General features: G+C 37.9%; 4 protein-coding genes across 6 annotated transcripts; 1 reads left to right on the forward strand and 3 right to left on the reverse strand.

Moving 5' to 3' along the window:
• Positions 1–2,125: 2,125 nt before the first annotated feature.
• LOC127425697 (nuclear receptor subfamily 1 group D member 2-like) lies at positions 2,126–21,700 on the reverse strand. 3 transcript variants are annotated; one of them, XM_051671932.1, is made up of 9 exons: positions 21,584–21,700; positions 21,243–21,390; positions 19,309–19,515; positions 16,452–16,540; positions 15,856–16,000; positions 11,073–11,722; positions 8,791–8,976; positions 6,691–6,901; positions 2,126–6,341 (listed from the first exon to the last, which is right to left on the reverse strand). In XM_051671932.1, exons 2-9 carry the CDS (start codon positions 21,259–21,261, stop codon positions 6,145–6,147), a joined length of 1,704 nt encoding a protein of 567 aa, XP_051527892.1. In that variant the 5' UTR covers positions 21,262–21,390; positions 21,584–21,700; the 3' UTR covers positions 2,126–6,144. The 3 variants fall into 3 exon arrangements, with proteins under 3 accessions (XP_051527892.1, XP_051527893.1, XP_051527891.1); XM_051671933.1 differs by lacking the exon at positions 21,243–21,390 and having other exon boundaries at positions 21,584–21,696; XM_051671931.1 differs by having other exon boundaries at positions 21,243–21,695.
• Positions 21,701–31,042: 9,342 nt separating this feature from the next.
• LOC127425721 (60S ribosomal protein L15) lies at positions 31,043–34,594 on the reverse strand. Its single transcript, XM_051671985.1, has 4 exons — positions 34,534–34,594; positions 33,325–33,506; positions 32,900–33,036; positions 31,043–31,403 (listed from the first exon to the last, which is right to left on the reverse strand). The coding sequence occupies exons 2-4, from the start codon at positions 33,494–33,496 to the stop codon at positions 31,098–31,100; spliced, it is 615 nt and encodes a 204-aa protein (XP_051527945.1). The 5' UTR covers positions 33,497–33,506; positions 34,534–34,594; the 3' UTR covers positions 31,043–31,097.
• Positions 34,595–34,791: 197 nt separating this feature from the next.
• On the forward strand, positions 34,792–40,917 carry LOC127425723 (NF-kappa-B inhibitor-interacting Ras-like protein 1). The gene is made up of 4 exons (XM_051671987.1): positions 34,792–34,925; positions 35,625–35,724; positions 36,106–36,347; positions 39,215–40,917. Exons 2-4 carry the CDS (start codon positions 35,631–35,633, stop codon positions 39,455–39,457), a joined length of 579 nt encoding a protein of 192 aa, XP_051527947.1. The 5' UTR covers positions 34,792–34,925; positions 35,625–35,630; the 3' UTR covers positions 39,458–40,917.
• Positions 40,918–44,186: 3,269 nt separating this feature from the next.
• On the reverse strand, positions 44,187–80,261 carry LOC127425722 (ubiquitin-conjugating enzyme E2 E1). The gene is made up of 6 exons (XM_051671986.1): positions 80,184–80,261; positions 78,606–78,766; positions 77,971–78,021; positions 53,830–53,962; positions 45,120–45,267; positions 44,187–44,674 (listed from the first exon to the last, which is right to left on the reverse strand). Exons 2-6 carry the CDS (start codon positions 78,755–78,757, stop codon positions 44,577–44,579), a joined length of 582 nt encoding a protein of 193 aa, XP_051527946.1. The 5' UTR covers positions 78,758–78,766; positions 80,184–80,261; the 3' UTR covers positions 44,187–44,576.
• Between the last annotated feature and the right edge of the window lie 63,918 nt (positions 80,262–144,179).

The following is a 144,179-nucleotide window of genomic DNA, read 5'->3' on the forward strand; positions in this document are numbered from 1 at the left end:
GCCAGACTCTTAATTATTTAAAGGTGCACTCGGTAATTTTTTCCCCTTTAAAAAAGTTTTACTCCAAAAGAAATTAAATATAATTTTGAAACATATGTATAACATCATGAGCACTCATGAGATGAGGACTCTAGTCATATCAGCAACCTTATAAAAGCTGTTTTATTGTAGTTGGGGCAGGGGCGCCCTCGTGGGGGGCTGCAATTTTAGAATCACATGACCAGCTGAATACTACTTGCTTAATCTCAGCAATCTTGTTCTTGGACACTTTCACTCCTGGATTAAATTAATCATGGTTGAATGTGAATAGTGAATTTCTACAATGGCATCTGTAACTGAAAACTATTGATTTTGAATAATGCTGCATCCACACCACTAGGTGTCACTGTAAGTCCAAGATGACATGAGCAAAAAGTTACTGAGTGTACCTTTTTTGATTAAAGTTCATTAGAACTGAAAATGTTTACAAAGGAGAAACAGTCATAACTTCATCCTTAATTCACTAGTGTCCAGGCTTTAAAGCTTTTTTGTTAAATTCTGCTTTGTAGATGCCTTTATGACAATTTACCATTGTTCGTGCATAGTATCCAGAGTTTAACTATAGTATTAGTAAGACCATGATAATCACAAGATAAAAAAAATTTAAAAAAAAATTTAAAAAAATCACCATGGTTAGATGTAATTATGATTTGTAAATAAATAAATAAATAAAAATAAAAAATAAAATAAAAATTCAATCTATGGAATTTGTAATGAAAAACAATATCCTAAACACATGATGAAAGGATAAAAACAACCTCCATAAAAGTGACTTTTATTGCCCTAATATACAATATTTAATATTTTTGTATGCTAATAATATTAAAATTTATTATAAATATATACACTATTTCTGGCAAAATACCATAGTTACTACAGTTTATTCAGTTGTACATGGCATCAATTTATTTTTGAATATGAAAATTGTACAGAGGTCCAGACCTCGGTGACCTCATTGCTGGTTATGGACAATGACTGACCCCTCCCCTGCCGAACACTGGTCTTGCTCTCTCATCAGGATTTTACAAGTGCACAAGTGAGTTTTGCTACAGGTTTTTCACAAAAGTAGTTGCAAAAGTCAAGTAATGAAGATTTAAAATTGCAGTGCCAAATTTGAGAGGTTGTAAGTGCCGATTTGTGGTTGTACTGCAAAAATTAAAGTACAAAAGTTAATGTGTAATACAAATTTGTGTCTGTAGTTGTATTTATGCGAGTCATTTTACACATTTGTGACTAATTGTCTGCAATTGTGAATTCAAAACACAAGCTTTGAATTATTGTCTGTGAGTGCAAATTGCAACATTCAAATTTTTATGTTTTCACATCAGTGTTGTGAGTGTAAATTTCAACTTACAAGTACAAATATTTATTGTACAAGTTCTCAAATCCAAATATGCAAGCTCTCGAGTTTTGCTACTGATTTACCTTCATAGCCTGTTACCGGACAGCCGCAACTTGCGAGCTCTCTGCCGGCGTAACACCGCTTTATGCTTGTTTGTCGTTTGATGTCGCGCTGCTTATCCATGATCCGCGCTGTGAGAGCTGCAGGTCGCAGATGTTTGTTTCATCACTCAAGCAAGGACCTCTTGTTTGGCCATTCTGTTTGGACTGTCTGGTGGATCACACTCCTGTTTTATTAGTATTATTATTATTTTATTAAAGTTGTTTTCGCATATTACAATAAGACATTATACAAATGGTTGATTCAACAATTATCGATTGAAGGAATAACATTAAATGGAAAAAAAAAAATATATAAAATAACATCACACAGGAAAGGAAAAAATAGAGAGAGAGAGAGAGAGAGAGAGAGATAGAGGTCATTAAAGAAAGTAATAATCTATACATCTATTAAGGTAAAGAGTTTCACACTCTTGTTCAGCTGTGATATGCATTTGTAAGCGAATTTGTAAGTCACCGTGGGTTCCCTGTCGATTTTCCTATGGGTTTTTATAATTGGGTTTTTGAACTTGTGTGTAAAATAAAGTCTGTAGTAAATATTACTTGACTTGAATTTTGAAGCCACCGTCGTTTTGTTTTTTTTTTAAGTATGGAATTCAATCAAAATTCACATTTGAGATATGACTGTGTGTAATTTATGTTGTAGAACAAAACGTCAATGTATCGTCAAGTAATGTTTACCACAGACCTTATTTTACACATAACTTTAAAAACCCATTATAAAAACCCATAGGAAAATCCGGAGGGAACTCATGGCGAATTCTCTTCCTGGTTTTTGGACTACAAGCTGAACAGCATATTGATAACCATTGTATGACAGTAGGCTTGTTTGAGATGCCAAACGCTCCCCTTGAAAGTAGATGAGAGCCAGGGGAGGAGTGAAATGAGTGCAGTCAAGTCAGACAGTTCTCACTAAGTGTGTTCGTTTTCGAGCTTTCTGGAGCTGACTCCGATTCCCGACTCACGCCGTTTCAATCAGGATAGTTTCAAAATTCAGGGCCGTCACCAGGGATGGCCATTAGTGGGCAGTGCCTTCCCACGTGACATACATTATTTTCACCCCCTAAAACTGCTTGTCAGGCATGAGCGGAAAATCAATGGAATTATAAAAATCATCGTTTAATTTTCAGTCGTTTATAGTTCACTCAATCCACTGCTTATTGCGTCCGACTGCCGCTCCGTGATAAAGTTTTTCTGTAACTGCTGGTCAGTTTCTACCCAAATCCAAACACTAACTCAGAAGTCTCGATCACAAAGGATTAAATAGCAGTGGGTTTTATTAAGATATATTGGTGTGGTTATTGGTTTGATAAAATATCACTAGTTTACCTGTAATTTAATAGTGTTTCCAATCCCATATGTTCTGGCGATGGCACTGTGAAGATTGCAGTAATCGCACACTAAATGTAGTTTTTATTTTCTCTTAAGAGTTTTTGAAATGTGTGACATGAAGACATAAACTCCTGCTATTATAATTAGAGACAATCGTAACTTTACCTTAAAATGACTGGTAACATGTCATTCCCTAGTTGCTGCTCATATCCAATTTTAAGAGGGAAAATCACAAGAAACAGGCTGGGTCAGAAATAATTTCATTACCATATAGAAACTAGACAAATTGGGAGAATCCACTTCTCCAACCACTGTCCCTTGGATTGATGTAATACACATCCTCTCTCTCTATCTCTCTCTCTCTCTCTCTTTTGCACGCACGCACATTATCTCTCCAACCAACAGGTGTGTGTAGAGGATGTGATTGGCTCAAAATAATGAATTGGCATTCTTAAGAACCAATTACAACGTCCTGTTCATAAAGTTACGGAGTCGAACATAATAACCGATTCCTGTATCAGAGTCGACTCCGATTTCAGGACGAGTCAGAGTTGAGGAATCGACTCCCCATCACTAGTTCTCACTTCTCGTACTGGATCAAACACATTCTAGATCAAAGGCAGATATCGCGGGATTCATGTTCATGTGCTTTGATGTTAATTAAGTGGACGCAATTGAAATTTTGATTCTTTAAAATGAAAATAAATATGATGAAAAAGACAGTCAGTGTACATGTTATTTAATTCCCCCCATAAGACGTGTCTTTCCATCCATTTTTAGTTGAATAAAGACATGTATTTGAGATATTTCAGAAATATGATAACAATCACATACCCCTTACAGAGATTGCACTGTCAGAGTGTTGGGAATATTCACATATCATTTATACACATAAAAACATGATGAAAACGAAACATCACAGTTGTTTAAGCCAATGAGCATTAAGCTGTCATTAGAAAGTATTTCCCATAGTGCTTGCAGTTCGTTCAACTCGGAAAAAGCAACTGTGCCACCTGCATGACATCACAGCAAGCCGGACAGATTTCTAACACCTGGCGGTGATCACCAGTGATCGGTTGTGCACAGAACTCGCTCGTCTCAAACGAGCCCAATGTCATGTGTTGTCAACATGGCACCGCCCATGAGAGGGCGACCCGCTCCATATAAAATAAAACATCTTTTATAGGGTTTCTGATGTGACTGGAGTCTTCATCTTATGTGAGTGTGCATCATTTTCAACATATTTCTAAAAATGCTAAATGTTTTTATGTGTAAAACTTTTATTAACACAAATGTACTGAGGCAACAACACTACGTAAAAATTCATCAATCATGAAATTATTTTGATTTAAAGGTTTTGTATCAAGAATCAAAGATGTGTCCATTTTTGTCTTTGCATTTGTGACGTTCTCTACAAATGACACATTAAGAGAAGGATCAGCATTTATCTGTTTATTTTATATGTATTTAATTATATCATTCATTATATAGCTATTTTACAGTGCTTTCACAGAAGAAAACAGACTGGAATATGACAACACAATGCTGACACTAAGTGAACCGCAGGCTGGAGAGAGAGAGAGAGAGAGAGAGAGAGAGACCCACACCAAACAACTCAACATACTCCATTCCATCCTTTTGTAAATCACTATATTCATCTGCAGCGGCCTTGAGATTCATACCTACCCAAGAAGTATCTTTAAGAGGCATTGCTGCAGTAATGGTGCTGCTCAGAGGGGCTTCAAGTCATTTCCTGTTTCCTCTTCCCGTGTGGTCCAACAGTGTGTGAGGAAACACACTATTTACTGAACTGACTGCAGCTTATCACAGAAAAACAAGAATTCTACAACAACTTTCACTTTACAGACTTATCCATAGAAATGAAAAAAAGGTTTTAAAAAAGAAGGGAAAAAAAAGAAGAAACAAACAGAATTACACAAATATGAAGGGGAGTGTGTCCTCCCGAACTATCATTCACAAAAAAAATCATTAATATCCGGCCTGTCTGAGAAATATCACCCAATCGTCAGGTGTCAGTTAGGGTGTGGCCTCGGCTTTGTGTCCCATCAGTACCGGTAGGAGGAGCATGCACAATTCTTATAGTGATAATACACATTTGTTCTTCTCCTCTAGTTGTTTCGCATCATCATCAAATATTGCGTCATTACTAAAAGCCCAACAATTCAAAAGATACACACAGATGCACCATCATGCAGATCTACGACCAGAGACATACTTTAAGCATGAACATCAATGCTCAACCAGTTCATTGCCGGCATGCGTCCTGTTGAACATATACGTAACGTGGTGGCAACAAACATCAATTCTCAAGGGGGCGATAAGAGTTACCTTGAAACATCTGTGCCAGGTAAACATATCGACTTTAACTAACGTGAACTAACTAAAACTGTTCCTCCACCATGACAGCAGTTAACAGGACAGAGAAAACTGGCTGATTTAGACAGTTTAATCTAATAGCGCCCCTTCTGGCAATTCTGAGAATGCAACATGTGCTTGTGTTGCGATCGGACATATTTCGGAACACAACAGCGCACAAAATCTATCTTGTTAAGCATTTACGTTTACAAACTTGCGTAGAGGAGAGAATGGCTTCCTTTTCACTTGACTAGAGGTTTTAAGATAGAAGACGAACTATAAAAAAATATATATCCATTAAAGATTTGCGTCTTTCCGTGGGAAAGCTCTGATCAGCAGCTTGTTCCACATTCTTTCTTTTCATAGTTGTTGCATGTTCTTTTCTTCAAATTGGAAAGGACATAAAACTGTGCTCTGTGTACTAGTTTTTCATTTCGTCTTACGCTAACCACATAACTTTCAAACAGCCACAAGTTTACTTCCTGTGCCACAGATTCACTGCACAAAGCCAATCTCTGAAACGATTAAACGACCAACAAACAAACTATCCAAAAACAGTGAACGCGTCACTTATTGCACAGACAGTACAAATCTAAAAACAAATTCAAGGTGCCTCTGTGTCTACACAATCCCCGTAATCGTACAAACCCTCTTAAGCATCTACAACGAAACCGTTCCAGTTTGTGTCTGCGAGTCGTGTGTGTTAGCAAAAACAGAGGCGTTATTGTTTTACAGTACAATGACTTATGTATCCACCCCGTCCACCTTCATATGAACCCAGCAGTCCTTAGAAAGTCATGGGAAGAAACCTCAGCCGAGGGGGATCGAGTCGAGAACAGGCTCCCCCTCGGCTGAGTGGACCACAGGAGCGGGCCCGGAGCTTCTGGAGGTGGACAGGGAGCGTGGTCCACAGTTCTGGGGGGTGTCGGGGGGTGGTCAAGGGTGGACCTTGAAGGCCAGGAGCTGCTCCGAGTGCATGTTGTTGAGGGAGCGCAGGTCAGGCAGTTTAAGGAGCAGTTTGGTGAAGATGGCGATCTCGTTGGGATGGTTCTTGGTGATCAAGCTGCGCAGAGCTCGGATCAGAGTCTCCTGAAGCGCCTCAACCGAGTTAACGTTCTCAAGACCAGAACGATCTGTGGGAAGCATATTTCATCATCAGTTTGAGGCATACTGTGGCCCAGGAATAATAGTGTGCTTTGAAACCATCATAAGTCGTCCTGTGTCATTCTACAAAATGGGCACATTCTGTGTCCTTTATTTGCAAATATGCAAATGATGACATAAGACTTTACAATAAAGTTTTATCTGTTACCTGTTATTTCAACATATATCAAAATATATTCATATTGCTCAAGAGGATGAAAGTATTATCAGGTTTTTTGTCTTCTGGAATGTTTAAATCTTTCAGAAATTTCAAAAGGAACAGGAATGATGTAGGACACAACAGGAAGTAAGAAGGACACAACAGGAAGTGACATGTACCTGCTGACACCAGCACTACGGCTGTGAAGAGGCTCATCTCCTCCTCACTGAGGTTCAGAGCTCGCAGCTTCTCAGTGAAGTCAAACATTGAGTTGAGGAGGTCACCAGCACCCATTGAGCGCAGCACATCCACGCTGTACTTCCTGCCACTCAGAAACGTAACGGTGCGCTCCTTCACATCGAATAGCGACGTAAAGCGCACCACTAGCACCTACAGATCAAATAAATGAATAAAATGAAGGTCCAAATTAAAATGAATCTATACTATCTTTATGAATCTATCTGTCTGTCTGTCTAGCTAGCTATGCTGTCCTGTAGATCAAAACATAGTAAATACACATTTTGTCAAAATTGAGTTGTGACTGAAAGCAGGTCTCTTAGACTATAGTCATGTTTCCATCCAAGTTACGAATTTTATTTATGCGCAAAAACAATTTACAAAAAGCACCATTTACGAGAACAAAATCATTACTTCTAAAGAAATTAGCGCAAATTAAAAATGACACGCAAGTTGAAGACACTGTGGCTCTTGCATTAAATTGAATGAATTACTTTGAGTTTAGGTTTGGCTCAACTTGCGATCTTGGGTTTGGCTGAATTCTTAGATTAAAAAACACAGACTATTTTATAATCCACATCTGGATTATAGGGCAGCACATTACTCAGTTCTGTTACGATAAATTTAGTCTATTAGACTTTTTTAGGGGCCAGGCACTGAAAGTGCATAGGCACCTATTGTATTCATTAGTGTTGTTGTTCTTCTTCTGCCATCGAGTCTACAGCAGCCCATAGAAACGTACATAGGAAAGTTACTAAATTTGGCACACCGATAGAGAACACTCTGATCTATAACTGACTGAAATTTGAGGTCTCTAACAACTGCTCAAAGTTTCACTCATGTTTATGATTATAACTTTTGAACCGTAATGTCCTCTGATTCCTTGGCTCATGCCGAGACGAATGCATACCACGGTTTCCGCCTGACGAGATTTTCCAGCATTTAAAATTTTCTGAAAAAGCTACTTTTTCAAACTCCTAGACTGTATGTCTGATTTGCACAAAATTAGTTGTGTATCATCTAGGGACAAAAGTTTTTTATAACTTTTCTCGAATAATGCTTCAACAAATTCGATGGCGAGCTTGCCAAAATGGACGTGAGGCTGTATCTTTGCAACGCTCTAGCATATTGACACAAAACTTGGTATATGTCATAGCCATCATGACTTGAGGGTACCTGCACAATTTCAGCAAAATGGCTATTTTTGCTTAAAACTTCTGAATATTTTGGTCTAAAATTATGAGGCTGGTCTCTGTAGATTCCTTGGGGAATAATGAGTTGAATGATAGCAAATTTTCCTATGTCGGCCATTTTAGGCATCGGCCATTTTAAATTTTGTTGTACAATGCTATATTTTACAAACGCACTGGCGCATCCTTAAAAACTCGGTATGCATCATCGGCACTATGCCCTGAGAGTACCTATAAAGTTTTGGGCCAATGCCCCCTTGTGGTCAAAACTTATCAAAAGTGTCAAAATGCTTATAATGTAAGATTATTTTGGTCTATCATCCTGTCACTGCTCTCTTTAGATTCCTTTGGTCATGCCAAATACCCTGATACCAAATTTGCCATGGTCGACCTTACTTCCTGTCTGCCATTTTTAATTTAATTGAAAACCTACTTTTTCGAACTCTTCCTAGGCCGTAAGTCTGATTTGCACTGAATTTTTCATGTATCATCTAGGGACATGACAAAAAGTTATCAAAAGCTTTTCAATAGACAATACGGTTCTCCAATAGTCATCAAAAGCATCTGAGGCTGTATCTCTGCAATTTCATGAAACTTTGTGCATCATAATGCCAACACCCTGACCTCACAATGTAAGTTTGGTGAATGCGCCATCTACTGGTCAAAAGTTATGATTAATTGTATTTTAATTTGAGCAATTCTACCTATGTTTTTTATGCTGCTTTTCTGAAAGTCATAAATCACTGATGTCCAGTAACACTTCCACACATGCCATTGGTGTGCTTGGCCCCGTAATTGCTGCTTGCAGCTATATTTAATTTAATTGGGATTGTGTTGTTTTTTTTATCATACCTCAAAAGTCCCGGCCTTGAGCAGGCTGACCTGGTCATGCTGGGACAGATCTTTGAATCCTGGGATGCGCTTTGCAAACTCCACCACCTCCCTGACCGCTGGGGTGAAGCTCATGGAGAACTCCTCCCAGATACTGTGACCCAACTTCTGAGGGTCCACGTAGGGTGATGTGTTCATGGGACAAACCTGTGAAAAGAGTGAAAAACTAGTGAGAGGAGCTTAGAGGAGAACGTCAAAACAACATCTTATATCAATATTTCAGACTTTAAAAATACAGCATCAACACCAAAAGTCTAAGACCATAAAAGAAAATGTCTATTTTGCACTTTGTTTCTTCATTTTAAATTATATTATCAGCATACATATTAGAGTAAACTGTTAACCTGAAAAACTAACAAGAATTTAAAAATTTTGTAGCATTTGGTATATCCCCTTGTTTAAAAGAAATGTTTTGGGTTCAATACATGTTAGCTTAACTGACAGCATTTGTGGCATATTAGAGATTACCACAAACAAATTTTCAACTTGTCCTTCATTTATAAAAAAACAAAAAACAAAAAAAAAACAAAAAAAAAGCAAAAATAACAGTAAAGCACTTACAACGGAAGTGAATGGAGCCAGTCCATGAACATTAAAATACACACCGTTTCAAAAGTATAGTCACAAAACAAAAGTTTTACCCTGTAAGGGATTTTATCATACTAAAAATAATGTGGAACAGAGATTTGATCACACTAAAATCATGTTAACATGTATAATGTTTCCGTCTTTTACTTACTTGAATTCCACCTATACTTTTGAAACAGTGTGTATGTTAAAGATTATGGACTGGCTCCATTCACTTCCGTTGTAAATGCCACACTGTAACCATGATTTTTGATTTTTTTTTTTTAATAAACAAGGGAAGAGTCAACAATTTTTTTTGCTGGTAATCAACATCATGATACAACTGCTGTCAATTGTACTGAACTCTTTCTATTCCCAGGTTTAAATTAGAAATACAAACTCGGGGGACCTGGGTAGCTCAGTGGTAAAATACGCTGGCTACCACCCCTGGAGTTCGCTAGTTCGAATCCCAGGTCTCCTAAGCAACCAAATTGGCCCGGTTGCTAGGGAGGGTAGAGTCACATGGGGTAACCTCCTCGTGGTCATTATAATGTGGTTCGTTCTCAGTGGGGCACGTGGCGAGTTGAGCACGGATGCCACAGTGGATGGCATGAAGCCTCCACACGCACTATGTCTCCATGGCAAACATGTCAACAAGCCACGTGATAAGATGTGCAGGTTGATGGTCTCAGACGTGGAGGCAACTGGGATTCATCCTCCACCACCCAGATTGAGGTTAATCACTACGTGACCACAAGGACTTAAAAGCACACTGGGAATTGGGCATTCCAAATTGGGTGAAAAAGGGGAAAAAGAAAAAAAAAAGAAATACAAACTCAAAACTTAAATATGAATCCCACATTTTCAATGTAAACTTTTAGGCCCCATTTCCACCTGGTATTACGATGTGTCTCTCCGATCACATGTGGTCAGGTGAGACACATTGCTGTTTACACCTAGTCACTTAAATATGTCTTCTGTGACCACTTGTGTTCGGATTTGGAGGGGAGGGTCTCCATTTCATGACGACATACATCATTCACTATGTCAGTGTGTTACTGCATGATAGTAAATCACAACAAAGTCAGAGAAGACAAAGAAAGCGCAAAAAAAACGGAGCGCTCTTTCTCCCAGATGAAATTTAATCTAAGCACAAATGCAACATGTCAAGCAGAATTATCTGTTATTTTAGTGCATTACCTGTATTAAAGGAGCTTCAGATTTTCATTCTTGTCATCTATGTTGATATCGGACACACAAAAGAAGATCCACAAAGCTCTCGTGATTGTGTATGTATCGGCTTTTTTAAAATTTTCTGATCAGATGGCTATTTCCTTTTAAAGCCGCTCGTTAAAAGCAAAGTTTAAACTCGTTAAAGCACAGCAGTTGATCGACAGGTGAGGGGTGGCACTTCACTGCTGCCAGGACACATACAAGATGGATTAGCGTTTACAACTCAATGCAATGTGGTCACATGCATTTTTGACCACATTCGTTTGTGGTTTTTGTGATCAGATCACAAAACGGTTTAGACCCCGTTTAGACTTGTATTTATGGCTGATCACATGTGATCGGATCACCCGAAATGCATCTTAATACCAGTTGGAAACAGGGCCTTAGATTCCAGTGACATTTACTGTGGATAATCTTTCATTTGGATGTGTCTATTAACTCACCAGGTGCATCCTGTTCCCCCAAGCACATGGCGGGACACTATAGCTGCCATTGACGTGTGATTCATTGTTATTTTGAGCTCTAAAGGAGAAGTTTTGCAGAAATGCCCCTTCAGAGCTGCTGTTATGTGGTCTGATGGAGCAGCTGCTCAGAGTATTGATGTCTCGACTGGACTTTTCAGGCTCCTGCGGACCATAGCTCAATGGTGGGTTGTGATTGGTCACTGAGGATGCATTGATCTGCTGGTTCCAGGCTTCCTTTGTGCAGTGGCTGAAGTTGTTAGGGGCCTCTGAAGGCACGATGCCCTGCTCCTGATTGTACATGAACGTATCCTGGTGTGCCCTAGTTACTGTACCTATGACCTCTTCCTCCCCGCTGTCCATGGCACTGGAGGAGTCCGAGTTTGGGCTCGTATCCATGGTAACCAATGACTCAGGGTCGTGGCTAGGCTCGGACTGGTTGCTCCTGGGGGAGGTGGAGGAGGAGCATGAGGAGTGGCCCGAGCCACTGTCCTCTGATGCTCTTTCATTCATGTTGCTTAGAGGCAGGGGCTGGTTGCCATGGCTGTTGTTCATCATGTTGTTCATGGCGTTCTGCATCTCCAGCAGCATGCGCTGTTTCTCTCGTTTGGGAATGCGGCCGAAACGCACAGCTGAGGAGCACAAATACTGTCAGTTTTAAAGATTAGAACAAACTGACAGCGCTGTAGTAAATATGATCCGTTACAAGTCACATGAATTCTTATTTTCTCTCTGTATCTTGCAATACATTCATAATTTATTCTGTGTATATTGTGGAAAGTCTGTATGAAGGGCACATTCTCCTTAATCTATTGTATTTATTTTAATATTTATTTATTGTAAATATTGTCATATGATATGTTGTTCCATAGAGTGTTTATTTGTCTGTCTGTATGTCTTTTAACACTGTAATTATTTACTTACAATACAATACATTGTCTAAAAAAATTTTCTTCAAGGAAGCATAAAAAAAGTTCAGGTGTGTAGAAAGTGTTTGTGTGTTACTAAATGTTAGACGCAATTTTCAGTAGCATGACAGTAGTTCAGCCATTTTCACAATAGTGTAGATTTTCCGGTTACAAGCTTCATTTTCCAGCGAGTAGTGCTGTAGTGTCACAAAAGGCTACATTTGTCACAATGTATTGTGAATGCAGCAATGGAACAATCAAAAAACACACCTAAACTGCCCCTCCTCTAATATAGCACTGGGTAAACTGAATCATTTAAGTGAATCAGTTCTTTCGGACAGTTCCTGTTAATGAACTAGTTCACATAACTGATCCACTGATTCACTTAAGCCCCGCGCAGCCTAAAAGGGACTTTGCCTTCTTTTTTTGGAGCAAAATATTTATTTTATTGGTGCTGTTTATATTTCTTCAAATCAGTTATATGTAATAGGGTGTTATGTAGTTTTATTAGTGTAAATTAAGTAGGCATATGATGGTATTCAGTAATACGGCATATCTCGGTAATTAACATGCATGATATTGTTATCGTGGGCACTTCAAAACACCGTAAATAATTCTAGATAACATTTTTATTCAAACTGTTTAGATTTTTCTGATCGCACAGTAGTTTTTTCCCTATCAGCGAATCAAGATTCACAACACTGCGTGTATGCGGCACAAATGACACATGCACACTGATGTAAACAAAAGAGAGTGCACAAAAGCATGGCTGAAGGAGGAACGCAGCCGACCCTTTATTCGCCTTCTAATAGGGTAAAGTAGGAATTGTAGAAGTATTTTGGGTGGCAAAAAAATGCAGAAGGATTGTTGGTTAAAGATGGCTTCCCTTTGTGTATAATGTGTTAGAAAAGTGGCAATGAAACATGGGAACACCTCCAACATGTTCGCTCATCTGCGGGACAGCTAAGTTGTGACAGTTCTGCTTGTTTTTCCAAACTGTTTTTGAAAACTGAGAGACAACACTAAGAGACAACAAGCTAAGTGACAACTAAGATGACAAAGAAAGTGAACTGTTGTTGCCATTTGCAGATATTAGCTTGCATTCAAGTGGCAGAAGAGTAGTTCACTAAATAATTCACTAGCTACACAGTATGTTTGCGTTTTGTAGTAACTAGGGCTGTAACTAACGATTATTTTGATAATCGACTAATCTAACGATTATTAGAACGATTATTCGACTATTCGGGCGAATTTTGCTACGATTATTCATCAGCTCTTAACCGATTATTCAGCTTGTGCCCCGAGTTAAAAGGTTGTATTAAACATGCTTACTAACAATAAAGAGGACAAAATCATCTTTTAAAAATACCTCTAAATGACATTCACTGAATTAAAGGAATAAATATTTTTATTAAGTTTAATTCAGTAAAGAAATTCACTGCAAAAAAATCCTTGTTATCAAGTGTTTTTGTCTTGTAATCCATTTAAAATGGTCTAAAAATCCTTAAAACAAGATACATTTACTTGAGAAGCGACATATAAGACATTTAGACTTGCTTTAAGAGAATGTATCTTATATATAAGTGTATTTTTGGTTGGTTATACTTCTGTGAGTGCAATAAAGACAAAATATACTTCTATTCAAGATCTGTTCTCTAAAAGCAAGTCTAAATATCTTATATGCTGCTTCTCAGGTGAATGCATCTTTTTTAAAGGATTTTTAGATATTTTAAAATATTTGTATTTTTAATATTATATTCAACATTCTCAGATAATAATTTGTTCTTCTGCAGTATAGCTGCTAAAGTAAATGTACGTTGTTGTAGATATTTATATTGGAAAACAAGCCAAAACAAAAACAAATCAAAAACGTATTTTGTTGCAGTGTATAATGGGGCAAAGACTCGACTCTCTCACCTTTCTGTTCACTTCAAACAAACTCTCTCTTATTAATAAAGCTGCGTATTGCCAATTTTCTTCACGATAAGAAATGCACAGTGACATATATTATGATTCAATAAGTCACGAGCCATCACGTTATAATCTAGCTGCATTAAGCACGTGCTCGAGGGACGAGCGTCCACGTGACAGAGTGTGCCTCAACCGGGTGCAGTTTCAATTTCTCCCCCTTAGATCGGGACACTTCTCACAACTCATAGATGACCGCTGACCGCACAGAGAAATGCCAGTCTTCTTATTATTTGAACTTTAATAAAGCTATAATGCATTAAATAGAACTGCATTTAAGATGTAATGCCGGGGTGTTTCCTTTAAAGACGCTCGACACGCAAGTTTTGCTTAAGCTGAGCGTCAGCTCTGGCTCTGCTTATTCCACAACGAGTGTGCTTCTGTATTTATTTATTTGGTATTTTTGCATTATAATTCCCTCATACTTTGCGATCTACATCACCTGAAGCTGTTTGTAAAGTTTAGAGTGCGTCTGGACTCTGAGCTGTGTAATTCTTCCTCTGCTCAGTCAGGCGCAAGCTGCAGTGCTGCTCTTGTGTGCAATCATTAGAGTTTCATATGATCTTATGTTACATTAAGATCAAACGACTATTTGACAACGAGAATTTTTGATTGTCGACGTTGCCGATAATGTCGACTAATCATTTCATCCCTAGTAGTAACAACTAAAATACAGTTGTAATCAGCTAATACTACATCCTATAATTAATCATGCCAATGTGGCACAATGATGATTTCAATATGAAGTTCATGTTGGAGTGCCACGCAATCATACATTGCATACAGTTCGTGTGAACTTGCGGTTATTACATTTGTAGTCAGTGCCTAGCTATTTATTAGCAACTGGCTTGCTGTCCAGAAAAAACGTCCATACTATTGTTGCAGCCTAATAGCTGGCCCAATAAAATTAGTCTAGCCTTACATTAACATTAGCCTCAACAAGATATGTTGTAGGTCTGTACTGATCTGTAATGATCAATGGCCCCATGGCATAGTGACCATTTAAATATTAAGACATCAACTTTATGTTATATTTGGCTATGTATCTATGGTGTTGAAGGTAGTTTTTTTTTATGTTATGGGTTCTTTTCAAAGTTATTTGTTATCTGTTCATTTAAAAGGCTAGTTTGGTATTGAAAAAGTAATTAAACTTGTTATTAAGAGAACAACAATAAAATGTGTTTATCGTTCAACCCATTTTTGTAATGTAACTCAATACCGTGATAATACCGTATACCATAATAAAGCTTCAGCAATTATCGTGATGTGAAAATCTGATAACGTCACATGCCTAAAATTAAGTATACCATGACTGAAGTAACCATGGTTAATTATTTTACTATAAATGCCATGGTTAAACTATGGTTACAGTAGTAAAACCATGTTCATTTTCATAAAAGAGTAGCTTGACTGTAATTTAAGTGCTTTAAGTAATGAGCAGCTTGTAGCTTGGGAAGAAAAATTGCTTCTCCAACATGTGTGTGTGCGTGTGTGTAACTGTTTTTGTGTTAAAATACTTTTTCCCAGACACTATAAGTCAACCATACGTAAACTCATTTGCATGAAAATTGTAAAAAATGTCGCTCTGTGGTGCTTTCAAAATATTGTTCTATCAGCCAAACACAGTAACACTGGTTCAAACAATGGAGTGAATTGGGGGCAGGACTATATCTGTGCGCGACCAATGGCCGACAGGATGTGTTCAGGAAACATGTTTGAAAACAATAATTATTTTCGCGATTCTGTTTGGTGACGCTAGTGGTGCAGAAACTGCAAACTTCATGTTTAATATTTAATCTTTTATAAAACACTAGGTTTTAAATATGTCAGCCTGCAAGGTAACAGATTCCACTGTTTGTATCTAGGACATCATGCCTGATGGAGCTCACCATCTCTGGACATGCCCACAAGCAGACACTTCTTAAAACGGCACTGCTGGCATCGGTTCCTGTTGATGCGCATGATGGGGCAGCTCTCGTTCTTAAGGCACTTCTTATACTGAATGTTCTGCTGAATGCTCCTCCTGAAGAAACCCTGCAGAAGGGAAAGTGAAAGAGAGCGGGGAGAGGCGTTAGGGTCACAGTGCCCACACAGCGGGTAACAGGTGTCGAGACATGAGGTCAGTACAGCGAGCAAGTGTTGCTCCATGGACTGAAGAAACCGTTCTGACAGTTAAACAGACTGCTGGGGCGGAGGCTTTCTGAATATAAATAAAGACCCTTCAGGGTGTTACTTGGACACATGCACAAGAAGATGTGACCTGGATATGGTACAAAGACCATGTCACATCGGCCCCATCTAAAACAACCACAGTGACATTTGAACACAGAAACAGACACTATAAAAGCACAACCGGCTCCACTGTGAACAAAAATCCAGACTTTTTGACTTCCACTGTAACTGCTTATATCACAAAATTAAACCTCTAATGCTTATTATTATGCACTAAAATGTGGCTGGTGACTCACTAACTCATATTTCTCACCTTACATCCCTCACAGGCGTGAACGCCGTAATGAAATCCCGACGCCATATCTCCACACACTTTACATAGGAGCACCAGACCGTTAATCTCTGCAGGAAATACAGAAGATCAGATGAACAAGAATGCTCTGCGCTTGCTTTGGCTTTCTCCTAAGAATAGCTGGTACCACATCTGTTTACGCAAACAGCTGGAAGACCGTTACAAACAAGTATAATCATGGGTGATTCTCACGAAATCTGTCAAGAAAATGTCCAGTTCATATTAAACCCTAAAATCAATACAAAGGAATATTAAATTATATTTTGCATAAAGAAAATGAAGCCTACATTTAGGATCATATGACCATCTTTTTTTGCAATGGGGTATCTGAGAATTGGGGGGTAAATTGTGTGTAACAATCATGAAAAAAATGTCACAATCTAAAAAAAATCTTAATGGCCTTAAAAATAGGCTCCTATATGTAAAATGTAATTTCTTATTTCTTTTGATTTTGGAGTAAAAAAGGACCAGGACATTTTCTTGATAGGTTTCATGAGAACCCCCCCATATAATGAATCCAGGCCTTTTCAGAGAGACCAGTTCATTATTTTATCATATACTATTATTATTCAGACCAGTCACAATACTTGTTTTCTTGTACTGTTCTCTTGTGAACTGCTGGACATTAAAGAGAGAAGGACAAGATGTGCAAATGCATTATTTCTGTTTATCGAGAATGTTACATTAATTACATTAACATTAATTTTCTATATTCTATATATCTAATACAATTATAATATACTACAATCAGTGTTGGGTGTAATCTCATTACAAAGTAATTGGTTACTGTTATTAGACAAGATAGAGAGAAAAATGTAGCATAGCACATTTTAAGTTCTAGAAATCAGATTACAGTTAATGACTTTCAATTAAGGTAATTCATTTTACGTACATTACTTAGGCAACACATTTCCAGTATTATGTAGAATTTAAAACATGATTTATGTTCACATGTTCATCTCTTTTAGTGTTCGACCTATATATTGCAGAGGCTGAAAAATCGGCAGACATTCAGTATTTTTAAATGACTGGCATTTAGTAAAGACGCTGGCTACCACCCCTGGGGTTTGCTAGTTCGCTAGTTCGAATCCCAGGGCGTGCTGAGTGACTCCAGCCAGGTCTCCTAAGCAACCAAATTGGCCAGGTTGCTAGGGAGGGTAGAGTCACATGGGGTAACCTCCTTGTGGTCACTATAATGTGGTTCGTTCTCGGTGGAGCGCGTGGTGAGTTGAGCGTGGTTGCCGCGGTGGGTGGCGTGAAGCCTCCACACGCGCTATGTCTCCGTGGCAACGCATTCAACAAGCCACGTGATAAGATGCACGGGCTGACGATCTCAGATGCGGAGGCAACTGGGATTCGTCCTCCGCCACCCGGACTGAGGCGAGTCACTACGTGACCACGAGGACTTAGAGTACACTGGGAATTGGGCATTGACTAATGTTTAAAGTACTTCAGCTGACTGAGTGAAAATGGAATAAAACTTCTGGTGGTACTTTAAAACTTACCGAAATATGTAATTTCTTTAACAGAGAAAATGTAATAATTATGCAACTACACCGATTTAACCATAATATTATTTATTGTATACAGAAGCAATGCAACATGCTCACTTCACTTCTGAGATAAATGTATTTCCAATTACTGCCAACTTAGGAACAAAAATTACATTAAATAACATGGCAATTTAAAACAAACTGGGAGAAAAATGAAACAAAAATTACCAATAATGGTCCTTAATCTCTACTTGTACTTTTGAGAATGTAGGCACGTTGCAAAGTTTCGTGGACATGCCCGTGTCTATGAATAAATGAACTAATGCGTCTTCCCGTGTTTTATACTTATTTGAACTAGTCGCCCAGGCATGTGACCTCACAAGACACGATGATAATGTTTGCGGTCTCTTTTGTTTCATTTGTTTAATGCTTTTCGTCATTACCTCATTTCTGCTGTCTTTGCTTGTTCTAGGAATTCCTGGTAAACGTGTCTAAGAGAGCACAGGTCCGACTTCAGATTCTGTCATATTCAAAGTACTCCCACACAGCACTTACCATCCATATTTCCTTTTTCCTAATGTATTACAATTTCTGAAATGTGCAAACAATTACAAAATGGGAAAACTAAACAGAAATCAAGACAAACTGCTATCTACCCTCTAAAACACACAATCTTATTTTTTAAAGATTTTTTTATTACTATTTTTACAACGTAAACCTTTTTTGTGAAAGTTTGAGTAAATATAATGCTAAATAAAAGTTAATTCATTTTTTGTGTATGTACATGTCATTTTCCTATTATATTAAACTGTGTAATATATCAGCATTATACCGGCCAATCTGCCACCCAGCTCTCTGGATATTGGCACTGGAATCAGCATTAAAAAACCTATATCGGTTGACCTCTGGTGTCTTTGCATTTCAGTGACAGTCGAAAGGCGTGCATCCCTTATTAGTCTTTGTAAGGCAGAAATGTGTGGTGCTGGCTTTATGAGTTAACTGCAAGAATCAACAAGGAGGAAATATAGACACTATTTTGAATTTGTTAAGCATAGAGTGCTTTAGAATAACTTAAATAATTAGTAATGTGATTACTGATTAATTGACTGGTAAAGTAATCTGATTAAAAATGTATAGAAATAATTAGTCATTTGTAGTGGATTACTTTAAGTAATTTACCCAACACTGATTATAATGAATTTATATAATGACTAACATTAAGGCTAATACAATAGAAAGCAAAGCATACACATCCCTATAGTTCCTTAACTTAGTACTAAATGATGTCATAAAAACAGGCCATTGCAGCATAAAAAGCCTCTCACTTGTAATGCCACTTTTGGCAGTGGAGGGTGATCGTGACTTCCCTCCACCGTGCCTGGGTGGGCGGGATTGAGGGGCCACAGGAAGGGCTTCGCCCTGCTGGCGGCTGGGTGAAGAGCAGGACTGATAGCTGCTGTTGGAGGAGTCACTGTGGCATGACTCTGGACTGGAGGCCGAGCTCGAGGAGCTGATGTATGCTATTACTCTACCTGGTGGACAACACACAGAACAGCAACACAACTTCAGTTAGGAGGGTGGCAGTTTATTCATATTCCACATGTGAATCCTGATCTGTGCATTGTGAATCATAAAAGCATGTGTTCTCATGCACACTCTCTCCTATCAACTGTCATTAAAATAGGCTAAAATCCTAAAAATAAAAAAAGACTATGTGCAATCAGGGCTGTAACCACCACTGAAAATGAATGGGACAAAACAGGGTTTTGTTTTGTTTATTGGATTAGTGGTTGATCAATATGGATTTTTTAATGACCAATTACTTTTTTTTTCTTTTTTTTTTTTTCTTAATCTTGAACATTTGGTTACATCCTTGTGTGCAAAACAACTAGTTGGATATTATACCCTTATAGGACAAAGCTATATTATGAATATGCATATATTTCCAATGCTCTCTATTGTTTTATTTTAAAAAGAGGCAGTCTTTCTTATTGACTAAAAGTGGACCAGGCTGCGTGCTCTCTTTCTATAGGTTGACCTGATTTCGGCTGTCCCACTCTCAATGGTTAGGTAACACCATTACATAATACATCTCTTAGAAGGGTGTAGGTCCAGCCAATTCAACTCAATTTTTAAAATGTTTGCTAATTCTCAGTATTTCATTTGAGTTGAATTGGCTGGACCTACACCCTTCTAAGAGATGTATTATGTAATGGTGTTACCTAACCATATATATATATATATGCTGCTATAAGATAAGATGATAATCATATGCTAACTGTCTGATGAATTATTATATAACAATTTACAAACTAAATAATTAAATGAGCCCTGAAACCAGCACGTATTCATCTGAAAGAGTATGAATCAACTATTTAATATTTTATAAACCATTTTTTTTCCTTTAATTAAGACATATTAGGAGCACAAATGTTCACTTGAACTTAGTAAGTAAATTTACAAAAATCCAAATCTCTTTTTCTATTTTAAATTATATTTTAATTGTTTATGTTAGCAATTATAACTTCACGTTAACAATTATAACTCAGATAAATAGTAAAAATAAACAATATAATATTTCCTTTAATCATATTAGATTATGATACATAAAAGTCCACTTTAAAAAAAATATATATAAAGTACACTTACAAAAACCCAGAGCTCTTTTAAGATTCAACTCAAATATAGAACATTTTTTACATTAATTGTTTTCTTCAGAAAAAAAAAATGAATGAAGTGTTGGTTGACAAGCTCTTAGCTCCGCCCCCACGTGTTCTAGGCATGTTTTTTGCTAGAGTAAAAGGCGAAAAGTGGGTCAGCCTGCAGCCGCCTCACGTGTATCTGCAGCCCGCAGACGCGTCCATGCTACCATGCAAATTATGCAACACATACGTCACGATTTCTCTCGGCCTATCAGAACAGACGCACAGTACGCGTAAACACATATGCACATGACTAGGCTGAGCGGTCCATGTGAGTTGGACTGACTGCAACTCAATAGTAACCTACAATCTAATGCATAACAACACAACCCTGATGCTATTAACCTACTTAGACTTTTCATGCTGCAAATAAGGCACTAAAAAGACAAACTACGCCTTAATGCGGAGTATAAACTTCCAGAATCACGTGTAACTACATGCGTTGGTCTCATTTATTAAAATACGCTTACACAGAAAGGAATCAAGGTTAAGAAAGTCATATTCAGGTCTAGTAAGCTGTTATCGTCAAAAGTAACGGTAAAATAGACTGCTCTTACCAGCCTTTGTGGAATCCATGTCCTCCGACAGCTTTGAGCCGCAGTCACCTGTGTTTAAGTGCCGTTTTTAGACAGTTTACAGCAACTATCAGTCGCTGTCACGAGTATCTCGACCTGTACACTACCCGAGGAACATCTCTAACTAAACCTACAAAAGAAAGTGGATATATCAGCGCCGTTTTGCTTGAAAAAACACCCCCCTCGGTTTTCTTTGATAAATCTTCTTTTTCGGTGTGAGGTAAAAGATTAGACTTCCAAACTCTTTAATACTAAAACCAGGGCCGATTAGAGAGCAAATCCAGACGATAAAATCGTCTAATAAAGCATCTATAACAGCTCACCAAGTAGTTGTGACTGGCTTTAGTGAAGAGTTCTAAATAAAAAGCACTTTAACGCACAGCAGGCGCACGTACAAAGAGACTGAAAAAGAGATTGCGCTCTACCGCTGATGATGTCTCCAGATCATGTGACACACTTCAGCGTGGCTCCTCCCCCCAGCGTAAGGATAACCCACTGACACACTTTTGCTCCTCCTGTGTACCCTAAACACACACCGGGATGCCCTGGTCATCCCCAGGAGGATAGATCATTTTTTGGGGGGACAAATTTGGGGCATGAAGTAGACTATGGGTGAATCTCATGAAATCATTCAAACTTTTTCCAGCAATTTTTCACCCCCAAAATCTCAACAAATCAGAATCATCAGAATCAGAACGAGCTTTATTGCCAAGTATGCTTACACAAGAAATTTGTCATGGTGACAGAAGCTTCCAGTGCAAAGAGAATGCAACCATATATACATACAAAAATACATTTAAAAATATATACAGAACATATAGTGACATAATAAAAAATAAGATACAACAGATAAAAAGAGAAATATACAATAGAGCAATAATGTTGTTCGAATATTTTATATATTGATATACAGTTATGTGCCGGTATTTAAGATGAGGTAGGATATGTTAAAGAATATAAATGAAATATAGATATAAGTAGGAATGGATGGATATAATATTGCACATGGTTGTGTTGACAGAAAGGAAAGTGTTGTAGTCTTCTGATGTCTGATTTCGTAGCTGAACCAAACCAGACAGTTATTGAAGTGCAGAGGACAGACTCAGTGACTGCTGAGTAGAACTGTATCAGCAGCGCCTGTGGCGGGTTGAACTTCCTCAACTGGCAAAGGAAGTACAACCTCTGCTGGGCCTTTTTCACAATGGAGTCAATGTGTGTCTCCCACTTCAGGTCCCGTGAGATGGTCGTGTCCAGGAACCTGAATGACTCCACTGCTGCCACAGTGCTGTTTAGAATGGTGAGAGGGGACAGTGTTGGCAGTTTGAAGTCCACTATCATCTCCACCGTTTTGAGCGTGTTCAGTTCAAGGTTGTTTTGACTGCACCAGACAGCCAGCTGTTCAACCTCCCTTCTGTATGCAGACTCATCGTCATCTCGGATGAGGCCGATGACAGTGGTGTCATAACAAAGAATTAATATTATGTTTTGCATAATTACAGTAAAGCCTATGTTTAGGACTATTATGATTTTATATCAGTATGGTATATTAAATGGTATATATGGTATACAAGGTCCGCAAAGGGGTGCTTGGGGGTTCGCATAAAAGTTTCATAGAAAAAATTTGACATTATTACTGATGTTTCATTCTGCTTTCTATAGTATAGGAAATCATTAGATTAATCACAATTATTTTATTCTATTGTTTCATAGTTAAAAATATGCAGATTTGTTCCCATGGCAACACTGATTCCTTGTGCCAGCGGCACCTGAAACACGAGGGGAAAAAAACGTCAACACGCTTGGAACAAAACAAACAGAACATGGAGCATGTGTCCGGATCCCGACACTGACCAAAACCGAACGAGACAGGAAGTCAGGATCCCAACACCATGCCCTGGACACAAAACACAAGACAGACAGGGAACGATGATGCCACGGTCCTCATCAGAACAAAACCCCAACCTGACAAGATGACAGGACCGTGACATCACCGGAGAGCGCACGGCAGTAACTCCCAACCAGACTCGTGCACTCACACAAAGACAGGACACGAAACAGTAGACAGAACATGGGGCGATGATGACACGGTGCCGTCAGAAAAAAACCCAACCTGACAAGGTGACAGGACCCTGACAGAGGGGACACTAAATCAGCTTCTCTTCACAATATGACAGTTTTAAATATTTTTCTTATTTTTTTAGAATACGTTTTATGTTTTTAAAAATATGTGATATCATTTGAAAGCATATCAACAGAACTTTTAAGAAACATCAGCATTTTTTATGATTGAACTTTAATTAGAACTAAAATGTAGAAATCATGTATGAATGAAAATGTTGATATTAAACAAAATAATTACCATATAATTTAATGACTTTTAAACATTTCAAACATCAGTCCAGTCAGTCAGAATCAAAGCACCAAAAAACAAAACAAAAAAAAACAACAACAACAACAACAACAAATAATCCTTAATGTCCATGTCAAATATGATCTTACCTTAACAATTTCAGAAGCTTGTCGCACCTCTCTGTCTACACGGTTTACTTGGTTTCTTCTTTTTATAAATATGCCACAAACAATACCATTACCATTCATCTAAATTCAATATAATAGCCAAACCAAAACATGGAAAAGTCAAAGAACAATATCATTGAACATGTCCCCCTCAGTTATAATGGTTCCTAAATTAAGAATTAGGGCATTTAAGTGTTTTATTACTCTTATTGCGTGAATAAGCAGGGTACAAAATTCATTATAATACATAAATATTACAATAATTGAAATCCTCATTAACAGAACAAATTCAGAGAACAGATTCACTTCTTTTATGAAATATTTCAAAACAGTTAAATGGACATCATGTATTTTATTCATTTATGTCAATCAATTGTAATTCATCTGAAGTATTACATTAAAAAATACTCATCGCGTCATTGATTTTTGTGTCATGATGTCATGACGTTTGGTCATGACGTGCAAGAACCAATGTGGTTTGACGTAACTGACATTATTGGATTTGCGTTCTGTTTTTATGAGTTTACAATGATTTAATTTGATTTAATTTGAGAGTGAATAACAACTAACATTTCTTATCCATTTATCATACGAAGTGATTGTGTGCATTTAGAATACTAATAATCATAATTCGTTACATTTATATAGTGCTTTTCTAGGCATTCAAAGCACTTTACATAGTATTGAGGGAATCTTCTCAATCACCACTAGTGTGTAGCATCCACCTGGACGATGCGACGGCAGTCATAGTGCACATAGTTAGAAGACTTGGAATATGACGCACAAGTTGCATGGTCTACTTTATGACACTTTTTGGTGCTTATTTAAGCTTTAAAGTGCATCACTATCTATTGCTATTGTATGGAAATCAGCAACTGCAACATTTTTAAAAATATCTCCTTTTGTGTTCCACAGAAGAAAGAAAGTCATAAGGCTTTGGAATGACATGAGGATTAGTAAATAATGATAATTAAAATTTTTGGGTGACCAATCAATGTTGTTCCACTCAATGTTGATGGCTTCAAACAGTTGATGAGTAGTTGGAAAATGCTTCCCATAAAAATCTGGACTCTGACCAGGCCAAAACATGAGCCTGATGGACTTGATCTCAAGCCACTTCTTGGTGGTCGTTGTAGTGTGGGCAGGAGCGATGTCTTGTTGAAAAATAACATCTGATCGTTCCACTTTAGAAAACAACTTTTCAATTGTGGGAAACAAGCCTTTCTGTAATATTCTCCTGTACTCCAAAGCATTCATTGACTTTTCACAGTGAAGCAGCTCAACAGTTCCAGCAGCTGAAAAGGCTTCACTACGGTAGAGATGATTCACTATTATATTTCTCACCAGATAATCGAAGACACCTCAAATCCTGATTTATTACTTCACACAACTCTGCTGAACCACTCTGAATCAAACTGTCCATATTGTGAGACAGCAATGACTTTTTTTTTTTTTTTTTGTACACATCTTCTGGACACAAAACCTGCTTTATACAAACTTCTGCTTATAGTTCTTTTCGAAAGAGTCTTGTTTTCTGCTGAAAGTGTTTGTAGGATTTTTTCCCTGTCTTTGAGAACTGTAGATTTCAGCAGGTGTTGAAATTCCTTCATCGCTGCATGAAGAGGCTTTGGGCCTTCCAGATCCTTTCTTCCTGGTAACATCACTTGTTCAAAGTGTTGACCTATTCTCTTAATAGCTGATAGGTAAATAGGGATTTTCTCTGTCTGTAGGGTCTTGTAATCTTCAGAATAGCTACAGTTGGCCTGACGCAGACCAGCTATGCCGTTTCTGACAGCAACCCCTTATTTTGCTTTTTTTGGTGCAGATTTTCTCACTCCTTTACCTTGTGACTCACAAAACTGCATATTGTAGATCTCTCCCTGCTCTATTACTCCTGGTCCCATTTATGAGCTTGTTATCAGGCCTTTGATTGTCTGCAACAGGTATGGCAGATCACCAACTAATGACTAATCATCCCAGAAGGTATTTTTAGAACATTTTGTATACACAGACATGCATTATTTTAATCATTATCATGATTTTACCTTTGCATTAAAGACTACATCAGTGAATTTCCCTTTTTCCAGCTTTTTCCCCAAACAGTTCACTGCAGCAAAAGTTTATGAACAAATGGTGCCACAAAAGTGTACCAGGAGTGCATTTGTTTAATTCAGGCTAATTTCCTGACCTTATTTGTTGTGGAGACAATTAAAAGCTTAATGCTTTGCCCTTTTGTGCTTGGCCCATTTTTGCCCAGGAGTGTATATTTACAGTATATATATATATATATAGTGGTGGTGGGTGTGTGGTCGTGTGTCTGTCTGCGGGGGAGAGAGAGCGGTAAGGCTCGTCACCTGGGTTGTCATTATCTCTGACACCTGTTTCTTGTTGTAGTGATGGCGGAGGGAGACATAAAAAGGCATACGAGGCGTCAGAGAGAAAAAGAGAGAGAGACCTTTAATACACCTTTATTTATAATTACACTGTACAGATTTACCTCATTTACACATACATAAATACACAATAATTAGTTAATTAATAAATTAATAAATAAATACAATTGTACAATTCTTAAAACATTTTTGACAATTACAGTCACCCATCATAAATTTAAAACCAACTTATTTTCATAATTCACTTTGCACAAAACATCATTCAAAGCCCAAGCTTAAATAAATCTATCCAAATTATTTGTCAGTTTAAAATACACAAACTCTGCCCTAATCCTAGCTGCTATAAGAGCCTTTAAAACCATCTCAGGGTTTACTATGCCCTCTCCTTTTAATTTCCTTTTCCGTGTTAACCATATTCCCAGCTCTGCTCCCCCCACCACAAAATTAATTAACAAGATTTTGATACAACATATTTGGGTCCAACAATGAACAGTTCTTTGGTAAAGCCTAACCCCAATTTTCTAACCCACCCCTCTAAGATCTGAAACAATTCTCTTAACCTAAGACAATTTAAAAACAAATGATCTATTGACTCTTCAGTACCGCAAAAATTACATTCTTTGCCTACAGTGGGGTCAATGTGTGCCACATGTCTGTTTGTAGCTACCGCCCAATGAAAAACCCTCTATTGGAGATCTGCAGTGCATTTCTCTATAAGAAGTTTGTACAGGGACCTCCAGCAGCACCTAGGGCAGGGGTGTCAAACTCAGTTCCTGGAGGGCCGCAGACCTGCAGAGTATGGTTCCAGCCCTGCTCCAAAATGCCTCCTTGTAATCTTCAAGCACTCCTGAAGACCTTGATTAGCTACTTCAGGTGTGTTTAATTAGGGTTGGAGCTAAACTCTGCTGGACTGTGGCCCTCCAGGAACCAAGTTTGACACCCCTGCCCTAGGGGATGAGTCTGGCCTGAACAAATCTGACCACTTTGACTCCTTGCGATCTTTGAGTACGTTGTAGTGAGATACTTTCACACAAATGGTGTATAATGTCTATTTTGAAACATTCTCAAAACTGTCCAACTCAGGAGTCCTGAAGTTCAGGAGAGAATCTTCCTCAGACTCTACATCCACCGCTGCTGAAATCTCTACTTGGGGAAAACTTTTATGACTCCCTGTGTTCTGTTCAGGAATTTCATTTTCCTTTGAGCCTTGTCTGAAGACAGAAGGTAATGCTGAAATGATTCCCTCCATTATTCTCTTCATAACCCTTATAGACTTGATACCTGTCAAGTTGCACATGTCCTCTGGATTTTCCCAGTTAGCACCATTCTTTAAGTCAGCAATTTTTGTATACCCCGTTCTTGCCATTACATTTTGTATACTTCTGGGCTCTAGCACCCATGCTTGTATCAACGGGTTATTAAACAGAGGTTCATTTTCTGTCCAAAGTCCAAGGTTTGAGAGGTTCCGCTTAACTTTAAGAACTGAAAACCATGCTCTCAAATCTGCTTTATAGAATGGGGAAACATCCCACAAATCCATGTTAGTCAGTTTAATTAAAAACAATTGCACATCATATTTGAAAACATTCATTTTTCTCAACAAAGCATGAGCTGTGTCAGCCCTGCATGGTTTCCGAATACAGCAATTTCTGTGCTGCTTGAAGTCTGAAAGTATTTATTCTGTTTTTAATGTCCATAAGGCCTTGTCCTCCCTCTTGAATAGGCAGGAAGAGTACAGCAGATTTTGTCCAATGCTGTCCAGCCCAGAAAAAAAAATCAATTAACTTTCTTTGTAGTTCTTGAACAATACTATCTGGGGGTTCCAGAACATTCATTTTATGCCATAATGCAGAAGCAGCCAGATTGTTCGTGACCAATACCCTACCCTACCCCTATAAGATAGCTGAGGTAGCACCCACAACTATCGAGACAACCGGTCACACATTTTCTCCACCACACCCTCCCAGTTTTTCTGCCTATATTGCTCCGTTCCTAAAAACACTCCCAACATCTTCAAACCCTCTCTTCCCCATTTAACTCCCACTGGGAGCACTGGAGGGGCCCTCCCCTGCCAATCTCCTATTAAATATCCTTCGCTCTTCTCCCAGTTTATTTTAGCTGGTGAAGCCTTTTTGTAAATATTTAAAAGTTTTGTTAAGTTCAATACATCTTTATCACTTCTTATAAAAACAGTAACATCATCAGCATAGGCCGAAGAGTGATTGGCCTATTTTCAAAACTCTCAACTAGAAACTCCTGCAATTTCTTCCTCAGTTGGTAAAGTAAAGGTTCAATTGCCACAGTGTACAACTGTCCTGATAAAGGACAGCCTTGCCTTATACCTCTATGAACTGACACAGGATTACTTAGCCCACCTCCAACCTTTAATAAAGCAGAAGCGCCAGTGTATAAAAGTTTAACCCAAGAGATAAAATTCTCACCAAAACCAAATGCTTTGAGGGTTTCAAATAAATAAAGATGATCAACTTTATCAAAAGCTTTCTCTTGATCAATTTAAATCAAAATTTGAAACACTCCACCCTCTCTGCTCCATTATTTGGTGCATAAACATTAATGAAAAGAAAAGGAAAACCCATTAGCTCTACCTGCACAACAAAATTCTGCCCTTATCTATCTCATATGAAGATAAATTAGTCATATTGAGCTTCTTTGAGAACAGAATTGCAACACCTCCACTAAAGTAAGAGCCATGACTTGGAAAGCTCTTACCCTCCCACCACATTCTCCATTCTACTTCACTGCTTAAATCACTATGGGTTTCTTGCAAAAAAATATCATTGATATCTTTATTTTGAATTAATTCATTCAAAACTGCCCTTTTTTAAAAAAAATATAATTCCTTCCTCCATTAATGTTAATTGTCCCTATCTCAAAATAAAAGGCATTATTTAATCACCTCAAATTTAGGGTACAGCTAAGCTGGGGTCAGAATGATACGGCACCCCTGGAGCAGATAGGGTCAAGGGCCTTACTCAAAGGCCCAACAGGGGCATCTTGGCAGCGCTGGGGTTTGAACCCCCGACCTTCTGATCAGTAACCCAGAGCCTTAACCACTGAGATTACGGGAAAATCAACTTGTTACCTATTTGTGCAGAATTATTTGTATATTTTAAAGTGAAATGATAGCTCAGTCAGAACCCACCTACACAACCTTATTCAGTGCGCTATTTCTAAAAATAACTATATATTTTTTACATATATTTTAATCCGCTTTTCTCCCAATTTGGAATGCCCAATTCCCACTACTTAGTAGGTCCTCATGGTGGCGGTGGCGGGCATCAGTTACCTACGCTTCTGAGACCGTCAATCCGTGCATTTTATCACGTGGCTCTTTGTGCATGACACTGTGGAGACTCACAGCATGTGGAGGCTCATGCTAATCTCCACGATCCACACATAAATTACCACACACACCACTGAGAGCGAGAACCACTAATCGCAACCATGAGGAGGTTACCCCATGTGACTCTACCTTCTCTAGCAACAGGGCCAATTTGGTTGCTTAGGAGACCTGGCTGGAGTCACTCAGCACACCCTGGATTCAAACTCTCGACTCCAGGGGTGATAGTCAGCGTCAATACTCGATGAGCTACACAGGCCCCCCAACTATTTCTATTTAAATAAATATTATATTCTTCACACTTTGTTCAAACTTTCTGCAAATTCACACATTAGAATAATTTAAGAATATTTTATGGATTATGTGAAACCTTATTTTCTAAGTAGACTGGAGTAAATCTGCTGAAAATGGGGCTTTGATATCACAGGTGAAAACTGAAATTTCAAATAAAACGAATTCAAACAGTAATAATAATTTGCAGCATTACTAGTGTTAAAGGTAGTGCTTATGATCAATTTAATGGACCAGAGATGAAGAGCAGCATCAATTTCTTTCATGAAAGTGATTCCAAAATTGAATGGGTAAAGAATGCAAAGAGAAAAAAAAAGTTCTTCATTCTTCTGTGCTGTTTCAGTCTTTCTAGACATGTGCTAATTTACCAGGTTAAAGGCTGGCATTCAGAAACCCAGCTGAACAGGGGCTAAAAACGGTTCAAGGAATGAAAACCGAAAATTAACCATTTTTAGCAGAACACAACCAAAAACTGAAACCGGTTTATTTTGTTCCAATAATATTTTCATAAAACTTAAGGCCAAAGGGTTTATCAGTCAATTTTTAAAAATTAAAAATGTTTTGATCCTGAGGGAAATTGCTGCATTACACATTTCTGTGCATACAACTACCTGTTCTGTACGTCACATTCTGTGAATTAAGACTAACAACTATGTATAATTACTACATAAAATACACATGCACTGTTAATCCAGAAACAAAGAAAACGTTACTAGAGGTAAAAAGTTAATTTCTCAGTTGTTTCCAAGTCATCACTGAATTATTGTTAGATATTATGCATGAACACAGATTTGTTGCTGCTGGGATTTCACTGAGCAGATCTGTAATCAAAATTACACTTAACTGTTAATTAACTGTTTATGAATTCTAAGCTGATCAATCCACCACACAGGAAAACATTTATTGCTTATTTTGATGAGGCAAGTGGATTATTTTTCCAGACCACGTTGCTTGTTTCTTTTGCAAGATCTGGCAACACAGCAATTAGTATTTCACTCACCACTTAGCACAGAGTCCTGTCATTTTAAAAAGAACGCTATTAACCGTTCTTTTATTTTGGTCTAACCGGTTACCTTTTCAAAGGAGGCTGCGGAACTTAAATGAAAAACATCTTGTTTTTAGTCCGTGATACTGAATGCCTGAATTGACTAAAACCACCTCTCACGTTGTGAAAATTAGACTGCTTTACCAATGCCTCAAAATAAACAAGACACAGTGTGTGACCATACACAAGGAACTTTATTTGGATAAATGTACAGTTGTAGCACATGTTCCTTAGCGGTAACGGTGCAGCTGCAGGGTGTTGCGTCTCTTCCAAGCTGCATGTCGAGAGCCGCCGATGGTGAGGTGGAACTTGTGGCCCTTGCCGAGTCCGCGGCTCTTCTTGCCTGCAGATGTAAGCCCACGCATCTCCCTGTGCTTGTGTACGGCCTTGGTGATCCATTGCGTGTCGGGGTTGCGTCTGATGGCTTTGTGGAAGGTGTCGATGAGGATCACTTCAAAGAACTTGTATGTGGAGTCTTCACCCACCCAGTATGAGTTGAGCACTCGCAGACCACCGCAGTGACGGCCAGCACGCTCCTGTCAACACAAGACAAACTGAGGGGTTACAAAACCGAACAATACAGCCAGAATAAAACAATGAACAAATAGCACTTTTGGGCTCAAGTACTGCTTTAAAGGATATTTAGGAAGCAAATAAAAAGTCCTTATGTATGCTTTACGTAGAAAAGGTCTCACTCAACAATGATAAAAGCCAAATTTGATACAGTGACAAACTCTACATATAGACCAACCTACAAGTAACTGCAGCCAAGAAGTGCAAAAAGCTCAAATAAAACTAAATGACATACAAAGACTTGTTGGATAAAAATAAAAAAATGATTGTGTCACAACTAGTAATAGAAGGCCAAGCCATTATTTGGCACTATTAGTGATTACTGGCTGATAGCAGTGTTTGCTTGGCCGACTAACAGAAGTGTTTACTTTCCCTTATGTCAGTTCCAAAGTCTACCAATAGATGTCAATGGACGATAAACAATCAGTTTTCAAGAGGCTTCTTTCAAGTTTAAGTGAATGAGAAAAAACTCATTTTAGAAATTGTGTAAATCTGATTTGCTGTTAAATTTTATAATACCAGCATTTATATATGCCATCAACCTCTCTAGATATTGGTATCGGCCCTTGAAAAACCCATTTCGGTCAACCACTTTTAACTATCCACTTGATCTCATACTGAAAATAAGAGTCTTGTACCGACCGCTGATTTGATTTTTATAAGCCTAGTAATTTGGTCTACAAATTCTAATTCATAAACCAAATTACTAGGCTTATAAAAATGCAACAAATTAAATTTTAATGTTGACAAGTCTGTAGACCGTAGAAAAGTCCCGTTTGTCCATGTGTTTCTTCCCTCTGCTGTTCAGGAGAACTTTAACCACTAGTGAGTTACAACAATGTCATCTCAAAAATGTCACATCCTGTAAAATTGACAACAGCACCACACTGTAGTATGGTACCGAAATAGCAACAAGATTATATTGTAACGTTTAAAATTTCTGTATTGTTATATTTCGTTAGTACCGGCATACTGTGCAACCCTACTACCAATGGCAGGCGGACCAGCATCCTAGTTAGGCAAAACTATTGTTCGACACCTACACTAGGCTGTACCATCCATAGAATGCCAAATAACAAATTCTACACCCCTAAAATTTTAGTGAAAAACCTTGTGCTGTTACAATGCACTGGATAAACACACTTAAATTTCTGAAAATGTAATGCACATGAAATCTATTCAAGCAAATCCCATCAATCTGTTTGACTGAAATGTAAATCATACACCCAGTCTACACTGGACGCGAGCAACGTCACAACGAGCATTCTAAACAGTTTACTTGTTTTGTTGGCAGAAGCGCTAACCCGTGCTGCACAAAATGGCCATTTACTGTAGGCGTGACGAGACTTGCGCATCCAGTTTAGACAGCATCATTGATTGTAATGGGAGTGATTTGCTTTTATAGTATCGCTCACGTCTGTTGTAAACGGGGTGATAAACTGAGACGAAGCTCACTTACCTCAGCTACTGACTGAAGACTGCGTGCAAACTTGATCTGGTTAACGCCATGGTGCACGGGTTTGCCATAGGTAGCACCCTTGGGCACGGGGCGCTTGCGACCTCCACGGCGCACACGAATACGATAGATGACATAGCCTGTTTGGAAAAGACCAGAGTTCAGATGTAAATGTTCTTCTGAAATGACATCCTTTAATGTAAAGGGTACAAAATAGTACGATACAAGATTGTTTTTACTGGGTTTGTTTAATTCTGACCCTGTTTCACAACAGTAAATTAGATCGGAAAGGGCTCTCTTTGAAATTCTGCTCAAGTTGCCCCATGCCATCACGTTGTAAACCACCCTACAGTTTATAGTAAATTCTCTACACCTCGAGACCATCAGTCACTGGACTGAATGGATGTGGTACCAGTCTCATCACTCACCCTGTTTGGCCTTGTATCCCAGTCTGCGGGCTTTATCAGGTCTGGTGGGTCGAGGAGCCCGGTGGAGGGAGGACAGCTGCCGGTACTGCCAGCACCTCACACGCAGCAGAAACCTCATCACATCTGACTGCTTCTTCCTCCATAACTCCTGCATGTACTTGTACGCTCCCATGATGCCTCACCTGTGAGAACCAACAATAAGGTTTTCTTAACCATGACAAACGTAAATATACAAGTAGAAAAAAAAATTTTTTTTTTGGAAGCTACGTTATATGTAAACAGGTAATAAGCATGAAATGATTTTGGCAAGTTGACATGCTACTTTTATAATTGTGCATGCAGCTTTCAGTTAGTTGGTTCTTTAGTATCAGGTCTATCAGTGAAGTTAGACACAAAAGACTTTACATTTGAAAGATTAAGTGAGGGGCTTTGAACAAGTGTATATAGCAAATAAAACGAGATAACTTAGGCCTGATTCTTTGTAGACTGTGTGCAATATTAGTGTTGTAAAGCAGACTTTTCACCATCACAGCTTGATAAATGATCAAGTTGTTTTGGGCCTTAAAGCATAATTAAAACAAACTAAATTAAAATTTAACTGTGTATATTGGTTATTAAACAATTAAAAATCAGTCATTAAAAGCCAATATCTGTCGATCTCTAATTAAAAAAAGGAACACTAGAAAGCAAATCGTGGAAAACTCAAAATAGTGACCAGTCACAAAACCAAACGATATACACTGCATCTTATACTTGATATTGAGCAAAGCTCATGCTGCCTACACGTGTCTAAGTTATTGGATATCAGATCTGAGAAAGAAAACGGTTTATTTGAGTGTTATTATAATATACATAAACAGCAGTCATCTACAGCTATGGCATGGAAACTGGCATAAACACTCGCGCAAGTACTTGTCAAACAGACTTGCACATTAAAGCAACTTTTACACACACACACACACATAAACCCTGACATGTGAAACGTTACAAATTTAATTGCGGTTTGCTCAAACGGAAAGAACCGTTCAATGGAGGCATGACACTAGGGTTAAATCATATAAAACTGAAACCGATGCAGAAAATAATGGTTAAATACGAATGTTAAAACATTCCGAAACATATAGATAAAATCTGTGATGTGGATGCCTTTAAATGACTTGTGATATTTGATGGATTAAACATTCAGAAAAATGAGAAAGTCTCCCTTACTTGATGGCGTACTAACCGGAAAGAGAGAGGAGGATTACCCAAAATGCTTTTAGAGAACGTCCATGGCGTATTTCCGCTTCCGCTATTAAAGACTCATGGGAAATGTAGTCTGAGCTTTCGAATTAGATTTTAACGTCATCAATGAGATACTATAATGTCGTTATAATACAAATTTCTTGGAGGCAACAACAAGTAATACGACTTTATTCTCTGTTCTGTTATTACATCTTTAAAATGCATGTGTAAAGAAAGTGAGGAAGCGACTCCCGGAAGTGACGTATGACAATAAAAGGGCTTGCACACAGTGACGATATTAGAAGTCATTTTATTCACAGTTATCTTATTGATCGGTTTCGTTCGGCACATGTGTGTTGTCTGTCACGCAGTGTGAGGTAAGTTATCGTTTTTCTAACTATTAGCTCTCTCATTTTAAGACAGCGGGTTAATGTCTTTCCATTGACAGTAATCATATTACAAAAACGCTTCACACTACAAATATATTTCGGCAACGCAGTATTTAATTTGATATAAAATGTAGTTATTTACAGTGGGGTCTAAAAGTCTGAGACTACATACTGAAACTCTGGGCTTTTTTATTTAAACGTTTTAGGTTTTTTAATAGTTGTAAACGAAGAAAAGTTATAACGTAACATAAAGACGAAATATTTAGGACCTTTCGCTATTTCTTGGTCGCTTATCAAATGTTAGCAAATTTGGGACATTGAGCATGTTAACTTCTTTGAGTCATGCTGGAGTGCATAGACACTCTGACATTCATGTTAATATTTCAATTCAGATTCCTCAAATTGTCATGTTGAAAATATAATTTGCAATGCATTTTTTAATTATTACATTGTGTAAAATAAAAAAAAAAAAAAAAAAAATATATATATATATATATATATATATATATATATATATATATTTATATATAATTTTTTTTTTTTATTTAATTAGAAAATGAAAACAACAAAAAAGGCATTTTTCGCTAGTGTTCTCAGATATTTGGATCCCACTGGCTACTAGTAGTTTTAAAAATACTTTAAATAACTGAGATGTGTGTGTGTGTGTGTGTGTGTGTTTTGGGGCAGGTAACTATGGGTAAGGGTTGTAAGGTTGTGGTTTGTGGTATGGCAGCTGTGGGGAAAACAGCCATACTGGAGCAGTTACTGTTCGGCAATCACACTGTAGGTATGTGTTATCAGTCTACAGTCTCATACACACATGAAAACAGTGTCTTGTGCCTTGTGACACTGTCCTCTAGTCAAGACATAACTACAGACTCATCCTTGGGCTTTGAGATCAAATTAATGGGACATTATTTCGAATCACTATAACAGACATTAATTTATATAAATGTACACTAATTTTAAGTATTATAATATGAATAATTATAATATATTGTAAGAAATATTATAGCATTATAATTATAAAATATACAATAAGTTAATAGCAGTTGTGTAATTTATCTAATTCTGTGTGGGTCTTCGTTCATGAAAGTTTGTGTAATGATATTATCATTCATCAAAGTACTCATCTTAATGGGCATAAATCAGGACAGTTCTGTTTCAGGTGCAGAAAACAGTGACACTCAGGAGGATATATACCTTGCCTCTGTTGAGACGGATCGTGGCGTTAGGGAGCAATTACGCCTTTACGACACAAGAGGACTTCGTGATGGTCTGGATTTCCCTAAACACTTCTTCTCTGTGGCTGACGGTTTTGTGCTGGTCTACAGTGTGGACAGTCTGGAGTCTTTCAAGAAAGCCGAGCTCTTGAAAAAGGAGATAGACAAGTCAAGAGACAAAAAAGATGTATGCACATTTACATATGTTCAAGTATTAAAAAAAAAAACGTCCTATAGAGCGCAGCAGTAGGGTTCTGGAAATAAAAATCCCATCCTTTTAACCATAGAGAAATTGATTTTTAACGATTAACCTATAAGCTTTTCGAGACAGACTGTCTGTACCATACTAGCGTTGAAGCCACAAGCCGAATTTGTGGTGAAAAACTACACTACCCATAATCCTGAAGAGAAATTCACCAATTAGAGTTGGAAACGTAAATGTCAAAAAAAGAGCTCAACAGTGACCACACACTCCCATGAAGCATTGCAAATGACGAAATCCAGTCAGTCTCCCTACACTCTCAAACAATTTGTTTATTTGTATATACCTAAATGTTTTGCTAAAACTGAAAAATATTATACTTATAATGAATTAGTGCATTTACATGAACAATAACAACAATTACCAGACAATGATTTGAAATCATCAGGTTTGATATGGCAAGCTGAATTGACTTTTAATCATGTGCAGGATATGAATTATATATATCAACAATTACATTTTCACTAGTTAAAATGCATATTTTTTTATATCAGGAGTGGTATTACTACTAGTGAAAGTGCTAATTTTGTAATCTGTACACTAATTACATATTAAAAACGTTAATTAAAGATATAAAACTTTGTCATTACTCACAGGCGTCACTTTTTTCTTAACAAAAAATGGAATTTCAACTAATAAAAAACTTTTTTAACATCTGTAATTGCATTTTCAGAAGTAGAATTTCACAATGATCTGTGATTCACTCCTGTTCAAAACACAATTACAGATATCTATGATTATTTTTTTTTTACTAGTTTAAATAACAAATGTACATATCAGCTATGGACTTATTTATAGTACATTTTTAAATTTTTATTTCAGTAATTACATTGTTACTAGTGCAAATATCCATTCCAGTGTTCATTTCAGATATCTGGAAAGTGACTATAACTAGTAAGAAAGCCTTTTACAATATCTTTCATTACTCTTCATTGTATTGATATCAGAAATCCATTTCCAGACATCTGAAAACAAGTGAAAACCGAATTACAGATATTAAAAATGAGCAATTTTACTAGTTTTAATTCAGTTGTTGATATCAGGAATAGTCATTTGCACTTGTAACAATGTAATTATTGATGTCAAATTGCTGATGTGTGAAACATGCGTTGAAATAAATGTGAATTTGTAGGAAATTATAGATATCTGCAATTGCGTTTTGATCAGGAGGGAATGACAGATAATTGTGAAATTCTACTAGTGAAAATGTAGTTACAGATTTAAAAAATTGTTTTTTACAAGCAAAAATTACATCTTTGATATCAAGAATTAACATTCTCCCTAGTGCATACCTAATAAAATTTGCATTTTAACTAGTGAAAATCAAAATGTGTTATATGTGTTGGGTGTATCGGAATAAAAAGTAATTATTTACTGTAATCTAATTACTTTTTAGTGAAAAAAGTTGTGTAACACATTACATTTTAAATTCTTGTAATCAGATAACAGTTACTGACTTTCAATTAAAGTAATTACTTTTAAGTGCATTACTTGTGCTAAAGTAATATTTATAATACATTTAAAATATGAATTCATATGTATGTCTGTAAGTGTTTCTGCGACAGCTGAAGGGTTTGTGACAATGAATGAGGAAATATAGACCATTTGAATTTAAGCAGAAAACCAAAAACTTTTCAAGGAAAGGTGATTTAGAAAGTAACTTAAAAGTAGTGCTATCAGTCGATGGCAGATTTTGAAATTTTACTCTATATACACATTTCTTTTCCTGTCAAAATGAACGTATTTCCTTAGAAAATAAAACAATATGTAAAAATGTTTTATTAACATTTTCTAAATAATACTTTCCACAGTATAAACATAGAAATGTACTAAAATAGCACCAATTCAAGTAACATGAAACATTTTGCTAAGTCTAAGTGGGAATTTGACTAATTGAAAAGAACTAGTTTCCCCATAGGTTGCATATTCATTGCAATGGGCATTAAATCTCTTAAACTCTCATCCTCCACAATGCTAATCAGCCGGCAAATCTGCTTTGCTGCAGCAATCGTGAAGCCGCGTTCATGATTCGCATCAGGGCGTCAACGCCATCTCGTTCTGAATTTTCATGGTAGTTAAGACTTGATGTGCTTCTGTGGTAATTAAACTGCACCCTTACAGAAGCTGCAAAGTACATGATTTATCCCATCTGGTCTTGTTTCCCCACAATTTGATCACTGACATGGAAGCGCTATTCACAAAGGTCGGAACCTGGACACATCACAAAGGTTCTGACCAGTGTTATGCTGGTTTATGCTTTATTAACAGTAAATGCATTAATTACGATTCAGAAAAATTAACGCGTTAATCCTTTCAAATAAATCGAATGCGTTAACACGTTAACTTTGACAGCTTTATTTAAAAGTAAAATAATTAGTAATGTAATTACTTTTTAGATTAAGTAATCAGTTAAGTAATATTACATTTTAGTTTACTAATTTGTAGCGGATTACTTATTGAGTAATTTACCCAACACTGCTTATAATTCATATCCTTCACATGATTAAATATCAAAAGAGCTTGTAATATCATGGCATTGTATTTAATTTCCTAAAATAATGTAAGTACACTCTTGTACCTTTTCAAATACTTTTCTGCTTCAGATCAAGTGTTGTGATTCATCTCGGAGCTGGTTGGTTTGGTACAAGGCTTAGAACTCTTTATTGAAGAATACAACGATAATGAAACCGGTGATCACTGTTGTGCTCTATATGCAGGAGTTGGCAGCCACATTACACCCATGATAATTTGCTATGGCTTTATATTCTCACAGTTGCTGTGTGTGTGTTCAGGTGATGGTGATCGTTTTGGGAAATAAGTGTGACTTGCGTGAGCGCCGTCAGGTGGATCAGGAGGCGGCGCAGCAGTGGGCGCGTGGGGAAAAGGTCAAACTGTGGGAGGTGAGCGTGACGGACAGAAGCTCTTTAATCGAACCCTTCACCAGCCTCACAAGTCGCCTGACGCAGCCGCAGAGCAAATCTGCCTTCCCTCTGCCCGGACGCAAGAGCAAGGGCACCCCCTCTAATGACATCTGAACACACCATACTACAACCATTTCAGCACTATATATGCACTTCTTTAGAGTAAGTTTAAGGGCTTCTAGAGGAAGAGGTTAGTTAGGAGTAGCACTATTTTTACTCAATAATGCACTAATAAGATGTGAAAGTGAAAAACACAAAACATACAGAAATGCAGTGTCCTCACAGAGGGGGTTAGACTACAGTATTGCTGTGTTAGATGGCTTGACTTACTCTAGTAAATAAATCTCAGAAATTGCTGTGTGTGTGTGTGTGTGTGTGTGCGCGTGAGACATTTTGTTTTGGTTGTTATCAGTCTGCCTGGTTGAAAGAATCTCACAAAAAAATGTTCAGGTCACATTTCACCCCAAAATCAAAAGAGAAAAAAGTAAGAGAGTAATTTCAATTAGAAAATGAAGCCTATTTATACAACCATTAAGATTTTTTTTTTCTCATTACTGTAAGGCGTCCGGATGTTTTACTTTAAAGTTTGTAATTTGTATTATTCTCAATGGTGATTCACATTAGATTCTCATCATTGAAATACATACTTTAAATATACTGTAAAAACAATTCACTATTTAAATCTTTTTTTTTTTTTTTGTGATGAGAATTCAGAACTTCTCGAAGATTAAATATACACATTGCTTGTGATATTATATAATACATATATTACATAAACCAACAAAATATAAAACATAATATATCATTATTTAGTACATTTAAGAAAATTGAGAAAAGCACAATAAAATAAAAGTGGGGGGATCTTATTTCCAATTTGTCACCATAATGTCACAATGCAAAAATCTAAATGGTCCTTAAAATCCTTTAATTTATTTGTGCAAAACATAATGTCTTATTTTGTTCTTTGTATTTTGGTATGAAATATGAACTAGACCTATTATAGCATTAAAAGATTTAGCAAGATTAACCTAGTTGTATTTAAACAAAAATTGTACTGCACCATTAAAATGAACAGTTATTCATCAGGATTGCTTTAGTACTTCCATAACACTACAGAACGTCAAGCTTTTACAGGCAAGAGCTGCTATGAAGTGCTTTAAAAGTTTCAGTGCATAAAAGTATGATAAAGCAGTATGTTGTGTATGGTAATGACTTCCAGCATTATTTCCAAGATTAACAGTAGTGCTAGATCTGTTTTGTGCATTTCAGCCAAAGCATTATAAACCCAGTACCATATATCTGATAATCATGTAGTCGAGATGTAGACCTGTAGTTTGTGTTGGCTATATTTTAAATGGCTGAACTTGTGTACTAATAATATATAATTTTCCATGTAAGTTACTTTTGTTGCCGTAGTGAGTAGGACACATAACAGCAGGTATTATCAAGAGATAAGTATGCAATCCCTGGCTTACTAGCAGATGTGTTCTTATTTATGCAGAAGATCTTGAGGCAAACACAGTTTGTGTCTTATGCACTAAATGATAAACCAAATAAATGTTTATTCACGGGTTGGGTCTGTTGTCTTTTTATTTCAGTTTGTCACTGCACTTTACTTAATTTTAAATGTGCACTGTATTTTTTTATTTTTTTTCATTGTCCACTATGAAAAGTGGTCCAGGACTATAGACCTATCAGTGTAGATGCAGCATCACACGAAAGCAAACGTTTTCAGTAACCGATACTATTGCAGAAATACCCTATTCAACATGATCACACAGAAATTTTCTGCATCCTAAGCTCCTGTAATAACAAAGGCAGTAAGTCCAATAACATTCTGCAGTAAGACAAAATAAATGGACCCACTTTGTATCAAATGTACTGAAGCATTTGATACAAATGTACTCATTCTGTACATACACGGATGAGCCAAAACGTTATGACCACCTCCCTAATATGCAGTTGGTCCTCCCAGGCGGCCAAAACAGTACTGAACCACCGAGGCATGGACCCCTGAAGGTGTCCTGTAGTATCTGGCACCAAGACATCAGCAGCAGATCCTTCAAGTCCTGTAAGCTGCGAGGTGGAGCAGCTGTGGATCAGACTTGTTGGTCCAGCACATCCCACAGATGCTCAATAGGATTGAGATCTGGGGAATTTGGAGGCCAGGGCAACACCTTGATCTCTTCATCATGTTCCTCAAACCATTCCCAAACAATGTGTGCAGTGTGGGAGGGCGCATTCACCTGCTGAAAGAGGCCACTGCCATCAGGGAATACCGTTGCCATGAAGGGGTGTACCTGGTCTGCAATGATGTTTAGGTAGGTGGCACGGAATGGCCGGACCCAGGGTTTCCTAGCAGAACATTGCACTCCCACCACCTGCTAGTTGTCTTCCCACAGTGCATCCTGGTGCCATCACTTCACCAGGTAAATGGCGCACACGTACACGGCTATCCACATAATGTAAAAGAAAACCGGACTCATCGGCCCAGGGAACCTTTTTCCACTTCTCCAAGGTCCAGTTCCGACACTCACGTGCCCATTGTAGGCGCTTTTGACAGTGGACAAAGGTCATCATGGGCACTCTGACCGGTCTGCAGCTTCTCAGCACCCTACACAGCAGGGTGTGATGCACTGTGTGTTATGACACATTCCTTCCGTAACCATGATTACAATTGTCTGTGACTTATTCCACAGTAGACCTTCTGTTGTCGGACAAGACAAGATAGCCTTTGTTGCCCTCGAGCATGAATGAGCCTTGGGCGCCCAACACCCTGTCACCGGTTTGTCCCTCCTCAGACCACTTTCGGAAGGTACTCACCACTGCTGACCGGGAGCACCCCACAAGCCTTGCTGTTTCAGAGATGCTCTGACCCAGTCGTCAGGCTATAACAATTTGGTCCTTGTCAAAGTCACTCAGGTTCCTAACTCGTCCGTTTGCGCGTCTGTGAGTGAGAAACAAGTTGGGTAGGCCTGTTTATTTTTTCATTCATACAAACCCGAAATCTGTCGGGTTCTTGAGTCCCGTCGGGCCCGGGTCGGGTTGCAGACCTCTAAATCTGCCTAATAAACCTTATATCATGCTCCCCCGTGAGTATTTATTTATTTTAGTTCAGTTCTGGTGACTTTGAGATAAGCATTTGCTTTACTTTCTCGAGTATGAGTAGCGTTCATGTAACTTGGCTAAAGCATCTTCCAGTAACCGTTCAGAACAGACGCGTTTTCGCGCTAAAAAAGCAAAACACAACAACGAAAAGAGCAGAACTCAGGTGTCTCGAGACGCGTTCTTTTTTTTTTTTGATCAGTTGAAGAAGTTATTTTTAACTTGACACGGCGTCCAAAAATGCAATGCTCCCGTGAGAGATCCTAAAAACACAGCGAAACGTGACGCAGTTGTCAAAAGACATCCATTTAGCGAATGGAAAACGATTGAAAAACAAGGCGAGCAGACACAAAAACACGTTCAGATTGAACAGCCCCAGTCAAACAAGAAACAGCACTAGCTGAGAGTTGCCTCTCAAAAACATAGACTTTTGTTTCAGTTGATTGTTCGTAAATATCCAGGTACTGTTTTACTGTGTGAGAAACCTCTCCAAATAATTCAGTGAGAGAGCGGTCCGAACTAATTGTACTGAATCACTAATCGATTCAGACAGTTTTGCAAGCCTGTTTGGCCAATTTACTGAAAAGAATGATTCATTTGCAAATTGGTCATCGCTAACAGAAATACGGGACACATTTCATGATTTATGAAATATTCTGAGTAATTATTTATCAGGTCGGAGCGCTCATGGTACGCACAGTGTGTATGGCCGAACAAATGCAGGCACCACTGGATGTTAGTATATAGTAAAGACACCTAATATAAAAGTGGGAACAGATAAATTAACATATTCTGTGGGCACACCTCTTTTCATTGAGATATTTTCATTAGCATAATCCTAAATTTACAATGTTACAGGGTGATCTTTGACATTTTCATGACAGTTAAAGCACCCTTCTCCCCAATTTACATTACCATTGTGCAAAAAACAAATTACTGTAAAATGCATCAGTGTTTTGCTATTGAAATTGTCATTCTCATTCTCAATGGGGATATTAGATTCTATGTAATTTAGGCACAGTTTCTTATAATCATCATAAATTGATGAATTGAATTGTCAGTACAGCACATACTACCATTATGTAAAAATGTTTACAGTAATAAGAATTTGGTTGCAGTGTTCAGTTTTAGTTTTTTATTTTAAATTAAAATTTTTGTCTCAAGACAAAAAAAAAAAAAAGTCTTTTAAATTTAGTCAATAATTTATCAGTCATTAATTTGTCAATTTTACTCTAAAATGGCATCCTAAGTCAACAAAAATAATATTTTAGTTGATGATAATGTGAACTAAATGACAAAATATTGTAACCAAATATTCAAATATTTAAAAATAAAATTATAAACTACTTACAATTATTTAAATGCATCAAACATATTTAAGATGAATATATTTCATATCTAAGATTAAACAACAAGATAAAACCAAACGGAAAACATGAGCTCCTGAAATAATAACACATCATAAATATGGTGAAGTATTAGATACTTGTTACAAAGTTAATCTTACAAAGTTCCTCACATTTAGATAGTTTAGGATATTGCTTTACGTGCAGTGTTTTAAAGAAATGGTGCAAAATGGGATGTCATGAATTTCATTTTTTTATGCCAAGTATAATTTCGTATATCTTGGGGGGGTGAAATATCAAACTGTTTTTTACAAAATCAATGTTCATTTTCATTGAATTGTTCCATTGTTTTGTTATCATTAGCAATGTAGCCATGAAAGACGCTGTACGACTGTGTACACCAATTTCAACTTTACTATTGGTGGGGAAAATACATACATTGAACAATCTTGGGGTAGGCTCATGCTGAGATATCATTTGACAAAAATGAAGGAGCTCCAATTAAAATCAATTTACAACAGGAAGAAAAAGAAAAACACATTAAAAGATCCATTACTGTCAAATCATGATGCTACTCGAGCCAAAGGGAAGTAAAAACAACAACAAAAACATATGCAGGGAATAAGACAAAACAACTGAAATAGGAATTTAAATTCCATCATAAAATCCACCCTGTATCTCTACCCTATAGCTGGATACCACCCCCCACCTCATACTTCCTTCTAATTCTAACCCCCCATCCCCGAGATGTCCGGCAGACAGCACTCTGCAGCAGGAGTCAATTATGTGGCATAGCGTTTGGTCCACTGTTTGGCTATCCTGTCGTGCTCAGGTCTGTTGGTTGTGTACTGCGTAGCGATGCTTCCTACCAGAGGATCAGCTGGAAAAAACAGTTAAATGTGTGTTCAGGTTTAAAACACTTTCAGAGTAATGCACTCTGTTCCAAAACCTTGTGAGCTGCCTCACTACATAGGCAGCTCTTTTCTAAGGCAGCATCTAAACAGAAATGGAGCTGACTGGAAGTGACTGAATTGAGAAGCTCTTCACAGGCAGCAACCCTAAAATGCAGCTCATTAGGTTTTGGAACAGAGTTTTGTGGAAAAGCTATTACTTTATTCCTCAGAAATCATAAAACACGTGTATGCAGTTTCATACATGAGCATGAAGCGTCTGTATCTATGCTCACACCTGTAACTGCGTCTGCTTTAGTGTAGGTCAAACAGGTGGAGCTTCAGCATACAGCCATACTGACAAACACTGGAGCTTCAGCCCATGACCAGTTTACTACACTATGTCTAAACAACCGTGTGTCTGTGTTATCTTACCAGGGTTACAGTCAGTGAGGAGGGAGCAGATGGACAGCAGCACTTTGGAGATGGTGAGCGCTGGACTCCAGTTGTCCTTCAGGATGTCTAGACAGATCACACCCTGACTGTTGATGTTACAGTGGTAGATTCTCGTACGAAACGTCACCTTCAAAACAAAACAACAATCATACCTTTCAGCATGCAGTGCACAATCAGAAGTATAACTGTATCAAATTGTCCTTCAGCAAATTTGATATATTTTATTCAATAGAGATCAACAGCATCATATATAGTGGCCCCAAAAAGTATCTGGACACTTCCAATACAACAACTACACAACACAAGTTAAGCTCAATTGACAGCATTTGTGGCATAATGTTGATTACCATGAAAAATATTTAGACATCACTCTTTCTTAAAAGAAAAAATCTGTGTTCCAGTGAGACACTTACAATGGAAGTCAATGGGGCCAATTTTTGGAGGGTTTAAAGTTGAAATGTGAAGCTTATAATTTTATAAAAACTCACATTACTTCTGTTAAAACTCGTGTATTAATTGAGCTGTAAAGTTGTTTAAATAGTCATTTTTTAAATTATTTTAGGGTTTGTTGACATTACAAAATTGGATATAACTTTACACAGATGTGGTTAATAAGTGATTTTATTACACTAAAATCATGTTTACACACGTATTGTTCACGTCTTGTAGTGATACTTTTGAAACAGTGAGTATTTGAATGTTTACAGATTGACCCCATTGACTTCCATTGTAAATGACTCACTGGAACCCAGATTTTTGCTTTCTTTAAAGAAAAGGAGGGCAGGGTTTCTGCAGGTTCAAAGGAATTAAATGTAAGACTTTTTAAGGCCAAATAAAAGAAAAATTTAAGACCACTCTTGCAATAATAATAATAATAATAATAATAATACATTAGCTGGTAAACACAAAACCACTGAGGCTACTTGGATGTCTCTGGACATGTTTTTTACATTTTAGTGTGCATTTATGTGTTTTCTTTTTTTTTTTTTTTTTAAACAAGTTAATACAACATTAAAACTCTAAATGAATACATTAAGAATGCATGTAGCCTAAAGTATGTAGCCTATATTGTGACCCTTCTCTTTAGTCACTTGCTTTCCAGCAAGACGTGACACAATAGAACAATGCTTTGGCAAAAACCATGCGTAAAAAGTAAACTTTTATCAGATTACGTTGTTGAAAAATGATTCCGAGGGCTCTCGTTGACTGCTGTGGCTTCAAGATCATCAACAGAGCTGTATGGACTGAGGAGATCATTTCAGCTCACAACTTTGCAGCGAAAATTTATAGCGAACATGATTACATGTTTGTCATTAACTCATTTCATTATAGTACTTTTATTGCTAAGAATATGTTTGTATTTATGATGGTTTTTTGTCATACGTTCGTTTAATAATCTAATCTGTCAAATCGAACACAACAGTCAGCGGGCTTTCTGCCACCACTTACTGCGCATGTGCTGAAATTTTTGTATAAACAAGAGGATTGGTCTATAGACCTTATTCACAGTAGCGCCATGTTTGATTTTTAATGGGAATGGAAACTAAGCCGTGAGGGATAGACTTACTATCTCTTCAATGACATGCACGGTATAAATCTGTAGAAAGCTCCAATATCCCATCTGATTTTCCACAACTCATGTTGTCTGGAGTTTTTTGTCTACTGAGTGTCCTTGAAAATATATTTTTCCAATGTTTTGTCTGCGGAACGATCCAAAAACACTTTAAACTGCAGTACAGCCCATATTCGTCATATTCGTCAAAAATTAAATATGGTGCTGCTGTGAATAAGGTCTAGCATGTGCTGAATAACATTTATATATTTTTTCTTGGCAGATACCTTTAACAAATACTTTAACAGTTAAAGGGCAGTTCATTTAAAAATGAAATTTCTGTCATCACTGCTCACCCTTGAGTCTGTATGAATTTTTCTCTGCCATGGAACAAAAAAGGAGATGTTAAGCAAAACGTTTAGTCTCAGTCACCATTCACTGTCACTGCATCTTGTTTTTCAGTCAATGTAAGTGAATGGTGACTGAAACTCCCTAATATCTCCTTTTGATATCCGCTGAAATAAGAAAGTCATAGAAGTTTGCAACAGCATGAAGGTAAGTGATGACAGTTTTCATCTTTGTGTGAAATATCTCATCCGTTACCTTAAAATGGCCGTTTAAAGTTGACAATATGTATTGAAAATGTAAACAGATTCAATTACGAAAGAGAACTGTGCTGCATAATTTAAGATGTATAATGAAAACAGATTATATACTAAATATTACATATAGATAATATATTTTCATATTATGTATATTATTAATATTATAATTTTATATAATTATATTATACAGATGGCAGAGAAAATGCCTGTATATGTCAGATGGAGCACAAGAGAGATGAAGATGAGAGATATAACAGGTGTAACTGCAGCTGAGTAGATCTGTTAGCTTTACAATTGTCAAAGGTGATGTAAAATAAAGAAGCGCCAAGATTTGGAAGGCGTCTAAAGACCGCTCCAACCTCGCACACTTGCAAACTGTAACGTTGTCAGCTTTGTCGATTATAAACAGAAGCGATAGTGTTAGTGCATTACTCACTTACAGAGACGCAAAATAACGGCATTAGCATTTCTGATTAATGGGTTTCTGAAGGTTTATTCATGTGTAACATCATAAGTTCAGTAAAAATGCACTTCCATGCGCACGCTCACACTAAACTCAAGCATCAGTTTGAGAGAGATATGATGATTTTGACTGCAGATTCTGCCGTTTTAAACGTCTCCTCTATTCACGGCCCCAAATTTAAGACCTCAGCAAACCAAATTTATGACTTCTTGTAATTTATTTACAATTTCATTGTCTTCTGCAGACATTTGACTCCACTGAAACACTCCACACTACAGCCCAGTAGGTGGCGGTAATGAAACAAAAACTGGATTGCCAACCACCAATAAACATCAAGAAACAAGAAGAAACACTTTGATCATGAAAAAATGTTCAACTAAATAAACAGCAATGGTGTTGATGTCATAGTTGTTGTTGTGTTCAGCCGATAGCTGTATTGCATTGTCAGTGCAATCTTGTTCGGTACACAACGATATCTTAATAGCTGGATTGCTAGGTGCTAGCTACCGGCTACCTAGCCTCATTATTGGTTTATATGACAGCAGGGCTATGTACATTTACACATTCATTTGGCAGATGCTTTTATCCAAAGTGACTTACAAAAGAGGAATACAACATAAGCGATTCATCTTAAGGAGACAGAAGTACAAAAAGTGCTGCATCACAAAGTTTCAATTGCATCAGAATAATACTATCCAAGACAGATTAGCGTGCAACAAGAATAATATATATATATATATATATATTTTATGAGTGTATGGTCAAGTGCTCAAGGAAAAGATGTGTTTTTAGTCATTTTTTCTAGTTATGATAATTGAACCCCTAGATTTCTGACCGTTTTGGAAGGTGTAATTGTAGATGAATCAGCTGAATGGTGATGTTGTGCTCAACAGAAGGGTTGGCTGGAAAGACGAGGAGCTCAGTTTTTGTTAGGTTAAGTTGCAGGTGGTGTAGCCGCTAGCCAGCAAATAATTCCTAACTGGCTGATTTAATGACTGTGATTCAGTTAGTTAGTCGTGTGTATAACTTTGCCGAACTGCTTGTGTTTTTAGCAAACACTATGTAGACTATCGAAATTTACTCGAATGTTTATCACTGATATAGGAATTTTTTTTTCTTTCAATAAATATCAATATAATTTTAATTTTATCACCCATCCCTATGCTTAATTCCACCTGAGGTTACTCTGCTGTGTAAACTTGAGGGGAACTGACTTCATACATCCACTAAAAATCCCCAAGATTAAAAATGGCTTCGTAAAGTGAAGTTCAGAAAAAAGCTTGAGTAGGATTTGTTCAGAGACGGCACCTGCTTTTATATATGTAATTGTTATCTAATGCAATGACATGCACCCGTTTAAGTTTGACTTATGTTTATGGTTTCTTCTATCAGAGATCAATTGCTGCTGTGCTTATTTAGTTAAACCACAGGTTATCTTTTCTTATCAGAAAATCTAAGTTTGCACATTCCCCCTCAACTTCCTCTTCCTCTACAACCCTGCTTCATTTTGAACAATATTCTTGGTATCTCTTGTAAAAAACAAACGAGTAAATGTCCACAGACCAAGTGTACCAGAGGGCTTTTAAAGCAATGCTTTAAAATGCTTGTTATTTGAGCCGTAAAGTTGCCTAAATCATCCAATTTGTGGTGAGACTGCATGTTGTGGAGTAGTTAACTAAACTTAGCGTCGCTACTAACCAAACTAAATTCTTCAGTAGCATGACAGTAGTTCAGCTATTTTCACAATAGCATAGCTTTTCCCGTAATGAGCTATATTTTTAACAAGTAGCACTGTAGTGCTACATTTGTCACATGGTATTGTGAACACAGCAATGGATGAATCAAAAACACACCTAAACCGTCCTCTCTTGCTCATGTAGTGCTGGTAAAACTGAATCATTTAAGTAAATCGGTTCTTTTGGGCGATTCACATAAATGTACTAGTTCACATAAATGATTCACTTATTTACTTGAGCCCCACACAGCCTTTCAGGGGCTTTGCCTTCTATTGAGAGAAATCTTTCTTAATTGCTGCTGTTTATCACTATATTTCGATTCAGTTATATAAATACGGTGTTTTCTATACAGGTCGACCGATATATTGGTTTTACCGATTAATCAGTGCCGATAGTTGCTTTTTGGAACTATCGGTTATCTGAAAAAATCAACACCGATAGTTGCCGGGTTTTTTTCTCCATGTTCCTCTGTGTCCAGAACCCTTAATCTGATTAATATGTAGGCTATAAAAGCTTACTTTGTTGAATATTTACATATAGAGGATTGTAACAGAGCCAAGTCACTGTCATCATCACCTTTATGGACTATATTATTAATATAAAATGTAAAAAATAAAAAAAAAAATTAAAAAAAAAGACACATTAAGCACAGACACTGTTGAACATTTATTTATGTAACCCTTTATTGATTATTGAGTTCATGTTGATTTTGACTGACAGTGTCGCTATTAGGGTTGCTCCGATACCAAAATTTTGGCTCCGGTATGATACCAGCCCTGGTACCTCGGTATCGATACTATAATCAACAAATAAAAAGCCTCAGATTTTTGATGAAATTACACAGAAAATGATGATTAAAAGAACTACATAAAGTAATTTTTCTGCACAGTATTAATGAAAACAGTAATCAGTCTGATTACCAAGGCTGCTATGGCTGAATCACAACATGTTGATAAAACACTTGCATTTGTTTGGAATTGCTATCAAATATGATAATAATAACCATTTCATATTACATAAATGTTATTATGAGTATTATTGCTACTTTTTGAATATTACAGTTTTATACAGTAGTTATATTTTTCTGTCTTCAATTTCACGCATCCATTTGCATAGAACTTTCATATTAGTGGGACTTTTATTTTGACAGACCTTTGAGTTTTTCCATATTAAGCTTCCCATCAATGCTGGGATACTCCCGTCACAACTCTCGAGCTGAAATCTCCGAGCTGCACCGGAGGAGTTCATTTAAGTGTTAACAGCCATTTATACTCTAAACAAACTGCATGAAAATTAAGCACCAGCAGTGTGTGTTGCGTTTGTGTGAGTGTGTGTTTGTGGGAATCATATGACAGAGCAGAGCGGCACCTCTTGCTCATTCTGTAGCGTGCAGCGCATTTGACTATATATTATTTAATTAAATTACATCCTTCTGCTGTTTAATGATCACACTTGGCCATATCCAGAGTTTTTTATTTATTTATTTATTTATTTATTTTTATTTTCATTGATTTCATCTCAAAACGATCACATCTAAAATAATTTTGCTAATGACAGCGTACTGTAATATGGTACCAAAATTAGCAACAAGATGATATCATACCATTTAAATTTTTTTGGTATCATGACACTTCATTAGTACTGGTAAACCGCACAACCCTTGTTGCAAGAGAACAGGAAAAAGTATTTTATAATACCAGAACAGACAACTGACAAGCAAATTCTGTTGATATACTATTGATGAATGATGATCATGTTAATGAATTACTGCTTATAGAATATTTATTAGCTTATAGGACAATGTTCACTTTGTAGTATTTTATATAGTAATACATTGTAGATGATTCTAAGACATTTCAAACTAAGTGTCCCCAGTGTGTTTCAGAACGTTTTTCTAGTTATTATTGGGTTTTTGGTTGCACAATAAACCTGCATCTGGGATTTTACTCATTTTGGACTCTTTTAGCCTCTATGTCAGTGCCCCTCACTGTAAGGAAAGACTATGAAAATGTTTTAACATTCAATAAATGGATTTTAAAAACGATCTGCCAATTAATTGGTTATCGGCCGTTTCCACCACCTTAGTTATCGGTATCAGCAAATTCCACCATCGGTCGACCTCTAGTTTTCTAGTGTTTTATTAGTGTAAATTAAGCATAAGTTTATATTCAATTTAATGTTGTCATCCTACTTGTTTAACGTACAAAATTTTGCCATCATTTTACTGCAGTAATATTGTGATAACCATGACAGTAGTAACCATGTTTTTTTTGACAGAAATCATGGTTATGATACAATTAATCATGGTTTTACTACAGTAATACTGTTCTATAGTAATATTATAGTAACCATGACTGTAGTAACCATGATTACATTTTGAGCTTACTATGGTTTTACAACAAATACTTTGGTTAATCTATCGTTACTGGAGTTAAATTAAATATATAGTTATTAGGTATTATTATTAAATTCTGCCATAAAAAGAGACTGCAGGAAAAACTGTCATCCCATTGCAACATATCATAATTTCTTCTTTAAATAGCTTCAATGTAGTTTGCTACTTTTTGTAAGTAACTTGTAGTGTAGCTAACTACTTTTTCAAAAGAGTAGCTTGAATGTAGTTTAACTACTTTAAGTTATGAATAGCTTTCCAAAGATTTTCACCCACCATTACACTTGGGTTCTGTTCATTGTGTGAACAGTTACTGGTTTGCCAGCTTTACATGGTCACGACAGTAGCTGGAATCGGACTTTACAAAATTAGTAAGTGATTGTATCGCACTAGTGTTGTGTTAATATGTTAATGTTTAAGCGGATGTACCTGTATGACAGTGTGTATTTTAACATTTTACCTGGTACAGTGCCTTGCCCCATAGTATTCCATTGTAAGTGCATTACTGTTAACACAATTTTTGTCTGTTACAAACTGAGGGCTGGTCAAAATTTCATCAAATTGCAGATTTGATTCATAGCGTGGAACTTTTAACTTTAAAGGCACTTTAACTCTGAAATACACCAGGGACTCTTATTTTGAAATGTTTGCACTTCACTGCTTCCAGCTGCTCGTTCAAACAAATAAGGGATATAAAATGTGCAATCTTACAATAATCTACAACAAATTACAATATAAATAATTATAAGTAAACATTGTCATATTTCATCAACACTATATCATCATCATCATCATCAACAGTTGATCTTTAGTGATCGCTTGTCATAAATTTCCGATATGGCCTAATGATTGTGAACTGCTCTGCAACAGCTGGAAACACTCACAAGCCCCCGCGTGCTTGAAGAAAATACAACAGTGATGCATTTTCACTCTGAGGGATGCAGCGAGTGCATTTATTTATTTAATTAAATCGTATTCTTCTGAAGTTTGATAATCACATTTAGTCATATCACGATTCCGTCTTTCTGCTCCAACAAGAATTTTGTTGTATCGTTTAAGATATTTAAGACTTTTTAAGACCTTAGATTTCATAAAACTGCATTTAAGACATTTTAAGACTATTTAAGAATCCGCGGGAACCCTGAAATTATTTTCTGTGGTACTAAGAAAACATGTCACAAATTCTGGAGCTTAAGTTTGTTTGAAACCAGAGCACTCCTTTCAAATTAAACCTACATAGACCGCTGCCTGAGTGGTACTTATTAAAGGAATGTTCTGGGTTTAATACAAGTTAAGCTTAATCAACAGCATTTGTGTCAATGTTGATTACCACATAAATGTATTTAGACTCATCCCTCCTTTTCTTAAAAAAAAAAAAAAAAATATATCGAGGTTACAGTGATGTCCTAACAATGGAAGTGAATGGGGACAATAAAAGTGAACGTGGCCAATTTTTGGAGGGTTTAAACACTGAAATGTTAAACTTACAATTTTATAAAAGGACTTGCATGAATCATTGTTAAACCATGTGTATTATTTGAGCTGTAAATTTGTTTAAATTGTCATTTTTACAGTCGGTTAAGGGTATGCTGATATTTCATCATCATGGACAAATTGTAAAATTGGCTATAACTTTACACAAATGTGGTTAGTAAGTAATTTTATCACACTAAAATCATGTTTACACACATATCCTTTATGTCTTGTGGCTATACTTTTGAAAAGGTGAGTATTTTATCATTAAAAAATTGGCCCCCATTCACTTCCACTGTTAGGACCTCACTGGAACCTAGATTTTTGCTTTTTTTTTTTAAAGAAAAGGAGGAACGAGTCAAAATAAATTTTGTGGTAATCAACATAATGCCACAAATGCTTTCGATTGAGCCCAGAACATTCCCTTAAAGGGCCTGAGCATGTAATTGTGTGGTATAAAGATATTACCTTAGGCGGTTTGAAGGGGTAGTCTGGTGTGAATGTGATGTCCAGGAAGAACACTCCTCCCTCATAAACTGAACCTGGAGGACCCAGAATAGTGGATCTCCACTCATAGATGTTGTCTCCTTTAGGACCCGCACTGAGAACAGAACAGGAGAGGTTCATTTACACAGAACAGTAACACAACAGTGTTTTATAAAGGGCATTTTCAACAGTGTTTATAACTACTGGTCTGCAAATACATCAGCATAGGACATAAACATAATTCTTGAAATAACCTCATAACTAGGGCAGATTTTGCGATTCAGTTCCGATTTGTATGGTTATATTTCAGTTATAATGTAAATTTTGCTTACATATGAAAGAAATCCTCCCCCAGCTAATGCTGTTAATTATACAGGGGGCCTTTATGAAAGGTCATTTATGAAAATATTAATTTGACATATTTTATCATTATTTTTTGGTCACATTTCAGCTTTTTAAAAATGTACAAATCCAGGTATTCCATCAATAAATATTTTGCTTACATTCATAATTTGTACCATTTCAAGTATTTACACTAGGGACGTGCATGAGTAATCGATTCCCCGTTCAGGTTTAAATAATTCCACTAGTAAAAACACTACTCGAATATTGCAATTTGATGTGCCTTTGACTGCCGTGGGCAACAATGAAACTGCTTCTCTCACCTAAATCTTTAGGCTGTTTCTACTTTATGTATTGGTCGGCACTGTCACCCAAAAGGAAAATTCTGTATAAAGTGATGTTGTTTGTTTCTTTGTGTGAGTGCAAGTGTTTTTCTTTGTCATTCCTGAATCTAGATGATGTTCTTTATGCGTAGTGCTAATTTTTTCATTAGACAAAACAGGTTCAAAGGTTAACCTTAAATTTGAGATTTTTCAGAATGACAGATTTTCTGTTGTTGTTGCTATTTTTGATCAACAACTGGCTGTAAAGAAGAGAAAGGATATTAAAAGAGACATTATTCAATGACAAATGGATTGTGGGGATTTCGTCTCTGGACACACATTACACAGAATGAGACAAACCAAACTTTTTGGTTGCATATGTGAGGGATTATAGAGGGTTGTGTGTAAAGTTAAAGATTAATCTTTCAAATGAAGATTGCGATACATCCGAAAATCGATATTTTTACACAGCCAGAGTCCAGCTATTCTTTAAACTTTAAAAAGGTTTTGCTAATCTCAATGAATATAAATTATGAATAAAATAGCACTGGTTTAAAGAACTTTCTCAAGTCTTGAATATTTCTTGAAGCATTGTTATGATAATGGTTGACAATTTAAAAGTAAATGCCCTCAATTCATAAAAACACCAAGATAAGTAAACTAGACTGCCAAGCAAGACTGATAGACTGCAATCAGTAAACCATAGACTACCTGTGACCTGTGTTGGAAACTCGCAGAAAGACCAGGAGACTTGGATAAAGCGTCAGCAGGATTCTTTTTTGTAGAATATCAGGAACATCGGTATACACGTCAGAACGTTCTGTCTTGCGCTGCAGTCATCAAGTCTGACTTAGGGAGGCATGCATTGTATTTTATAGGCATTCAGGGGGCAGTACTTCCAGGTGTTACAAAGTATTCAGGTGAAACCAAACCATCTAATAGGTGGAGACTCTGAATTCTACTAGGCCTAATCCAATTAACATAACAGTATCATCCAGATGGCTTGATGGGTTCACACCTTGGCATTGGATTCTCATTTGATTCAGAATATGATTGCATCATGGACAATGGTCACCAATCAGAGAATGGGACAGAGCCATCAAGACCCAATAACAGACAAAAGGGATAGAGCTAGTTAGCATGAGAAACATGGTTTCATTTACACACACACTCTCATTCATGAGGACAAACAGGATGCAGCCATTGTTGGATGATCTCACAGAATCATGATACCAATACATTGAATGCCCAATACAATGTGTATCACAACTTTCATGTGATGTTATGGGAATTTTAGTTGATCAACTGATCTTATAGCAACACTTTAGTCTGCAGTTACACCTGAAAACAAGTAAATCTGACTAAAATAGCTGAAATATAAAATCCAGTTTTTTTTATCTTGTATTAAGTGTAAACCTCACTAAATCTGGTTAGATTTTTGCTTAAAACATGGAAAAAAAATACTATTTGCCAATGGGGTAAGAAAAAAAAATTAAAGGCTGGGTGATATTTTGAATATTCCTGACATTCCAAAGATGATTTTATTTTAAAGGAGGTGCAAAATGTGCAAATAAATAGTGTTTAAAAGCAAACATAAAACCAAGGTTGCATAAAAATAAAATAAAAAAACACTAAAGCAGAACCAACTCCCCTCCCTCAACAATGGAGGCCAGAGTAAATTGTGCTACAACAGTGCTAGCAACCTTGTCCATGTGCTCCAAACACTCATTGTCCATCTTGTTTTTGCCCCTCTAATGGCAGCTGGTTTAAATGCACATTTTTCCCACCACTTCCAATTGGACCATACCATTATTTTAAATCAAATTAACCCTCACCTCCCCATTCTTAAATACAATATAATTGAACAAATACATAAGAACAAGAGATAAATCAGAGTTAAAACACCAATAAATGCATTAAACAGGACGAATAAACCATTTGCACAATAAAACCCAGATAAATACTGAAAATGATGAGTAAAACAAGAAACAAGCCCTTTAGACTGTGATGGAGACTGACTCACAGGCTCTCCATCACAAACCTGAATGGGTCCCACTGCAATAATTTAGCATATTCAACTGGGTTCCAAAAAAGAAGTCGTTTTTGCACCTTGTTTATTCACAAACATGTGTGACTAAAAATATATCAAGGTAAATAATGCTTTATTAAGCTTCTGTGTGTCATTGTATATAAAATATAAAAGTGCATATCAATGACAATGATTAGATCTCATTCTCCCTTTATGTTTATTTAGTGGAAAAACTGAGAAACATGCTCATTATTTTTTATTCTGTGCCTTTAAAATATTGAATCTACTGGCTACAATGGCTGTTTGGAGGAAATGATGGTTCCTCTGATTAAAAACAACAACAACTGGCTGAAAAATAGGGATCATTTTTGTATCTATATCGTCCCAGCCCTACTCTCAAATTTAAAATAAAACTGAATTTATGCACAGCTTTAAGTGATAATATTTAAAATGCTGTTTGTCATCAAAAATGCCTGAAACTGTTCAATTATAGAACCTTTAATTAAATAGTCAATTTAATTTAGTCAATTTAAAAGAAACTTCAAATAAATGTAATGTTATGTGCTTGAAGACACCACACAAACAATAACTGGAGCACCATTAAAAATCCCTGTTGGTATTTTCACCACAGTGCAGTGATGGAAGCAGATTGTAATACTACGATACTGAAAGATCAACACATTTGTTTTGCATGGTATGTCAAGGTACCAAAGAACACAACATGATATTACCATAGTTGATGTCCAAAAAACATTACCCTAATAATGTCCACAACAACATGATATTACCATAAAACATGTCAAAATAACATGGTATTACCATGATACTTTTTCGTAAATGTAAAAAAGGCTGTATGTTTGCTTAAATCCTCCTATAAAAGTGGTGTGGTTTCAGACCGGAACACTCTTCTAATAAAAGAAAGACCTGAGCACACAACTACAAAAAACGATGGCATGAAGCATTCTGTTTTATGCACAAGTTCAGAGACAGAAGTGACAAAAGTCAAAGAGAATATTAAAACAGGTGCAAAACTTGCTAAAAGACTAAAAGTTTTTATTAAGGAACTGAAATTATGCACATGTGGGTCTCTGGCATTTGAATATATAGGCCTCTTTTCAGAGTAGTGCAAATAATGACCTAAATATATCAACTAAAAATAATCTGAGAGGCAAATTTAGGCCCATGTTTTCCCCATTACAAAACCTTCCTTTCAAATCACCAGATTTTAGCTGCTGGATTTCACCAGAAACACTTTCTACGTCATCGTCAGAGTGTAACCATAGTGTGGATTTGGGTGTGTGCTTCACAACAAAACTGTCTCTACTGCTGAAGAGAACAACTGACAAGAGGCACCGTTAAGGCCCCAGCACACTTACAGAGAAGCTTCGTTCTTCGCTCAGATTCAAAATTAAGTTTGAAACAGCTGAGCAACAACATACTGTCTGTGAACATTTAGACACTGACTGAATGTGAATTAGCTGTTGGCCTCAAAATAGGTGGAGCTCCAGGTCACACCTACCGATGACGTGAACTAACATGGCTATAAGAAAGAGTTTAGCAGCTGGTAAGAACTTTCCCTGAAAGCTCACTCTGGCGAGCTGTTACGATTCACCGAAACGTATACAAAAACACCTTCGTTTTGGCCAGATTTGATTCTAAATGACTTCACATGCACATTCAATCTTAGTTTTCGTAGGAAGTATGCAGGGGCCTTTAGTCTATCTATCAACCTAACATGTCATTAGAAATTATGTAAAAATGTATTGTATCTTGTAAGCCAGTCCGAATGGTGCCCCGGCCTGAATCGGGCGGTGGAGGAGTGTGACATGGAGGAGGGTGTGGCCGGGCCGTGAGGATGCACGCCCGGCGCTGAGTTGCCTAATCAGCGGGAGGGAGATAAGGGAAGAGCCGGGGCTCCCTCTTCCTCCTTTCCCAGATGAACAGAGATCATTCACAGGTACGATATCATCCTGTTGCCAATTTCGATACCATATTACCATATTACAATGTAATACAATAAACTGCTATTAGCAAAATTTTATCGGATGCAACATTTTTGAGATGAAATCGATTCAAAACTTGATATGGCCAAGTTTAATCAGTAAAAAACAGAAGGATGTCATTTAATTAAATAATATGCAATCTACACGTGCTGCACACTTCAGAATGAATATGAGGTGCCACACACAGAGAGAGAGAGAGAGAGAGATCACACGTGATGCAAATAATGCGGTGTGTTTAGTGTATGAGCAGCTCTGAACTACAGGTAGACTGATATATCGGTGCCGATAGTTGCTTTTTGGAACTATTGGTTATTGGCATAGCGTAAGACGGCATAACCAATAGTTCCAGAAAGCAATCGGCACAGATTAATCTGTAAAACTGATATATCGGTCTACCTCTAACATTTATATATATAAATGTATGAGTAAATAAACCTTATATAATTGTTAATACACATGGTGTTGATATATATATATATATATATATTTTTTTTTTTTTTACTAAGAATAAAGACAGTTTCTTTTTTTTTCTCATTTTTTTATTCCTCATCAATAAACCTCATCTGGTGAAACATACATATAAACTCTTCATCTGGTGAATATATAGGCTGTAAAGCATCATTTGGTAATTAAGAGCATTGTAAGTTAGCCAAGTCTCTTTCATTTTTAAATAAGAGCCCCCTGTGTATTTTAGACTTGTTTTAAGTTGAAAGTCCCCTGTAATGCACCAAATGTAAATTTTTCTAGTTATAAATGAGATTTGGTTTTCACAATAAACTGATTTTGGGATTTTATTCATTTTGGACTCTTGTAGCCTCAATGTCTGTGCCCTTCATATTGAGGAAAGACTAAGATTTCTTTTTTAATCATTCTATATATTGACAAAAAAATGTAACTACTGGCCGATTAATCGGTTATCATCCTTTGCCACCACCTTAGTTATCGATATCTGCAAAATCCACTATCGGTCGACCTCTACACTGAACACGCACACGAACTCCTCTGGTGCTGCTTTGAGATCTCAGCTCGCAAGTATTTCAGCATTTCATTAAAAATTCGGACCTTATGGACTACTTGCACTAGGGCTGCTCCCCGACCAAAGATTTTCATAGTCGACTAGTAGGCGTTAGTTTAAGGCATTAGTCGACTAGTCGCACATTTATGATATTAATTTAATTACTATATATTAAATATATATATAGGGGGCATCAGAAAATGGTTTGAGTTCCAGGGCTGAGAAAGAATGTTATAAGTGACATTACTCACACTGTTCTGCATTACAGACAAATACTAAACCATAATAATGAGCCTTTAAAATATAAATTTTACAAGCACACGCAAGAAGCGAGCTGCAGCGACACCGGCAAAAGCAGTAATGATTCTGAATGTGTCGGAAAAACAGCCAGGAGACTGTCTGAACATTGTGTTAATTTATAGAGAGAAATGCACATTAGGGTTGTGCCAACAGACGATGATCTCGGGGATCGACGATGGTCAGAGTGATCGCCAGTAGCTGATGCCTTTGAAGATGTCAAGACGATATTTGGCTCATTTGTATAATACAATCCCATGTATTATAATTATTAAATAATAATAATAATAATAATAATTAGGCTATTATTATTATTATCAAATTAATATTACAAATAATTTGCCTGTAGACACACAGACACACGCTAGAAGAAACACACTTTATTATATTTTTAAGAACAGATAACAGTAAAGCTGTCTATGCACATATATGACGCGCTGATTCGGAGGCGTGCAGTCTCGTGGAACACGCGCATGTAAATATTTCTCACTCTTTTTTGGTTCTGTCTTTTGAATTTTTTATTTTTTTTGCAAGAATAGTATCATATATTAGTGCTGCAAATGATCTCAGGCATCTCAGCTCAGGAGGTGCTTTGAGTTCAGTTCACTTTATTTCCACTGAGAAGTTCATTGTGACCAACTCTGCAGATATATATATATGTTGGGCCTCATGTATTCAGATAGAAGACAAAGGCAGGCCTAACACAGTCGTAAAAACCTAACTCAAGCCCCCACATACCAAGTCGTAAATCTTACTGATAAAAATCACGCCAAAATCAAACAAAGGGAGTCCAAAACAGACTACAAATCCCATGAAGCCTTGCTCACTAAAGGATTGAACTCTCAACTCCTATTGGATGAGGCACACAACAGAACGTCCCTCAAACCATGACATCATCAGGAGTAGAAATACCTCTGAAATGCTTCTGGGATTTGCTTCCAGCAACTTTGTTCGCAGAGTATAGACGTAGCTCATCGCTGCTCTCAAGTGCAACCTTGTGGCACAAGGAAGTAACGTCCGACTTGAAACTGTGGCCATACAATCCCCATCTCGCTGGACGAGTTGAGATTACTCTGTGTTCAACCGAACACTCTAACGGATCCGAAGGAGACCGCTGAGCAATCCGCATCTTCATCCGTTTGCCTGCAGAAGTGAAGAGATTAAAGATTTCTCTTCCATCTTCAATCAAGTCGACATTTCTGAGTTCTCCGCCAGCCCGCCGAGAATCAACAGCCGTGCCCGCCGACAGAGCGAGGAAACGGCCTCCCGTCATCACACGAGCCTCAAGGAACCGGGTCAAAGTTAAAGGACGGAGGAAAACACATTCTACCTGTGTCCTCATGCGATTCAAGTAAGAGGTTACGTCTGGGCAGGGATAGAATATTATAGTGTGTTATTCTTGTGTTTCAAGGTTTTTGCTTGTACAGTTTACGGACCGCCGTGTCCGCTCATTATTAATACTCAGGGTATTAATTATCACAAATGAGATTTGCTGTATTGTGGTCCAACCAAATTGGACTGTTGTGCATTTTTGCCATCGCGGGTGAGACCGGCAACTGAGTTTATCCATTAAAGAGTCAAAGAACGCGGGACTTTTACTCTGAGTGATAAACTAACAGCTGCTTTCTCTCCCACGATCGTGAAACCGGCTTTAGGGCCGTCACTTTATTCTCTCTATCTCTCATACTAACCACACATACACACACACTCGCTCTCACACACACACACACACCCTCATGTGTTATAGGATTATTTTATTTCCATATCTAATCATATCACTGTTTAGTTTGTAGTTGTAAGTCGGAAGTTTATTGACTGCATTGTATTAATTATTAATTGATATTACTGCATAAATAAACTTTGTTTATATTACAAAGAGAAGTGTTTTGGTTTGTTTTGCATATGCCTGTGTCATGCTGACGGGATGTCAGTGCTTGGATTCAAGCCTTCATTCATTGTTTTTTTTCCCAAAAATCGATATTCTTCGGACGTCGATTTTCCTAAGAAAACAATCTAATATTGAGACTGTTTTAATATTCGGTTATTAGTCCCTGATTCCAGGGTGGTGCCCTGTCAATGTTAATCCTTATTAATATTCTATTGATTTTTGATAATTAATAATTATCTTTGATGATTATTGAATTTGAATGATCAATAAGCTAGTGTTAATTTTAATTAATGTTTCATCGATGTTAACAATTAACGATTATCTTTGATAATTGTTGATTTAAAGGATTAGAAAAAGCTAACATTGATTCTCATCAATGTTCTATTGATTTTAATAATTAATAATTATCTTTGATAATTATTAATTATTGCTAATAACCAAACCTGCTCCTAAACGTAGCACACTACATTTACTGGAGCCCCATATGAGGTTTTAATGAGTTAGATTCAATTAATTAATTTAAATATTAATTAATAACTAAAGAAATAATTATTTCTGATAGTAACACTGATCTAAACAACCAGTAAAGCCCTACATATATATACACATACACATACACACACACACACACACACATATATATATATATATATATATATATATATATATATATACACACACACACACATACACACACACACACACACACACACACACACACACACACACACATATATATATATATATATATATATATATATATATATATATATATACATATACACACACACACACACACACATAGATATACACACACCCGGTCAAAAGTTTTGAAACACTTGACTGAAATGTTTCTCATGATCTTAAAATCTTTTGATCTGAAGGTGTATGCTTAAATGTTTGTTTAATAGAGATATTATCTCTATTGTGCCACCATGTTAATTTATTTCATTATAAAACTAAATGTAATTTTTTTTAAATGCCTTGGACCAAATAATAAAGAAAAGCAGCCAATAAGTGCCCAACATAGATGGGAACTCCTTCAATACTGTTTAAAAATCATCCCAGGGTGATACCTCAAGATGTTGGTTGAGAAAATGTCAAGAGTACATGTCTGCAAATTCTAGGCAAAGTGTGACTACTTTGAAGATGCTAAAATATAACACAGTTTTCATTTATTTTGGATTTTCTTTAGTCACAACATAATTCCCATAGTTCCATTTATGTTATTCCATAGTTTTGATGACTTTACTATTATTCTAAAATGTGAAGAAAAAAAAATTATAATAAAGAATGAGTAAGTGTTTCAAAACTTTTGACCGGTAGTGTGTGTGTGTGTGTGTGTGTGTGTGTGTGTGTCTAATATATATATATATATACACACACACACACACACACACCTCATGACATACTTCTGCTTTGAAATAGTCCAGCTTGCTAGTTTCCGGTTATACAGTTGAAGTCAGAAGTTTACATTCACCTTAGCCAAATACATTTAAACTCAGTTTTTCACAATTCCTGACATTTAATCATAGAAAACATTACCTGTCTTTGGTCAGTTAGGATCACTACTTTATTTTAAGAATGTGAAATGTCAGAATAATAGTAGAGAGAATGATTTATTTCAGATTTTATATTTTTCATCACATTCCCAGTGGGTCAGAAGTTTATATACACTTTGTTAGTATTTGATAGCATTGCCTTTAAATTATTTAACTTGGGTCAGATGTTTTGGGTAGCCTTCCACACGCTTCTCACAATAAGTTGCTGGAATTTTGGCCCATTCCTCCAGACAGAACTGGTGTAACTGAATCAGGTTTCTAGGCCTCCTTGCTCGCACACGCTTTTTCAGTTCTGCCCACAAATTTTCTATCGGATTGAGGTCAGAGATTTGTGATGGCCACTCCAATACTTTGTTGTCCTTAAAGGCCATGACACACCAAGCCGACAATCGGCCTTCGGCCAAGGTCGGGCCGTTGTTGAGCGTATGTCAGCCTAGTTTTTGCGGTGTGTTCTGCACCGTTGGCACTAGTCGGACCCCCGTCAGCAGCTTTTCAGCCGATTGAGCATGTTGAATCGGCGGCAGAGCCTGTCAGTGGGACAGGTCAGTCTGATTGGCTGTTCAGCTTAGCGAACCAGTGCATGAGAAGAAAAACGGAAGTGACGAAAACAAGCAAACGACGAAGTCAAGAGGGCACACACACAGAAGGCTCTTCTCATTTTTCATCTTCATCTCATCTGAGCATTTGTCTGTGGTGAGCGAGATTGTGTGAAAATGGTAAACAAGCGCTGCTTTGTTTACGGTTTGTATAGCCGCAATCCTAGCTCTTCCGGTTTCCCTTTTTGAATGACGAATACAGATTATTGCCACCTGATGGTATGGAGAATTATTTCCTCTCACGCAGATGCAAAACGTACGTGCTAGTTGGCTGTAGTCTTTGCGGTGTGTTCAAGAGCAACTTTTGGCCCAGATGCAGGCGACGTGAGCTGACACCACAGACGCCTTTTGTCGCCACTAGTTCTTTGATGTCGGTTTGGTGTGTCACGGCCTTAAGCCATTTTGCCACAACTTTGGAGGTATGCTTGGGGTCATTGTCCATTTGGAAGACCCATTTCTGGCTGATGTCTTGAGATATTTCTTCAATATATCCACATAATTTTCATTCCTCATAATGCCATCTATTTTGTGAAGTGCACCAGTCCCTCCTGCATCAAAGCACTCCCACAACATGATGCTGCCATCCCCATGCTTCACAGTTGGGATGGTGTTTTTAGGCTTGCAAGCCTCACCCATTTTCCTCCAAAAATAATGATGGTCATTATGGCCAAACAGTTCCATTTTTGTTTCATCAGACCAGAAGACATTTCTCCAAAAAGTAAGGTCTTTGTCCCCATGTACACTTGCAAACTGTAGTCTGGCTTTATTATTCTGGCTTTGGAGCAGTGGCTTCTTCCTTGCAGATCAGCCTTACAGGTTATGTCGATATAGGACTTGTTTTGCTGTGGATATAGATACGTCTACCTGTTTCCTCCAGCATCTTCACAAGGTCCTTTGCTGTTGTTCTGGGCTTTATTTGCAATTTTTGCACCAAACTACGTTCATCTCTAATAAACAGAATGTGTCTCCTTCCTGAGCGGTATGATGGCTGCGAGGTCCCATGGTGTTTATACTTGCATACTATTGTTTGTACAGATGAACTTGGTACCTTCAGGCGTTTTTTCTGAGGTCTTGGCTGATTTCTATTGATTTTCCCATGATGAGCAAAGAGGCACTGGGTTTGAAGGTAGGCCTTAAAATACATCCACAGGTACACATCAAATTCAGTACACCTCCTATCAGAAGCTAATTGTCTAAAGGCCATGCAAAAGTTTCTGGAATTTTCCAAGCTGCTTAAAGGCACAGTTAACTTAGTGTATGTAAACTTCTGACCCACTGGAATTGTGATATAGTCAATTAAATGTGAAACAATCTGTCTGTAAAAAAAAAAAACAACAAAAAAAAAACCTATAGTTTGCTAATATGAAATCTGTGTGTGGTTCAAAAAATTAGATTTAATGACTTCATCTTAAGTGTACATAAACTTCTGACTTAAACAATATGTGTTTACAATGTGCTGTAAAAAAAAAAAGTTCCTAAAAAATCTACTTAAAATGAGTGTTTGGGAGAAGATCTTAAGGTCCGGATATTTTCAGAGACAGGAGAAGAAATATTCTAAACATTACTGTGTCTTCAATATTCAGAGGAAGAAGAGTTTTCAAAGCTTTAAATCAGACCGATCTGAGAAAGTAATGGCTGTTAAATATTTACCACATTTAATTGTTTCTCCTCACACGGAGGTCTCTGTAACAGACCTCCAATTACTGCTCAAACAAATCAGCTTAAACCGTAAATGATGGTTGAAGGAGACTAGTAAAGGGTATCAGCACAAGCACTCTTTGAATGAAACAACTACACGCTTCAAACACTGCAATGCTCCATGTGTGAGGGAGGAGATACCTGACGAACATGTATCATCCTGTTTTTATTAAATGTATCTCTATTCTGTGTCACTGTTTCATTGAAAAGTACACTTCCGTTCAAAGGTTTAGGGTCACTTATTCTTTATTTTTTTCACATTTTAGAATAATAGTAGTCATCACAACTATGGAATAATAGAAATGGAACTATGGGGGGCCTGGGTAGCTCAGTGGTAAAATACGCTGGCTACCACCCCTGGAGTTCGCTAGTTCGCTAGTTCGAATCCCAGGGCATGCTGAGTGACTCCAGCCAGGTCTCCTAAGCAACCAAATTGGCCCGGTTGCTAGGGAGGGTAGAGTCACGTGGGGTAACCTCCTCGTGGTCGCTATAATGTGGTTTGTTCTCGGTGGGGCGCATGGTGAATTGAGCGTGGTTGCCGCGGTGGATGGCGTGAAGCCTCCACACGCGCTATGTCTCCGTGGCAACACGCTCAACAAGCCACGTGATAAGATGTGCGGGTTGACTGTCTCAGACGTGGAGGCAACTGGGATTCGTCCTCTGCCACCAGGACTGAGGCGAATCACTACGCCACCATGAGGACTTAGAGCGCATTGGGAATTGGGCATTCCAAATTGGGAGAAAAAGGGGAAAAAAATCCCAAAAAAAAAAGAAAAAAAAAAAAAAGAAATGGAACTATGGGAATTATGTTGTGACTAAAAAATCCAAAATAAATCAAAACTATGTTATATTTTAGCATCTTCAAAGTGGTCACACTTTGCCTAGATTTTGCAGAAATGTACTCTTGACATTTTCTCAACCAACTTCTTGAGGTATCACCCTGGGATGCTTTTTAAACAGTATTGAAGGAGTTCCCATCTATGTTGGGTACTTAGTGGCTGCTTTTCTTAATTATTCGGTCCAAGTCATCCATTTCAAAAACTTTTTTTCTTTTTCTTTTTTTTAATTAAATTCATTTGTTGGCACGATTATATTTTTGTCTACAAAACTAATTTCAAACATTTAAGCATACACCTTCAGATCAAAAGTTTTTAAGATCATGAGAAACATTTCAGTCAAGTGACCCCAAACTTTTGAACGGTAGTGAATATCATTATAATGTAAATGCACAAGCAGAAGAGCTGTCAAAGACAATGTGTTATAACATTTGAAATTGATTAAATAGGTGTAATGCCATTATATATTTGAGCGCAGTTAATGTGTTTATTCAAACGTTAAAACTGCTTCATTCTGAGTGATTTTTAAAGCCTGGTCAGAATAAGAGCACGGCTAATGTATTTATAAATCAATTAATCAACCTGGGACATTTAACCAAAGTCTTTTGCAATCACTGCATGGTGGATTGTTTTTTTTTTTTGAAGCTCAACAGGTATGAAATATCATCAATAAATGAAACCAGCGTTAATGAGATGGCAAGCATGCTGCAGGTTATATACGTTTTATTTATTATTCAGGAGCTGAGTGTAGTTAAATTTGTAAAGGAAAAATATATTCAAAGGCAAATTACAGCAAATAGTAAATTTGAGATCTCTCACAGTAATGCCAAAAACATGATTCATTGTTTTGATTAACTGAAAACCCTAAAAAGTAGAAATAATCTGCCTTCCAATAAATAAATCTCTGCATGTAGCTGTGCTGAACGCTGTAACCGGAAACGCCCGAGCCGCAACAACTGTGCAAGTAGTCCATTAAAAACTAATAGGGATGTCATAAAATATCGATATATCGATTATTGATCAGCACATTATTTTATCGATATATTTTGAGGCATCGATATATTAAAATTAGTCTACATTTAAATTAGAAGCCCAATTTGTGTGCTTTCCAATACACTCAGTTGGCCATCTGTTTAATAGTCTGGTGTAATAGCGTTGGGAGAACACAAGAGGGTGATAAATTATTACTGAATCCGGTCGCGGTCATGATCACACAAACACACACACACACAGAATGAGCTGATGCGGCACAGCAGATGGCAGTCCAAAGTTACGAAGGTTTTTGTACTTTAAGAATTAACAAAGTGACGTTGATGAGTTTGCAGGTTAGTGAAACTGGTGTAACTGCGCAAAATGAATGATTAGAAATGGCGATGTTTACCATTCAATTTCTCTGTATGTAGCCTTGAATAGGTCTTTCAACTGAAAATACATTGTGTAGGCTACATGAAAGATACATGTTCACAATAGATCATCCAGTGATGGCAAGAGCAAATAATCTTTGTCCTTTGGTAATGATTTGGGTCGAATTTAATGGAAAGCTATGCGAATTGAGCTCTGTGGCACTTCAGAATGTTGACGCTGAGCACTGGTGGTGTGTGCGTACCTTCGCAGGAAATAAATAATTGTACTGAATTTTAGAACGTGCCATGTCATGTGCCAGACGCATCCGGAGTGAGGTCCCCTTTAATTTACCCTGCTGCTCACACTTTACCAAAGTTGTATTGAGAAATATGTCAGACAAAAGAGACAAAGAATATTGTGCAACGAGCAGCCCTATTATATCTAAAAACAATCCCAATATATATATTGATAATCATCTGGAAAACCTTCCAATTATCGATGCGTAAAAAAGGCATCGATCCCAAGCCTAAAAACGACCACAATGGAGAAGCGTAAAGGTCCAATAAAATACAAGTTCAGCGAAAATAAAAGCTCTGTTTAACTGGAATGCGAGAAATTGAAGTCATTAGAACAGAAAAACATTACTTATGTATAGAAAAATTTAATGTTCAAAGTAACAGCAATAATATTACTAATAACAATAATTTAATTATAAATGGTTTTATTATTATTATTACTACAATTATTATTACAATAAAGCAGTATCACAAAAACAAGTGTACTGAGCACACTGTGATTCAGCCTTAGCAGTCTTGTGCCACCGGTTATCAGATTTTTTTCATGAATATTTTCATTTATACTGTGAAGCTCTGTTGTGCAGTTTATTTGACCAAAACATTTTATTTGCTATTTTTTTGTTGAAAATGTATTATATTTTGATTAATGCTTTGTATTAATTTGATTAAACACTGTTTTGATGATAACATTTAATTAAAAGACATACAACCTTGCCATTGACTCTACCTCGCTACAGACTCACAACCTCGCTACTGAAACAAACAACCTTGCTACAAAAACACAACCTTGCTATTGAAACACACTCTCTCTAGGGGTATGAGAAAAAACAAACAAACATTCTCCAAAGCATCACAATTCAGAATCATTTTGCAAATATTCAGAGGGGGTTGGCAACCTACCATTGGCACGTGGAGGCATAATCACCTACATGCCAATCTACACAGGTGGCCAAAAGTTTGGAATAATGTACAGATTTTGCTGTTTCGGAAGGAAATTGGTACTTTAATTTTACAAAGTATAAAACAGCACCATAACTATTTGAAAAAAAGTCATTTTTTGATCAAATCTAGACAGCAGCCATCACTCCAACACCTTATCCTTGAGTAATCATGCTAAATTGCTGATTTGGTACCAGAAAATCACTTCCGTTATATCAAACACAGTTGAAAGCTATTTGGTTCATTAAATGAAGCTTAACATTGTGTTTGTGTTTGTTTTTGAGTTGCCACAGTATGCAATAGACTGGCATGTCTTAAGGTCAATATTAAAACTCTTTGTATTTTAAGAAGGTGTAGTGTAATCCTTCCTCATAATCATGCAGCATATTTTCTGTAGTAACGAGAATGGGAGGTTAAACACCACTGAAGTGTGACTAAACTTGCTCATTCAGTCCATTTGCGCATCACGAGCCGGAGATAACGCGGTGCAGATTTAGGCAGCGCTTCACTTTTCTGATGTAAACTAGAAAATAGAAATAGAGATTTTAAATAGAGATAAAGATTTTCAACCCAGCACACACGCTCCTTAAACCACAATGGCAGTGACTCTTCCTTACAAAAATTAACCATAGTTTTACTACAGTTATATTGTAGTAACCAAGACTGTAACCATACTTTTTGGCAGAAACCATGGTTTGATACAATCAACAATGATTTTACTACAGTAATACTTTAGTATACATATAGTAACCCTAGTTAATTATAGTAATATTGTATCAGAATGAGCTTTATTGCCAAGTATGCTTACACGTACAAGGAATTTGTCTTGGTGACAGCAGCTTCCAGTACACAACAATACAAAAACAGCAACAAGACTTTTAAAAAATAATTACAATTGAATAAAAAAAATAGATAAATATTGAAAAGAAAAAAGTATATATAGAATACACAATAGACAATATATATATATACACACACATACATACATATATACACACACACACACACACACACACACACATATATATATACACACATACATATACACACACACATACGTATACATACACACACATACATATACATACACACATACGTAGTGCAAATCTAAATACAAATTGGTTATGTACAGTGCAAGGGAATGTAATGGCAGAAGAGGCAGGATGTGTTGGATAATATAAAAAGACTAAGCTGTGTAATGCACATTAATTATTGCTCAAAGGTGCTGTTTTTACTGTTCATGAGATGGATGGCCTGGGGGAAAAAACTGTTCCTGTGCCTGACAGTTCTGGTGCTCAGAGTTCTGAAGCGTCGGCCAGAAGACAACAGTTCAAAAAGGTAGTGGGGCATGGTGAGTGGGGTCCAGAGTGATATTTCCAGCCTTTATCCTCACTCTGGAAGTGTATAGTTCTTGAAGGGGGGGCAGGGGGCAACAAATAATCCTCTCAGCAGTCCGAACTGTCTGATTTCATAGCTGAACCAAACCAGACAGTTAGTATAAGTGCAGAGGACAGACTCAATGACCACCGAGTAGAACTGTATCAGCAGCGCCTGTGGCAGGTTGAACTTCCTCAACTGGCGAAGGTAGTACAACCTCTGCTGGGCCTTTTTCGCAATGGAGTCAATGTGGGTCTCCCACTTCAGGTCCAGTGAGATGGTAGTGCCCAGGAACCTGAATGACTCCACTGCTGCCACAGTGCTGTTTAGAATGGTGAGGGGGGTCAGTGTTGGGGTGTTCCTCCTAAAGTCCACTATCATCTCCACTGTTTTGAGCGTGTTCAGCTCCAGGTTGTTTTGACTGCACCAGACAGCCAGCTGTTTAACCTCCCTTTTGTATGCAGACTCATCGTCATCTCGGATGTGGCCGATGACAGTGGTGTCGTATGCAATCTGCAGGAGCTTGACAGAGGGGTCCTTGGCGATGCAGTTGTTGGTGTAGAGGGAGAAGTGTAGTGGGGAGAGCACACATCCCTGGGGGGCACCAGTGCTGATTGTACAGGTGCTGGAAGTGAATTTCCCCTGTCTCACATGCTGCTGACTGTCTGTCAGAAAACTGGTAATCCACTGACAGATAGACGTGGGAACAGAGAGTTGGTGTAATTTAGTCCGGAGAATAGCTGGGATGATGGTGTTGAAAGCCGAACTGAAGTCCACAAAAAGGATCCTTGCATATGTCCCTGGTCTGTCCAGATGTTGTAGGATATGATGCAATTCCATTTTGACTGCATCATCCACAGACCTGTTTGCTCGATAAGCAAATTGAAGGGGATCTAGAAAGGGTCCAGTGATGTCCTTCAGGTGGGCCAACACCAGTCTCTCAAATGACTTCATAACCACAGACGTCAGGGCGACACGTCTGTAGTCATTAAGTCCTGTGATTTTTGGTTTCTTAGGGATGGGGATGATAGTGGAATGTTTGAAGCCGCATGGGACTTCACACTGCTCCAGTGATCTATTGAAGATCTGTGTGAAGATGGGGGCCAGCTGGTTAGCACAGGATCTAAGACATGCAGGTTAAACGCCATCTGGAACCTGTGCTTTCCTTATCCTTTGTTTTTGAAAGACGTGGCTCACATCATCTTCACAGATCTTAAGTGCAGGTTGAGTAGCAGGAGGGGGGAGGAGGGGGGTTGCAGGAGGTGTTGGTGTTTGTGTGAAGTGAAGGTCAGTGTGGGTATGGGGTGTGAGATTGGGCCTTTCAAATCTGCAGTAGAACACATTAAGGTCGTCACCAGTTGTTGGTTCCCTACAGGGTTGGGGGTAGGAGTCCTGTAATTCATAAGTTGTTTCATGCCACTCCACACTGATGCAGGGTCATTAGCTGAAAACTTGTTTTTATCCCCAACTCTGTAAGCATCCTCTTTGGCCTGACGAAGCTGCCTGAGTTCTGCTGTAAACCATGGTTTGTCATTGTGAAACGTTAAATAAGTCCTAGTAAGGATGCACATATCCTCACAGAAACTGATATATGAAGTAACAGTATCTGTGAGCTCGTCCAGGTCTGTGCCTGCAGCCTCAAAAACACTCCAATCAGTGCAGTCAAAGCAGGCTTGTAGTTCCAGCTCTGCTTCGTTGGTCCATCTCTTTACAGTCCTTAATACAGGCTTAGCAGATTTTAATTTCTGTCAGTAGGTTGGAAGAAGATGAACCAGACAGTGATCAGAGAGTCCCAAAGCTGCTCTAGGAACAGAGCGATATGCATCCTTTATTGTTGTGTAGCAGTGATCCAGTATACTTCTGTCTCTGGTTGGGCATGTAATGTGCTGTTTGTATTTGGGCAGTTCACGTGTGAGGTTTGCTTTGTTAAAATCCCCAAGAATAATAATAACTGAGTCCGGGTATTGTTGTTCTGTGTCTGTGATTTGATCAGCCAGCTGTTGCAGCGCTGTGTTCAAACACGCGTTTGGCGCAATATACATACTCACCAGGATAAAATAGGAAAACACCCGCGGCGAGTAGAAAGGATTACAGTTAATAAAGAGCGCTTCCAAATTAGGACAGCACATCTTCTTTAACGTGGTTACATCTGTACAGCAACTTTCATTGATGTAAAAGCATGTTCCACTACCTCTCGTTTTCCCCGTTAACTCCGCGAAGCGATCCGCTCTGAACAGCTGAAAGCCCGGCAGATGTAACGGGCTGTCCGAAAGCCACGCCGACGGAGCTTGACCAGCGCGCCTGCTCGTCTCCCTCGCCTGCGTCTCATAGCGCATTTAAACAACACAGCCGCGCCTCCGACTAAAATGTCAAACAAAACGTCCAAATATTCAAAATCCGGGAAAAGATTGACTGGTGTATGCTGTCGAATGTTCAGCAGTTCGTCTCTGGTAAAACTGACTGGAAAAAGATTACTAAACACAGGACAAACAAACAAAAACAACAAAACAACAGAAGCGCTCCACACCGAGGCGGCCATTCGCGGCACCATCATGATGTATACAACCATGACTGTAGTAACCATGGTTAACTTTGTGGTTACTATTAGAGGTAGATCGATATACTGCTTTTTGGAACTATCAGTTATCAGCAAAAATGTATGTCGAAAGTTGCCGGTTGTTTTTTCTTCATTTCAAAATAATAATATGTGTTTCGGGCTTGTTTATACTTAAAAGTCACACGTTATGCACCAAATCTTCAAAATCTTTTTCTGGTTATTATTGGGATTTTGCTTGAACAAAAAACTGCATCTGGGATTTTATTCATTTTGAACTGTTTGTCTTTGCCCACCATAGTAAAGAAAGAATTAACTTTTTTTGTTGACAATTAAAACGATGTAAAAATCTATCAGCCGATTAATCAGTTATCAGCTTTTCCCACCACCTTAGTTATTGGTAAAATCCACTATCGGTCAACCACTAGTTACTATGGTTTTACTACAAAAACCATAGTTAAACTATGGTTACTCTAGTACAAATCATGGTTAATTTTCATAAGGGTTCAAAAGTACTTAATTAATGGAACTATTAATATATAGAGCAAACACATAATGGGGTTCAAAAATCTGTATGTTTCAAAATCTAAATTAAACCTGGAAATAAATTTAAGCAAAGAAACATGACTACATTTGGCAACACAAATGTAGTTTTTGTCATGTCAATAAAGCACACTAAAACTAAACTTAAAAACTGAAAGAGAGAGAGAGAAGAGAAGGAGAAATAAAAAGGAACAGAAACGATCAGAGAGAGGAAACCCACTGGAAATAAGAGGAACGTCAGAGAAGGTGATGTGACTCTCACATCTTGAACGTAACAAAGTGAGACAGAAAAGCAGCTAATAAGTGCAGACACATGAGAACGAGAGTGTTAAAGTGTTTAAACAGATGATAAAGCAGATGAAGAGTTGTTCAAAGATGAGGTGTGTCAGCTATGCAGTTCTGAGTCAAGTACAATTACCTTCACAGATACCATCACAAAAGACATTATAAAATGGATAGCTGCAGTCCTGAATGTTGATTGATCAATACAGCTTTCCAGTCTTGCAAAATATATAGTAACAGCTATAACGTGAAACATCTGTTCTCCAGCTACTGTGTATATCACTGCACAGCACTCATAGAGACTAACTATTAACCTTAAGACCAAAGCATTCTTCGGCTTTGACGTGAACGCTTAGTGTATGCGTCAAAGTGCTCAGCCTTTCAAAGTACACTTACTGAGCACTTTATTAGGAACACCTGTACGCCTACTTATTCACGCGATTATCTAATCAGCCAATCGTGTGACAGCAGTGCAATACATAAAATCATGCAGATACAGGTCAGGAGCTTCAGTTAATGTTCATATCAACCATCAGAATGGGGAAAAAATTTGATCTCCTGAGATTTTCACTCACAACAGTCTCTAGTTTACTCAGAATGGTGCCAAAATCAAAAAACATCCAATGAGCAGCAGTTCTGCAGATGGAAATGCCTTGTTGATGAGAGAGGTCAACAGAGAATGGCCAGACTGGTTCGAGCTGACAGAAAGGCTACAGTAACTCAGATAACCGCTCTGTATAATTGTGGTGAGCAGAATAGCATCTCAGAATGCAGAACACATTGAACCTTGAAACGGATGGGCTACAACAGCAAAATGCCACGTCGGGTACTTTATTATTGTTCCTAATACAGTGCTCAGTGAGAGTATACTCCATTTGACAGTGCGTGCGGTTGGCGCATGCACGCTACAACTGCTATGAGACACCGGACTTTCTTTTCATGTGTTTCGACCCATAAATATGAGGTGTGAATCTTCACTGGCCACAGGATTTGATTACGATTCAAAGGGTAACGATTTGAGTACAAAATGATTCTCGATGCATCACGATTCACCTTGTCCTCCAAATTTTTTTTTTTTTGCATCAATAGGCGATGCACATTTCAATTGTAAAGAGCTTTACATAAAAAAATATAAAGAAAATAAATACAAGATACAAAAAAAAATCAATTTTAAAACCTATTAAGAACAAGAAATAAGAGTAAAAAGTAATTAAATATTTTTTTTTAAATTATTAAAATAAATAAGTAAAAGAAAGCTGTTAAATAATATACATTTTTTTTATACATATTTTTTTTTTCACTTTTAGCTTTTTATTTAACAGCTTTTTCAAAAATCAGAATAAGTCACATTACTCACATGAGTCACATTAGTCACATAAACGCTATTAAATACTTATGTTAAATATGTTTTTTGCTTAAAGCATTGTTAATCATTTTTATTTAATAGTATATAAAGTTTGCATACCCTTGGAGAATTGGTAATATATGTACCATTTTTAAAGAAAACATGAGTGAGCAGGCAAAACATATTTCTTTTGGGATTCATATTCAACCGTAGGTTATAACAGAATGGCACAATCATAAAACAAAACATGGCAACAAAGAAAAAAATGAAATGACCCCTGTTCAAAAGTCTGCATACCCTTAGTTCTTAATACTGTGTATTGCCCCCTTTAGCATCAATGACAGCGTGCAGTCTTTTGTAATAGTTGTCTATGAGGTCCCAAATTCTTGCAGGTGGTATAGCTGCCCATTCGTCTTGGCAAAATGCCTCCAGGTCATGCAAAGTCTGTGGTCGTCTTGCATGAACCGCACGTTTGAGATCTCCCCAGAGTGACTCGATGATATTAAGGTCAGGAGACTGTGATGGCCACTCCAGAACCTTCATCTTTTTCTGCTGTAACCACTGGAGGGTCAACTTGGACTTGTGCTTAGAGTCACTGTCGTGCTGGAAAGTCCAAGAGCGTCCCATGCGCAGCTTTCATGCAGAAGAATGCAAACTGTCTGCCAGTATTTTCTGATAACATGCTGCATTCATCTTGCCATCAATTTTCACAAGATTCCCCGAGCCTTTAGAGCTCTCTCCTTTTCCGTCTTTACAAAGTTCCATTACCTTGTTACGCAGGTCTTTTGACAGTTCTTTTCTGCTCCCCATGGCTCAGTATCTAGCCTGCTCAGTGCATCCACGTGAGAGCTAACAAACACATTGACTATTTATACACAGACAATAACTGCAATTTAAAAAGCCACAGGTGTGGGAAATTAACCTTTATTTGCCATTTAAACCTGTGTGTGTCACCTTGTGTGTCTGTAACAAGGCCAAACATTCAAAGGTATGTAAACTTTTGATCAGGGCCATTTTCGTGATTTCTGTTATCATTATGAATTAAAAAGGAGCCAAACAACTATGTGATAATAAATGGCTTCATATGATCACTATCCTTAAATAAAAGACAGTTTTTTTGCATGATCAGTCATATTTTCAAAATCAATGCCAAAATTTCACAATTTCTGCCAGGGTATGCAAACTTTTGAGCACAACTGTAATTAATGATAACGTTAATCTATGCTAAGCCTATGCATTTTAGTTTTAACTATAACCACAAGTTGCTGGTGTAAGATGAGAAATCTGCTTCTGTGATTGTGCGGACGTCAGCTTCTCTCCTCACCAGCACAAGTGATAGTAAAGCGGTTTAAATAGCGGTGTTGTTGCCGTAGAAATTTATCAAGCATCTCATATGCGCACTTCCATCTGTTTGCTCTATGGCTCTAAAGTCTCAGGTATCATGACCCCGTAGCAAACGCTACAATGGATTTCAAACACGAGTTATCAGATGTGCACACTGTCCTGACGATCGAGAGACCTGGCAATGAGCAACAGCCAAAGAAATGGAGAGCGCGCAAGAGGGAAAATGCACTGGGAAGCAGGAGGCTAAAAATTATTTGAAAATGAAAATATCACCACCCACGTCTCCTGAACCGCCATACAATAATGGTCACGAGCTTGTGCATGGGTTTGTGAATGAATTTCGGGATCGTAATTTCAATCGGGCACAAATGGTATGTGGTTGTTACACACAGTCTGCAAACAGCCGTGTTTGTGTGCTTTAAACTGAACTCTGAATCGATTCTGAATGTTTTGAGAATCGATTCAGAATCATTGGAAAATGAATTGCGATGCATCACTGAAACGATTTTTTCTCCCACCCCTAATAAATATGACAAATGAAGGTATCTCCTGACCTCCTCACACACGCGTTCTTGACGTGCACATCCACTGTTATTCACTGGCGATTACATCTTCTTGCACTTCTTTGTGAAAATAACTGCTCAATTGTGAGTGTTGCCATGATATGTTCAGAGCACACGTGTTTAGAAAAATTGGGCCATACACGTTTAGAGCTCGAGCACTCTGCTGATTACGAAATTTGCATTAAGCGTCCTGTTTGCAGACACCTAGAGTACGCATCTAACCGAAGTATACTTTCGGCTGTAGTTTAAATTTCAGGGAATATATCTTCTTGTGAAAGGGTGATACAATTAATTTGCTTAATAAAATAGTGTTATTGAAAATTTGTTTCCTTTATGTTTTTATTATAACAACCAATTTATAAATGCATTAAGGCGATATTATATATATGTGTCTAGGCCATGCGATATAGTGAATGCACTCCACTTTATGTTGTGCCAAACACAAGCCATGACTATATTATACTATATTAATACAGGATGAACATTAGTACTTTATTGTTTAAGTGAACACATCCAGTGGAATCCAATGAGTCTATGAACTGTTGTGGGACTGATTTCACTCATCAGATGAATGACGTCAGAGGTCAAGGCTGTAATCTCGATAACAGACTCATCACAATACTTCTCACTGAATGACACAATGCCTGAGATAATAACCCTTTGTCATATTGAAGAGGTTTACCACAATTAAACAAATAGACCACGAAAGGAAATAGAACTTAAAATGTACTCAATGTTTCAAATAACAATAATTCCCCTGAAACTGATTACATTTTTAAAGTTGAACTTTTTCTAATATGACAAAACGTCTAAAAAAAGCAGTCAAAGATATTCATCTGGCACATGTTTACATGGCAATACAACACAGAAGATCACAGGAATGCATTCAGTGTGAACAGCCCCCAAGGAAACCACAGTGGATTGCAGTGCAAAGCATGATTACTTACCTGCAGTTTGGAGGAGGATCCAACATGATATCTGCCAACTCTTTCTGAATTCTAAAAAAAGAAAGAATTGAATGATGAACATTAATTCTTTACCATTAAACTACATAAAGCACTTTGGAATTGTATAATGGCCGTTTCAAAACTATGGCCTTGTTCTGCAGGTTCTGTCAGCTACGGTATTGTATTGGTATAAATAATCTGTTATACTTTCATTTGATTAAAAACATGTTAAAAATGTAAGTAACTTAACTTGTTATTAAAATTGCTCATTTTATGCATTTATTTGATTACACACTCTTCATCTTTAAAGAGGAAATCAAACCAAAAAACATAGAATCTAGAAAAACCAAATAACCAATAAATCTACTAAATAAAATGGATTTCATAGGGCCCAACAAAACCTAGCGAGCTGCATTTTTGTCCATCATAGGGACAAGTGTGCTGCTGTGTAAAAGCAGCGTACTGGGATTTGAGATGCAGCCAATGAATATAAAGAGCTTGAAACCGCAACCAGTCTTTTCCTTCACCCTTTAGCAGAGCATGTTCAGAGTGTATTTCAGTCTGTAAGAAGGTATGGAGTAAAGATGTATCAGAGTGAACGTCGCTGATTTGTGTGTAATGTGGTGTCTCCTCACCTCTTGGCGCTGGTCGACAGAAGTTTGGAAGCCTTGCTCATGTTGGCTTTGCTCTCTTTCTTCTTCCCAGTGATGTCTTTCTCTTGCTGCTGATGGTTGGAGGAGGATGAGGATGAAGAACTTGAGCTGGCACGCGAGTCCTCATCCGACATGCTCCCAAACTTACACACACAAAGAAACTCCCATTAGAACAATGACATATAACAAGAAGTAACAATTTATCGGTTTAATAATGTATTGAAGCAACTACAATGTACAGCAATCGGTGTATCAGAACATCAAATTAACATTGTAATGACGCATTCATTGATATATTTTCATTTGATTAAAGATATAGTTCAAATTTCTAAAACCATGTAACATTTTATTGAAGTAATGATGTATCAGTGTTGTATATTTGTATCTTCTTTTGCAAAGCAGAATCATTGATTTATCTTTTGCTGTTGGAGCAAATGGGTAAGCAAAAATTCAGTCTGCTGTGGTTCCCCATTCACCGGCATTCAAGTTTAGCCAACTGTGACGACTTCCGCTTCGCTTCATGCAGACGTGTGAAAAGGGTCCATAGTGTATCAATGTAATAATGTACAGTCATATCAACGTAACAATGTATTAAAATAGCAATTTAACTATATTGAAGTATCGATGTATTGGTGTAACAGTGTAATGATATGGCATAGTATTAAAATAACAATTTTAGAATATGTCGAAGAACCAATGTATCGGCGTAACAGTGCAACGATGTACCGTCATTTTTTAAAGTAACATTTTAAGAATATCAAAATACCTTTGTATCAATGTGACAGAGCTAAAGTTTAAGGATGTATTGTCATATCGAAAACAATGTATTATACAATTTAATAATATATCAAAGTACCGATTTATCGGTGTAACAGTGCATAATGCAACGATGTATCAAGTAACAATTCAATTAGTACTGATGTATTTATAACAGTGCATCGTGTAACAATGTGTCGTCGTATCGAAGTAACAATGTATCAGTGTTTTGTGTAACAATGTATTAACGTAACGATGTAGCAATGCAACGATGTTATTTATTGTTATCATGTACTAGCGCGGGTTTGACCTTTAACTCCAGATTAACAACACGACGCGATCCCTGTGCGAGATTACTCTTAATTTCACATTAAAATAACGCTGAAATCACCTCTAAACAGATCAGATGTGAATTCATCGCGTCTGTTTGACCCAAACTAATGTAACACTGACCCCGATCGAGCTGAATCAACTTGCACATGCTAACAATGACATGAGATAATAACAATCGGCGGACCGAAGGAAGTCTTGCACAAACACGCATCGATGTCGAGTTCACTAAACTTTGACTTTAACTCGATGAATGAATCTGGTTCAAACACAATAAATGTGTCGATCTATCGGTATGATTGTATTTCCCTGTACAGCAGCCGATTGGAGCTCAGTCTGTCTTCATTTAACGCTTCTGGATGAATATATCTGACCCATATCACATTGACAAGAGTGAATGCAGCTTAACGCGTCGTATATGTACATATGATAATTATATATGGCTATAAAGTAAGGTTTTAAAGGGTTGTGTACCTCTCTTTGTGTCGGTTCGTGTCCGTGGACGCGCGTGTCTCAGTCAGAGCGGAAGTGCTGCAGTCGCGCGCGTCCACACACACACACACACACACACACACACACACACACACACACACACACACACACACACACACACACACACACACACACACACACACACACACACACACACACACACACACACACACACACACACACACACACACACACACAGTGAGCTCCACCGGAGGTATCTGTACTCGGTCCATACACTCAACGACACTAATTCGAAACAATCGAATCACTTTATCTCATAATTCACCATTTTGTAATAGTAATGAACAAATAAAACTAACAGATGATACCATAGTTTTGCTTTTTTGGACCTTTACCATTTTTCTCTTTGAAGTTGACTAAATACCATGGCACATACGAATATGATATTCAATAAGTATCATGTTAGCCAGGCTTTATATTAATACACCATGCTACCCCCACAATAAAATAGCAGGGACAATTTGCAGAATGCACAAAATACAATGTCAATAAACAGAACAATTGGAATATACATATTCTACAGAATGCACAATGTACAGTGATGGCATAATCATGTTCAGCAAAAAAATATGAAGCTTTCCACATTCACTTCCACGTAAACTTTTTCTTTCTTTCTTTCTTTCTTTCTTTCTTTCTTTCGTTTAATTTGGTATTAATGTTTTATTTTGTGTTTATTTTGAATTTATAATTTAAAGTAAAAATCATTAAAATAAACAAGTAATATTAACAAATAAAATAACCATATTTATCCCTTACTTTCTTTGGTTTATAGAAGAGCTCAAATTAAATCTCCACTTAACCCACCCCCCTGGACAATATTAGTCAGCTGATGCTAAAACATCGGCTACGAACATAAAATCTATTCTTCTCAATTTCTGCATACCGGTAAATCTTTACTTTAGTCTCTTTTTTTCCATGCCGTTCTTAAATAGGAATGAACCTGCCTCACAGCAAATAAACCATCAAGCTTGTTGTAGAGTAACAGGGTAATTTGTTGTAATATTATCTTCCAACCACTAGTGGTCAGCCTATTGACATAGGAAGTGATGGGAACAGGAAGTAGGCCATCTTTAAAAAGGCCATGTGCCATGTTCATTGTATGTTGCATATACCTAAGTAAAAGGTCCAGTGCAATTGATGGAGTCTTTCACTTGTTGCCACTAAAACACATATTTGGAGAAAAGGATTAAACTAGGAAGAAAAGGAGTCAACTGGAGGCATCAGTGGAATTTGTTGGACAATTGGAATTGATTTGGAATTGATGAGTGTTTCTTTGTGGCCAATGAAATAACAGAGCCTGGGAAGAAAAGAGCCATTTTGTTAAGTGGTGTTGGACCCCCTCCTTACAGCTTACTGAGAAGCTTGTAAGTCCAGAGAAACCTGCTGAAAGCCATCTGGCCCCGGGGCCAGATGGCTTTGCCGCTTAATTTTATAGAACTTATGCTACAGAGCTAACCAATTAAGTAAAGTTATGACATCTCTTATACATATAGATCAGGTGGGGTTTATTTGGGGCTGCTGCTCTTCTGATAACATTAGGCGTTTCATCAATATTATGTGGTCAGTGACGAATGATCAGACTTCGGTCGTTGCCATCTAACTTAATGCCGAAAAGGCATTTGATATGGTAGAATGGGATTATCTGCTTGTGGCAATTCTTTAAGCACACTTTAGCCAAAAGCCCAGTGAAAATGTACCATGATTTAAATGTAATTCTTGAGTGAGGAAGGGGGAGAATCTGTAGCAGACTATGTGACTTAATTAAGAAGATTGGCTAAGAGAGTCGCGTGGCACCATGCAAGGTTCGGATGTGTGAATGGCAAGCTCTGCACACTTTGCTAGTTTTTGAGCTCTGCACACTTTGCTAGTTTTAATACTTTTTGTGTCATAAACGGTGAGATTCAATACACCCTGGTTCTCAACTGTTCTAGGAAGACAATATGTCAAAGAATTCAAAATCCTCGGGCTCTGGAGATATTAAAAGACACTTATATGCTCAAGCTGAAGCCCCTGAGCAGCAGGCCATAAGCCCAGGAGTCAATTTGGACAGAGAAGTGAAGGAAATTCGGCATTGATTGATGAGCGTGTCAGCAACGCTGACGAAGGTCGTTGCTGATTTGGAGGATCTTGCTGTAATACATCGATCGATCACTGCCATGGAGACAAAATTCACTGAGATATTTACAAGAGTGGCGGATGTTGAGAAACGGATAGATTATCTGGAGTAATTGGAGAGGGAATTAGCTGCTAACCCGCTAGCGAACAAGGCAGACTTGGAGCACATCTGGAAAAGGTTGGAAGACTTGGAGAATCGTAACCAGCGAAACAACATCCGAATGGTTGCGATTCCTGAGGACAAAGATGGGCTCTTCCCAAGTCTGCTCGACATAACAGGCCATAAGCTGGAAATTGAGCGAGCTCACAGAGTTCTGGCTCAGAGATCCTCAGAGGGAGACAGGCCCCGATCAATTCTGGCCAAATTTCTGAGATCAACCGATAAATTCTCGTGTTGTGTGAGGTGAGGAGTAAAGGAAGGCTTTCTTGGAAGAACCACAGCATTTTCTTGTTCCCAGACTTTGCGAATTTGACAAGAGTGAAACGTGATCGATTCAAGGAATGCAAGAATCTCTAACATCAACGGAAGGTCGCTTTTGCACTGATGTTCCCGGCCAAATTGAGAATAGATACTAAGGATGGCCGCAAAATATTTGCATGCCCACAGCAAGCATTGTCCTTCATAAAGTCAATGGAGTGAGTAAGTTATTTGTGGTTCTCATGTTGCAGTTGAGTGGGCCTGACTCACTGAACATTCACTTGACTGTCTGAGGAAGCTGAGCACCTTTTTTGTTTCTTTTTGTGCTGCCTAACGGCTGGAGTTTGTTTTGTGGAATATTTCTTGCAGGATATTGGAGTGATTAGGTCAGTTGTTGCACTCATGTATCAGCCGAATGAGCCAGCTCACTGAACATTCGTTTGACTGCCCGAGGAATCTGAGCACCTTTTTGGTTTCTTTTTGTGCTGGTTCCGCCTAGCAGCTGGAGTTTGTTTTGCGGAATAACACACCTTCAGGACAGTTATGTAGATGAATCTACATGCTCTTTGTGCTTATGCCTCCTATTGGCCGGGGTTTGTTTTATAAATTAATTTCTGTTGTAATTCTGTCTCACAAAATTTCTATAGAAGCACCGGACTTGAGCAATCTGACGGCAAAGTTATCGCGGAGGCTCTAGTAGGCATACATGGACTGTTTGAGTTTAGAAGGATGGCGAGGGGTTAATGCGCACATTTTTTTTTTTTTTTTGTTCTGGGGGATGTTCGGGGTTTGATTGTTGCACTAATGTTGGAATGTGGTCGTTATAATTTTATTTTTGACACACAATCTATTTTTTCTAATATGTCAAAATGTCAAATGTTAATATGAGTGGATTGTCTCTCTCCACGTGGAATGTGAATGGGTTGGGGCACCCCATAAAAAGAAGGAAGGTTATTTCTTTTTTTAAATGTAAGAAATATGATATAGTGTTTCTTCAAGAAACGCATCTTTCCCCGCAGGAAACTGAAAAATTTGGGAAGATATGGGGTGGACATATTTTCTTTAGTGCTGGCTCAATTAAGAGCAGAGGAGTCATTACATTGATAAGTAAGCATCTACAATTCAAATGTTTCAAACAGATTAACGATAAATTAGGAAGAGTCATTATTGTTTTAGCAGAAATTCAGGGGTAGGTTAATTTTGGCTAATATTTATGTACCTAACGCTGATGATCAGGGCTTTTTTATAGATCTTAAAGGGATGTTTCAAGCCTCTGGCACCCCTCATGATTTAAAATTGGGAGGAGACTTTAATCTTTTGATGTACTCAAAAGTGTGTAAGCCCCTTAGAGCAACAGTGACGCTTCACAGGATGTGTACAAATCTTGGTCTTACAGATATTTGGAGACTTTTGAACCCATCTGGTTAGAACTATACATTTCTTTTCATCAGTCCATAAGATTTATTCTAGAATAGATTTTTTTCTATATATATCTAAGTCCCTCATTTCATCTGTTGTTGATTGTTCTATTGGAAACATTTTAGACTCAGATCACTCCCTGGTGAGTTTAGAGGTGTTGCCATATATGGAGAAAAGAAATCATATAGTTGGCGCTTTAATGTATACTTTTTGCAAAATCCTGAATTCCAACAAATGCTAATGGCTGAAATCAATGTCTATATGGAGACCAACTGGTCCTCGGTATCCTCTGTGGGCATGGCTTGGGAGGCACTTAAGGCGGTTCTTAGGTGTCGGATCATACAGTATGCCTCATTCATCAAAAAATCCAAAGCACGAGAACTCGTGGAGTTGGAAGGGAATAATAAAAGTGGCAGAAAAAGCAGAGGCAGAGCTGAAGTGCTGAATGTCGTCTGATGGCCTCAGAGAACTGACCCAATTGAAATACAGATATAATACTATTTTTTCATGGAAGGTAGTGTTTTAGCAATTGAGGGCAAGACAGTCATATTTTGAGTTGGGGGACAAAGCAGGGAAGCTTTTGGCTAGATATATAAAGCAGAGAGAGTCTTTTTCTACCATTCCCTCAATGAAATCTGCTGGTGGTGAAATATTTACCTCAGCCATTGATATTAATAATGCTTTTAAAGAATTCTATCTTGATCTCTATAGTTTCACATCTTCATCTACTGATGAAGATATTAGAAACTTTGTTGAACCATTAACTGATGACTGAGCAAAAAAAATCTCTTGATTCTGAGATAGCCTTGGAGGAGCTTGGCAAGGTAATTAAGGCCTTGCCTACAGGGCCAGATGGCTTTGCCGCTTAATTTTTTAGAACTTATGCTACAGAGCTAACCGATTAAGTAAAGTTATGACATCTCTTATACATATAGATCAGGTGGGGTTTATTTGGGGCCGCAGCTCTTCTGATAACATTAGACGTTTCATCAATATTATGTGGTCAGTGACGAATGATCAGACTTTGGTCGTTGCCATCTCACTTAATGCCGAAAAGGCATTTGATATGGTAGAATTGGATTATCTTTTTAAGATTTTGGAAATATATGGGTTCGGGAATACTTTTATTGGATTGATTAAGTTCCAACTTTATAGACACCCGGTAGCAACGGTACAAACAAATGGATTAATTTCAGATTATTTTACTCTGGATAGGGGCACCCGGGAGGGTTGCCCTCTTTGCCCATTATTGTTCTGTCTTGCCTTGGAACCATTAGCAGCCACGATAAGAAGGGAAGATGATTTTCCAGAGTGGTGGCAGGAGGTGTGGTGCATAAGCTTTTGCTTTATGCCAGGGGTCGGCAACCTATGGCATGCATGCCAGCATTGGCATGCAGAGGGGTAATCACTGGCACACCAGCAATGGCGAGAGAGGGGTAGACTATTTTATTTGTATAAATTCCACACCTGCATTCCAATCTTGATGTAATCCTTCCTTATGATCACGCAGCATGTTTTCATGAGCTGAATGGGAGGCTAAACAAATAGTTAAAATGTGACGAGACTGGCCTCCTGACAGACGGCAGTGACTCCTCTGTCCTCTGGCGGACGGCAGCAGCAGCAGCTCCTCCATCTGCTGGTGGACAACAGTGGGCTCCTCCGCCTCCCTGGCAGACGGCAGTGGCGAGTTCTCCTGGACAGCGTGCTTTTACTCCTTTCCCGGGTTTCGGCATCAATGTAACGAGTTCATAAGATGGACAAGGAGGAGGCGGGAACCGGCTGAGCAGTAAACGTAAACTTTAATGGTAGAAAGGAACTTAAACATAACATAAAACATACAGACACGCACACACAGCAGTCGCGTGCGGCTCACGCTCCCTCCCTCTGGCGTCCCCGGCTCCTCCCAAAATGAACATGGATTGACACAGAAATGTAGCAGTTTCACCGTAAATGCATAGAATTATGGTCTGCTGTGTTTCACAGTCACCATATGACTTTCAGCACTGGGTAAAGCAAAGAAAACCAAAACACACTATTACCAGGAGTTGCAAAAATAAATGTGATCAGAAGTATATCTAAATATATATATTTTTTTCATGTGAAATACACTACACAGCATATCATATAGTGTGTGGGGGAGGGGGACACACGCATCTCAGCAGAAAGCGTTAGTCACTTGACAAGCTGGTGGTCGGAGAACTACACCTTACCTCACATTTGGAAAAACAAGGCGACATAATGGATGACACTCGTCTCATCATGGAGGTGGAAAAACACAAAGTTCTTTTTGACCTGCAGGATTTCTTGTACAAAGATTTGAGTGCACAAGAAAAGGCATGGGAGGCAGTTTCCTATAGAATATATAAATCTACAGGTGCATCTCAATAAATTAGAATGTCGTGGAAAAGTTCATTTATTTCAGTAATTCAACTCAAATTGTGAAACTCATGTATTAAATAAATTCAATGCACACAGACTGAAGTTGTTTAAGTCTTTGGTTCTTTTAATTGTGATGATTTTGGCTCACATTTAACAAAAACCCACCAATTCACTATCTCAAAAAATTAGAATATTTTGACATGCCAATCAGCTAATCAACTCAAAACACCTGCAAAGGTTTCCTGAGCCTTCAAAATGGTCTCTCAGTTTGGTTCACTAGGCTACAAAATCATGGGGAAGACTGCTGATCTGACAGCTGTCCAGAAGACAATCATTGACACCCTTCACAAGGAGGGTAAGCCACAAACATTCATTGCCAAAGAAGCTGGCTGTTCACAGAGTGCTGTATCCAAGCATGTTAACAAAGTTGAGTGGAAGGAAAAAGTGTTGAAGAAAAAGATGCACAACCAACCGAGAGAACCGCAGCCTTATGATTGTCCATCAAAATCGATTCAAGAATTTGGGTGAACTTCACAAGGAATGGACTGAGGCTGGGGTCAAGGCATCAAGAGCCACCACACACAGACATGTCAAGGAATTTGGCTACAGTTGTCATATTCCTCTTGTTAAGCCACTCCTGAACCACAGACAACATCAGAGGCGTCTTACCTGGGCTAAGGAGAAGAAGAACTGGACTGTTGCCCAGTGTTCCAAAGTCCTCTTTTCAGATGAGAGCAAGTTTTGTATTTCATTTGGAAACCAAGGTCCTAGAGTCTGGAGGAAGGGTGGAGAAGCTCATAGCCCAAGTTGCTTGAAGCCCAGTGTTAAGTTTCCACAGTCTGTGATGATTTGGGGTGCGATGTCATCTGCTGGTGTTGGTCCATTGTGTTTTTTGAAAACCAAAGTCACTGCACCCGTTTACCAAGAAATTTTGGAGCACTTCATGCTTCCTTCTGCTGACCAGCTTTTTAAAGATGCTGATTTCATTTTCCAGCAGGATTTGGCACCTGCCCACACTGCCAAAAGCACCAAAAGTTGGTTAAATGACCATGGTGTTGGTGTGCTTGACTGGCCAGCAAACTCACCAGACCTGAACCCCATAGAGAATCTATGGGGTATTGTCAAGAGGAAAATGAGAAACAAGAGACCAAAAAATGCAGATGAGCTGAAGGCCACTGTCAAAGAAACCTGGGCTTCCATACCACCTCAGCAGTGCCACAAACTGATCACCTCCATGCCACGCCGAATTGAGGCAGTAATTAAAGCAAAAGGAGCCCCTACCAAGTATTGAGTACATATACAGTAAATGAACATACTTTCCAGAAGGCCAACAATTCACTAAAAATGTTTTTTTTTATTGGTCTTATGATGTATTCTAATTTTTTGAGATAGTGAATTGGTGGGTTTTTGTTAAATGTGAGCCAAAATCATCACAATTAAAAGAACCAAAGACTTAAACTACTTCAGTCTGTGTGCATTGAATTGATTTAATACACGAGTTTCACAATTTGAGTTGAATTACTGAAATAAATGAACTTTTCCACGACATTCTAATTTATTGAGATGCACCTGTATATAGAAGTAATGTATGGAATATTACATTGTTTATCTTTATTGTGTAAAACGTGAATATGTCTATCAAATATTTTATTACTGTACTGTGTTGCTCTAAGCTTCAATCAAAGTCCTGTCACCCTCCACCTTCATGTCCTTTTCTGAATGTGTGTTTTTACACCACACAAAATTTTCTGTTGGCTGTTGCTACATTAAACAGTTTTGATTTTTCAATGTTTTAATTACATTTTTAAGAAATGTAACAACAAGTGATTCGATATTGGCATTTATATGTTTATTCACTTCGTGAAAAAAAATTAACATCAGTTGTAAAGTTTACAAAGAGGCAAAGCTATTTACTATTTTCAAAGTCCTGTAGATTCAACACTGTATTATTAACACAGCCTTTTCAGTAACTTAAACAATGTTTGCATTTAAAATCAAAATAATGGTGAACTACTTACCCATTGTTGTATTTGTGGTATACAGAAGCCACAGGTTCAGCTGTGCAATGCAAATGCATCTTATGTGAAAGCACAATCAAGCGCGTGCTGCTTCCGCTCTGCCTACGCACCGCATCTGCACTGCTTACACACTGCTACGTATCTAGTGTAAAACGGGTGTTGAGGAAAAAAGCAGATGAAAAGAAATTGCGCACATTGGTTCTTGTGTGTATTGTCACAAACTTTTCAGGAAACGCATGTTAATGCAAGGTGCAAATGGGGCCTGCCTGTGTGTGTTGCCTGTTCAACTCAAACATACAGTATTTGAGTCTGTCATTGATGAAGGGTGTTGAGCTCCATTAGCATCACGGAGGAAAACATGCAACTCCTTTCATATTGTTATACAATGTAAATACATTTGCAATTCATGCCTCTGATATGTGGAATAAAGCACCACTCAAACAATTAGATCATGACTTCTCTTGACAAATAATTATGCAAGTTACTGGACACTGATGATCTATAGCTGTGAAATACTATGCCTACATCATATCCAGTGACCTTTACTAATTTTTGATTGTGGAAGTCTGAAAAAAAAAACAAAAAAAAAAACAAAAAACTGGAAGACAATAGATAAAACATTTTATTTTCCAAATAAGAATAATTCACACCATCTTTTTATTCCATCATGGACAAACAAAAAATTAAAATGTGGCAAAAATGTTGTGTTTCATTATCCTTTAAGTGGCTTTTTTTTTTACACAGTAACAAACAAATAGTGAGTAAAACACTAAAAAATTTCAATTCATTTATTTTGATTCATTAACTACATTTGTTTAAAAAATGCATTTATTATCCTACTTAAATGCATGTGACATCAAATAAACAAGAGTCATGTCAGAAATTATCCAAAAGTAATCAGAATAGATTACTTAAAACATTATCAATTACAAATTTGTAATCAGAACTGGATTGCAATTCATAAGTTACCTACTTAGCACTGTGCACACTCGCTATAATGTCTTGATGAAAAGGGATATATTTTCTGTGCACCATTTTACTGTGTGAAGCAGGATGGTTAACTGTGATTAATGCCACATTTGTCAAAATTACTGTATATTGATTATTTTGTTAAGTGGACCACAGGCCTTCAAACACAGATTGCAATAATGTGTCTTATAAAGATCATTTGTCAGCCATGAGAGGAGCAATAATGGTGAATCTGTGATGTAATTAGATTAGAATATGCAAATAATGCATAATTGCTTGTGTCTCCTACATCTCAATGGCCCTGCTCATATTAATGGAGAAAATATGTAAGGCATAATGTACATCAAGTGGTGACTGACTAACTGTGCATTATACTGTTTACTATATGGACATTTACCAAATAAATGGACATCAAATATTGATTTGAGTGTAAATGATGAGTGCAAGTGAAATGAGAGACATGATCACAGTTGCCCATTATTGACCAATCAGAATCAAGTATTCCAGAAGATGGTGTAATAAAAGCATTTAGCTCATGTTTAGAGGAATATAATATGATCATAATCAAGGTTAGATGTTTATTTGATTCTGATGTCTGTGATATATCATGAGATACACTCAGCAGCAGGATTAAATGCTGCTTCAGTACTGACCGCTGGCTACATTGTACAGTCTGTGAAAATCAATAAGTGCACTGAGTGAATATTGAGCTGTTTGACATAAACAAACAAGAACAGACTGTGGCATTTAAAAACAAATATTTTGGTTTATTATCTTGCTGTACACAAAGTCAGATCCAAACACTACTCTTTCACAGTAAATTAATCAAAGATTATCATGGGTTTGATATGAATCAACATCAATATCTGCTCCAACCAAAGACATGGTCAGAAAAAAAAGAAAGAGAGAAAAAAAAAAAAAAAACAATCTCACAGAGCTCTGACAAATATGAAATGAGCTTGCAAATCTGTCCAAAGTGTCAAAATGCACATTACAATGACAATGAATTCAAACTAGATTTTACATTTTCCAAATAAAATGTGTGTGATGCTTGCCAGGGCAAAACTCACTGTTATGATACAAGGTGTTCTGAGTGCTTTTAGTGTGTTGCTAGGTGGGTGAGTAAGGTGTTCTGGGTGGTTACTAGATTGGATGTTCCGGAATTGTTACTTACCAGCTAATGTCACACTGGCTGAAGTCCCTCCTACGTTACATTTACATTTTGTCATTTATCAAACGCTTTTATCCAAAGTGACTTACAAACGAGACACATAGCAAGCAATTTGTCATGCAAAGTTGAACAACAACTGCAGTATAAGACTGCCAAGTTCTCACTGTAAAAAAAGGCCAATAATTCATTGATTTGCACCTGAGACTTGTGCTGAGAATCAGCCAATATCTAAATGCGCTGCCAGCGCTACCGCATGAAGACGCTCAGCTCTGCCTATTTCCGGCATGTGGTGCTGATTAGCATCTGCAGAGTGTGTGGCTCCGCGTGGAGCCAGATAAATCCAAACAGATTATCGTTAGTAGTTCTTTCATGTCACTTTGGTGTTGTGCGTACAGTATATAACAAAAACCACACATATACACCCATTCTTAACTGACTGACACATTCTGTGGATAAGATGGTGGTGACAATAAAAGGGTCAAAGAACATTAAGCTGCATTCTTCTTGTCTCTAATCGGACATCTATGGTGAGCTACACTTCAACTGGCATCCCCTATTGGTTAAGGCTGTGAAACCAACCAATTTTACATGGTCCTTCGAGCCAGAACAGAGCTTTCCCCAGATATGGAGATGCAGCAATCAGAGCAAGATCCTGTTGTGTGGGTCAGGAGGCAGACAACCCTTCCAGCACATTTGACTGGCTATATTCCCATAATTACCCTTGTGCTATTTCATCTGAAGAGGATGTTGGAGGAGGCACTCAACAGGCAGCAACATATAGTAGTGAGCAGCAAAGTCCACATCAGTGGTATATCACAGATCAATGGGGCCATCACATGGAAGCCCTGCGTGAAGAAAACGCTGATTTAAGGAAACTCCAGAAGAGCCTGATGATCATAGTTCAGCAGTTACAGGAGGAGAGGAATGAGCTTAAGCAGGCTAACAGTTAATATACTGTATGTCCCAGATGGGCCAACTACAGTCAGAGGTATGACAGTTGAAATGTTGGCAAACACAGCAGCAGAAACATCACCAGTTAATAAAACCAATTCCAGTACCTCATCCGTTGAAGACACAAGACCACCCAAGACCAGTGCCAGCCCCATGGATGCCACGATTAGCTGAGACTGCGCCAAGTGCTAACTGGGCCCAAGCTCCTCATGGTTCACCACAGGACAGTAGTCCATCAGGGAGATCAAGGTCAGAGTGTTCAAGCAGTCCAAGAAGTCTCTCCCCTTCAGTAGATGACATGAGAGACCTGTGTCTTAGCCCTCTGTACCACAGAAGAGTTAATGCCAGCTCACACAGTATGAAACAGACTGACAGGGGAAGGGATGGTCGATATTATGCCAAGGCAGTAAATAAAGGTACTGTTCAATATCCTTCTCAGCAACCTCACTCTGTACAATGGCAAAACTAGTCACCCAGAGGTAGGAGAATGCAACACAACACTTCAAGTCTAACACCAACCAGCCAGGAGAGAATATATCATGGACCTACTCCTATCTTACCAGACTTGATCCACCTAAACCCCAGAAAGTTTGCACAGCTCAAGATTGTTCTAGACAACTTTCTGCCAGTTGATGCCACAGAGTGCTTTAAATTCCAAATTCTGCTAGACCATCTCAAGCTTGAAGAGGCTCTGCTGATTGCTGAATCCTACAGCAGTTTATGTCATCCTTATACTAACACCATGGATGCCCTCAATCAACAGTATGGCCAGCCACATCAACTAGCATTACAGCACACAGTGGAGTTAATGGACAGACCAAACATCAATACTGGAGATATTAAAACCTTTTGAATTTTTGCACTGAAGGTGAGATCACTGGTGGGTATGCCATATGCGGAATTAAAATGTGAATCTCATGTGTCCAGGCTACTGGGTAAACTGCCACATGATCTGCGATCCAGTTTCCGCTGATTCATTTACCCATATAATGTGACCATCCCTACCCACCTCAACTTCTCTGACTGGTTAGAGTATGAGATTCAAGTGCAGAAATATACCACCAGGTATTCAAGATGCTCTAGTAGGGAGTACCCAACCAGGTTATCTTGGGACCAGCCGAGAAAGTCAAAGTCTTTGCGCATAAGAACAGATGTACTACTTAGCACTGAGAAAGCACCTTCAGCTCCTCCATCACCTGTTACTACAGTCAAGACAACGGCTAAGCCCTACTGCCCTTACTGTGATAACAACAAGCACTCTTTGAATAACTGCACACATTTTTCTCAATTTACCACCTATCAGAGGCAGAATTGGATTTAGGGACAGAACCGATGTTGGCGCTGTGGTAGGAGACATCAATCTTCAGAGTGTAATCTCAGGATGTGCTGTAAGACATGTAAAAGTCATCACTTACTTGTGCTCCATGAAGTCAGTGAACGCAACCATGAAAATTCAGTGAATATGGAGGACGGAGACCTACCGGCTTGCCGTCACATGGGAGAGACCGCCAACAAAGTGCTGTTCATTGACAAGCCACCTGGAAGTCGAAAGGTCCTATTGAAAATAAGTAGAGTGTACTGCATTAACAGAGCCTTCACTGCTTCAGAGTTAGGACATGTTGTACATTCTCACCCTGTTAAGGCTTTACAGGAAATATAAACGTTAGACTCCCAAACATTACTTTTGCTTCCTGAGGACCAACCCCCTCCTCCATTTCCTTTAGAGAGTCCTGCAAAGGGATGAGCAACCCAGAGTCTATGAATGGCAAGTCCTCCCCTTTGGAACTACAAGTAGCCCATGTTGTGCTGTCTTTGCTCTGCAGAAGCATATACTGGAAAGTAGCCAATATGGGGAAGATGTATGCCACTCAGTACTTAAAGCATTTTATGTGGACAATTATCTTCAGAGTCTGCCCTCTGCAGATAAAGCAAAGCTCCTCGTTGACAAGTTGCAAAGTATCTTGGCGGAAGGAGGATTTGAGCTTAGACAATGAGCTAGTAATGTGCCCTCAGTCATCAACCATTTACCAGCGGTAGCCAGGTCCGACAATGCTGAGCAGTGGATAGACCAGGGTAACACTGTCACCAATGAATCAGTGCTTGGACTTCTATGGAACTGCCAAACAGATACACTGACCTACAAGCTTCGTGCCATAGAGTGCCATAACGTCACCATGTCCAGTGTCTATAAAGTGCTTGCCAGCCAATACGATCCCCTTGGTTACATCATCCTGTACACCACTTGTGCCAAGCTAATAGTCCAGCAGCTGTGGGACAAAAAGAGAGCGTGGGATAATCATAAATTACCTGAGGATCTACTGAATGCTTGGAAGATTTGGGAATAGGAGCTCCATGACCTACAAAAGATCACCTTACCTAGATGATACTCCAGCCCAGATAAGGATGATGTTTCAAATCAGCAGGATATTCATATCTTCTGTGTTGCTTCAGAGCATGCTTATGGGTCTGTTGCCTACCTTAGAACTGAGGACAAGCATGGAGAAGTGGAGATCACATTCATAGTAGTTACATCAAGAGTGGCCCCCAAGAAACATCTGTCAATACCTCGTCTAGAGCTGTGTGCAGCACTTATGGGTGCCCAGTTGGCCAAGGTACTCCAGAAGAAGTTGACTCTTCTGTCTGCGTTGCTGATCAATCCACTTACAGTATGTGTGATGCCAATTTCGTCATCATCACAGTCTGCGCAGACTGTCTTTGTGAGGCCTAGATTTTCTCGAATGTGGACAGACCTTGTCTGTGCGCATCTTTGGTGCATGCACCTACTGTTGACCGCACTAAAAGATTATCATAAAGCAGTGGTAGTGTGCATGATTCGAGGGTTTTCATATTCACTCACGGTCAAAAGAATATACTATGAAAGACAACATGGTCGACCATGTGTGAAATGATATAAAATGGAGAAAAAGTACATCCTGGCCTTTAAGGGAAAAGTATACTTCGGTTGTTTGCGTTGCTGATTCCTTTATGTACACTATGCAAATTTTGTTGTCTGCACAGACTGTTCTTGTGCGGCCCAGAATTTCTCAAAACGCCCAGAATTTCTCAAAAGTCCTCGTCTGTACGCATCGTCAGCGCATGCGCCTACCGTTGAACGTATCAAAAGAGTATAACAAAGCAGTCATAGTGTGCAAGCCTCGAACGGATTTGTATTCACTCGCAGTCAGAAGAGTATTCTTTGAAAGGCATCGCTGTCGACCGGGCGCAATCCAATCTGGAATGCAGAAAAACGTAGTATACCTGGGCCTTTAAGAGCAAAATATACTTAAGTTGTTCGCGTTGCTGATTGCTCCATGTACAGTATGCTTGATGCTAATTTCGTCATCAGCACAGTCTGTGCTGACTGTTCTCGTGTGGCTCAGATTTTCTTGAATGTGGACAGTCCTCATCTGTGCGTATCGTCCGCGCATGCGCCTGCCATTGACCGTACTAAAAGAGTATCAAAAAGCAGTGGTAGTGTGCATGATCCAAGCGCATTCATATTCACTCGTGGTCAAAATAGTATACTATGAATGGCAACGCAGTCGACCGGGTGTGATCCGATCTGCAACAGAGAAAAATGAAATGTATCTTGGCCTTTAAGGGCAATGTATACTTTAGTCATTTGTGTAGCTGTTCGCTCCATGTACAGTATGCGTGATGCAAATTTCGTCATCAGCACAGTCTGTGCGGATTGTCCTCGTGCAGCCCAAATTTTTTTTAACTTGGACAGTCCTCATCTGTGTGCATCATCGGCACATGTGCCTGCCATTAACCATATTGAAAGAGTATCAAAAGTAGTCATAGTGTACATGACTCCAGCGCATTCGTATTCATTTGCGGTCAAAAGAGTACATCATGAAAGACAACGCGGTCGACTGGGTGTGATCCAGTCTGGAATGGAGAGAAACTAAGTACATCCTGATCTTTAAGGGCAAACTATATTTTGGTTGTTCGTGTTGCTGATCGCTCCATGTACAGTATGATTGATGCTAATTTCATCATCAGCACAGTCTGTGTGACCCAGATTTTCTCAAACGTGGACAATCCTTGTCTATGTGCATCGTCGGCGCATTTGCCTGCCATTGACCGTACTAAAAGAGTATAAAAAAGCAGTCGTAGTGTGCATGATTCGAGCGCATTTGTATTCACTCATGGTCAAAAGAGTATACTTGGAAAGGCAACGCGGTCCCAGATTTTCTCGACACGCAATCCAATACGGAAAACAGAAAAACAATGCATTCACTGGCCTTTAGAGAGAGACAGAGAGAGAGAGAAAGGAGAAGGGGAGAGAAAGAGTCTCATTTCCAGCAGTGGTAATAAACACACTGGTGTCTGCAGCGCACCTGTAGAGATCTCAACCTCAGGGAATTCATTGTGAGTTCTGCTGTGAACACCTTCTGGCATTTCTCATGCTCTGATTGATATCTTCTCCATACACATACACATACACATCTAGATGTAGTGCATATCTCCATTAAACAGCTTGAAAGCTTTTTAAGAACAGAGGAAATCCTGAAATGAGCTGCAGCACTGCCTCCAGTGTGGATTATTTACTATATAGTATAGCCAGGACTGGGAGGGTTACTTTTAAAATGTATTCCCCAACAGATTGCAGAATACATGCTGTAAAATGTAATTTGTAGCTTGTACAAATTTATAAATAAAATTGTATTTGTCATTTGTAATCAGAATATTTCATCACTCCCTTAATATGCTCAGACATTCATCAAAGAAGTAGCCAAAAATGAAACAGATGTCACATTTATAGTGTGAATAAATTGGAAATATTGATTAATTAATTTAATATTTAAGGAATAATTCACCCAGAAAATCAATTCTCTCATCATTTACTCAAATTATAATTAAACCCATATGGCTATTTTTCTTCTATTATACATTAAATATTTTGAAGAATGCAGATGTAGATAAAGAATGATAAATAACATTCACAATTATCTGAGCAGCTCTATTCTACACAATAAAGGTGAATAGTAACTGGGTCTGTCAAGCTCCAAAAATAAATAAATTAATTAATTAATTAAATGAAATAATATTAATAAATATAGCTGCAAGCAGCAATTATCAGGGTTCAAGTGATATAGGGCCTTTAATGTGTCACGATGTTAAAGCATTATTCAGATAGCTTGTAAGCACCTAAAATAGAGCTAAAGCAATATCAATTTATTTGTTTATATTTTATTTTATTATGATATTTATGATGGTTTGGTCTGCATGAATAAAAATAACAAGCAGTAATTACAGAGCCAAGCAAACCACCAGCATGTAAGGAAATATTATTGGACATTTCTGATAATTATTTTAAGAAAATCTGTAAATAATTAAATAAATAGAAATGGTTATAAAACATAACTTTTGACCAATAGTTGGCACTGTCATCGAATTTTTGTTGTGCTGTCAGGGTTTGATGCCAATGAGACACACAAAATACATAAAATGCTATAATGTCAATACAGCAAAGCATCACCGAGATACAGCCTCTGATGCTTTTTAGCATCTTGCCATCTAATTCGTTGAAGTGCTGTTCGAGAACCGTTTAGTCTATCAAAAAGGTTTTGATAACTTTTTGTTATGAATGTCCCTATATGACACATGACGAATTTCGAGCAAATTAGACTTTCGGCCTAGGAGGAGTTAGAAAAAGTAGGTTTTTAATGAAATTCCAAATGGCATACAGGAAGTATGGCTAGTTGTGGCATATTGAGTATCAGTGTACTCGGCATGACCCAAGGAATCTTAAGACAGCAGCTGCAGAAATAACATTAGGTAATATGTCTCTTTTGACCAATTGTGTTCAGATTTCAAGGAGAGGGTCTCTGATTTTTTTCAGTCATTACATTAGTGTGTAACTGCATGATTAATGTGTTGTTTAAAGCACAATCAAAAAGTATTATAACAAAATAAAAGCATGAAAAAAGCAGCGCATCATTTCTGTGCTCAACAGTTGCACAATACAAATATTTTAAATTGTCTGTTTTGATAAATAGTCATGGATGTCAAATAAATAAAAAAATAAGGGTAACAGATTATATCAAATAAAGTTAATATTTATTGCACCAATAGATTAAAAAAAATAATGTGCAGGCTAAAAGATGCATGTTTAAATAGAGCAGGGTCATAGAATGACAAACAAACTTTTAGTAGCATGTAAAGACAGTTATACACGGTATACGGAGGCACATCTGCCCACAACTATTTTGCATCTATTGCGGAACACACTGCTAAAGTTAAAAATGTTTTATATTTTCACGTGTGTCATTGGCTAAGTTCTGTTCATGGTTAAATTGTTTTATGGAGAAATAATACATTTTATGAGTACACAAAAGCAACATTAAGTTAATAAATTGTAATCGGGGAAGAAGTTACAACAATGAAATTACTTTGGTCAGATGGATGCTAACATTTTTGAATGACACAAAGCCAAACTTAGCAGCATCCGTACGTATTTATCCATGGTTCGTGGGGTGAACTCAGCAGCATAAAACAGTCAGCGTTATCTGAAGTTACAAAGCTCCATTTTCTGGTGTCTATTGTTGATCAACATCGCTGACAGATGCTGCTTTTACAGGCTTTTTACCAATGTGTCAGTTCAAAGGCGATTCATAGGTTAATTATTACAGGGCGGTTTATAGTAAGTAGATAAAACACGCTGCATTTTTTTTTTTTTTTTACCAGCACAGGAATGCACACTCTGTAAAAAGTCTGTAAACACAGTCAAATACGTATGTCTTAAGTGAAAACAGGCAGGACAAAAATTGTTTGGATATGATCAGATAGGATCTGTGCATTAAGCTTTGCAGTACAAGCGAGTACTGCACCAAGCGCTTCTTTGTCAAACACTAATTAACCTTTTCATATGCAGATCTAAAACAAGTAATAAACTTGAGAAGACAAGGAAACACCTTTGATGATAAATAAATTAGAAATCCGTTGAGTGTGTGAAAGACTGTTATACAGGTATGAACATGGAAATATTTCTGAGGTAAAAATTAAATTATTTAAACATCAGCACACTCATAGTAATACATATTTTATTATTATTATTTTTATTTATCTCTTTTACAATAAATGGCTGTGGCAAGATATTTTATTATTTCCTTTTTAACTCTTTGAAGACATTCAATGATTTATTGTGATGTGGCTTCCTCTGGTGGACAAACATTACAACAGCCTTTTATGGCTATGATTGCCTGAAATACAGTTGAGAAATTAGGTATTTCTTATGTTATAGCCTTGCCAAATTGATGAAATTTTGCATGTTACCTCAGAATGTTCTTTTGAGCATGTATATTACAAGATATAGGTCAATTAGTCATTATAGGCCATACTCAAAAACCTTTTGGCAAATATCTTCTGAATGATTTGACATATAAAAATTATTTTGATAAGTTTTTGTCAGGAATGTCGGTAGATAATGTATACAATGTTTCGGGCAAACAGTCTAGGACGAGTTTGAAAAGGTAGGTTTTTCAAAAAATCAAGTTCAAGCAAAGTTCAATCAAAAGTTTTTTGTGGAAATGGAAATTCATGTGACCAAATGATTTGGAGGTACTGATGGATTCACAGATATACAATTTTTTTTTTATTTTTATCATATATGGTTCTGGAGTTAATTCATCTGCTTTGAGCACAGTTGCACAATTAGTGCTTAAGTTATTTTCTTAAGTTGTAGTGCCCCCAAGCATAAAAAATGAACGAAACTTGTCTGGTTACCTCAGAGTGTTCTCTTGTCTATATGTACAAAGTTTTGTTAAGTCTGAAAATTGTGCCCACAAGATACTGGCTAATTAGTCATTATAGGCCACTCCCCAAAATATATTCGCTTATATCTTTGGAGCAATTCAATGTATCAAAATTATTTTTATAACTTTTTGTCAGGAGTCTCTGTAGATGATGTATACCAAGTTTCGTGCGAATCGGGCAAACAGCCTAGGAAAGTTTGAAAGAATAGGTTTTTTTAATAAATCGAAATCATAGAAAACATTTATTTTGGAAATAGAAATTCAAGTGATTTGGGGACACTTGTGGATTCAGAGAAGCTATAGATTTTTATTGTAGCCTATATGATTCCAGAGTTATTGGCAAAAACGTGAATTAGCTAATTATAGCGCCACCGTTTGGCTGATTGTCACAAAATTTTATATGCGGTTTAGAGTTGACTCCCTGCTTAATTTCCATAACCCTTGGCCATTCCCAATACGAGTTATAAGGTGCTGAAATTTGATTGGCCATTGGCCACCATTTTTGTAAATTTGTGGAATTGATTTTTAAAGAATATGTTAGCATTTGAACCAAAGAAGATGCATATTTAATTTGAACTTTATCGCTCAAATGACTGCAAAGTTATAACAGTTTTTAATTGTAGCGCCCCCTAGAGGTAAAATTGTACGAAACTTTGCTGGCACCTTCTAAACGTCCTGTTTACTATGTATACCAGGTTTGGTTATGTTTGGAGTTTGCTTTGAGTAGATATTGATCAATTAGTCAAATTATGTTAAACCAAAGGAAATATATCGTTAATATCTTTGGAACGATTTTACGTACAAAATTATTTTGATAGCTTTTTGTCAGGGGGGGGTCTTTAGATGTTGTATACCAAATTTTGTGCCAATTGGACTAACGGTCTAGGAGGAGTTAAATATTTGTTTCTAAAAATTCAAAATGGCAGAAAACAGTTATAGATGGAAATGAAATCAGAGCTATACATTTTGTAGGGCTTGACTCAAGGATTTAGAGGAAAAAAAGTTTTTTAGAAAGAAAAACGTAATTCTAGCCTTTATGTTTCAGGAGTTATGGTGCAAAATGTGTTTGCCTTTGTTATAGTGCCACCTATAGGCCGTTCAGGGTGAGAACATGCGTATGATTTTATTTTGTGAGTACCACCATTCCCCAAAGTTTCATGTCTCTAGGCCTTACAATTTGGTCTGCACGATCAGTTTTAGGGGAGAATAATAATAATAATAAATATAGCTGCAAGCAGCAATTAACGGGGTTCAAGATATTAGGTCCTTTAAGTATATATGTAACTGATATTAAGTATTAATTAGACAGTTTGTTTGCACTTAAAATATTGATAAAGTGCCTTTATTTTCAGAACCATCATGTTAGTAGCAAAGGCATATTGCATTTTTTTTACATTTATAACTGTTATAGCACCACCAATAGGCAGATGTGCAAAAAAAAAAGAGTTATAACCATTAAAGTAAATGCGTCCATGGCCACTTTAAATGTTTTGGCGTACCGTTGTGACGATCAATCGAAAGTTACAACTTTTTTTGATAATTATTGATACTGGGACTCCAGAGAATCTCTCTTCACTGGTTTGGTTCCAATCGGGCGAACAGGCTAGGACTGATCTGGACAAGTATTTTTTTTCTACCCAATTTGGAATGCCTAATTCCCAATGCACTCTAAGTCCTCGTGGTGGCATAGTGATTCGCCTCAATATGGGTGGTGAAGGACGAATCTCAGTTGCCTCCGCATCTGAGACCGTCAATCCACACATCTTATCACGTGACTTGTTGAGTGCGTTACCGCGGAGACGTAGCGCGTGTGGAGGTTTCACGGTATTCTCCGCGGAATCCACGCACAACTCACCACACGCCCCACCGAGAGCGAGAACCACGCATTATAGAGACTATGAGGAGGTTACCCCATGTGACCCTACCCTCCCTAGCAACTGGGCCAGTTTGGTTGCTTAGGACACCTGGCTGGAGTCACTCAGCATGCCCTGGATTCGAACTCGTGACTTCAGGGGGTGGTAGTCAGCGTCAATAATTGCTGAGCTACCCAGGCCACCCCACAAGTCATTTTTTTAAAATAATCTTAAATATTTAACAAACGATTTGATTCACACCAATGCTTCATGAGGTAAAGTTGTTCAGAATGAGGCAATCTATCAGATGGTATGAATAACGGATGTCTGAGTGAAACATAGGGGTATATACAATGATTTACACACATGAAAAACACGATAGCGCCTCCCGGTGACCAATTTTTGTCACATTTTGCGCAGACCTCTTGGGCCAAGAGGCAAATAGGCCTATCACGTTTCGTTCCAATCTGACTTTTCTAACCCTATCTAATAGCTGCTAAAAGTTGATTGGTCAATAGTGGCCATGTTTTTCAAGATATGAGACTGTCCTCATAGACCTTGATGAAAATGAGAGTGTGAGGGACAGACTTACAGTTTCTTCAATGGGTTGTACTGTTGTTTAAAGCATTTTGGATCATTATGCGGGCAAAATATTGAAAAAATCATCTTTCCAAATAAAAAAATTATATATATATATATATAAATCAGTAGACAAGAAACTCCACAAAGCACAAGTTGTGAATATTAGATGTGACCTAAAACTTTTAAATGGCTTCATATAGCGCATTAAGTCTATATATCAACCTCGTTTTCATTCCCATCAAAAATCTATTCTAATACACACAGTAGAGTAAAGGGAATCCTTTGAGTTTAAAGACGCTCAAGGATTACCTATCTTGTGTGTCCCTCTAGTGGAAAAAATTGGTACTACATCCTGAACTTTCCTTCAGTGTTGAATTACCTGATCATTTTAAAGTGTTGCTAAAAACAGAAATTAATGACATTTGTCATATATCATCAGACTTTCCTGGTGACCATGACAAAATTACCAAATTTAAAAGAATAGATGCTGTGGACACATTTGTTTTGATGTCAAATTTCAACTGCTTTGATTACTGTTCAAAAACAGTATTTTCTTTAGTTATAGCAACCCTAGCATCATAAACTGATCAAATTTTGCACATAATGGGCTGATCCAAACCGGAACACAGAAAAACGAAGTATACCCGGGCCTTAACTCATACCAAAACCCTAACCCTAACTCAAATTATAAACCTAACTCAAAACCTAACCCTAACCCTAACTGCTTTAACAGTAGCACAAATAGGATTTTCTTAAGTTATGGTGCCACCTAGCACTACATATTGATGACATTTTTCACACAACCTCAGAATGTTCTGTTGTCTATGTGTTTTAAGTTTTCTTAAGTTTGAAAATTTCGTTCACAAGATACAGGTTAATTAGTCATTATAGGCCACACCCAAAGACATATTTTCTTATATCTTCCAAACTATTTAACATTTCACAATTCTTTTGATAAATGTTTGTCAGGAGGGTCTCTAGATTATGTAGATGACAACATTTCATGTGAATTGGGGAAACAGCCTAGGACAAATTAAATAAAATGTAGGTTTTTCAAAAAAATATTTGTGATAAAAATGTTTTCTTGTGGAAATGAAAATCCACATGATCATATCATTGGGGAGCACTGAAGGATTCAGAAAAAACTAAAAAAATGTATTCTAGCCTATAGGACTTCAGAGTTATTAGCAAAAATGTAAATTAGCATATTATAGCACCACCGTGTGGCAGATTCTCACAAAATTGTACACACAGTTTCGTGTACAGACCCTTCGTTGGTATAATAAGTTTCATGACCATCGGCCATTCACAATTCAAGTTATTAGGTGTTAAAATTTGATTGGAAGGTGACAGCCATTTTTGTTGATTTGTCGAATCAATATGTTAACGATATGTTAGCACTTGAACCACAGAAGGTGCATATTTAATTTGACCTTTGTTGATCAAACGACTGCGGATTTAATACAGTATTTTAGTTGTAGCGCCCCCTATGGGCAGAACTGAATACAAATGTGCATGCATCCTCAACAGGGCCTGTTGACTATGTGTACTGGGTTTTGTTTAGTTTGGCTTTTGCATTGAGTAGATATTGATCAATGAATCAAAGTGTGTTATACCAAAGGAATTGTATCGCTAATATCTTTGGGATGATTTGACGTATCGAAATTTTGATATATTTTTGTGCGAATTGGACAAACGGTCTTTGAAGGAGTTCGAAAAAGTAGGTTTAGAGATATGTAGGGCTTGACTTTTTTTAATTCTAGCCCATACGGTTGAGGAGATATGAGCAAAAATGTAAAGGTGCTTCTTATAGCGCCACCTGGGGCAGCAGGTGTGTGTATGGACACCGGAGTAGTGGAGGTGGATTGGGACCATCCTGCCAAGTCTGGTGCCCAGTTTTTGCTGCCCAGACACTATTAGGGCAGAATAATAATAATAATAATAAATATACAGTGGTGTGAAAAAGTGTTTGCCCCCTTCCTGATTTCTTATTTTGTTGCATGTTTGTCACACTTAAATGTTTCAGATCATCAAACAAGTTTAAATATTAGTCAAAGATAACACAAGTAAACACAAAATGCAGTTTTTAAATGAAGGTTGTTATTATTAAGGGAAAACAAAATCCAAACCTACATGGCCCTGTGTGAAAAAGTGTTTGCCCCACCTGTTAAAACATAACTTAACTGTGGTTTATCACACCTGAGTTCAATTTCTCTAGCCACACCCAGGCCTGATTACTGCCACACCTGTTCTCAATCAAGAAATCACTTAAATAGGACCTGCCTGACAAAGTGAAGTAGACCAAAAGATCTTCAAAAGCTAGACATCATGCCGAGATCCAAAGAAATTTAGGAACAAATGAGAAAGAAAGTAATTGAGATCTATCAGTCTGGAAAAGGCTTTAAAGCCATTTCTAAAGCTTTGGGACTCCAGAGAACCACAGTGAGAGCCATTATCCACAAATGGCGAAAACATGGAACAGTGGTGAACCTTCCCAGGAGTGGCCGGCCGACCAAAATTACCCCAAGAGTGCAGCGACAACTCATCCAAGATGTCAAAAAAGACCCCACAACAACATCCAAAGAACTGCAGGCCTCACTTGCCTCAGTTAAGGTCAGTGTTCATGACTCCGCCATAAGAAAGAGACTGGGCAAAAATGGCCTGCATGGCAGAGTTCCAAGACAAAAACCACTGCTGAGCAAAAAGAACATTAAGGCTCGTCTCATTTTTGCCAGAAAACATCTTGATGATCCCCAAGACTTTTGGGAAAATACTCTGTGGACCGACGAGACAAAAATTGAACTTTTTGGAAGGTGTGTGTCCCATTACATCTGGCGTAAAAGTAACACCACATTTCAGAAAAAGAACATCATACCAACAGTAAAATATGGTGGTGGTAGTGTGATGGTCTGGGGCTGTTTTGCTGCTTCAGGACCTGGAAGACTTGCTGTGATAAATGGAACCATGAATTCTGCTGTCTACCAAAAAATCCTGAAAGAGAATGTCCGGCCATCTGTTCGTGACCTCAAGCTGAAGCGAACTTGGGTTCTGCAGCAGGACAATGATCCAAAACACACCAGCAAGTCCACCTCTGAATGGCTGAAGAAAAACAAAATGAAGACTTTGGAGTGGCCTAGTCAAAGTCCTGACCTGAATCCTATTGAGATGCTGTGGCATGACCTTAAAAAGGCTGTTCATGCTCAAAAACCCTCCAATGTGGCTGAATTACAACAATTCTGCAAAGATGAGTGGGCCAAAATTACTCCACAGCGCTGTAAAAGACTCATTGCAAGTTATCGCAAACGCTTGATTGCAGTTGTTGCTGCTAAGGGTGGCCCAACCAGTTATTAGGTTTAGGGGGCAATCACTTTTTCACACAGGGCCATGTAGTTTTGGATTTTGTTTTCCCTTAATAATAACAACCTTCATTTAACAACTGCATTTTGTGTTTACTTGTGTTATCTTTGACTAATATTTAAACTTGTTTGATGATCTGAAACATTTAAGTGTGACAAACATGCAAAAAAAATAAGAAATCAGGAAGGGGGCAAACACTTTTTCACACCACTGTAGCTGCAAGCAGCAATTACAAGGGGTCAAGCGGCATAGGGCCTTTAAGTACATGTGCTACAAGATTTTTGATTGCCCATAATCACTTAAATAAAGATAAAGCAACATAATTTTCAGCAATCTCAGGTTAATAACATAGAGATATACTGTTTTTAACATGTCTGACTGTTATAGCGTCACCTATTATCCGATCCACACCAAATCATGCATGCTTCTATGGAATCACGTTTCATATGTGTACTAAATTTGATTCAGATTAGAGTCTTTGTTTAGATATTGGCTTTTGGGTCAAATAAGCCCCATCCATATATTTAAATTTCCCTATTATAGCCATTCCAAATAAAAAAGTTCTAAAATTTGTTATCATTATTGATCCAGGGAGTCCAGAGAATTGTACTACAATGGTTTTGTTGAGGTTGAGTGAAAAACCTAGGACTAGTTTGCAAAAAAATATATTTTTTAAAATAATCTCAAATATTTAATGAATGATTTGATTGACACCAATGATCCTTGAGGCAAAGTTGTTCAGAAAGTGTAAATCTATTGTGTGATATGTCTAATGTGTGTCTGTGTGCCATGTTTTTCAATATATGCAATTGTCCTCATAGAAATTGATGTCACTTTGGACAAAGACTCTGCATGCATAATCTTCCTGAGTTTTGTGAAAATATTTCATACCGTTCAAGAGTTATAGGTATTTGTGTAAAAGTGGACATGCATGCTTTATACTTTTTGGCATACCTTTCCCAAAGTCAATCAAAAGTTTAAATTTTTTTGATAATTATTGATAATGGGACTCCAGAGAACATTTCTGCACTGGTTTGATTCCGATCGGGTGAACAGCCTAGGACTAGTTCGCAAAAACGGAGATAGCCATTCTGTTCATCTTGAGCCAACAATTCCATTATTGAAATATGGCACTTGATGGTATGTTGCATGGTTAAGGAGTAATGGCCCAAAAAGTATGATTTTTTGTATAATTTACTATAGCTTCCCCCGCTGGCCGATCGGGTCGAGTCCATGTGAATGTGTAGACTGCCGGAGTACTACCATTCCCCAAAGTTTCAAGCCTCTAGGCCTTATGGTTTGGTCTGCCCGATATATAATTCTGCCGCCAGAATAATAATAATAATAATAATAAATAATCCTAATAATATAATAATTCTGACAAATACAATAGGGTTTCAGCACTTCGTGCTTGAACCCGTAATAATAATAATAATATTAAGAAAATCCTAACAAATACAATAAGAAAATCAGTACAAATACAATAGGGTTCCAGCACCTTTGGTGTTTGGCTCCTAATAACAATTACAATAAGGAAATCCTAATAAATACAATAGGGTTCCCCCTAAAAAGAAAATCAGTACAGGGAGTCACGTGACGCCATGCGAGGTTCAGACGTGTGAACGGCGAGCTCTGTGCACTTTGCTAGTTTTAATACTTTTTGTGTCATAAACCAGTGAGATTCGATACTCCCGAATTCTTAACTGTTCTAGAAAGACAATATGTCAAAGATTTCAAAATCCTTTGGGCTCTGGAGATATTAAAATACACTTACGTGCTCAAGCTGAAGCCCCTGAGCAGCTGGCCGAAAGCCTGGGAGTAAATTTGGACGGTGAAGTGAAGGAAATTCGGCACCAATTGATGAATGTGACGGCAGTGCTGATGAAGGTTGTTGCTTACTTGGAGGATCTTGCTGTAATACGTCGATCGATCACTGTCATGGAGATGAAATTCACTGAGATGGTTACAAGAGTGGTGGATGTTGAGAAATGGATAGATTATCTGGAGTCATTGGAGAGGGAATTAACTGCTAACCCACTAGCAACCAAGGCAGACTTGAAGCGAGTCTGGGAAAAGTTGGAAGACTTGGAGAATCATAACCGGCGAAACAATGTCCAAATTGTTGGAATTCCTGAGCACGAAGAAGGCCGAGATATGGTGAAATTCCTAGATGGGCATGTAAATTTTCTACATCCATCCTTAGTATCTATTCTCAGTTTGACCAGAAACATCAGTGCAAAAGTGAACTTCTGTTGATGTAAAAGTTTCTTGCATTCCCTGAATCATTCACGTTTCTCTCTTATCAAATTCACAAAGTCTGGGAAGAAGAAAATGTTGTGATTCTTCCAAGAAAGCTTTCCTTTGCTCCTCGCCTCGCGTAACATGAGATCTCTATTGGATGATCTCAGAAATTTGGCCAGAATTGATCGGGGCCTGTCTCCCTCAGCCGATCTGCGAGCCGGGACTCTGTGAGCTTGCTCGATTCCCAGCTTATGGCCTGTTATGTTGAGCAGACTTGAGAAGAGCTCGTCTAGGAATTTCACCATATCTCTGCCTTCTTCATGCTCAGGAATTCCAACAATTCGGATGTTGTTTCACTGATTATGTTTCTCCAAATCCTCCAATTTTTCCCAAACGCGTTGCAAGTCTGTCTTGGTCGCTAGCGGATTAGCAGCTAATTCCCTCTCCGATGACTCCAGATAATCGATCCATTTTTTGACGCAGTCGAACCGTTTGGTAACCATCCTCCAAATCTGCAACAACCTTCATCAGCATTGCCGGCATGTTCATCAATTCATACTGGATTTCTTTCAGTTCACCATCCGAATTGAATCCGGGGCTTCTGGCCTGCCACTGCGGGGAATCAACATGAGCACGTAAGTGTCTTTTAATGTCCCCAGAGCCTGAGGATTTTGAATTTTTTGACATATTGACTTCCTAGAACAGTTAAGAATCAGGGTGTATCGAATCTCACCGGTTTATGACACAAAAACTAACAAAGTGCGCAGAGCTTGCCACTCACATATCCGCTCCTCGCACAGTGCCACACGACTCTATAATTTTATTTTTGACACACAATCTATTTAAATGTCAAATGTTAATATGAGCAAATTGTCTCTCTCCATGTGGAATGTGAATGGGTTGGGACACCCCATAAATAGATGGAAGGTTATTTCTTTTCTTAAACTTAAGAAATATGATATAGTGTTTCTTCAAGAAACGTGTCTTTCCCTGCAGGAAGCTGAAAATTTGGGCTCAAGTAAGAGAAGGGGAGTCATTACACTGATAAGTAATCATCTATGATTCAAATGTCTCAAACAGATTAAAGATAAATTAGGAAGAGTCATTATTGTTTTAGCAGAAATTCAGGGGCATAGTTTGATTTTGGCTAATATTTACGTACCTAAAGCTGACCATCAGGGCTTTTTTATAGATCTTGAAGGGATGTTGCAAGCCACTGGCACCCCTCATGATATAATATTGGGAGGAGATTTTAATATTTTGATGGACTCAGTCCTTGATCATAGTGAAGAAAAAGTGTGTAAGCCCCCTAGAGCAACAGTGACGTTTCACAGGATGTGTAAAAATATTGGTCTTACAGATATTTGGAGACTTTTGAACCCATCTGGTAGGGACTATACATTTATTCTAGAATATATATATATTTTTTATATATCTAAGTCTCTCATTTCATCTGTTGTTGATTGCTCAATTTGAAACATCTTAGTCTCAGATCGTGCCCTGGTGAGTTTAGAGGTGTTGCCATATATGGAGAAAAAGAAATCATATAGTTGCCACTTTAAAGTATTCCTTTTGCAAAATCCTGAATTTCAACAAATGTTAAAGGCTGAAATCAATGTTTATATGGAGACCAACTGGTCATCAGTATCCTCTGTGGCATGGCTTAGGGGTCGGATCATACAGTATGCCTCATTCATCAAAAAATCCAAAGCACGAGAACTCGTGGAGTTGGAAGGGAATATTAAAAGTACCGAGGCAGAGCTGAAGCGCCGAATGTCATCTGATGGCCTCAGAGAATTTACCCGATTGAAATATAGATATAATACTATTTTGTCACGGAAGGAGGAGTTTTGGCTATTCAGGGCAAGACAGTCATACTTTGAATTGGGGACTTAGCAGGAAAATTTCTGGCTAGATATATAAAGCAGAGAGAGTCTTTTTCTACCATTCCCGTAGTGAAATCTGCTGGTGGTGAAATGTTTACCTCGGCCATTGATATTAACAATGCTTTTAAAGAATTCTATCTTGATCTCTATAGCTCCACATCTTTGTCTACTGATGAAGATATTAGAAATTTTGTGGAACCATTAGAACTCCCTAAACTGATGACTGAGCAAAAAAATTATCTTGATTCTGAGATAAACTTGGAGGAGCTGGGAGAGGTAACTAAGGCCTTGCCTACAGGCAAGGCTCCGGGGCCAGATGGATTTGCCGCTGAATCTTTTAGATCTTATGCTACAGAACTGGCTCCACTTTTGTTAGAAGTTTATACTGAATCATTAAAGAATGGAAAGCTTCCGCCAACCATGACACAAGCCCGGATCAGTCTGATTCTTAAAAAGGACAAAGATCCAAGCGAGTGTAAGAGTTACCGTACAATTTCCCTGATCCAGCTAGATGTAAAATTATTGTCAAAATTTTTGGCTAACCGATTAATTAAAGTTATGACATCTCTTATACATATAGATCAGGTGGGGTTTATTTGAGGCCGCAGCTCTTCTGATAACATTAGGCGTTTCATCAATGTTATGTGGTCAGTGGCAAATGATCAGACTCCAGTCGCGGCCATCTCACTTGTTACTCACTTGCTGACGTTTGATATGTTGGGATTATCTTTTTAAGATTTTGGAAATATATGGGTTTGGAAATACTTTTATTGGATGGATTAAGTTACTTAGACACCCGGTAGCGGAGATACAAACAAACTGATTAATTTCAGATTATTTTACTCTGGATAGGGGCACCCGGCAGGGTTGCCCTCTTTCCCTATTATTGTTCTGTCTTGCCCTTTAACCATTAGTAGCCACGATTAGAAAGGAAGATGATTTTTCAGGGGTGGTGGTGGGAGGTATGGCGCATAAGCTTTTGCTTTACGCAGATTATATTTTATTATTCGTCTCCGACCACACTAGATCTATGCCTTGCCTCCACAGAATTATTAATTCCTTTTCTAATTTCTCAGGATACAGAGTCAGTTGGTCTAAATCCAAAGCTTTGGCTCTGACAGCATACTGCCCAGTAATGGCTTTTCAGCCAGGTGCCTTCAAGTGTATTTGGGCATTTTATCCCAGCAAATTTGTGTGATTTATTTAGAGCTAAGTTTCACCCCTTAATAAAAAGGTTTTTGAGCGATGTGGGCAGGTAGGCTTCATTACATTTATCTATGATTGGGAAGGTTAATGTTATTAAAATGAATTGTATTCCAAAATTCAACTACCTGCTACAATCTCTCTCTGTAGATGTATTCCTCTCTTATTTCATGCAATTTGATAGCATAGCGAAGTCCTTCATTTGGAATGGTAAACATCCCAGATTGGGCTAGGCCTACCCAAGATTTTGTTTTATTATTATGCATTCGGTCTCAGACATTCGACTCATTGATTGCTTCCACCTGAGAGAGCCCCTCCCTGGTTTTGTATTGAACAGGAAGTTCTTGCCCCTATTTCACCATTACAAAGCCTTTCTATTAAACTAACCGGAGAAGTTAAGTTATACCCCATTATCTCGCATTTGCACTTGGTATGGACAAAAGTGTTCAGAGTGTTTAATTATGACATTTATTTAAATGTTGCCTTGAGCATATGGCTGAACCTAAAATTATGTATTAATAAGTCCCCTTTCTGCTGGTCAGAGTGGACTGAGTGGGAGGTTAATACGCTCGGTGACCTATATGAGAGTGGAGTGTTGAGATCCTTTGAAAATATGGTTCAACATTTTGGGACCCCCAAGTCTCAATTCTTTAGGTATTTACAGCTGCGCCACCTGCTTTGTACTATTTCTGGGAGTAGCATACACCCCCCAAAGCAGCAGATACTCTGGAAGTGGTGATTATTGCTTTAAAGATTTAAACTTGGTATTGGAGGAGGGAGTGTGGGCTAGGATTTTAAAAAACATCAAGTCTACATCTAGAGACGCAAGGGTGCATTTTACATAGATTCTATTGGACCCCCTCTAGATTGTATAAGCTGAGTCTTAAAGACACATCCACCTGCTCAGTGGTGGATTTAGGCGTGGGCGACATGGGCAGTTGCCCAGGGTGGGTTCTTGTGCCCCCCCCCCCACCCCAATCACCAACCCCTGCGCATCTCATTTTGCCCCAGACTCTGCATTTTAGGCAGTGGGGCGTTCATTGATGTAGGGAATAAGTGCATGAAGAATTGGGTGCTGGCCGGTGTTATGATAGGCAGACAGGTCATCCTTAGGGGATGGAAGTCAGTTGGAGTGCCCTTGTTTCGTGAGTGGTATGCGGAGATGGGCAGGGTAGCATAGAAGGCTAGGCAACATAGATCTGTTAAACAAGAAATGGGGCAGCTATTTAGCCTTTTTAGAAGGCTCTCAGGGAGGGGCAGTGGAGGGAGACTTGTTTTAAATGTTTGTGTTGTAACCTTTTTATGTTTTTTTATATATTTCTAAATATTTTCTACTGTTTGTTTGTGTGACATTGTCAATTGGCATTTGACCACTGGGGTGTCTGTTTGTGTTGGGTGGGGGGGGTTAATGTTCGGGGGGAAGTGTTGTAAATGTATATAATTTGATTCCAAATATTATCAGTTTTTAAAACAATTTTTTTAATCTTTTTTATTTTTATTTTTTTATTTGTTATATGGAATCAATAAAATTGTTAATAAAAAAATAAAATAAAAATCAGTACAAATACAATAGGGTTCCAGCGCCTTCGGTGCTTGGCCCCCTAATAATAAATTATAATAAGAAAATCCTAACAAATACAATAGGGTTCTAGCACCTTCGGTGCTTGGCACCCTAATAAGAAAATGCTGACAAATACATAGGGTTTCATCCCTCTAGGCTTGAACCCCAATAATAATAATAATAATAAGAAGAAGAAAATCTCTCTCTCTCTCTCTCTCTCTCTCTCTCTCTCTCTCTCTCTCTCTCTCTCTCATATGACATTCTCTTTTGATATATTGTTATATTGTGGACCAAACTGTCAGTCATTGCCACATGTGTTAATGGGGAATTGGGTAAATGTGAACAAGAACATGTCTCAGCCATATTTCATATCAAATCCATATCAATACAATTTTTACAAAAAGCCCAAATTAAAACAGGTTAATACCATTTTTGAGGCTGACTGTGCTTTTCTTCAGATCAATTAAATGATAAACTGTATCATTCACACATTCTGACATGTTCAAAACAATGCTAACGTTTGACTCTGTGTCCTAACTAAATGTGATGTGACAAATAATTTGTCAATTCACACTAAATGCAAAAATTCCATGCACAATGACACAACCAGAACATATTTAACCCTTTTTTTAATTATTCACCCAATGTAAACGGGTCTGATGGGACCAGACCACTATTGTTTTTTTTGTTTTTTTTTAACAAAACAGCCTTAAAAATTTACATAAAAACACCTAATATACTAAATACTAAATACTTATATGCTGACTTAGTATCTTGGATATAAATGACAACATTGTTTGAAGTGTAAGAAGAAAGTGTTGGTATTCTCCTTGTTAGTATTAAACTCGATTTTTTTGGTCAATAAATGATCCACTGAGACTGCTTTTGTTCACAACATATATTTAATTTAAAAATAAATAAATACATTTGGAGGTTTATTCTATACGGCAGAGAACATGTTAACATGAAAACAAAACACTGTCAATAATATTCATTTACCTACAAATTGTCAGGGGTATTTAATTAATATTTTTAAGGTCTGGCCATAAATTCCTTCTTAAGATCTGGTTGAAGAACAAACATGACCTCACACCCTCAACTAAAAAATAGGTTAAGATGTTAAGAAATATATTATGTTAAGAAATATATTATTGTTCAATGCTGCATTTGCTGTGAAGCTGGAGTATTGTCAATTGTCATATTATACTAACTTATAATATCACAGTGACATCCTTTATCTAGCAAGATAAATCAAAATTAACACATGTGTAAAACAGTTGGAAACGAGGACCTTGCTGAGCCAGTGCTGGTCTATGACATGTGAATATTCACCCTCATTGTGGTCGATACAAATTGGAATACATGTTGTTATACCCCTTCTCTTTTTTACTTGATGAAGCAACAGTTCTTAATGTGTCTTAATGTGTGAAGGATATTGTCCAATGTCATTCACAGAAACTCCTGTAAATAAGGCATGTAAAAAGTAATTCCCCCCAGAGTCATCTTGACGGTATTAATTTGCATAGGAAGAAATAGTTTCTGGCACTGTGCCGGATGTAAATGCCCCGCTTGAAACGCGGAAGTGACCGTGCATCGAGTCTATTGCACCTTGCAAATTGCATTGACCGATACATTTTTGGGCACGTTTGAGCTGTTACCTGATTTGCATGTTTCCTATAGTGAATTGGGTAGTACAAGAATGTAGACAGCCTGTGCAAATAAACAAAATGTCAATGGTACGACGTTTCTGTTGAATGTTGACTGATGTGCTCATTCACGATCTTGCTGTGAATTTCTTACATTATTTGGGTTTTAGGTTCACATTACAGCTCAATCACCTCAATCAACTGGTGTGTTTTAAAGGCAGTATAAGTGTGGAAATTGCCAGATAGAGAATGCTTAGTAGCATTTACCAAAAGACCTGTGCCAGCTTGTGATCAGCTTTTATTCTTCCACTTCTAAATGAGCAAAACAGAAGTTCATATAGAATGGGGCTGTAGGAGCTCTGATCTGTGGCCCTGCTGTAGATAACACATCTTCTGACCTTAGCTCAAAACAATTGAAACAAGTCCTTATTGGTTCAGGCACCATTGCCTAGCAACCTCTCCCATGGGGAAGAAATATTCCCATTTTGCCACAGGGGAGGATTTCTATGGAAACAACACCAAATCTAGACACATCAGGATGGGAATCCTGGTGCTGTTTCGAATGACAGGATGACTTGACCTGCGGTAGGTGGTGGTACACTGTAGAAGAAGTGTTGGAACGAATAGTTTAAGTGAACAAATCATTCTCATTCACTTCAATGACTCAGTCATTACAAATAAAAGATGCTTATTTGCATCCACCTACTGGCATAAAGCTAATGGTGACTGAATGAATCTTTGAGTGAATCATTTTGGTGAATGGATTCAAAAACTTCAAGTCAATGGGATGAATAAAAATCCCCATCACTTATTTATAATCATTTTATAGAGATGCACAAAGAGCAATTTACCAGGCTTTTAAATATATCAGAGCAGAGCATGCCTAGAAAAACAATATACATTCACTTTAGAGATATCCGTGAAATTTCCATGCCTTTCATGATTGTATTAAATTCCAAGACTTTTTAAGGCCTTTAAATCACAATTTAAAAATGTCTTGATATTTCCAGGTTTTTCATGACCATAGGTTGATTGGCCATGATTTAAAGGTGCACGCAATCATTTTTTGATTTTTTTTCATTTTTTAATTCCTAAAGATATGAATTTTAATTTTGCAATATATACTGTATGTATAAAATCATGACCACTCACATTAAAATTAAGACTCCAGTCATATCAGTAACCTTATAAAAGCTGTTTTGTTCTACATGGAAAGGGTCCGCACATGGGGGTTGCCATGTTAGAAACACATGACCAGCTGAATACTACTCGCTTAATCTCAGTAACCATCCTGTTATTTGACACTTTCACTCATTTATTAAAGTAATCATTGCTGACTGTGAATACTAAATTTCTACAATGACATTTGAAACTGAAAACTATTGATTATAAATTATGCTGCATCCAAGCCACTAGGTGTCAGTGTAAGACCAAGATGACACAAAGACAAAAGATACTGAGTGCAATTTTAAATGTATGCATTTGGCAGACACTTTTATCCAAAGTTACATACAGTGCATTCAATACATAAAATTTATCAGCATTTGTGTTCTCTGGCAATTGAACCCATGACCTATTATATTATTGTAATGTTTTGCAGAAATGAGAGGCAATGGATCTAATCGCAGGCTTTGTTTAATGAAGACGAGAAGAAGGTAATACAATAAACCTAGAAAAGTACAAGCGAACTAAATGCATACATAAATGCTACAGCTTACCATATGAACATAAGGACAAGAACTGACCATAAGTGCATGAAACAAGAGGGTATATATACACAAGGATGACTGATGAGGGAATGGAACAGCTGAGGAAGATGGGGAACTGATGGATGTGATGAGGGCAGTGCATCATCGGAATTGTAGTACGGGGCAAACTACAACAGAAGACAATAACAGTGTCAAAATAAGAGTCCTTATGAACAGAGGGGTGATGATGAAGATGAAGTGGCAGGAGTGAAGACAATGATGACTTGACAGAAACCCCCCCCCCACCCCCCAAAGGTCAACTCCTGGCACCCAAAGATGGATGAGGAGGGCAGGATGAAGCAGATGACGAGGAAGGATCCAGGGGACAATTATGAGGCCAAGGAGAAATTGGCAGACGATCAGGTGGCCAGGGAGGAGTCTGCGGACAATCAGGAGGCCAGGGAGGTGACCACAGGGCAGGGACTGGGTCAGGAGGCCTGGGAGGTGGCCACAGGGCAGGGACTGGGTCAGGAGGCCTGGGAGGCGGCCACACGGCCGGGACAGGAGTCCTGGGAGGTGGTCACAGGGCCGGGACAGGGTCAGGGGCCTGGGAGACAGCCATAGGGCCAGGACAGGGTCAGGAGGTCTGGGAGGTGGCTACAGGGCCGGGACAGGGTCAGGAGGCCTGGGAGGCGGCCACAGGGCCGGGACAGGGTCAGGATGCCAGGGAGGTGGCTTCAGGAAGGAAATAGGATCTGGTGATTTGGTTGCAGGAGGTGGAGACTGAGGGGGTGGAGCCATAGGCAGATCCAGAGGTGGAGCAGCAGGAGTAGGGATTTGGGATCCCGATGGCGGAACTGGAGATGGAGCCGGAGGGGGTGACAGGGGTGACTCTAGAGATGGATCTGGAGACGGAGAGGGTGGAGCCGTTGGAGGAGGAGTCTCAGGATGAGAAGTGGACGAAGCTGCAGGAAGAGCAGGAGTTTGAGAATCAGGAGGTGGAGCTACTGGAGGATCCAAGACTGGACACTCAGGAGGAGGAACCAGAATGGGGCCAGGCAGAGCCACAGGAGGATGGAGGATTTGCAACGCTGGCTCTGGGATGGACGAGGCTTGCGCATTGTCTCGTTGGCCGTGGCAGGCATGGGCGTTGTCTCATTGGAGGCCTGGAGCAAGGAGCCGTGGAAGTGACGGCCACCCGGGGGGCATTCTCTGTGGGGGGAGAATTAATGTCCTCTTCCCTTATAGTAAAAAGTGAGCCACATAGTTTAAGAGCCAAATCTACATACTCACATAGAGTCCAGTGAGGCATCTGTGCCTTTAATGCTTTATTTAGACCGGCTCTGAAAAAAAAAGACATCAGAGCGCGGTCATCATAGTGCACCACATTTGCCAGCTCAAGGAACTCACAGACATGATCTTCCAATGGACGGACCACTTGAGTGAGGAGGAGTATTTGTACAGCCGCTAGATCCATTTGTTATGTCAGTTCTTCTGTAACATTTTGCAGAGATGGGAGGCAATGGATCTAAACACAGGCTTTGTTTAATGAAGACGAGAAGAAGGTAATACAATAAACATAGAAGAGTACAAGCGAACTAAATGCATCCATAAATGCTACAGCTTACCATATGAATATAAGACCAAGAACTGACCTGAACTGAAGAGGGTATATATACACACGGAAGACTGATGAGGGAAAAGGGAACAGTTGAGAAAGATGGGGAACAGATGGATGTGATGAGGGCAGTGCATCATGGGAATTGTATGGGGGCAAACTACAACAGAAGACAATAACAGTGTCAGAATAAGAGTCCTTATGAACAGAGGGGTGATGATGAAGACGAAGTGGCAGGAGTGAAGACAATGACGACGTGACAATTATATTATATTATAAATTTTTTATATACAGTATTTAAATTAGATATTAGTAACATTTTAATGTTTACATTTATTTAATAAAAAAAAAGGTATTGCATAAGATTATATGTAGTTAGCTACACATTGTCATTCAGTCAAGGATTGATCAGGCTGTGCACTTTGTGATGGGGCCCACTTTTCTCTTATTCTTTTTTGGAACCCAGTCAACCTGAACATTATATCATTTTAATATAATACAGAATAATAATAAAAATAATAATTGTTGTTATTACAACATTAAGAAATTACAAAATTATATTTTTAATTGTATAATAAAAATGTATTACAATTGTATTATAATAACTAATAATAACTATATTATTACTATTATTAGTAGTAGTAAATAATAGTAATATGTAATAAGTATGTAATATTTCTCTAATAATTCCTTAATTGTACGTTGCATTGCTATGGGATCTGGCTAAACCTTTATTTTGGCAGAAAACTGCAGGAACTTTCTGTGTGAAGTTGCATTAACAATATAGCCTCTGAATGAGCGCCTCATTCCAAACATGGTGAAATGTTCTCATCTCCTCTTCTGTCCACAAAAACCTGGTGTCAAACCTAGGGGTGTTTTAGATTTGTATAGTAACTTGTAGTGGCCAATTAAAGTGAATTTGGAGAACTTAAAATATAACACGCTCAGCACACATTACCAAACGAACACAACACGTGTTATTCTGTGCACGAGATGACATTCGTGGACAGAGCTATGCACAAGCTGCGTGTGCAGACTGATAAAATCACAGCCTATTGTGGTTTAATATTCACATAAGGTCATATCTTGTTTTCAGTTTTATTTCAATGGATTATTAAGCCCTACACAATGCAACAGAAATACGTTTTGTTTTTGCATTATTTCCTTACATGTGCTCTTTTTATCTCATCATATTCAGTTGAGACTACAAGCTTACAACTTGGGTATCATTCTTCTGCCATGGCATCAGACCCAGAATCACTCAGACACTATAGTGTGTATTAAGACCATCATGTATAATCCTATTCAGGCAGTGTTCAAATTGTGTGAATGTTGAATACGTTTTAATTTAATTAAACAGAATGGGACCCCCCCCCCCCCCCCCAAATCACTGATAATTAATTTCTCTGACAAGTGTTTTATTTTATTTATAGTGTGTATTTATTTAATTTTTTTTATCTTTATATAAATCTCAAGAAGAGCATGCATGGATTAAACTGTGTCAGACCTCATTCCCAAATGAGCATGTATAAGACACCTACATTTGCTCCAAGATAAATTAAAATGAATAACTTTACATTAATTTAATTTAAATAGCCCCCTGTCAGGCTCACATTTAATTTTATAATTTCTTAACTTTTTCTGTGTTACTATTACATATGAACTAAATTCTGAATTATGAAACTTGTGTCTTTTGGACTGCTGTCACTGTCACCCAGTTTAAAGGAATTTCACATAAGAAACATTTCCTTTTACACAATGCATGCGTTGTAGGCTAATTGTCTGATGCATTTTCCCACCCCCTTTTGACAGGAAATAATCGGCCCTAAAAATTGGCTGTTTTTAAACAATCAACAAATATCATATAAAGTAGATGATTGCTTTTATTGGCTAATACAGAAGTTTGGCCAGTACATCAGACAAATACATCAGATACATCGCCAATACATTGGACAATAAATCTTTAATTTAAAGGTGAGAAGAATTGTGACTTCAGCATGTTAACTTCTTTGTATAAAAGGTCAGAATTCTTTGCTTCCATTGTGAGACACAGGATGGGCTTTGTAAAATTATCAAATTAATGCATCAACTTCAACTTTTTACTCAAACTGTTATTCTGATAATATCATCCGTAATTAAACATTTTATAATAAATTAGAAAAATGTTAAACAGAACCATTTTCATTAATGAACTAAAATTAGTCTCAGACTTTTTGATACCAAAGTTTTTACCACAGTTACAATAGGTACATCTGATGATGTCATAAATGTTTTTATTTGTGATTATCACGTTTGCTTAACAGGTCTTTAAAAAGATGGCATTTCGCAAATGTTTTCCTCCATGTGATAGGTCTGACACGCACAAGTGCTGTGTTGTCTGCCTGGGCCGAGCTCACACAGTAGCAGCGCTAGGTGAGACTGATTGCGCTCACTGCAAGTCCATGAAGCTCAAGACACTTCACTCTTGGATCGCCTTCTTTCTGAGGGACGATGCCAGTCCCCTCCTACCATACTCCTTCTGTGGCTCCTGAGGGACCACATGAGGGAGGCATGTGAGGGCAAGAGCCTTTCCTGCCTCCATTTCAAGCTTATTCGTCAGTGGTCAATGCCTGTGATGAACTGCGCCCCATCATTGGTGTGTATGGTGCAATCACGTTCTGATATTCTGATGAAGACGTGGATGCAATGTCCATCGCTGACAAAACACAAAGACAAAGCTGTGTTGCTTGCCACTCCGGTGTCTCAACCTGGCCTATTCGTTGATGCCATGAGTGACTTCACCAAAAGGTTCCTATCAGCTTAAAAACAGTCACAAGAACACAAGAATACAAGCACCTTATGCCAAGGTGAGGGGGCTCTGTAGCGAAACCGACTTACGCTTCTCCTTGGGTTCCACTAAGCTCAGTGCCTCCGTGGCTCTGCCTCCCAAGAATATGGAGACAGGGTCAGTGGAGAGGCACCAGCGGCAAGCCTGTGCCTCAGAGATGCCCTCGTCCCAGCAGAAAGATTCCTTCTGGGCAAGGGCAGCGTTTCTGATGGTACGAGCATCAAGCAGGGACCAGAGCCCACGGACCTCTTCACTCCAGCTCTGAAGAGGACCTGGACCACCCCTTTGTGTCCCCACAGAATTTCCCTTGCTCTCCCCGCCGGTTGCCGGGATTGAGAAGACATCTGCACCACTGTTTGTTTGTCATGTTGTTGGCTCCATGCCAGATATGTGTCATGCTCCAATAAAACACACGTGCCTCATTGCAATTGCTCGGGGCGCAAATATGTTTACAAAAATAAGCAAATTTCTATTTCACAATATCAAAACAGTCTCACTGCATGACCGCTCCCCAAAGGTGGGCGACGTACAGTTACTGGTGGACACAGGGGGGCTCCTGTGACCTTTGTCCTGTTAAAGTACTGAACACGATGGAATGCGGCTATGTGCTGCAGCTCGGTAGCCGACCACCTCATTATAATGGTGTTATATCCTCCACCATGCTGGTGTGGGACGTGCTGGTATTATGCTCAGTGTTACTAAGTCTCCTAGTGAAAGAAGCAATATATAGGCGTTGCTGGTGTGTGATGCTCAGAGTAGGTTTTACAGCCGCTACTTCCTGGTCACCTAGAAGGACGGTGGGCTGCACCCCATTCTGGACTTGAGGTGCTTGAACTGGACACTTGTGAATTCTCCATTCAAGATGGTCACTTAGAGAAAGATCTTGCCTACAGTATGTTTCGGCCTTAATTCGGCAGTGCTTCACTTTCATTGAATCGCTGCGTGGTTGAGCGGATGACAGTCTTTCTTTTCCTGTTCTATTTTTTGCTTTTTCCTATTAGGACAACATGATGTAAATATGAAAATATGTTACTAATCCTTGAGAATTTAAACCCAAAAACTGCTCCCAAAACCACAGTGATGGTGACTCGCAAAACTACATTATTTAGGGTAAAGAACAAACATAAACAAGCATAGTGGGGTGCAAAAGTCTGATTTAAAATCTATATTAAACCTAGAAATAAAGAGTTTCAAGATTAAAAAAGTATGACAAAATGAAGTAGAAATATTTAAGATTCCACACAATTTCTAGGTCACTAATAAAATAAGCTAATTTGTGACATTAACTGCATTAACACCTTTTGTGCAAGGTCATGTTTTCTTTCTGTGTCTGCACAGTGATTTACAAGGAAAATTAAAAATGGCACTTCATGTCATAAAGGTTGCCGATCCCTGCTCTAGATAAACACACACATGCTCAGGCCTCTTGATTCACAGCGGTGTTATTATTAGAATATAACAGTTTCTCCTCTAGCTCTTGAAAGTTAATGAAAGCATTGTTCATCATTTAAACTCCCAGTGAAACTGACAGCATGAAAACTTCATAAGCTACATGAAATATTGAAAGGAAATTCTCTATTCTTTCAGTACATCGCCATCAGTGTCCTGGAACCTGAAATCTATCTGCTGTGCTGTTTCTTTTCAGAACATACAATGTGATGAAATTATTAAATGCATTTTCCAGAACTCTCTTTTTTTTCTAGGGGTTCTTTGTGTAAAGCTGAAAAATGAGTGAAGAGCTGAGTGAATTTTAAATGAGCCCCAATACCGGCCTGATTCTGCCCTAATGCATGTAATTCTTTGAAGAAATACTTTAGATAAGCCATTGTTAGGGTGATCTGTCTGCTATAACCCCTCTTAAAGGGTAACTCCTGAAGCCCCAAAAAGAAAAATGACAACAGTCCAGGGCGGAGCCGGTGGCCAGGGAAGTAGCTCCAGGAAGGGAGCAGGGTCTGGCGGTTTGGGTGGTGGCTCCAGGAAGAGAGCAGGTTCCGAAGGTCTGGGAGGAGGCCTGGGCTGCGGAACAGGGCTCGACAAGGCAGTGGCATGTTGGAACCTCAGGGGGCAGGGCTGCTGGAGTCGCAGAAGGTGGAGATTCAGGGGACGGAGCCGCAGGGGGCGGAGACTCAGGGGGCGAGACTTAGGGGAGCCAGGTGGGTCAAGGCGGCCTGGAACTAATGCACGGGCTCTGGGACTGACGAGGCTTCAGGCTCTAGCTCTGGGACAGACAAGGCTTCAAACGCTAGCTCTGGGATGGCAGAGGCTTCAGTCAAGTCAAGTCAAGTCATTTTTATTTGTATAGCACCTTTCACAACACACATCGTTTCAAAGCAGCTTTACAGAAGATCAGGCATTAACAGAAAATGAAACTGTAATATATATAATGTCTTAGAGTCATCATTGTGTAGTTTGATAAAAATACGATTGTGAATTGTGTTTAAAAATAAGTAATTAAATAATAATTGTATTTATAACCCAGTGAGCAAGCCGAAGGCAACTGTGGAAAGGAACACAAAACTCCATAAGATGTTGGTTAATGGAGAAAAATAACCTTGGGAGAAACCAGACTCACTGTGGGAGCCAGTTCCCCTCTGGCTATCATCATGAATATAATGCCAATATTACTTATGTATAGTGCAAGTCATGGTTTAAAATGATTAAACTAAGTAAGTGTTAAGTGTCAGTGTTTAAACAAAGATTTTGTATGAACTGTAAGATAAATGACTAATGTCTTTGAAGACCATCCTGGATTAACTGCAGAAGTGCACATAGATGCAATTGTCCTTGTTAGTTGGCTGATGAAGGGTTTTGTTGGCAATTAATTGATAGTCTATGTATTCCATTTCAAGAGTTTAGTCCATCATTAGACCGAGGTGATGTAGGCAGAGATCAGTTAGGTTCATAGCAGTTCAACCTGGCCGGTAGTTTCGGTGAGGTCTTTCCTAAATCCAAGGTTCAGGCAATGGCATATGAAGTATCCCATGTCTTATGGTTGGAGTTGGCATCAGTTCATCCTCTGAAGTCCATCGTAATAGACTGAAGTGATGTTTGGCTGGCACCGGCTGCTATTAGTCATCATCACATAGGGACACGTAGCAGTGGAGTCCAAAACGAAGCAGGAATGGAGCTGGATCCAGGTGGTTCTGGTGACCTCAGGATAGGAGTCCCAAGGTTGAGACAGGGAAACAAACAGAATAATATTAGCATAGATGACATTAAATTTATTGCAGAGTTATAGATCACGATCAGTGTTTCTGGTTTCTGGTTCCAGCAGACCTAACTAAAGCAGCCTAATTGTGAGTTGAAGGATAAATTAGGTGTATGCCTGGCTAAATAGATGAGTCTTTAGTCTAGACTTAAACTGAGTGAGTGTGTCTGCATCTCAAATAGTGTTAGGGAGACTATTCCATAGTTTAGGAGCCAAATATGAAAAGGATCTACCTCTTTTTGTGGATTTTGATATTCTAGGAACTATTAACAGGCCAGAATTTTGTGATCGTAATGAATGTGATGGAATATAGCGTGGTAGAAGGTCACTTAAGTACTGCAGAGCTAGACCATTCAAAGCTTTGTATGTAGTTAACAGAATTTTAAAATTAATATGAAATTTAACAGGAAACCAGTGTAACGATGATAAAATGGGACTAATATGATCATATTTCTTGGTTCTAGTCAGCACTATGGCTGCTGCATTTTGAACCAATTGAAGTTTATTTATTGATCTTGCTGGACATCATACCAGTAATGCATTACAATAATCTAGTGTTGAGGTCATGAACGCATGAATTAGTTTTTCGGCATCAGCAACAGAGAGCATGTGTCGTAATTTAGCAATATTTCTGAGGTGGAAGAATGCTGTTCTACAAACATTGGTAATTTAATTTTCAAAGGACAGATTGGTATCAAATATAACACCTAAGTTCTTTGCTGTTGAAGTCGATGTAACAGTACGTTCATCAAGAGTCAAATTATATTTTAGTGTCTTGTTTTTAGAGATTTTTGGTCCAATAATTAGTACCTCTGTTTTGTCGGAATTAAGGAAAGTTCTGGCCATCCAATCTTTTATTTCATTGATACACTCTGCTAATTTGGAGAATTGTGAAATTTCATCAGGTTTTGAAGAAATATAAAGTTAGGTATCGTCAGCATAACAGTGGAAACTTATTCCACGATTCCTGATAATATCTCCCAGGGGAAGCATATACATGGAGAAAAGCAGAGGCCCTAAAACTGATTCCTGTGGCACTCCATACTTTTGTTTGGTTTGACAATTCCTCATTTACATAGACAAAGTGGTAGCGGTCTTGCTAATGCAACTCCACAAATGCCAACATAATTCTCTAGCCTATTCAAGAGAATGTTGTGATCTATCGTGTCGAATGCAGCACTAAGATCTAAAAGCACTAGAAGTGAAATGCAGCCGTGATCAGATAATAAGAGCAAGTCATTTGTAACTCTGATAAGGACAGTCTCTGTACTGTGATGAGGCCTAAATCCTGACTGAAATTGTTCATATATACTATTTCTCTGTAGAAATGAACATATTTGGTAGGATACTACCTTTTCTAGTATTTTCTACATAAATGGGAGATTTGAAATCGGTCTATAATTAGCCAGTTCTCCAGGATCAAGTTGTGGCTTCTTAATAAGATGGTTTGATAACTGCAAGTTTCTTGGGACATGTCCTAAGGATAGCGAGGAGTTAATAATATTAAGAAGAGGTTCTGAGATTACAGGGAATACCTATTTTAAGAGCTTGGTTGGTATTGGATCTAACATACATGTTGTGCTTTTGATGTTTCGATAAGTTTTGCTAGCTCTTCATGACCTATGACAGCGAAGGATTGAAGTTGCACGTGAGAAAAATTATGAGATACTGTTTTCTGAAGTACTGTGACAGATGATTGCATAATTCCAATTTTATTTCTGATTATTTCAATTTTATCAGTACAGAAATTCATGAAGTCATTACTCTTGTGCTGCAATGGAATATCTGGTTCTGTTGAGGCTTTATTACTAACCAATTTAGCCACAGTACTGAATAAACACCTAGGATTGTTGTGGTTATTTTCTATGAGTTTGCTAAAATATGCTGACCTGGCAGCTTTTAGTGCCTGTCTGTAGCTAAAGACACTATCCTTCCATGCACCACGAAATACCTCTAATTTTGTATTCTTCCACTTGCGCTCCATTTTCTGAGCTGCTCTCTTGAGAGCATGAGTGTGATCATTGTACAATGGTGCAGGGCTTTTTTCTTTAATTTTCTTTAATCGAAGGGGGGCGACACTATCAAGAGTGCTAGAGATGACTGTATTTATATTTTCTGTTATTTCATCAAGTTCTTCTAGGCTTTGGGGTTTATGTGTGTATGAGATAGATCTGGAAGATTATTAGTGAAGCTATCTTTAGTGGTCGAAAGAATAGTTCTCCTGAACGATAGCGTGGTGTAGATTGAGTAACATTAGCTAATCGCAGCAAACAAGAGACAAGATAATGATCCGAGATGTCATCGCTCTGTGGCAGAATTTCTATAGTATCAACATCAACTCCATATGACAGAATTAAATCTAGCGTATGATTATGGCGATGAGTTGGTCCTGTTACATTTTGTCTGACTCCAAGAGAGTTGAGAATATCGATAAATGCTAATCCCAATGTGTCATTTTCATTATCTATGTGAATGTTGAAATCACCAACAATTAAAGCTTTATCTACAGCAACTACAAGATCTGATAAAATATTTGCAAATTCACCAAGGAAATCAGAATACGGCCCGGGTATTCAGGAACTGGCTCTTTGACCATGGCAGGTGTGGGCGCTGGTTCATTGACCGTGGCAGGCATGGGCACTGGCTCGTGGACCGTAGCAGGCGTGGGCGCTGGCTCATGGACTGTGGCAGGTGTGGGTGCTGGCTGCAGCAGGGGAATGGCCTTCGTGGACGCTGGCAGTGGCAGGGGGACGGCCTCTGTCGAGGGTGTCTCCAGAACCACTGGAGCTGAGAGCAGAAGGTCAGCCCCTATGATTTCAGAGAGAAAGTCTTGAAAAGACAGACGATCACAGTCCAAGGGGAGCAGTTTCCTCACCCGGCCATTGAGTCCCAACCAGAACATAGTTCTGAGGGATCCCTCATACCTGTTCAATTGGGTGGCCAGACTGCAGAATTTGAGGCAGTACTCAGCTGCAGAAATGGACCCTTGGGAAAGCTGTACAATAAGTTCTGCTGGATCCATTTTGCTGGTCAGTTCATCTGTAAGGGTTGTGTAGGGAAAAGGCGAGAGAGTCAGGATCCAAATGCAGAACTGTTAATTACTGTATAAACAAACAGAAGAGAATACAACTCTGAAGGAATCTTATGAAGAAGGTAACACAAACAGAACAGCAGTATGCTGGTGTAACAGAGTTCGTATTTTCAGGTCAAATGGAGGAGTCAGAAGGCAGTGGAAACAGTCAACGTGAGTCTTTTATTACTCTTCAGCATCATTCACAAAACATATACAAAAGACCACTCAATGGCCAAGTAATCACACACAAATGAGTCAATAATTCTTGTTGCGCACACACAGGAACAGTCTGGTCTCTCTCTTTCTGCTGACTGATGCGTCTGTCTGCCTTTTCAGGTCTCCCTCTGCCATAACTATATAGAGAGACAGGTGTTAATGATAATGACAGCCCAGGTAACGAGCATTACCGCTCTCCCTCTCCCGCAGACAGATACACGACCATGCCCCCATCCCCACAGCTGGTTAACAAAGTGCTACATACAAACGTACAAACAAGAACAGACAAGAAACAAGAGAAACACAAGGACTAAATATACACAAGGACTGATAGGCTAAAGAGACAGCTGAAAACAATGAGGAAGGTAAAAAGAAAACCAGACATGACAAAAATGGCAGTAATACATTTCAAAATAAGAGTCCTTGGGGGGAAAACATAATGACATGACATGACAGGTGGGACATGTCCCTACCACTTTTTGATATGCTCACGATATCTTACAGTTCAGTTTGATGTACAATATGAGGTTCACAATTCAATATAATCTCGATTCAAAATAACACTTAAATAAAAGAGTATGACAGACAATTGTGGTGTTTTTTGTTGAAAACTGTTTGAGCAAATTGCATTTTATGTATATATTATATATTTTATATATAATGTATATATTTAACTTGAGGCATTCTTCTACCATCTTCTTTCAGCGAACATTACGCAATGGGAGAAAGGTGTAATAAATGTTTCTTGGCAGGCTACTCAGCCTTACAGGCTCCATTTGGTTAGGATTTGGGATGGGGTGGGGTTAGACCTTTGTACAATGGGCCGAACATTAAGGAGAGAAGAGTCTCTCAGTTTTTTTTGTTTTTTTTACCGCATCTGTGCCATATGTGATTAAAATTAATTAGGGCTGTGAATCGATTAGATTTTTTTAACTAAATAAATCGCAGTTTTCTTTAATCATGGTACACGGTACACAGGCCCGGTTTTACTGGAGTGCTTGAGTGTGCTAAGCACCCTCAAACAGACATTAAAGCACGCTTAATTAAACAACATTGGTGCTTTATTGTGTCTTCAAATACTAGAGCACCCCCACTAAATTCAGAAGCACCCTCATAGCCCTTTTCCACCGACATGGTTTGGGGTGGGTTCCTGGGACAGCGCGAATTCTCGAACTGTTCCACGCATTTCCACTGCTGTAAAAAGCTTGCTGGTCTCTACACAGGAACCGATAACGTCGGGGGGTGGAGGACGTGATTATGTTTCGTCACCATGTAGTTTTCCAAACAACAATAGTAGCTACCGTCTGCAGCAAGGAGTATCTTTTCACTCTATAACAACAATAAAAATTCCACAAAAATGTCAGACATCAAAATCATTCAGGAAACATGGAGGTAACGAGTGCTCTACTTGTATTATGGTCTTCTATGGAGATGCAAGATAAACTAGAAAGATTGTAAAGGAAAAAAAGTCTACAAGGAGATACGGCAAGAAATGATGCATGCCGGCTTCAATCGGATGATTGGACAATTCATAAACCAACTGAAAACTTTAAAGAGAGTACAGGGACCATTTATATTTGCCAACTTTGTTAGCTTTCCTAAAACTCTTCTCATCTTATTTTGTGCATTGTTTTGTTCAGTAAAGAGATTTTTGACCAGCCACTAATTTTGCTACTGTCTGTTATGTAAACCAGTGGGATTGTCAGTCAAGACGTAAACATAATAATTTATACAATGGCAAAAATCCAAAAATAACCATCTGCTAAACCAATGTTAATAACAATTCCATTGTTACATTTTATAGTACTTAGCAAGATAAGCCACTTTAAAAAGATTATACATAATAATGTAAAAACGTTACCTGTCGTCTTGGGCATAGTATCGTCTTTGGGAATCTTGTTGAACAATGTAATAACATTGGATCGCATTTGTCTGTATGATTAAATATTTCTTCAAAAATCAGGAGTTAAAATTTTAGGCATTGCAAACACTGTGATGCGCCATGTTTGTTTATGTTTGAGGTAGACATGTAAAACTACCATGTAGTCAGGGTTGGGAGGGTTACATTTGTAATGTATTCCACTACAGATTACAGAATATATGCTGTAAAATGTAATTTGTAATGAATTCCATTAGATTACTCAAGGTCAGTAACGTATTCTAAATACTTTGGATTACTTCTTCAGCACTGGTAGATTTTTTCACTTGTTTTGACTATAAAAACTCTGCCAGTACAGTAAGACAAAATACACATGTTAAAAATACATTCTCTGAAAAACCTATTTTTAGATATTTTTACAGGAAAACAATACAAAAATTATTAGCAAGAATAAAATTTTTGCCCTAATATCAAAGGTCTTACTAGAAAAAAGAAATTATGATCCAACGTGAATTTTCTTGATAAAAAAAATATGATCGTGCCTCGTAACATGTGCATGTAAAATAACATTTTAGCATTTTGAAATATGAAATAGCATTTTAGCTTAGCGTAAAGCTGACAATTTACACAAAGTTTATTTCTATTTCTTCTGCTCCAAACTTACTTTAAACTTACTTCTCTGTCTGCTCGTATGAATGTAACACATCATAAGAAAGTGTTTCACCGCTGTTCAAATGCACTTTGGATCGCATCATTTAAATGTATAAATGTTTTCCATCTGAAAGGACTAAATATTAAATGAAACAAATGACAATAAAATGCAAAGTAATCTCTTCAGTAATCAAAATACTTTTTGAATGTAACTGTATTCTAATTACCAATGATTTAAACTGTAACTGTAGTGGAATACAGTTACTTATATTTTGTATTTTAAATACGTAATCCCATTTCATGTATTCTGTTACTCCCCAAACCTGCATGTAGTCATGCAACCCGTTACGTCACTGGATGGTTTTCTCCAACAGAACAGATTTTTTTACAATGATGAATTTGAACTAAAAGTTTTTGGCATAGTTCAAAAATTATTAATGTTAAGTGGAGTGGGGGCCTGGGTAGCTCAGCGAGTATTGATGCTGACTACCACCCCTGGAGTCACGAGTTTGAATCCAGGGCGTGCTGAGTGACTCCAGCCAGGTCTCCTGAGCAACCAAATCGGCCCGGTAGCTAGGGAGGGTAGAGTCACATGGGGTAACCTCCTCGTGGTTGCTATAATGGTGGTACTCGCTCTCAGTGGGGCACGTGGTGAGTTGTGCGTGGATGCCGTGGAGAGTAGCGTGAAGCCTCCACATGCGCTACGTCTCCGCGGTAATGCGCTCAACAAGCCACGTGATAAGATGCGCGGATTGACGGTCTCAGACTCGGAGGCAACTGACATTTGTCCTCCGCCACCCAGATTGAGGCGGGTCACTATGCCACCACGAGGACTTAGAGTGCATTGGGAATTGGGCATTCCAAATTGGGGAGAAAGGGGGAGAAAATAATAATAATAAAAAAAGTAATGACACCTATGATTGTTTTTCTTGAAAACCACAATTCTCTATTTGCAGATCAGGCAGATGCCAGTCCCATTAAGAGAACAGAAACACCATGAGCTGATGTAAGCCTTTGCCTAGCTTACATTTTATGATTCTTAAATACACACAATTAAACGGGTCATGACACACTCTTTTTTTTAATATAATTTTATTAATTTCACTGAGGTCCACTTATAATGTTAGTAAAGTTTTCTTTTTGCACCAAAATAATTTTTCACCCTGTCTCTGGCCCTCTGTCTGAAACGCTCAGTTTTGGCCTCATCATCTCTTTTAAACTGTGGCAGAATGACCTGCCCCTCCCTCTCATCATCATCGCCCTGCCTTTGAGGGCCATCCTTCAGCCAGGCTCACATTGGGAGTGGGCAGGAGAGAAGAGGGGCACCATTTAATAAGCCTTGTTTGTGCAGCATTTATTAGGCCTCATCACCGCTGCCATTTAAATCATAGAGAGCGCTTCTCCTCGGGGAGCTAGCTTCTATCTCCTTGTGTGCACAACCTGGCATCCTCACAGGTCCAGGAGCAGAGCGGGGAGGGAACCAGCAATTAGATGTGCGCTGGAGCCGCTCCCCTGGAAACCCAGCACGAGTTAGATGTGTCGTGGGGCAATGAGGCACAGACAAAGAATACAGGTGAATCACCCTGAAGGGCTTTTTAGTACAGATAATTGAGTGAAGAAGGGAGTGAAGGGAAGAGTCTGGTGTGTAAGTGCGTAAGAGTGAGTCCAGACTCCTCGGTATGGAGGTTTTCTGTGGGAGTGTGGGTTGTTTCCGGAGTCGAGTGGTGAACGGTGTTTCACTGGGAAGTTGAGAATCTCTGAGTCTCAGTCGGTTCCTGAAAAAACAAAAAGGGAGACCAGTTAGTGCATAGTCGGAGTCTGAGTTCCCCTTGTTTGTGTGCTGCTGCTGTTTATATCCCCAATCACTGATGAAGGAGATCGCTGACAGCTGTTCCTGATTACTTAGCTCCGTCTGGTGTGCCTGAGTTGCTATGGTTTCGAAGGGTGACGTGGATTTGTGCACAGGAGATCACCACACCGGGGATGACAGCACGTGTCCACGAAACCAGGCTCACTGTGAAGGGCCAGTTACGCTCTGGCCAAACAAAATGAATATAATGGCAATATTAGTTAATTATGTGTAGTTCAAGTCATGGTTTAAAATAAATAAACTAAATAGTGTTAGGGACCAATGTTTAAACAAAAAGATTTTGTATGAACTGTAAGATTAATGACTAAATGTTTTTGAAGTCCATCCTGAATTAACTGCGGAAGTGCACACAGATGCATTGTTCTTTGTTATTTGGCTGATGAAGCTTTAGTTAGTAATTAATTTATTATCTATGTATTCCGTTTTAAGAGAGTGTAGTCCATCCTTTGACCAAGGTGTTGCAGGCAGAGCTCAGTGAGGTGCACTGCAGTTCGACTGGAAGCTTGTGGCAGATCATTTTGGTAAAGTCCATCTGAAGTCCAAGGTTCAGGCAGTAGCCAGTGTAGTATCCCATGTCTTACGATTGGAGTTGGGAGCAGTTCATCCTCTGTGAAGTCCATCTTAGTAGAAACCCGGCAGTGTTGACTTCATCACTGATCGTATTTATTTCTAAAATAGATATGCTAGAAATATCAACAATTACCATTAATCTAAATTCAATATAATGGCCAAATAAAAAAACATGGACAAGTTAAAAAACAATATAATTGTTAATTAAATTAGATGTTTGACATGTGATTACTGTTGTCACGAATGAGATATGATGACTTAACTTAAATCTGGGTCTGTTCCTCACACAAAGCTATCACATGGCTTATAAAGACTTGGAATCTAATGCATGAGACACTTTTATGTTGCTCTTTTTTTTTTTTTTTGTCCTTTTAGGAGGTTTAAAGCCCCTGGTCATTATCCACTTTCATTACATTATATGAAAAAGAGCAGCATGAACATCATCTTTTTCTTCATCATCTCATTCTTGGGTGAACTAGCCCTTTAATTCCCTCCAACAGGTGTGGAATATTTATGAGGTTTTCTGAATAGAGGTGCTTTAGCAGTGTAATCAGATCGGTGGAAATTGAATTTTCAAAAATAGTTTTGCACCTCATCAGCGAGATTGAATTATTAATGTAATCTGAAAGTATGAAAAAGTTTTTTTTTAATAATGAAGTTGTGTAGAAAAATAAAAAACAAAATGTGTATGATGATTACAGAGTAAATAATTTATTTTGCCAATAAATTAAATGTATTTTAATTTTATTGAAATAATAGTTTGAAAATATTTGATTTTTATTATATTGTATTGTATTCATTTATCATTTATTTATAAAAAATAAATACAAATGTTCCCTTCACTTTGGATCACTGTTAGATTTCCTGTGTCAATTGATTCAGATGCTGATGTAATGAAGGCAAATGCTTTCTTTATGTGTGGAGTCCTGCTGCTGCTTCTATGTACAGTATCTAACATCTGTACGTTAGTGAACAATCATTGTTGTTGTTGTTGTTGTTGTTGTTGTTGTTATTGTAATGTGGACATAGATGATATCTGTTTCTCTGATCATAAGCCTACTATCTTTAATGCCACTCTCTCTGGCTCAATGCCTAACCTACAGCCAGGCTGTCATGTCCATTCTATAAATTCCTCCACGGCCAGCCAGTTCTCTGATGCTGTCATGAATCCTGGCTTTTTTGTTCCTCCCACTCACCACCAAAGGGCTCCATCACCTGGGGATTGACTTTAACTCTCTGGACTCCATTTCCCATAATCCCCGTACCGGTCACTGATTACCTGCTCAGCTGTTTCTCATCTACTCAGCTATTTAAGTCTCACTCTCACTTTCTATCATTGCGAAATCTTGATTTGCCCTGGCTAAGGTTTCTGAGTGTTCTCTGTGTTTATTGCATTACCTGTGTATGACCTCTTGCCTGTTTATTGTCTACCTCTCTGGATTACCTTGGATATTACTGTTGCTGATGATTGACCCCTGTCTGTCTGTATTACTACGTTTATTGTTATTAAAAGCTGCATATGGATCTCAACTCCGCTGACTCATCATTACAGATGCATATCCCTGAATCAACAGGACAGCAACAGGTCATTAGACACTTTGAGAAGAGCAGACTCTGTACTGTGTTGTGCTCTAAAACCATTGTAAAAATTACAAATGTTTTTTACCACAAGGTAAATTTACGCAAGGTAATTTGAAAAGTAGGTTTTCAATTAAACTAATTATGGCCGACTGGAAGTTTGTCCGACATGACAAATGTGGTATCGTTGAACTCAGCTTGACCCAAGGAATCTATCAAGATTTCAATTTTTTTGCCATAAATTATAATAATTTGTTTACACCACTAAATAATAAATGATTCAAAGAACCTATTCATTCACACTGATCAGTGCATGTAGCTTTAACCCTGTTGCTGCTATGAGTCTAAACACAGAATATGTGCTCCTGCTGGTTTACCAATTATTCCTCAAATCTGTGTGGAACTTATTTCAAAGTACTCAAATCTAGCTAGATTGTAGAATCTAGCTAGATTGCATAGATCTATTGAAAGAAGCAGCAAAAATGTTAGATTTCTGCTCCGATCGGTCATCAGAAACGGAAGAAAGCTCAGAGTGTAATGGTGGCCTTAGGTTCTCTATACAAACATACACTAGGATGACCTCACTGTTCTGGAATGAGCAAGGCCAACCCCAGTAAACATAGAAATGTCATACCAGTAGCTACATGAGCTGTCAATCAAATCTTGACTAGCGATCCATTGGCTGGATCTAGTCACTGAAACAACCAATGTGCATTTGGAGAGGCCTTTGATCTGGTTTGATTGACAGCTCTGGCTGTGAATCACAGAGAGACTCGTGGGTGGGCTTAAACAATGCAGACGTCTCACCAGAATAGCAGAGACCTCAACACCTCGATGCTGATTGATAAAATACGTTTTATAATCAATATTTTATTGATAATAGACATTTTTATCATCACGTGATGATGCAAGTAAAGGATGATCAGTTGTTTTTTTCCAAAAAAAAATGATCGAGTCTACATTCAATCGTGGACATTTACCATTGATTGTATGCTTGAATTTCCTCCCATCATCTGATCGGATCATGACCAGAAGATATAAAAGATAAATAATACCGCTCACATGTTGCATGTTTTAAAATCCACTCTTTCAGTATTTTAATGCATTACTGTAATGACGTCATTCAGATCGATAAAAAAAAGCGTCCCATATATGGGATTGTGCCAGTTAACAGGCTAAACTAGCTCTTCAGTATACTTACTGTCTGATTGTTCATTTGACATCTAAAGAAGAAAACATTTGCAACATTTTGTAAGGAATTTATTTCAATTTTAATTTATTGTATTTAAATGTTTTATCAATTTTATTATGAAATGTAAAAAAGAGTTCACATCTATCTGTGTGTGTATTTTGATAAAATAATTGAAATGGGATAAGATGTATCATGCTGCATCAAGACTTATTTTGTAATCAAATCATAATGATGTTTCTAAAAATGCTAATAACTTTTGATAATTTTAGTCTATTGTCATTGATAGACTCCTTGGCTGATGCCAAGAACAATGTGTATTACATTACAAGTGATTCTATTCATTGCTTTTCGAGCAGTTTGCCTAAAATCTTCACAAAAATGCTATTTTCTCACATTTTTGCCATTCCTGTGCTTGGCACCTATAATTGCTGCTTGCAGCTATATTTATTATTATTATTATTCTGTATATGGTTCCTAATGCAGCCCATAGAACCGTTCGTGGGAAAGTTATGAAAATTTGCACACAGGTAGAGGACAGTCTGAAGTGATACCATAGCAAATTTGGCTTTATCTCAAACCCTCTAGCACCACCAACAGTTCAACATTTCACTCAAGTTTATGCTAATAACTTTTGAATTGCAAGTCCTAGAGACAAAAATATTTTTTCCCTGATTCCTGAGCTCATGTCAAATTGAAATGCATAGTTTCAATTTCTGCCCAACTAGATTTTCTGCCATTTTTAATTTTCCTCCTAGACTGTTAGTCCGATCAGCACGAAATTTGGTTTACATCATCTACAGACCCCCCTGACAAAAATTCATCAAAAGAATTTTGATACCTCAATTCATTCCGAAGAAATTAACGATATAATTCCTTTGGTTTAATGCAATTTCAGTAATTTATCAATATTCACTCAAAGCAAAGTCCAAACATAACCAAACTTGGTATACTTAGTCTACTGGATGTTTGGGAGATGTCAGTAAAATTTAGTACAATTCCACCTTTAGGGGGCTTTACAACTAAAAAACGGTTATAATTTCGCAGAACATTGAGTGACAAAGTTCAAATTAAATTTGCATCTTCTTTGGTTCAAATGCTAACATATTCTTAAAAAATCCATTTGACAAATTAACAAATATGGCCACCAATGGCCAATCAAATTTCAGCACCTTATAACTTGTATTAGGAATAGCCGAGGGTTATGGAAATTACTATACACAAGCAGGGTGTCAACTCGAAGCCACATATAAAATGTTGTGACAATCGGCCACACGGTGCCGCTATTATTACCTAATTTGCATTTTTGCTATTAACTCCAGAACATTATAGACTACAATAAAATGTTTTAGCTTCTCTGAATCCACCAGTGGCCTACAGTGATATGGTCACATGGATTTCCATTTCCATTTTTTATCACATATACAGTATATTTTTGAAAAACATACTTTTTCGAACTCATCCTAGGCCATTTGTCTGATTCGCACAAGACTTGGTATACATCATCTACAGACCCTCCTTACACAAAGCTATCAAAAGAATTTTGATATGTCAAATAGTTCCGAAGATATAAGCAAATATGTTTTAGGCCGTGGCCTACAATTAGCTTGTACACATAGACAAGAGAACACTCTGAGGTTACATGCCTCATTCATTTTTGATGTTAGGGAGTGCTATAACTTAAAGAAATCCTAATTGTGCAACTGTGCTCAAAGCAGTTGAATTCACTCCAGAACCGTATATGATTAAAAAAAAAATTTATTTCTGTGAATCCATCATTGCCTCCAGATTATTTGGTTACATGAATTTCCATTTTCACAAAAAATGTACCATTTTTTATTTTATTGAAATACCTACTTTTTCGAACTCGTTGTATTTGCCCAATTCACACGAAACTTCGTACACATTATCTACAGATATTCCTGACAAAAAGTTATCAAAAGAATTTTGATATTTCAAATCGTTCAGAAGATATTAGCCGATAGGTTTTTGCAAGTGGCCTGTTATGACTAATTGACCCATATCTTGTGAGCATAATATTTAAACTTAACAAAACTCAATATTCATGCACAAAATAATATTTTGAGGTAACATGCAAAATGTAATCAATTTGGCATATAACAGAAGTTATATTGACCCTTGACCCTATCTGCTCCAGAGGTGCTGTATCATGGCTGACCCTGCGCTCTGACCCCAGCTTAGCTGGGATATGTGAAAAAAAGAATTTCACTGTATATGTATAATGTGTGACAAAAATAAAACCTTCTTCTGCATCATTATTCAAAACTGTTTGCATCCATATGACTAAAGTTCATAGTTGTTGATTCTTCCCCGAATACAATTTAATATGTTAATTTTGTGATTGTAGACTGTGTGTATCTACCACACGCCATTCGGCACCAAGTAAAACTACCATCCCGAAATTCATTCACAAATTCATGCACATAGGCATAGTAACGGGAGGGTTAATTCATAATATGTCAACAAACAGCATGAAAGACGAGCTTGTGCCTGTAATTGCACTAATTTGCACAACAGGGAAAAACAGCTGAAAATAATATTGAGACAGGGGTTTGGGAGATGCAGGTGATGTTTTCATTTTCGAATTATTTTTTGTCTGCTTTTTCCCAATGTCTTTCACTCCTCTTGTGCTCTCTGTTTCATTGTCTTTTGTTTATTGCCAATCTCTTGTCAGCATGAGTGCGCACAACTGACGTCTCATCAGACAAATTTCAAGCAGGTGCTACTTATACTAGCGGAGTAAACAGAACGGGGGAAGATTGTACTTGCTTGTTTTGATTATGGGGGGGGGGGGTACTTCCTCCCCATCCCCCCCGGAATCTATGCCCCTGAAAACAGGGTAGGCTATATGCAAGTTTAAAATAATCAAGACATGTTTTCCACATAAATATCACATTAAAATTGGTTTATGTACCATAACATAAATAAATACAAATCAGAGGTCAACAAATATTGGATTTTGCTGATACAATAATGTGTTGAAAGAAAAGCAATTAATCTGAAAATAGTTTTTAAAATGAGTAGCCTATATTAAATGTTCTTAGTCTTTCCCTCCTGTGATGGGGAGGGCCAGACAGAGGCTAAAATAGTCCAAATGTAATTAAATTCCAGATGCACTTTATGGTGAAACCAAACTACCAATAACTAGGGATAAAAAAAGAAAGAAAAAAGATATGATTTATAGTGCGGAAACATTTAACTTTAAAGGCTGAAACACCGGGGACTCTTATTTTGAAATGTATGCGCTTCACTGCTTCCAGCTGCTCATTCAAACAGATAAGAGAAATAAAATGTGCACTCCTACAATATACAGGGTATTACAATATAAACAATTAAAGGTAAACATTGTTATATTTCATCAACACTATATCATCATCATCAACAAAAGCTGATCATTAATAATTGCTTGTCATAAATTTCCGATATTGCTTAATGATTGCATTCTGCTCTGCAACAGCTGGAAACACTCACAAGCCTCCCCCACCCCCACCCCACTATTGTACTAGAGAAAATACAACAGTGCCATATTTTCACCCTGAAGGACGCAACACATGCACTTATATAATAAATCGAATCGTCTGAAGTTTGATACTCACATTAGGTCATATCACAATTCCTGTCTTTCATGATAATTAATACTTTTGTTGTATCATTTAAGATATTTAAGAGTTTTTCTGACCTTAAATTTGGGAAAACTGAATTTAAGACATTTTAAGACTTTTTAAGGATCCGCAGGAACTACGGATAGATCTTTTTAAAATAATAATCCTACTATTTGTGCTGCTTTACCATCACCCATGGTGGTAGGAGAGGCTGCCCTGATAGCACACATACATCACCCAGACAACAATTTGATGTGTGTGTTTGATGTGTGTGTTTTCATGGACCAGCAACCTCTAGTTATGGTTAAAATAAAACTGAAAAGGCAGATATATTTATTCTAATAATAAAAAAATAATAATATTATTAATTTAAAATGATTAACAATGCTTTAAACATATGAAAGTAATTTAATATTATCAGGTGAATTATATAATTTAATAGTATTGAGTGCTTTGATAGAGAACTAATGTTTATTTTCTGTAATTTATTTTATTGTGCTTTAAAGAGGTCAGTGTTTATCACTTTTTATGATGACAATACTGCCATACTAGGTCCCACAGTAATATTTTAGCATTATGCAATGTTCTACTGGGCTACAAAAACTGAGTTGTTAACCTTGTTCATTGGCAAAAAAATGTTTAAGTAAAAATATATAAAGGTAAATAATGCCTTTTATTAGGCTACTATGTATCATTGTATATAAAATATAAATATAAAAGTGCATATAAGTGAAAATTATTATATCTCTTAGGGCCTATAAAGGTCTTAGATCACATCTAATATTCACAACATGCTTTATGGAGTTTGTTGTCTACTGATTTATTTATTTATTTTGGAAATAATCTTTTTTCAATGATTTGTCCACAAAATGATCCAAAATACTTTAAACAACAGCACAACCCACTGAAGAAACTGTTAGTTTGTCCCTTACACTCTCATTTTCATCCTGTTAAAACCCAAATATGGTGCTACTGTGAATAATGTGTGCTTAGCCCCCGATGATTTCCGCTTGCAGCTATATTATATAATATTATGACCATCATGCAATGAAATGCCTTTATGATCAAACATCAAAGATATCAAGTAGAAATATCCCACATCCAAGTTTCATGTAACACAACATAATGACCAAACTTTCATTCTGATAACAGTTACATCATGGCAACCAAAAAAATACAATACCTGCATTCATCTCCAAAACATCACATTCTGTGACAATGCCAGCTCGCTATCATGACATACAGGGAACTTTGTACAACAGTACAACAGTCTATTGTTAACCAGTTGTTAATTTTTGCATTTCATGATTATTCGTATGCACTTAAAGGCCCTAAGCGGCTTGAACCCCAATAATTGCTGCTTGCAGCTATATTTATTATTATTATTTCATTTTTTTTAGGGAATGGTATGGAGAAAATATTCCTACGTCCTGAAAGATATCACTGACTATGGTTACATATACATGTGACTCGGTCAGTAAGCAGCTTTCTCCACAGCAACATCATTTCCCTGTGATGCTTGTATAAATAACACACATGGCATTCGAGGAAGACTTCTATTTTACTCTCTGTTTATTTCTTTTTATTTCCAGATATTTCAGAGTTGTTAATAATGTCTGACAACACATTATAAAAACACAATCTGGCTACTATTAACTACAATACAGTATATACCACTACAATACCTTTTTTCTTGCTCACGCTCCCTCTTTCTTAGTGCACCTTTCCTCCATCAACTTGACCTTGAATTAACTATATCCAAATTATTAGACTAAAAGTTGACTTTGCATGTTTCCAGAAGGCTTTGATCAACTTTTAAATTTGAAAACATAAAGTTTGCTAGATTTACGCTGCTAAATAGGGCGAAAACACGTCAACAGTCAGAGTTTAAGTTTTATTTTTTTATATTTTTTAATTTACGAGTGTCAGCGCCCAGAACATAATCATCATCAACACTGTGTATTGGTGACTATAGTGAGTGCTGTGATCATGAAAGCAGCGGCAGGTGGCGGCGCAAGCTGTGCAGCAATCTGATCTGTTTGGAAAGACAGTGTTACCTTAGGAAGTCTCGATTCTGCTACATTTTTTCTCTCCACAAATTCAAACCAAATTGAACTAACAACAATGTAGCTTAACTAATAACTTTCAACAGAGTATACGTGAAATCGCACAAAATTGTCCGAACGGTTTGGCTAACTTTCACCTGTTTACGAACTTGTGTAGATGCATAAAAACCTTAGAATATTCCACTACAGCCTGATCTGAGGGGGAAGGGGGTTGCTTGCATTTATGATGCTGAAAATAACAGCAATATCAATCATAACGGTGTTGTAACAGTGATATTTAAAATTTCAGCACACGTTATTTAGCACTAATGATAATAACAAAGCATATTATAGGGGGCCCTTGGCTTCTGGGGGCCCTAGGCATATGCCTACCTTTGCCTAGTGCTAAGTCCGCCCCTGCTAGCACATCCTTTCAGAGTCTAGCTAAAACAGAACAAACAAGATATTTGCTAAAACTGAAAATAAACAATGAGGTGTCATTACTGGATCTCTTGTCATTACCGGAAATAAGACTCTTGAGTCAATACATTTTCTCAAAGACATCAAACGTTTACCTGAAATCGTATCATAGTTAAGATTCTCACAGTTATTTCCTCATTAAGGAATGGGAATGTTTGATAGCTCCTGTTATAATCAGTGAAATCATTCAATAAAGCTGTCTACGTGACCTGCGGACAAGGTAAGGATTTATTTTTTAATGATAAAAATACTTTTCTTGTCTCTTTCTTCTGGATGAAAGCATCTGCTAAATTACTAAATATAAGAATAAATTACTTGCACAGCTTCAATCATTATATTGGGAGTGATAGTCACTTTTAGATCTCTACCTCTCAAACTTACTATATGTTGGCATAAATTTCATTCACCTACCTGAGATAAGATGTGTGCTACAGTTGTTATAACTGCACATATCCATCCAGCCATCTCGCTTCACTGAAGTGGTTCATGCGACCATTAATCTTTGCTTTTTCAGAGATCTAAACACTTAAATGTTCGTAATTCCAGGCATCCAGCCACCGAACAACATGGTCCACATTATAATGGCATTTTATAACAATTGTGTTAACGTTAGTAACGTTAATCGTGTTAAAGTCACTATGAATGAAGTGCCTCCTGCTGGTGTTTTGAATGAGGGTGCGTTCCATTCTGAAGTGATCATCCCTATGCCCTATTCCCTTCTAAGACTTTACCATCCACAGTGAGAGCCAGGGATGTGCACCATTCAGAATTGAATGAGGAATGCCAATTCAATTCCACTTTGGTCTGAATTTGAATTGAAGTTGCAAAAAGGATGTAGAATTGCTATTTGAATTTGAATTTAAAGAAGTAGAATTAAAATGGAATGAAATTCAAAGAAATACATCGTTTTTAAGTTTATTTTTTAATAATTCATTTGATTTTTCAATATATCATGAAATATGTTATAATATTATCACATGCATAACAAATGGGGTATTTCCAGAAACACTACACTGTGAAAAAATTATTAGATCAAGTAAAAAAAGCTGAAAAACAATAAATGATTTACTTGATTATTGTAGTTTTTCAGTGCAAGTAATGCTGTTCTCAGTGCAGCTTTTTTATTGCATTTATTTAAGTTTAAATTGGCCTACACAAAAAGTTTATGTGGTTCAGTCCCATTCAATCTCTTCCCAGCATGCACTTGAGCATGAATATTATGGTTGCATTGTTTTGTGATGCCAGGATGAATTTGTTTCTCTAATAAAATTGTAAAATTGTTGATTGTTACCTTTGTCGTGTTTTTTTCCTCATAGTGTTCATGTGATGACTAAAAATGTGATATTGGTTGAAGACAGCAAGTGCATCACTTTCCATGAAATATACATCTATAGAAATGTACATGAGATATTCAGAATATTGAACAGTTTAAAACATTTAAATAAAGGATGCAGAGTTTAAAAAATCTTCTTAAAGTTGCTTCATTTTAATATGTAATTGTTAAACATGTAAAATTAATATTTAATTAACTAATATGTAAAAGTCAAGGCAGGTTGACATTTTAAGTTTTTGGTTGACAAAATTAAGTAAATTAATTAATTAAAAAAAAAAAATCAATGCAAACCTAATGTACAAATGTCACAAACTGCCTCTTGTTTTTCCACCTCACCTTCAGTTCACTTCAGTGTCTGTTTAGTTTTCCCCTGTGCTCACAGACTACACTTCCCAGCATGCACCTGTTGATGACTCTCACCTGCCCTCCATCTTCCTCAGCTGTTCCCTGTTCCCTCATCAGTCATCTGTTTGTAAATACACTACTGGTCAAAAGTTTTGAAACACTTAATCATTGTTTATTATATATATATATATATATATATATATATATATTTTTTCACATTTAGAATAATAGTAAGGTCATCAAAACTATGGAATAACAAATGGAACTATGGGAATTATGTTGTGACTAAACAAATTCCAAAATAAATCTGTGTTATATTTTAGCATCTTCAAAGTAGTCACCCTTTGCCTAGAATTTGCAGACATGTACTCTTGACATTTTCTCAACCAACTTCTTGAGGTATCACCCTGGGATGCTTTTTAAACAGTATTGAAGGAGTTCCCATCTATGTTGGGCACTTATTGGCTGCTTTTCTTTATTATTTGGTCCAAGTCATCAATTTCAAAACCTTTTTTTTTTTTTTTTTTATTAAATTTTAGTTTTATGATGAAATAAATTAATACAGTGGCACAATTATATTTTTGTCTACAAAACTAATTTCAAACATTTAAGCATACACCTTCAGATCAAAAGATTTTTAAGATCATGAGAAACATTTCAGTCAAGTGTTTCAAAACTTTTGACCAGTAGTGTATACCCTCTAGTTTCAGTCACTTATTGTCAGTTCTTATGTTCCTATGATCATTGTCTCCTTATATGTTACCATTTAGTTCTTTGTATTGCTCCACATAGTTTGTATCATCTTCTTCATCATCTCCATTAAAAAAGCCTGCATTTAGATCCATTGTCTCTCATCTCATCTCTGCCTATCGTTACAGAAGAACTGACCCCACAAATGGATCTAGTGGCTGTCCGAGTTCTCCTCCTCACCCAAGGGGACCGGCCATTGGAAGATCATGGCCGTGAATCCCTTGAGCTGTCAAATGTGGTGCTTTATGATGACTGTGCTCTGATATCCTTCTTCAGAGCCAGTCTGAATGGAGCATTGAAGGCACAGCTGCCTCTGGCAGACCCTCACTGGACATTATGTGAGTACGTGGAATTGGCTCTTAATCTATGTGGCTCACCTTTTACTGTAGGAAAAGAGGAAGAGGACATTAATTCACCCCCCACAGAGAATGCCCTCTGGCTACGCCTTGGCTCTCCAATCCTTCGGCTCCACCGGGGACCTCCATCCCTACGGCTCCGCCTTGGTCCTCAGTCTCACCGGCTCCGCCTCAGTCTTCCAATTCCCCCAGCTCCACCTTGGTCCTCCAAGCCTCCGGCTCCACCCTGGTCCTTCGAGCCTTCGGCTACACTCCGGTCTCCAAGTTTTCCAGTTCCGCCCCTTGAGCCTCGCCCCTTGAGCCTCTCTACCTGCCTTCGTTGGGTCCTCCCTCAGAGTCTTCCACGGCTCCGCCCTCACCCCCAGAAACTCCACCTCCAGCGGTTCCGTCCACTTCGCCTCCAGAGACTCCATCCTCTCCTGAAACTCCTGCTCCTGCTCCTTCCAGCGGCTCCACCCACTCCGGATCCTCCTCCTGGGAATCCAGTCCCTGCTTTGTGGCCGCCTCCCAGGCCTCCTGACCCAATCCCTGCCCTGAGGCCACCTCCCAGGCCTCCTGACCCTTTCCCTGCCTTTTGGCCATCTGCCAGACCTCCTGATCGTGCACCAACTTCCCCTTGGCACCTTGAGCATCCTCCAGATCGTTCCTCATCAGTTTGTCCCTACCTGCCTTCCCATCCATCTTTGGGCGCCAGGAGTCATCCCTTTGGGGGGGTTCTGTCACGAACTGCCTCAAATTTTCCCCCCTCACCTTCAGTTCACTTCAGTGTCTGTTTAGTTTTCCCCTGTGCTCATGGACTACACTTCCCAGCATGCACCTGTTGATGACTCTCACCTGCCCTCCATCTTCCTCAGCTGTTCCCTCATCAGTCGTCTGTTTGTATATATACCCTCTAGTTTCAGTCACTTATTGTCAGTTCTTATGTTCCTATGATTGTTGTCTCCTCATGTGTTACCATTTAGTTCTTTGTTGTTCCACGTAGTTTGTATCACCTTCTTCATCTCCATTAAAAAAGCCTGCGTTTATATCCATTGTCTCATCTCTGCTTATCGTTACAACAAACACATTCATTTTACTGTAATGATCAGTAATAAATATAATGAATTGAAATGCCACCAACATAAATTAT

The sequence above is a fragment of the Myxocyprinus asiaticus genome, chromosome 34 (genome assembly GCF_019703515.2).
Source record: "Myxocyprinus asiaticus isolate MX2 ecotype Aquarium Trade chromosome 34, UBuf_Myxa_2, whole genome shotgun sequence".
NCBI lineage: Eukaryota > Metazoa > Chordata > Actinopteri > Cypriniformes > Catostomidae > Myxocyprinus > Myxocyprinus asiaticus.

Coding starts and splice junctions, on each gene's coding strand:
- LOC127425697 (XM_051671932.1), bottom strand. Junction 16,001..16,451: donor ACGCCTGTGAGGGATGTAAG/GTGAGAAATATG, acceptor TCCCTTCTGCAG/GGTTTCTTCAGGAGGAGCAT. Junction 6,902..8,790: donor TCAAGGCCGGGACTTTTGAG/GTATGATAAAAA, acceptor TTTGATCTGTAG/GTGCTAGTGGTGCGCTTTAC.
- LOC127425721 (XM_051671985.1), bottom strand. CDS start 33,496: ATGGGAGCGTACAAGTACATGCAGGAGTTATGGAGGAAGAAGCAGTCA. Junction 33,037..33,324: donor GGGATACAAGGCCAAACAGG/GTGAGTGATGAG, acceptor TTTTCCAAACAG/GCTATGTCATCTATCGTATT. Junction 31,404..32,899: donor GTCTTCAGTCAGTAGCTGAG/GTAAGTGAGCTT, acceptor TTGTGTTGACAG/GAGCGTGCTGGCCGTCACTG.
- LOC127425722 (XM_051671986.1), bottom strand. CDS start 78,757: ATGTCGGATGAGGACTCGCGTGCCAGCTCAAGTTCTTCATCCTCATCC. Junction 53,963..77,970: donor GATCCTCCTCCAAACTGCAG/GTAAGTAATCAT, acceptor TTCTGTTCTCAG/TGCGGGTCCTAAAGGAGACA. Junction 44,675..45,119: donor CCTCACTGACTGTAACCCTG/GTAAGATAACAC, acceptor TGTTTTTTCCAG/CTGATCCTCTGGTAGGAAGC.
- LOC127425723 (XM_051671987.1), top strand. CDS start 35,631: ATGGGTAAGGGTTGTAAGGTTGTGGTTTGTGGTATGGCAGCTGTGGGG. Junction 35,725..36,105: donor GTTCGGCAATCACACTGTAG/GTATGTGTTATC, acceptor GTTCTGTTTCAG/GTGCAGAAAACAGTGACACT. Junction 36,348..39,214: donor AGTCAAGAGACAAAAAAGAT/GTATGCACATTT, acceptor GTGTGTGTTCAG/GTGATGGTGATCGTTTTGGG.